The sequence below is a fragment of the Falco biarmicus genome, chromosome 10 (assembly GCF_023638135.1).
Source record: "Falco biarmicus isolate bFalBia1 chromosome 10, bFalBia1.pri, whole genome shotgun sequence".
NCBI classification, from domain to species: domain Eukaryota; kingdom Metazoa; phylum Chordata; class Aves; order Falconiformes; family Falconidae; genus Falco; species Falco biarmicus.
Genome location: NC_079297.1, coordinates 27,049,826 through 27,194,004, shown reverse-complemented (window position 1 = coordinate 27,194,004; position 144,179 = coordinate 27,049,826). Strand labels below are relative to the sequence as shown.

Sequence of the window (144,179 nt, the reverse complement as noted above, 5' to 3'; positions counted from 1 at the left end):
AGTCTTTGATATCTAGTGTTAACAAAAGTTGTAAGTTAGTTTGGAGTAAATGAGGTATCGCTGCGCTTAATCTGTTTGTTCTGTCATTTGGTCCTTTATCATGATGACTTTTAGTTGAATTTTTGCCTTTTTCAGCCTTTATATGACTCAGAATGAAGCAGCTGAGATTTCTTGGGCCCTTTCACTAGACCAAGAAGTCCCCTTTGCTCCCTGCTGCTCTGCTGAAACAGAGCACTGTGCCTCTGCCTTGTAAGGACCCACTTTAGTGTTTACAAGAAGCTTCCCAAGATGAGGAAACTTTGAAGTCACTCTTCATACTCTGTCATTGAAGTAAAAGGAGGTAGTGACAGCCTATGATTTGTCACAAGACAAGAAATAACCTTTGAATAATTGGTCTCATTAGGTAGAAGCTTGTTGTTATGGTAATATTATCATCCCAGTTGATGCTGAGAACTGAACAGGGTCATAAACCAGCAATTATGAGATGTGTCAGAGTGAAAGAATTGCGTAAGAAATAGTCTTTCAGGAAGTGATTGTTGGCAGGTTTCCCAGGAAGCTTCTAACCCAGAGATGCCTGTTTCACCTAATTCCTTGGTGCAGTCCACATAGCACAACAATAATTGCCTGCTTAATGAGCGAGGATCTTGAGATAAAGACCATTCACTGAATCCTGAATGCACCAGATCAAGCTAGGAGATTCTTTTCTATGCCTGTCCCATTCAGGGACAGGTTGACTTTATCCTACAGGCCCTTAGAGCTCTGATTATGAAACTGAAACCCTTAAAAATATTCAAAAGTTTGTGAATGATGTGATCATACTGTGTATATGCAGTAAAATTGTTGCAGAAGGGAAGATTTTGAAGTTGGTGGTTTTGAAAAGCTCAACAGAAACAGTGAAAAGCAAGAACATTTTTAAAAAGAGGTGGAAGATTAGGACTGTTAGTATGGAAAAATCTTTTGCTGTGCTAAGATGAACTTTGTTGAATTAGAAAATTAAAAAAAAATCTCATTATTGAGCAAAGAGAAAGCTTAATTAAAACAAACAGCAAGATTTAACTGTGGAGAGTATTAATTTAACTGTAGGATAAATATCAATGGGTTGCTTGGGTATCTATGAAGGCAAAATTTTCTCTGTCCTCTTACCTGTTATTTAGTCCATGAACTTTCTCATGTTTTATATCCAGCTTCAAGTCATACAAAATTTAGGAGTTCTTATATATTATAGGTTCCAGGTAGTTCACCAGCTGTTTTGCTGAAGTACTGCATGGTAGGCACCCAAATTTCTGCAATGATACTGTGCAGAACCTTTCATTCACATGGAAAGAGAAAGAATAGTCCAGTGACTGGAGTTCTGGGCAAGGACTGGAGAACGTTGCCACTGACCTCTTGCAAAAATTAGACAAATCTAGGAGACTTCTGATTAGCTGCATATACAGAACTGTAATATTTGAACACTTCACATTGTCTTTCAGTCCTGAAGAGCTTGTCCTGAAAATAATTTTTGGGTTTTTTTTCCTTTCTTTCTTTCTTTTTTTTTTTTTCCCTGATAGAGGATACTGCCTTTAAACCTTGCCTTAGTATAATCTTTAATGTGTTCATCCTTGTAGCACTGCTGTGAAATATAGAAGTACTGTTTACCCATTTTAGAGGCAAACACAGACTTAAGAGCTATTCAGAAAGATTAATTTTGGCTAGAGAGATTTAGCTATGCAGTCTCTGGAGGCCTGCCTTTTTGGAAAGAGAGAGGCTTCTCGAGTGGTCTTTTCACAGGAAAAGCCTGGCTTAGCCACTCTCAGTCATCTTCTGGAAGGACCTGTTGACTATAGTTATTTTTGGATTCTGTGAAGTGAGAATAGGAGGACTTTCACATTTCATAGCACTGTGTTGGGAAAAAATTATTGCGATTGCATGATGCTCAAGTATTTTGTTTCAAAAGTCTTAGATGTTTCATAGAACTGCAGAGCCTCTAAAACATTTGTGTGATGAAGTCACGTGTGGAACTTCATCACTTATTCATCATGGAACAGGGTCTCACTATACAGCATACCAGTCTATAGCAGTGAAAAATCTAAGTGTCTAAACTGAAGTTTTTTGAATTGTCGTGCTTCAGACCTTTAATAAGCTGTTTTGTCTACTGTTGCAAGTGGCTATAAAATAAGCAGATGTAAGTATTGTGTGGCAGTTTGGTAATGTCAAATGCACTTTTTGAAAAGGTAAAGGTGAACTAGCATTTCATCAGTTGTGATGATATTGCATAAAGCTCAGTGCATCTATGTTAGTGCTGAAATAGTGAACTGTGCAGCTGGATCCCACGCTCATGGTCAGGTTTACAGGTAGCCAAAATTAAGAAGCAGCAGTCAACAGCAGCATCCTCAGGTTTCATGGAGGGCTAAATGCTACCTAAAACGTTTTTCTGCCCTTCAGTGAACAAGAAAATGTTTCTAAAGTTTAAGACCAGGTTTTACTCAACTCCAGAACATCCTTCTTATGCTGACAGTCCTGAAGCTCAAGATCGTTAGCACAGCCATCATACCTAGCTTCATGCCCTATGTTTGATCCCATTCAAAAGACATGATGATTTGCGCTAATAGAATTGGTACAGAGGTTTTGATGCTCTTAGCTGACCACAGTTTCCTCATTTTGTTAAAAAGTAATGTAATAAAATCATTAAGACTAGCATGTGAGGAAAGTGAGGTAAGAGAACTGCTGTGTTGCCATTCTCCCTTATCTGAAACTTCATCATGAGGTAGGATGTTTAAAATTAAGCCACTTGTGCCCAAAACTGACTAGAGCTGTTCATTCCTCTGCAACTGCTATTTCATGTTAGCAAATATGTTCAGATTCCACCATGCTTAAATATGTATAGAATAACTGGTCTTGGCATGCAAGTTACAGGTTATTTTTCTACAAAGAACTCATTTTTCAGTTCAAGAACGTTTAGGGTATGTTGATTCAAGTAAATTAAATAATGCCAGGGAACATTGGTGTGTATTGGAGCTTCATTATCTGTATTGTCACACTTCTAAAAAGGTCTCCTGCTTGATTTTGTCCTGAACTCACTGCCACTTTTGCAAACAGTAGCAAGGCATGATTGGGAGCCTTCCCGATACCCACTTTGAAAGCAGCCTGTTTTGGCAGGGAAGAGTTTAATGGTGTGGACATGAACCATCCTGTGCCAGCTGGCCTGAGGGCCAATGAACAGGCTTGTGCCTATTAATTTACTAGCATAGCCAAGACCTACTTTTAGAAAAAAGTGAGTTTGGGTTTTTTGGGGTTTTTTGTAAAACTAACTGTGATGGAATTCAAATTTGAATTTTTATTTTAAAATTAAAAGTCAAGGCCCTTGGTTTAAGATGAACTATTTCAGCATTAATACACAATGGTTACTTGTTCTTTGCTGAAATGACTCAATAATTCATCTGTGTGCAAATAAACCCTCTTTTTCTTTGGAATTGTTTGTGTAAAAGTTTTTCCAGTTTTAGTGCTTAATGTTCTTTCAGAGTGTTGGGTACTGTCAGTTCCCACAGTAGTCAGATAGGATTCATGTGCTCAGCTGGTAACTGGAGGGGTATATTTTCAGATGTATGGCAATAATATATGTATGAAGGAACTGACCTGGCAAGCACAGATACTAAGGCAGGAAGTACAATAGCTGCTAGTACCAGACATAAAATAATTTTCTGTTGATTTACATGGCAGCTGGTTAGGTAGTTAGAGGCATGTGTGATCTTTTGCAATATTCTGAATGTTTAAGGATGTTACTATAAACCCCCGTTTTTTTCTTTTCTTTTTCTCTTTACAACTTGACTTTGCTGTTTAGTGCAATAGTGCACGTGGGAAAAAATCTGGGTTTTCAAATAAAACGGGTACAATGTTAGTTGCAATTTAAAGAATGTGTTAATGTTTTGAATTAGCTGTTTTGAAACACAATTTATCCATTTTTCCTCCTTCTAAATAAACTATAAAAAGTACATTAACTTGAGAAGGGCAAACAGTTTTAGTTAATGGACTTACATAGTAAGTTTTATTATATTTATTTTTAAACTTTTTTACCTGTACAAACCAATGATAGCTTCTCTATTTCACCAGAGTATTATGATCATAAATATGTTAAAAGAGATTTCTCAAATCTGTGCTAAGATATATGTCTTTCTGAGAGAGCTACATACTCTCTAACTCTGTCTTTTGTTGCTAACTAAAATTGCATATTATCCAGAACTCGCAGTGAATACATTTGGGGTTACAGGTGCTAATTATAATCTCTGCAAATTAAGGTACATATGTATTTGCATATAGCTACAACATGTTAGTGTCTGTAAGTAGTCATACGACAAAGAAACAATCCTTGCTGTTCATAATTTGCTCTATGGAGTGAAAAAAAGAATGAAATTCTTCTATAATTTTCTGTAACATTGATCCTTAGTAAAATGACAAATTCAGAAAGATATTAATGATCCGCTGAAATAATAGACACATTGCAGGGAAGCAGCAGAAGCTGGACTACTGAAAAATCTGAAGAACATGACAGAAATAGAGGTTGCATCTGATTAACCCAATGTCTGGGTTGGGGGGAATGATATTATAATTAATGGAATTGTGCCAATACTGCTTAGGTAGGGGACAAGGATACAGTCATTTAAGTTGGTACTTGTTGGTAACTGATGATGCTAAGTCATGACGTGAAATACAGCATCAGCATGTACACAAGTATATGCAGACATTCAGGTCTGAAATGTGACCCTGCTTTTGTCGAGTCAGAATAAAAAGCCTGTTTCTGGCCAAAACATGCTTCTTTCTGTCAGGTAAGTTGACAGAAAGATGCAGATAGGTAAGGTAAGGTGAAACTCCGCTAATCTTTATTTTTACAACAAAGAACACTGAATCTCTTTGCTCTTAAAATTTTAGGATTTTTTAATGAGCCAGGCCCTAGTGTGGCAGAACCTCCATCTCTGGGGCATGGAACAGAGTCCTAAATATAGCTCAGTCTGGAAAGTATTTGGATGGCGCTGGAGTAGGGAATGTTTTATAAAGTTTCCATCTATAAATAAAAGATGAATGCAATTAGTGCTCACCATAGGATGTTTCCTTCTATGTGACCCAAATTTATATTTTCTATGGTTTTCAGCAGGAGATGTGTCATCAAATGCTTTTTGAATATCAAACAGTTTGATTGAGCTGCCATAATCAGCTCCATAACCTTTTATAACCATGTTTATGGAGGAAAATTTTCCTTTTGAAATCCATATTGGCTATTCTCTTTCAGGTTATTACTTCAAATATGCTCTGCAACTCTCTTCTAATTAGTGATTCCATCTTTGTTGTAAGCTACAGATGTACAGTGCTATTTTGGTTTCTCCAGGTCAGGACTGCATGAACTTTATAAACACTCAGGCCTCAGCTTTGTACTTTTGGAATCTTCACACTTTATTTGTGGCAGTGATTTTTTCATGATGACTGCCACAGCCTCTGAATTTACCCTGGTCTGAATCTTGGCTGTCAAAATAACTTCGAGCCTGAGGCTTCCATGAAGCTTTTGGGAGTTAGATCTGCCCAGTACCTCCAATGGTCACACTTCTTTTTCTTCAGAACTCTAGAATAAGATCTTTGTTTAATACAACTTATGCAAATTAATAGTTTTGCTCCTGTTGATCATAAAATCAGTGGCATCAATATTTTTTTGGAATTGAGCCACATTCAAGCCCAATGACTTCTCTAGGAGGTAACAATTGAAGAAACACTGAGGCATAATGATGGTAATTTGGGGGGATATTCGTAAGATTGTGCTACTTTGCAATCAATTAGTTTTAATAAGTTTGTCCACCATCATCCTTCCAGAAGTTTCAAGTGCCCCATTAATGCTACAGTGCACAGAGGAAAGGACACTTGTTTGCACCAGAAGGGACACTGACTCGAAAAGAGCCTGTCTTCCAATTAAATTGCAAAGCTAGTGTCTTTGTTCCCTCAGAATTCCTCTCTTCCTGATGCTAATTCCGTACTTGAAACAATAATTACCTGCTTCTCATATTGCTGCCACAGAAATCTGAAGTTACTATGAGGAAGAAATATATAGGCAAGGGAACTTCATATTAGGGAATAGGGTTGGGGGTTTTTTTGTGGTTTTATGTTACCAAATAATACAATGGAGACAGAAATATCAAGTCAAAGTTCAAGCTATCACACAAAAAAGTAAAGCAAGATGTGAATGCTCAGGATACGAAAATTTTGAGATCATTTTTCCAGTTGTATTGGTTTTGCGTAGCAAGTTTTAGGTAGAGCAGGAGGGCTACAGGGGTGGCTTCTGTGAGAAGGTGCCAGAAGCTTCACCCATGTCTGATGGGGCCAATGCCAGCTGGCTCTGAGATGGACCCACTGCTGGCCAAGGCTGAGCCCATCAGCGACACTGGTAGCACCTTTGGGATAATGTATTTAAGAAGGGGAAAAAGAAAACTGTGCTAGCGCAGCCAGAGAGGGGAGTGGGAATATGTGAGAGCAACAGTGAGCACACTAAGAAGGGAGGAGTGGTGGTATAGTGTTTTAAGATTTTATTTTCCTATTACCCTACTCTGATTTAATTGGTAATAAATTAAACTAATTTCCCCAAGTCAAGTCTGTTTTACCCATGTTGGTAATTGGTGAGTGATCTCTCCCTGTGCTTATCTTGACCCGCGAGCCTTTCGTGATATTTTCTCTCCCTTGTCCAGCTGAGGAGGGTGGTGATAAAGCAGCTTTGGTGGGCACCTGGCATTCTGTCAGGGTCAACGCACCACGCCAGTTTGAGTTTGGAAACAGAATTTTTAAAGTCCCTTGAGAGTATCTGTTCTGTGCAGTGTTTCCAGCCTGACCAGAAGTACATTTTCTCAAAGATCTGGAGAGAAGATAATTTTTATATTTTTTTAACTCAAAAGCTACTCTTTAATCAGACAAAACCCTCTGTTTTGTAAGTAAGATTGTCCAGTCAACCAAAGTTTGCTAACTTGTGATAGGATTTTGCCCTTTTCTGGTATCAGGCAAATTTTTAATGGGTCTCAGTCCTACCCTTTCCAACAGTTGATGATTTGTCTTAGTTCTGTTAAACTTCTGAATTTTTACAGTTTGGTAAATTGAAGTGTTTGAGTATTTCCCATTGTGCTAGAGTTTAACTGTGGTTCCTCTCAAACGCATTCAATGTGACTGCTTGATACTGTACCTCAATACAGTATTCACTAGTTTACACAACTGTCTTGTATCTTTGTAAAGGTGGCTGAGAGAATATATTTTCTAGTGGGGGCATTCTGTGTTTTCTATATCCAACAGACATATGCATACTAGTTGAACAATGCTACTCCTGGACCAATCCATAATATACAGCCAGAGTGGATGGCAAGAAAAAAATGAAAAATGTGTCATGGAAAATTTATACGTTTCCCTTAATTTTATCTCTATATTCTTAATATTTTCTCTATAGCAGCAAAATTAAGGACAGAGATACTTGACTGAGTTACAACATGTCAGTTGACCGAGTGTAAGAGATAATGTACATGCTTTTAACCTGTAGCAGTGAAAGAATTTCAAAGTGATCTATTTTACCTCACAGTGCATTATTGCAATTAACTGAGAACCTGCAATAAATCAGTCTTGTGTCTAAGCTCCAGTGCAGCTCAATGTCCTTAGTTACAAACTGAATGCTCATAGAAAAGGTGTATAAATCTCTAGTACCCATAAATAAGCACTAAAATCACCATAATCTTATGACTGAATTCTGGCAAAATAATAACCAACTAGTTGTGATGTTACCACGTTCCTTCCCACCCCACCCCCACCCCCATCCATCAGTGTTTTGCAGTTTTGAAATTATGTATATGGAACTCTTTAAATGATACAATATTATAGCTTTACTTTTGAGGAGCTTCTGGGATAATGTAGTCAAAAACTCAGCGAGGTAAATAAGAGGCACAAAGTCATTATAGAGTGGCTGTGAATGGTTTGATAAAGTCAAAACAGACCAAAGCTTAGCCATGCTGTTTAGACATTGCAGTAAAATAAAGTTTGAATGAGAGTTTTGAAGGAAAACAATAGGATTATTTTTGCATAAATTAGAAAATACACAGGTACACTGCTGCTTGAGAGAGAACAGGTAGCAGACAAGATTACACAGATACTATCTTATTTTACATGATACAACCTAAGCTACCATGTGTATGTCACTGTATTATTTTAAGCCTAATTATATGTAGGAAGAGTACCTGGGTGCAGCTGTCCCTATGTGTGGTTTTTGAAATGCAATTATTGAGTTTTACGGAAGCAAACCACAGTTTTACAGTGTTCTTTGGCTAAGAATCAATCTTCATAGAAGTGTTACTTAGTAAGGCTATGAAGTGCAATAGAAAGCTGTCATACTGCTTCATATTTCCACTAAATGTTGTGCTGCAGCAGTGAAACAGTTCAGACTTCATGTCTGTAAATAGTATTGTCCGATTAATAATCAGGAGTTACAATCTCAAAAAAACCCTCAGGCTGACTGAAAGCCAAGCAGAAAATAATTCCTTCTGTAGTGTTGAATAAAATTGACTTGAACAGGGGAAATGAGAAAACTTTATATAAGGTAAAGTCACCATCAAGTGCAGAAAGGGTTTTCGTCACAAAGGAAAAACTTCTAAGTGCTGTACTTTTCAGTACGTTTCATACATCATGTCTTACCAGTCTTGCAATCCCTTATGTACTGATGATTAAAAACATGAATTTTTATTTGATTTTACATTTCATTACCATGCATCACATTGTATATCAGTCATAAAAAAATGTTTCTGAGTATCCACTGTGCCTTCATGTTTTTAAGAAAAGGCAACAGATTCATAGGTTGACACTGCTGAACCCAGATGAAAAATCCCAAGTATTTAGACACGGTAGAAACCAGATCAGGACATGTGTTGTGCTTTTCGTGGAAACAGAGAAGAAATGGGCTATTCAGACTATGACTTGCTGAGACAAACTACAGGAGTGCACGTTGCAAAAATAAACACTGGAAAAATGTAAGAGGTGTAGTTGTAAAGTTTCTTTGGAGGTAAAATAAATGGACCTGCAAGGTGTCCTTCCATAGTATCAGTTCTAGCTGGAAGCACTTGAAGCTGAATGTGAATTTTAATTTTCTGATAGAGCAGCACAATGATTTTATCTTGATTTTTCAAAAGCAAAACTCGATTTTATGTTGAGACAGGAATTCTCAGTTGAGTGAGATTTTATCTCAGCTTTGGAGCATCAAGTGTTAACAGTTGCACATTCAGTCATGGTTGTCTTCATGGAATGCCACATTATTAATTTCATATGATCTATCCAATTTATCTGCAACATCTTGAGTTATGGTCCTGTCCTAAAAAATGCTTGCAATTTTATTTTGTTTCATTAGAATATGTTGACAACTTTTGAGAAAAGGTTTGTTCGGAGAGAAGGAAAACTCCTTTTTGCTGGCAAATGCGTTGTGGTAATACTGCCAAGCACTTCTACTTCATACTATTGTGGCTGAACTTGAAATTTTATGCAGAGGATTCTCACTGTCTTTTTTATCAGTGGAAAACATTAAATACTTGTAAGCTTATGTTTTTTTAAAATAAGCTACTGGTTCAAAATTAATTTGTAGTACCTGCTCTAGGTTCAGATTCCCCATTGGATCTGACAGAGGTTGCTTTTTCATTTGACTCTGCTTGAAGTAGCTGTGTACACTGCTGGTGAGTAATACTTTCAGTCTTTGTTGAGATGTCTGTAACTATTTTATGTCTGTGGTAGTCCTCTAAAATAACCCACAAGGCTGACCAAAACCTGTTTTCAAAGTCCTTTCCCATAGCTACTTTTTTGCTCAGGTCTTTGTAAAATAATCAAATCCAGCTATATCTAGCACTGCTGAGGGACAGAAATTCTAAGTAACTTGCCAGTCTAGTAAGAGACATTATGTATAACATGTATAAATAATGACAGCTATTCAGTGCTGTGATACTGTGTGCTGGTTTTGGCTGGGATGGTAGCTAGTATAGGACTATGTTTTGGATTTGTGCTTGAAACAGTGTTGATAATACAGAGATGTTTTCATTCTGGCTGAGCAGTGCTTACACCCTGTCAAGGCATTTTCTGCTCCTCATCCTGCCCTACCACTGAGCAGGCTTGGAGGGCACGAAGATTTGGGAGGGGACACGGCTGGGACAGCTGACCCCAGCTGACCCAAGGGATATGCCATACCATATGGCATCATTTTCAGCATGTAAAGCTGGGGGAAGAAGGAAGGGAAAGATGTTCAGAGTTAGAGTGTCTTCCTGAGTCACGACTATGTGTGATGGAGCCCTGCTGTCCTGGGGATGGCTGAGCACCTGCCTGCCCATGGGAAGTGGTGAAGGAATTCCTTGTTTTGCTTTGCTTGTGTGTGTGGCTTTTGTTTTACTTATTAAACTGTCTTTATCTCAACCCAAAAGTTTTCTCACTTTTACTCTTATGATTCTCTTCCCCATCCTGATGCGGGGGGAGTGAGCGAGTAGCTGTGTGAGGCTTAGGTGCTGGCTGGGGTTAAAAGATAACATACTGTGATATCAAGCAACTGAAAATACTTTTAGATGAAAAATACGTAGCTTGTGCTTTTTGAATTTTGGACTGAGTGAACATAATAATGTCTATTTTACAGTCATGAAATCTGTGTCATCTTTGCAGCCATTAAATTTGGTATTCCAGATAGCAGGTTTTTGATGCTTTTTCAGGACAGAATCTGTAACTTCTTTAGTGCCATTTGATAAGCAGACATCAAAGCAGGCTAAAAGATATGGTGCCATGAACTCTTTTACATTTTTCAGTACTTCCTCTAAAAATATATAAAGAATTTCACAGCTCTGAGCATCTGTGTTCTTATGTACTTCCATTATCCCACTAAGACTTCCAGTGTAAGAATCATGAGTCTGAACGGCGTAGCTGAAATGGCATTTGATATATGTTTATTTTAATGTGCAGTAATCTGGTGCACTTCTGTAAGAATACAAGTTTCCTTTCCTAATTTAATTAATTAATTTAATTAAAAAATTGAAAACTCCACAATCTCTTTAGAGAATAATTTTTCTGTGAGCTTTAAGAGAACTACTACACAACAACACTAAACTGTAGTCCTCCTTTTACTTTAAGAAATCCCAAGAAATTAAGATATAATTCCTTCCTGCATCAGCTTTTTTCCATTCAGTCTATGGCAATTGCAAATTTATATTATTATCTATATTTATGTCACTTAAGGCTGGATTCATGTTAGTGCTGTTTTTGTCAACTGATTTTGTATTGTTTTAAGTACAGCTCAGCAAGGATTGAGCATCCCTGATTTCACTTTTTTAAAAAATTAGGGTTTTGTTTTAATTTTCCCTTCTCGTTTTTTCTCTCTGTACATTAAACTTTAGAAAGGTTCATTGCTAACATTCTGAGGTTCATCAGTGCCTTGATTTTTTTTTTTTCTAGTAGCAAGTTCCAGACTAATTATGTAGTTACTGAGAAAGTTCTATGCACAACATATCCTAAGTTTTTTTGATATAGAGTATGGCCATTCTCACTCTGGAAGGTAAGATGTTGTGCAGTTATATGGAAGCATCATGTGTTAACTGTGCCATTCACAGTCTGGAATGGCTCCAAGGGGGGCACAGTTTAGCAGCTTCTCTATCAAGGAAGAGAATATCTTTATTTCTTCCCCAGTCAAGATGTTGATTGATTAGAAGTCTTTGTGCTGGAGCCTGTGTGCATTTGCCTGTGTTCTGTCACAAATGCCAGAGTTCTCTTCCTTCCTTCCTTCTGTCAAAGGACATCAGAGAATTATAAGTCTCATTGAGTATCATGGAGAAAGAAATGCATGCATGAGTGCCAATATCAGAAGTTCTGATGAATGCATGCACTTTGAATATATCTAGATCTATGTGACACAGGATAGTGTGTTTCAGTGGGATTGAGTTGAGTTACAGGAAAGGATAACATGGCACTGGGGTTCCTGAGATGCATAATAAGAAAATAGTGGTCAAATGTTCTTTCTTTGTGTCTGAAGAGTGACTCAAGACCGGTCTCATTTTGTGATTGATAAGACACAAGGAGAATAATTTTGATCAATTAGTATAATTAAGAATTCCTATAGTGCGATATGTGAAATGATTTGCCAGTATGGTACTATCTAGTACATGCGGTAGGTGCAGGGAAGCTTTCTAAAAATCTGGAAGAATCTTTTTTTCTACTAGTTACCAATACAGAATTTCTACCACCTGATACATACTACTGAACTTGAACTGTTAGATTTTTAAATGTAAAAAGTAAAGAATAATGAGATAAATAAACTGGTATCATATATATAACATATATCTTGAGATATATTACCAATGCACCATCTTGTCTCATCTGGCATAAATTTGTCATTGACTTTGCTTTCTTGTACTATTCCCAGTACCAACTGCAGTTAGTATGCCTCCCATCACCACTAGGTTCCCCCACAACACTCTTTCACTTCTCTGATAAAAAACCTGAACAGCAGAAGACCACTAAAAATTAGAAATAAAATTAATTGAAATTAATGTAAATTAAAAGGTTAGAAAGCTTCTTAACCACTTTCATCCAGGAGGCAGAAATAAATGTTTTAATCTTGGCACAGAATGTCCCAAGGATTTCAGAGTCAGAGGGGCCATGATGAGAGTCTCAACAAATATTTGAGGTAGAAATTCACAGATTTGGGAGGACTAATAAATAGGTTGAAGACCAAGGGGTTATCATACCAGCTACATAAAAATTACAGACAGGTAAATTTGTCTCTCAAGTTCTTGATGACTTCATCAGACCTTACAGTATTTATATATCCATATACCTTCTTTCTGTGCATTGCTTTTCAGCATGCAAAATATTTTGAATTTTTACTCACATTTCCCAATGAGAAAAGGTGTTTAAAAAAAAAAAAAGAAAAAAATCCCCAAACCAACCACCAGATTTTTTACTCAAGAGTTTAATACGACTCAATTTAATGCCAAAAAGGGTACAATGGAGTACTAGGGAGTATGCATTAAAGCTCAAATTTGCAATAAACAGAAAAATTGAAGTGATTGGAGGCTGCATTTCACTTTTACTGAGAGCAACAAAGGAAAAAGGCAACAATTAAAGGGTTATGTGGAAAAACCAATGAACATGTGTCTGTGTGAGTTAATCTCTGCCTCTGTACATCCTTTGAGACAACCTGCCTCTGGACACAAAAAAAATAGCAGCATTTGTGGCAGGGATGTGAGAAAATATTTTCCATTTAAAAATTCATCAGCAGAAAGTAAAAGGACATTATCTAATAAGATAGTCTTTAAAAATTATTGATAATTTATTTATTATTTACTTTTTTATGCTGGCTGAATTTTGTTCACTGAAGGTCTATTAGGAATGTGTAGTTCACACTAATTTAGTTCTTTGGTGGTCACAGCTATTTTCCACATTCTTTATTTACATTTCAATGATGATGAGTAATTCACTTGTAAATATGTTCTCAGTAATGAGTTTTGCTGAAAACTGAGATATCACAGAATAATATTCTGCAATTCTGGACGACGATCTCAGCATTTTCAGAACTATTATTTCATTGTCTTTCCTTGCACAAAAGTGTTGTTATCTCTGTTTTTGTGAGATAAGGAGAAAACTAACAAACATGGAGATTAAGAGCACAAACAGAGAAACGAGCTTCCTCCCATGGGCTCTTTGTCTCAAAACCCCTTTTCCAGCTGATTTACCCAAAATTCACCTGCATCCCTAACTGTGGGGCTTTGCGATGCTCCATGTGTCATTGTATTTGTTTTCACATTATCTCACTAGAAAAAGGTGTACATTGGCAAATTTTATGTCAATCACTATAAACTTCATGGTGGCTGGGCAGGAGCCTGTGGAAAACATGCCCGGTGAGGGTGCTGGCAACTGTTATGGCCATATGGGGTCTTCTGGGGAAATGAATGCAAGAGCAAGTGTGCTGTTGCAAACACTTAAAAACTGATAAGGCTAGTTTTGTGGGTGACCGGAGGAAAGAAGTGTCTCTCTGTGTGTGTTTGGCTGTGTTTTGCAGAAAATGGGGTAATTAAATTATGGTACTGTTCAGGCAAGCTGGGCTTCTAGATGAGATTGGTAGCAGATTGCTATTAGAAGACCCGCTCCTAAAATCAATTAAATTAACATGGAAGGCTGATAGTAAAGGAATGAAAGCCTTTTCTCCACAAGGCTGTGGGAAAAAAAGCTTAGGGAAAGCTATGCCTCTGCAGGCATCCATCTGGGCAAAGCTAAGGGAAATTGAATTTGGAACTGGGTCCAGGAAAGAAGGGCTGGGGTTCAACACAGTTACTTAGTATTTTGCAGAAAAGCTAACAACTGGTGGCTTTTAGAGGACTTGAGATCAGATGGAAGGTGACAACCATGACTAGGGCGGGCATGACAGGAAGCCTCTTGGGAGTTTGGGCCTGTGCACCTTCAGGGAATATCAAAATTCCTGTTCAACACATGCCAGAGAGGCCCAGGTCAGCTGTAGCTGTGATTGCAGACCTCTCCCAGAACTGGTCTGAACTCTGGCGGAGTTGCAGGAGTAGCCAAAGTAAGCCTGAGTTATGTGACACATGACAGTTTCTGCATCTGGGCAAAGTAATACTGTACTGTAGCTGAAATAATAAAGTGGGTTCCAACAGTGCTTACCGTTAGATTATGAAGCCAGCATAGCCAATTCCAGCCCCCAAGGCTGCAATACTTTTTGTACTCAAGGGAAATTTATATTAGATGAGATTTCAGACACAAGTGCTCGGATGATTTTGATTCCAAATTTAAAGAATATTTTCTGTAATTGCTAGAATTCTTATGGCCTCTGATTATTTTGAAGGCTATAAAGATGCTGGGATATTCAACTTCACAACTACAACTGAACCTGTTGAAATCAACAGTAACATTTTTGGCTTGGTGTTTGTTGCCCCTAAATCTGCTAGAAGTGAAAGTTATAATAAAATTCAAAAAACCCTGCAAGTAATATTCCTCTGAACATTTAATTTGCATTTGTTGCAGTCTTGTCTCTTGTCTATACATTTCTTTAAAAATAAATTCCTTTTATGTCAGAAAGATCTTGGGGAAAAAAAATAATCTCATAACATGGTTGAGAGTTAGTTCTACACAACGCTTTTTCCAAAGCTTTGTATTAGGGAAATCAGGATCTGGGACTGGAACTCCAAAAGCAATTTGCAGCATTTAAAAATAAATCTAGTTAACAGCAGTGGCTGTCAGGCAGAGAGACCATGCAAGGGCTGGGAAGAGTAGTTTGCACAGGAACTGTGTGCCAGGAATGTTCATGTTGGTGTCTAGGTTAGTTTCCTCTTCTTATCATACAGATATTTCTCATCACAAATAAATATCAATAGAGAAATTTTAAATGTATGGGGTGAATCCTGCTGGATGCTAAAAATTTTTGTGCCAGATGAGCAAAGCACTTTGTAACGCGTACTTAGCTTCAGCAGACTGTATGAAGTTCTGCTTGCAATTTTGTGATGAATTGGATCAGAACCACAATTCAGCACCTTGCAGGATCAGTCCTTGTGTTTGCGTAAAGGATTCCTGAGCAATCCAAACAACAAAAACATTGATGTCAGCCTGTAGAAAATAAACTAAAAATACCCCAAACCCAATTCATGTGACTTCTAAAGGTTTCTGATACTATTAATGAAAAAGTGAGTAGGACAAGAAAATTAAACCCATGCTCAAATGAATGCTGCACTCGTGGTATGCTGCAGATTTTTAATGCTGCATGTCTGAGTTACTGTGGGAAAACCACTTTCAAGAAGACAGACTTTCAAGTTTCTGGACCTTTGAGCCTTTTCACCTCTGTGAAAGTACTTCCTTGGAAAACGACAACCATAGAAGGTTGTGCTCAGAAACTACTGTAATAAGGATTCTCTAAGTACACCCTCTTATATGTTTTGAAACAAAACCATGTGTAATATGGGGATGATTTAGATACACACTAAACAGTTTCATCTTAGTGCAGTGCATACTGAAGTGTCTAAGTTTTGGCAGACTTAAAACTGCTGGCTGCTCTGGTCTTCTCTAGTAATTTGTGGTTTATTTACTTCAAAGCCCAAAAGATTTTTCCATCCCCTGGAGAATGGGAGCTTCAGGCTTCTTCATACATATCTCTGCTTTTTGTTGTTGAACTTAAAGAACAAAATTTATGTTTCGAAATCTGATTATGAGGAAGCATGTGGTTGAAAATAATGAGAAATTAATTAAATGGGAAGCTTATTTTAAAGATTAGGGAATATGTACCTGACTAAATATGTTCTGTAAATAATTAATCTTATATCTGTTGCATAACTAATAATGTGTATCAGGCTGAGTAGCCTGAGGGTTCTGTAAATGTTACACCATGTGTATATCCCATAGGGGCAGGAGAAACCAGCAAAGGTTTCACATTTCGTTAAACTGTATTTCTAAATTTCTAAATTATTTCCATATATATAAACTATTTCTACATTTCTAAATTTCTAAACTATATTTCTAAATTTTCTAAACTGTGTTTCATTAAATTATATCTCAGATATAAAGAAGAAATTTTTCACTGTGAGGGTGGTGAGGCATTGGACCAGGTTGCCCAGAGAAACTGTGGCTGTCCCATCCCTGGCAGTGTTCAATGCCAGGTTGGATGGGGCTTGGAGCAACCTGGTCTAGCAGAAGGTGTCCCTTCCCATGGCAGTGGAATGGGGTCTAGATGATCTTTAAGGTCCCTTCCAACCCAAACCATTCCACGATTCTATGAAACCTTTAGACAATTTTGCAGATTTCAGACCTGCTCAGATAAGAGACTGGCCTTACATGACTTTCTCAGATGACATGTAGTGTAAATACCTTTCTTTGGCTACATTTTCAAAATGTTTTACATGATCCCAGCTATTCATGTTTGGATGAGCAGGCAGCTGGCAACTTGTGTATACTTTGAGCAAATGAACTACAAGGCATCACATCAGCCCTTCTGTATACTGATACAGGTCAAGTGTAATAATGGTAATATTCTGAGGAAAGTAGATTAAAAAAAAGTCTGTTTTGTTTGATTCTATCCATCCAAGATGCTACAGATAGTATATCCTGCATGTAGGCAGTTGTTGAAATAATTCATTCAATACAAGTGCTGAAAATCTGTCAAGCACTGTAAGATCTAGAACCTAGTCTCCTGTTTTCACTCTCTTTTCCTTACTTGTAGATGTAATCATTTATACTGATTTATACAATTTTCTTTATTCTGTATTAGCAGGATCTGCCATGTTAAGAGCATCTGAACAAGATCAGTAACTCAGGATTGGTTTAGGTAATTTCTCTGATTATTTCATAAAGAAGATAGTAATCAAAGATATCTTTTTTCCCAGGAGCAATAAAAATACAGTAGCAACTCATATCAACATTTTATTTTTATAGCAGACAAATATAGAGGCAACTTTACTACAGCTGCTTAATATGCTTGAGTTAAAATCTTTAGTTGCCTGTTTTCTATTTTTCTCTCACTCAAAGTTATGACTTGGCAGTTTCCACGTCTAAGGATGTCCACAGTGCTAATGGTATTCAGCACTGAATAAAGCTGAGAACCTCTTGATGTCTTTCTTTCATATGGTTGTAACTGTTTTGTTAATTTTAAAGAAATGGTACTGTAATTAATAAATACATTTTAAATTCTGTTGATACACTTCTTTCGGTTCCCTACCCTTCAAAATTATAGAATTGTTCAAGAGTATTTTAAAGTGATTAGAAATATCTTCCTCTGTGTTTTAAAAGAAATGTTAATAGAGGAGTAATTGAAAATACATCCTTATATATAAGTAACACTATAGTAAATGTTACAATAGTCCTTTAAAATTCCTATCAGTGATGTACACTTTGCTTTATTGCTCTGCTCCTTCATGTATCACTTCCCTAAGCTTTCAAGATTCAGAGGGTAGAATTATGCACTAACAGTGCCCAAGGGGCCCTAGCTAGTCTTTGATTATGATCTTTTCTGGGTCAGATTAATAATTCATACAATATTTCTCTGTGAAAAGAGATACGTTGCCTGTCATCCTCTGTTGTCTTTTTAAAGGTTTCTTTCAGCCCTCTAATGGGACTGGGGCCAGATAAGTTCATCTGAGGATTAAATTTTAGAAAAAAGCTAATTACTAGGTTATGTGAACAGGCACCAAGTAAAGAGCATTCTAAACTTGGAAGTGTATTCTGGATCTTCAGCTACTAGACTGTAGAGCAACTTTGCATGGGAAATGATGGAAGATCTGTTACATGAGGCACTTAAAATGCAATTGATAACTCCCGATGGGAGAAAAAAAAAATCACTGTGGGGAATAATTTTGCTCTGTGAAAGACCTATAGATACAAATAAGTTTTGCAACATTTTTGAGGGAAGTGATACATTAATCATGCATCCTTTGGCTGGTTCCTTTAGGCCATTTCATTAGTCTTAACATCTTGTTCTTGTTTTTAGGCATACAAAAGGTATTTGATGAAGATGGTATATGTTTTACATTTTAAAAATCATTGTTGATTTAAGAAAAAATGGATTACCTCAATTTTTAACAGAGTGAGGAAATGCATTTTCAGGAGAGAGACTCGGGTATTTCAGAAACATGGGTTTAACTAACAGTTGAGAACAGAGGGTAAATGCCCAGGGATTTTTATTAGTTTTACATTATCTCACAGGTTTTTTGGTTTTGGTGGGTTCTTTTCCAGTCACACTCAGTTTGCCTGTAGTACTCAGGAAACAGGTAGTGTTGTTCACTATCCCTTTGTCTGTTGCCTACTTCCAAAAGAAAAGAGGCAAAGTGTAGCTTGACAGTCTCATTAGATTCCTTATTCTTTGAAATGATGTTGAAGGAGAATTCTGGAAAGGGATGAGGAGAACCTTCCTGTGTAGACATCCATAACTTGAGTATTTCTTCCTACAGAGCTAGGGAACAGATGAAGAGAAAGCGTTGTCCAGCCCAAAACATGGCAATGCTGGTTGAAATCCTTGTCATATAACAGACTTTCTGGATGACTGTGGGTAAGTTGTCTGGCTTCCCTGCCCACTTGTAAAATGACCTAATGTGAGGAGAAATCTGTTAATGTGACATACTGTGTAGTAGATATATGTTCCTGTTCTCCTAGAACCATGCTGTGAAAAGACCCTGGCAGGGAAGGAGAAGGCTTCTGCTTCAAAAGCAGTAATGATTAATTCTTTTACTAAATAATGTGGTAATTTAGCTTCACATTAAAACTCAGCATCCAACTCTAAATACTTGTGGAACACTTTACATTAAATTGAATCAAATAAGTATGATCGATATTGCAGTTCCAATATAAGGTCTTGATGATCTGTTGTTTGAAAGATAAATGAGCATATAGAAAAGTAGTAAAGTTAATATTTTCTGCACAGATTATTGATGGTAACTGTGTTTTTTCTTTCACATTCTATCAGCCTGGGAAAGATTAATTTCTAAACTATCAGCAAGGATTACATAATAAAGTAGACCAGTATAGGAGAGGCATAGTATTCCTGTCTTTTTAAATGTATGGATATGATTAAATTGCAGGTGAGAGACTAAAACTTGTTATTATAGCAGTGCAAAAAGGTAGATGGGGTGCAATTACTCTTTGAGGCTCACGTTTCAATAACATTGCACAATCACACTGAGAGAATAGCAATATCATTTGCAAGGAAAGTATTAAGGACAAAAAAATTTATGCAGAGATTTAAAGGTCTAATCACGTATGTAAGTACTTAATCTGTGGTAAAGCTTGAGACAGCTTAAATTGCATCTGGAAGAAAAGGAAGTAGACTTTGAGGTTATCTGTGTTATATTTGCTAGGTAGAACCCAGGACTTCTTTTGAACACTAAAATTATCTTAACCAGCAGCACCTGGTTAACATGAGCTGGAATTAAAGGTATTCTTTCCCGCAGTGTCCAAAATATTGGCTTAGGGAGAACTGGCAGCGTTTGCTGTGTTCCCGGCTCCCATTACTTTACCCTGCTCTTAAATTCTTGCTGTAATAGAAGGGTGAGAAGTGACTGTCATAAAATTTGCCCTGTTAGTTTTGCATCTTCTAAGGCTTTCTTTAAGTCAGGAGAATTTTGTTGTTCTAAGATAGGTTTGAAAGCTTTCTGGGGGTGTTTGACTCAGACATGTTTGCCTCACAGAGCAAAACCTGTGACGTACTGTGGTTGCTTGCCATCTGTCTGAACTAGCTACAAAAGGAAGGTTCATGTTTGTAACAGTAAAGGAGTCAGTAGGTCAAATCCCTAATGATTTATCAGAGTGCATATTTCTGTCTGTGGACTGGAAAAACTATGGTTTTGTTACTTCCTCTACTTGTATATAACTGTAATTACCATCAATGTAAAGTCAACATACACGCCGGAAAATCAAAAAGCCCTCTCTACTGTTCTTGGTCCTCTCTAGTATGGTATTTTGTATTTTCTACACATATAAATAAAGTACCTTGACATCATATAAAAGGAATGAGGTAGCTTAGACTGCAACTTTGTCCAATACATTTTATTCAAAGTAGATTATTTCAATAACATGTATGAAAACATGTACTAGAATGGTAATTCTTGTACATAAAGCAGTATTGTCAAAAAGATCTGCACTAAATACTCACTCTTAGGTGTAATGGCCTATTCACTGTTTAGAATACTGGATCCACTTCCAGAAGAGTTCTAAAGATTACTGGTATAATACAATTACACATTTCAGGAAAGAAAACCAACACACAGGATTTCTATCCTGTTGTGAATTTTTATGACTTTTCATTTATACATTTGGTATGTTTCAAGAGGATTTTACCATGTGGCTATAAATATTAATTTTTGAGTTTCACAGTCAAGTTCATGAGGCTCAAACAGTAAATTCACCCCTTTTGTTATTGTAATGTAGTTTCCCAGGAAGAAGCTGCCCTGCTGTCATATTTAACAAAACCCAAAACAAACAAGCCAAAAAGAAAAAAAAGAAAATAAAAGTAATAATAAAAAGTGAGAGGCTAGAGATTGTCACAGTTGTTTCACAGGAGATCTATCAATTTTCTGAGTGTAGTCACAATCATTTCCAAACCTTTCTATAAATTTATTCATTGACCAGCTCTTTAGTTTTCATACAAGTCATTTGTGCACAACAAAGCACTGGAATCTCTGGCAGACACTGACGGATTCTTTTGAAGGTAACTAGCTATGTCATGGTGTACATTTTCTTCACAAAATAACCTGGGATGGGGTTGGAACCTGGGGTCAACTAAATATGTTACAAATTCATTGTTATATGAGGAGACAGCAAGTATGTGAAAAAGCATTCAGAGGAGCGGTTTGCAAGACCTTCTGAGCTGGCAGTCTGTTCTGAGAAACCTAAAGAGAAATGTGAATACCAGTAAGCTGTTTTCCAGATGATAGCTTAGAAGTACAACTGTCATTCAGTGAGAAAGATTAAAGCTTTCAGAACAGGATTTTCTCACTGATGTGTTAAGTTCCCACAGAGTGTGCAAATTCCCGTGTTTCTTCCAGGAAGCATTGTCAATGCATCATCAGGAAACTTCCTATTCAGCAGAAATAAGAAGGAATAGCTTTTTGAGGCAGCTACTGATGAAGAATTAATTTACAAAGCTCCCCATCTACATGCTATGGAGCAATTTCTTGAGCAAGTCTCTCATCTTTTATATTATTTGTCACCAGGTCTAGCAACCAGCTTTGCATGATTTAACATCAGGCCTGTTAGAAAGTTGGCAGGCTATATAATATTTTTTTATGGTTTTAGCTATCACTTACATTGGCATCTAATTAATAATCTTATTTTAAAGATTCAGTTTTGTGAATTTTTTGGTTTTTACTTATCTGGTAGTCATTCTTAGCCAAATTAGGATAGTGGCATATCTGGTGCCCTAGTTCAGGAGGTTTCTCTGTTTTTAAAGTTCTCTTGGTGGCAGTTAATCAACTGGTATTCTTTCTGAGAGAACACAATTTTATTTCTAATTCTAAAATGTGTCACTTAAAACCATGGCTTGTTATATTCTAAAATCTTTTATCAGGTTTCACTTCTCTGAAAATGTAAAAATAAATGAAACTGAAGAATTATTAGTACATATTCATGGTTTGTGCTTTCATGTGCCATTTTCAGGTTTCTGATAAGCAGATGCACAACCTGGTGAATATGAAAGAGCTGGAGATACCATTGGACTCCCTGAGTCACATTGATTCATCTTATGTGTTTGTTTCAATAAATATACCAGGTTTTGTTTCTCACCTACGCTATTTTTCCATCAAGTTTTTACTTGTAATTTTTTGTAGCTCATATATGGACAATTTCTTGGGTTTAAGTGTATTTTGAGGAGATAGTTATTACAGAGTATGCTGCCAGCTTGTTCCTGTCTAGTCGTCCTGGCATTTTAAAATCATAGCAGACCTGCTTTGTCACGGTCAGGGCTCTGATAAGATGATTATAATCCTATGATAAGATAATATGCTCTAGATCTTACTGTGCAAAAGAAGCTCTTTGTACAGATATTGTTGTTTGATAGGCACAGCATTTACAAAATTCAATTTCTTGTCCATGCTTAGCTGTTATCCACTAGACATATTATGCTGGAAGTAGCACAGTGCTGCAAGACTCCTATTCATCTCAGCACATTTTTAAGATCCCCGTAGTATGTGATTGGAACTTCTAGTTCAGTTTCAGAAATAAGGTAAGGCAATTACATGTGGTAGTTCCTAAGCAGCCAACTTAGAGGAAATTTGTGGTAGTTTTTTACACACTTATTTTCTTCAGTAAGGATTCCTGAACTGAATAGGGCACATCTATTACACTTTATGTTTCAGATCTTTTATAGACTCAGAAAGGCTTGCTGGTTTGCGTTTTGTTCACACCATTATTACTGTTTTTATTTTAGTCTGAAATTCTGCAGTGAAATTTTGCAGTAAAGGAATGAACTGTGCCTCTGTGGTATTGCAGAATAGCAAGAGGCCTGATGGATGGCAGAATTAGTTACGCATGGACTTTCTGTGCTGTATGGTATCTTGGTCAGTAAACACATGTTGCTCAAGATTAGCAGTTATTAGCCAGTCTGTAGAAGAAGCAAAACCTGAATTCCTGCCTCCCAACTCTATTCTTTGATAAAATTGTTTGTTGCACATACATACACCTATACATAAAGCAGGTTTTCCTACATCCCATGATTCCACATGATCCTTGAAATTTAGGTTCTGTTTACAAATGTTGATATGATCCTACCAAAAAGATAGGTTAAGAGAATCACAGAAAAGTCAAGAGGATCACAAGGAATAGATTTGGTAGATAATAGGCAGTGGTAGATGAAAAAAGAACTGCTATTTTTTTTGTAATTATTACTGTAATGCTATAATTATTACAGGGCTGTGCTCAAAAATTAATAACTGCTAGAATTTACAGGTTTTGGATTTTATTTCAGTTCAATCAGAATGTCATTTTGTGAAATTAATTCTGTTTAATGCTTGCTTTGTATGTTCTTTTGGCACATTATTTTCTCTTTGGACTCAAATTCATTTTTCAAAATTTCACAGATGTAAATTTGGGATCAATGCTTTAACAGAGTAAGATACATGAAAATAAGATGTGAATATCATAAATCCACTTTTAAATTATCTGACACTTCATCACTGCTGGTATCATTGATGAATAGGTGTAATAACTTATTACATATATCTTTAAAAGGATTTGAAATTACTTTTTAATTCACATTCTAAGACTATTAGATACACAGTTTTCTGCTTTATGAGAATCATATTCAGATGATAATAAATTGTAAATAGGTACAAAATTTTTAATTATACTCTTTAAAACTTGCCTTAACCAATAAGGCAGACTTTATGTATTGTCATATTCCAGAATATAAGTGTTCTGTTGTTCAAGTATGGCCAATAATCTGTCTTAGAAAAAGTCAAGTCATCATGCATATATGAAATTTTAGTAGTCACAGAATCTGTCTTAAGCCATGAAGCACACTCTGAAGAAAAATAGGAAAGATGAAAACTTGTTTCTTAAATCATAGAGTATTGCTGGGTCACCCATTAAAATTACACTTCTGACCCTGTCCAACATTAGTAAAAGTTTCAGTATTTTCCAATTCAGTTCTTCTCTCCCCTTGTTATGCCTGCCTTTGTTGATTTTTCTAAAGACTATAAAATAAATTGAATATAAATTTAATATAAGTTAATATACTTTCATATGTTACAGGAATATGCTACAGGGTTGAATGATTATGGGCATAGGAGAGAAAATGATCAATGTAAGAAAGATCTAATCTTTCCAGGTTCAACCTCATGAAATCTCATTACAGGACCATTGCAGTGTTGTTTTCAGGAAGTCTTTGTTTTTTAAAATGTCCTACAACTGAACTTCTGTTGTAGAGAAAAAACTTCTCATGAGTTTGATAGACTAAGGAGGAAGACAGCTCTCCTATCCATCTGCTGAGAGATTAAAAAGTCTATTTTAAAATATTTGATATAATTTATCTTGGAATTTATCTTTTTAGTTTAGAAAAGATGACACTTGCATTAAAAAGGATATCCAAATTGCTGTTCACAATTTTAAAAGTCACAATTCTGTTCCAATATATCCATTTAATATCTTTTGTGAATCACATTTCAAGAAATATTCTTCCCTTGTTGATGGCAAGTGTACTGGTTTATTGCTTTACTGTCTAGGTACTTGGCTTTCTTTGATAAAATTTTTTTTGATCAGATCTTTCCTCTCAAAAAGTAAAATACCTGGTGGACTTATACTGTGTATTTTACTAGAAGAAATAGGGGAGATGTGTCTAAGGCAAGTGTAGCTCAGTTGGCAAGCCCAGCACTTCTGCAGAGAAGTCATTCCTTTTACAGGCTTGGCCCACCTTCCCTGAATGTAGCTTACATCAGTGGGGGGTTAGACAGCAACAGGGCTAAAAGCTGCTCTGCAGCAGTAGTGACTGTTAGTTACTACTGCTGTGTAACTGAATACACTGTTGTCTCTGACATTCTGTGTATGTTAGTATGGATAGGGAAGAAGCTAGTAGCAATCAAGGTATAATGTGTTATATTTTTATTGAATTTTCACAAACTCTATACTCTTCTGGGTTCCTGAGCTGTTGGTTTGCTATTTGCTAACTTACTGAAAATTTCTTCAGCTTCTGCTAGTAAGTAGAATAATGTTTAGATTGCAGACTTTGGTGTGATTGTGATTGTCAACATTGAATGCTGTGATTCAGTGCAACTATAAGAAGCTATTTGGGATATCAGGAGTGGGTTAGTCACAGCAGCACAGACTAAAGGCAGTCTGTTTGATCCATAAGTCACACCCACTCTAATGTGTGTGGTTAATTATTTGTTTTTTTAAATAATTTTTACTGTTAAATGAACAATTGCGTAGTGCCATTACTAATGGTCTTCTGAGATTATATTTGCACTTCAAAAGTAATAGCTGTAAAATTAGTGCTGTTTTACAGCATAGGATCTCAAAACATCTTGTAACATGACATTATTCCAATGTACACATGGAACGTTTATCCGTATTTCTCCTAGTCAAAATTATTTCTGGAGACCTGTTCTTTGCATATTTGGATCAGAGCATTAGTCTTTGATATGACCTATCAGCTTGTTTTAAAGAAAAGAAGGGGAAAAGTGAGATGGAGTTGCCATTACATTGAAAACATACCAAGAAATATGTGTTGATTTATATTAAATTATATGCAAACTTGTATTGAAGCTAATTGGCTTCCTTTGAGAAATAAGTTCAGACGATTAAAGGAAGGTGTAAATTATTAAAAATATAAAGGTTTTAGGTAGATCTAACAGTCAAAACTAGCTCATTTCATCTGAAGTGTTAAAAGTACATAACAGCTTTTAGCCTGAGTGATTAATCTCTTGAGGTTTCTGTTTGGAAGCATATATTCTTTCCAAAAGACCTTGCTAATAATAATGTGTCATTAGATCTGCACCTCAACACAGAGATGTAGGTTAAAAAGTTATTAGAATTACTTCTATGTACCCCTTAATAAAAGAGAGATGCAGAGATGTCCTGAAGGCTTCGGAATTCAGCTTCAGTCTATATAATCATGAAGTGAGTACTGTCAAATCAGAAGCAGAGTGTTTATGTGCTGGAATTATATTCTTCTCCACAAGTCATTGATTACTGTTTTCTAATGAGAGATGACTTGGGATAATGGCCGAGAAAAAATACTGTTTTCTTCACTGAAAGTTTAACTAAAAGCGGTAAAGGTCTTAATTCAAATCTGTTTATGGTAGTTCTTTTTGATGCCTAACTTTTCACTACCAAGGACATTTGTGGGAGAATATGATCTTGCCATGATCTCAATGCAGATATGAACATCTGCTATTTGATGCTGGAGATTTTACAAGTGCGAAGTTCATAGGCATCATCTGTGGAAGGCTGAAATTAGCATGCAGAGAACCCCTGTATGATAACAATGGAGGCAAAGTTGCCATATCAAAAAATGTCATTTAAAATCATGTGAGATTCACCTACCATCTTAGTGCTTATTCCGTGCCCACTTACTTTCCTATAATGAAAACACAGAGGTAGTCTAAAATAATTATCATATTTAAATGAATGCCATTGTTAAATCACTTCAAATGTGTATTTTTCTAATGGCTTTCTGTAAAAATGAGAGAAACTATCCCAAAGCAGGGTATTTATAAGGTGCTTTAAATGAACATAATGATTAATAAAATAAAACAGCAGGATGTTTAAGTCTATTGGTCTTTCTACACAGAAATATTACTACTGTTTATATTTGTCTGCTTTGACTTTTGTTAATGTATACCATCCTTAACTTTCACTTACATTCAGTATACCGGTGCTTTCACAATTCTTATTAACACACTGCCAATTGTACATTTCTCTTGTACCTAACATCTTTTACAGATAGTTTAATTGATCAGGCTTTATAAATTAATGACTGGGGTTTTTTAGGTTGCTGACTAAATCAGGTAATGGTCTCCTCTGTCTGTGAGAATGGAAAATATGTAGGAATATGCTTGAACATAATTCTACTCTTTGTAGCACTTTATGACAAGAATGTGATGTTATGTGGTGGGTTGACATTGACTGGACACCAGGTGCCCACCAAGCTGCTCTAACACTCCCCTCCAGTAGAATGGAGGGGAAGAAAATAAAGTGAAAAAACCTCTTGTGGGTCAAGATAAAGGCAGTTTAATGAAGCAATAGCAAAGGTCACAAAGGGAAACAAAAGATGTTATTCTCTACTTAACATTAGCAGGTGATGTTTGGCCTCTTCCTGGGAAGCAGGGCTTCAGTACACTTAGTGGTTGCTTCAAAGGACAAACATAAATAATGAATGCTCCTCCTTCCTCCTTTCTCTTAGCTTTTCTGTCTGAGCAGATGTCATATGGTATGGAATATCCCTTTGGTCAGTTTGGGTCAGCTGTCCTGGCTTTGTCCCCTCCCAAGATCTTGCCCAGCCCCAGCCTACTTGGCGGGGAGAGAGGGTGAAGGCTGGAGAGACAGCCCTGATGCTGTGCAAACCCTGCTCTGCCAGTAGTCAGAACACCGGTGTGTTATCACCACCTTTCTAGCTACCCATACAAGCACAGCACTATGAGGGCTGCTATGGGGCTCAGCCAGACCCCATACAGTTACTTTTTACAAGCTGTTAGTATATAGATGCAAAGGGAATTTAAACCACACATGTATGCATAAAACATGTTGTGAACAACAGAACTCAAATGACTGTCAAAGAGTGTAGGTGTCAGGTCCTCAGCAGTAGTTTTTGCTCTACAAAGTCGCTCCGACCGAGCCTTACTAATGCTGTGTAGACCAAAGGTCCTGTGCTTACAAAATCCCTTTCTTCTGAAGCAGTAAATTATGAATGACATGGACCTTGGCAGAGCTGTGAGGGAATGTGGCCAGGGACAGCTTGTCATTGCCAGCCCATAATGAAAACAACCTTGATGACCCATTGTATGCTCCAAAGCCTCAGAAACTAGAAATTGTCTCTCCCTGGCTCACTCAGTTTAAAATAATGAGATGCCTGACAGTTTGGTCCATTGGTCTCCATGTACAGTGTCCTGGTGAGCTTAGCATATTGGCTTAGTTTGTGACACAAGTTAAGGTAACTCTCTCCAGCAGTCCTAGAAGTAGTGCTATAGCATCTTCATCCTACTATTATTTTACAGCACCTTCATGCGTAAAGGCCCTGCAAGGTGAAAGCCTCTTGTGTACCCTCAGAAATATTCCCAGCTCTTGTGCTGAAATAGCCCTCTCCAGCCAGACTGAGCTTTGACGATTATAGTCCTTTTACACACCTTGCAGTGGTCAGAGTAATGGACAAGAATTTAACAGAAGATGTGACATAAACAAGATGATGGATGGGAGAATTATGTTTGAATGTTGGATGTTGCACAGGATATTAGTGAGTGTGTTCACAGATAGATTTGCAGGTGTCAGAAAACCTGATAAAAACCACATCCCTAACTGTAAAGTTAGTCTGACAATGCAGCTTGTTAGTGAGTACTGGTTTAAACTTACTCTCTGTTATGTACTTCCTCTTATATGTATGTGTGCTTGTGTACTTACTGATTTTGTGTGCAGCTGATATCATGTCAGAAACCCCAACTAGATTATTTACATTGCACTCACAATCACAGAATCACTGAGGTTGGAAAGGACCTCTTGAGATCGTCTAGTCCAATCTCTTTTTTTTAAAAGAACCCACAAAGTTACTAAGTTTTATAAATACGAAAGTTGTAAATATTTCCAAAGAATAAAGTCTTTAGTACATGGAATTTACAGATACTTCTGCAGAACTCATGGTTTCTGTTGCCCATTGTTGCATCCTGTTGAACAAGGACTGTGATTCACAGACTGAAAGTTAGCAAGCAGCAGTTTTTCAGGTAATATTTGAGTCAGTGTGGAACACCTTTCTTTTCTTTTTTTTTTTTTTTGCTAGAAGCAATCTGTGTAAAAGAAAAATTAATTTGCATGGTTGCAAAATCAGAAAGGTTTGAAGAGAAAAAAGATTTCTGTGCTAACTAGTTGTATTTTTTAATTTAGTGTTAAAAAGTCAAAGCTGAAAGTTTCCCTTCCATAAATTCAATTTAAAATATCAGAATGAAAGCTATTCCACCATAATCATTACTTTTGAACACACGGTAATATATATTGGCTGAAAAAAAAACCCCAGAGAGCACAAATAATAATTTCAGCAGATCACTACATTGCTGAAACTCCAAAAGGTTTAAATTAAAGTGTTTGAAAGCCATCCTGTAGGCTAATTGTGTTTCCTCAAGCCCTAAGGCAACTCATGATGTCTCCATGGCAACTGTACTTTACTTTTTTATTTAGGAAAGTGGTTATGCTTCATACTTCAAATATTATTTGATATAAGGAAAACCTAATACTGGAGGAGTTTAACAGTCAGCAACTTTTCCTTTTGCAGTATTTCCCTTAGTGCAGATGTTACAGTTGTGATTTCTGATCTTAACTAGATTTTTACAATCAAGTGATCATTACATTTTTTTTTGGCATGCAAAATACTTATTTGAAAATAAAGAAAAGTATATAATGTTTTTTTCACATTATGGTAATGTCAATTGAGCGATTCCAACTGCCCTTCATTTGTGTGCAACTTTCATGTTAATTTAGCAGAGATATCACAGCTGATAGTAATTGACATCAATATCAAATCTGAGCATGATGAACCAGACTCTTTTTGGTTTTTCAGTCCATATCATATGATTGATACCTGTTTATTTCACTGACTATACACTGGACCAGAATTAGAATTGATGTACTAAAATTGAGAAGGGAACCCAAGTTACTGACAGTGGAAAGGAACCTGCAAAAGCTCTCTCCAATGTTCAGGCTGGCATATTCAGGAGATGAACACACAGACTATATTTACTTTCCAAACAAACTTGCTAAATGGCTGCAGTCAACTCATTTAATCTCTGCAACTCAGTTCCTGCATCTATGGGTGGTATTAATGATTTGTTTTTGCAAAACACTGCAACAACTGCACTTTTGAAAAGAGATGAATTATACCTCAAAGTGTTTCTCTCTTAGTGAATGCTAACCAACTTGTTTTCTGGAAATATTTTGCCATTGTCAGTTCTTGCCCATTAGTGTTTACTTACGCTAATGATACCAAGATTCTGTGGCCATTTCAGTCACCTGCACAGCCTCTGTAGTTGCAGGCATTTTAGAGAGCTACTCAGCAATTTGAATTCTGGCTTCCTGCTCATTTTCGTCAACACAGTATTTTTGCTAGGGCTACCTAAATGTATTTTTTCATATGTGACAAAGACATTATTGAAGAGCTTTTTTGCCAGTTATTGCTACCTGTGCTTTTACCTCAGAGATAAAATTTATGCCAACATAGCTCATATCACGTGAGCTTAAAGTGATTGGGAAGGATTATATCTACTGTGTGGTCTTCTGGAAGGGGCTGTGAACTGAGTGAAGAGGGATAACCGAGAGGGACTCCTAGTCTTGTAATGGTTCTGGAGCTCCTAGGAGGACTCAACTGAATTCAATAATCAGGTTGGGGAAGCAGTGGTAGTGGGACCTGCGAGCATTTCTGGGCAAACATCTCTCAAGGATGTTTTAGACATGGTTGGTTCTCTTATATAAATGGGGATGGGCAAGAGGTGTCTTTGACCTGTTGGGGTCCCCTCCACACCTATTTCTACATTTTTGTGGTAATTTTCAGTAAGGGTTTTGGTGGTATTTTTTTTAAAGTGTTCTCTTTTTGATTTTTTAAATTCTTGCTTTAGTGTTTACTGAGAGGGTTTTTTTCCTTCAAAGGCAAGTTTAAAGTTAAGTAAAGTAAAACTCCACTTAATGACAGACTTAAATTTCAGCACCTATTTAGATGCTTTATTGAACTGGTCTGTCCTCTCAGTGTCCCATTCTGCCTTCTTCACCCTCTCCCTGAGAAGTATGAGACCAGCATGGTGATGACTAATCCTGCTGCTATTGTTGTGGTAGTGTTTAGATGCATCAGTGAGGAATATTTTTAAGAACATTTCCTATTGTTTGAATTAATCTTTAATAAATCAGGGAACAGAAAAACTGCTGTGTGACCTTGACCAAAAATAATGCACTTCAGGTACCTAATATAGATGAAGCAGTTCCCAAGCAGCTTAGAGAGTATAAATTGTTGAACGAGAGTAATCATCCACTAATGATGACATCTATAAAGATTTTTTAATTTGTTTTTATGGAAAATATACAAACAATGCCCTTCCCCCAACTGTGTAATAGTAATAATTCATTTTTCAGTAGCTGCTTGGTAATAGCAAACTGCCAGTCTGTATTCTAGCTTGTGCTAGTAAGAAACTTCAGTCTGTTGTGCTAGTCCTAAAGAAGTACAGTGGAAAGAAGAATTAGACATGCATTGTGTATGCCTGAATGCCAGTTAATTACAATACTTTTGCTAAAATAGCTAAACAACTTGCTTGTGGTTTTTATTTGCACATATAGCACTGTTATAATTGTGTACTTTTCCATCACACTGAACACAAACTAATTATTAAACAGTTGGCAAGAGAGAAAAGTATTGTAACATGCTTATTGTAGTATTTTTTTATTGTTTTTCTAATAGCAGTAATAAGCAAGAACATGCTGTAGAGTGAACACATATCATTCATAATAGCATTGTTTTTTTCTAAAACCTAGTAATATTAGTCTTGGTTGTATTTACTTAATGTTTATGTTTAATATCACCAAAGAGATGAGCTCTAGTGTTCTAGCAAAATTACAAATATATAATAAACAACAGTCTCTGCTTGAGACTTTTGGATGATCTATTTAATCTTACTGTTATTTGTTCATATGCCTTATTTATTACAAGTTACATTTCTTATATTTGACATACTGGTCTCTAAAGCCTTTCTTTAGATCAGGAGCATTCAATGCTAAGGCTTCATCTTTTGTTTAAATCAAGAAAATTAAGTGTGATCTGCTTTAGGAGATTTTGGGTCTCCTAGAGAAGCCCAAAGAGAACAGGAGAATTGCACACTTTGTCAGATGAGTAATAGTAGAAATCATAATACTAACTGTACACCTACTAAAGACTCATGTCTGCAGACAGAAAACCTGGTAGAAAAAATCTGGCTGGTTTCTGGTGCCTTCTCAGTGCTCCTATGGCACAAGGTAACAATACAGAATCTGCCTGCAGAATTAATAGTAATACCCATTTTAGATATTTTTAGCGATCCTAATGGATTCTACATCTATAGAAATCCTAGGTCTTGTCCCTTATATTATACAGAAGATTTCCAAAAAGAAAGAAAAAATGAAACTGTATAAAACAAATGAGAATGAAAAGCATTCAAGAATGCATAATGCTCTCCTTACAGCAATTTTAACTCCTTTGGCAAAAGTCCAGTCTCAGAAACAAAAACATTGACTTCAGTAAGCATTTTGAGCGTGGCTCTTACATTGTGTTGAGCCCTCTAGGCTTAATTTGAAATGAATAGAAGCTGAATAGTTGGTGGAAATCTCCCTTTCTTAATATTTGTATCAGGTAGGATCTTTCAAATTAAGAATTTACATACCAATTAAAACATAAATATCAGGACACAAGGAGCAATGATCATTGACAAATAATCTAAATATAAAATGATGGGATTAGGGTTAGAGATACTGAATAAATTAGAATGATCCTAAATATGAATATAACCTCCTTTTCTCCTAAGCAAAAATTTATGTAGAACAGAAACAAACAAACAAAAAATTACTTAGCACTCATTTGGTAATATGCATGGTCTGGAGGTCTTTGTGTAACTTGCCTGCAGCCCAAGGTTAAAATTGTTAAAACTCTCAAACTCAGCTTAAAAAAAACCACACACACAAAAACCCACCACAAAAACATGTTGTCTATAATGTCTAACACAGGTTGGTGTTCCTTTATTTTTTTACAGAGCTTGAATACAAGAAAAAATCAGAAAGTTTTGCTGGCACAAACATCAAAATAGTAGACCTCATGCAGTATCTACCTCATCTTATGGACTAGTGATATATTGGCCCCATTTATCAGTAGAGCACTGAACTTTGGGGCAGTAATTGTGGGAGGGCTGTGAAAGATGGGAACAGAGAAAAATGCAGAAAACTGAGAACAAAGAGGTACAATATTTTTCTTCATAATTTTATTAATTTTCCATTCCTTTTGTCCATGTACTATGGACATGATGAGATGATTTGTATGATTCCCATTAATTGACTAATAACCTTAAAATAAAAAGACATTTTAATGTTAGATATACGAGGATATTTGTAGAAGAAACGTAATTATGTGGTAACATCTGGATGTTAGCTTGAAAACAGAACCTGTGCCAGCCCTTCATTTTTGTTGCTGCTACTCCATACATTTAATGGGTGTAGAAATACCAGGTAACATTGGGATTGCAACCAAAGATATGGAAGGAGCAGTAGGAATAGACTAACTCATGAGAAATAAAATCTAGTTTCCATAAAAAGACCTTAATTAAAAAAAAGGATAGGGAAGGGGGAGGAAAAGAAACACAGAACTCACAGAAACAGATTGCTTTTTATGGCTGTATTTTTAGCACTTCTCATGGGTGACAATTATTGTGGAAAAAAGGCTTCTCTAATGCTTTTTTTCCCAATATTGAGTATGGTACAATGTGTGTATGAGTATGAATATGGATAGATACCGGGCTAATATTGAAAGATTTTTAGCATGACTTCAGTCATTTAGTCCATATGTTAATTCCCATTTAAACTTAATCTGATTTTGTCATTTAAAGCTGAATTTCTTTAGACAGGTAATGGAAAATAACCTCTGTTGCTTTTTCATTAGTTACAAACTTCATCTTCTAATTTAAATGTACCTGAGCTGAGGTATTCTGTACCACAAAGGCACATAAAAGCAGATGTGAATATCAGAGAAATAAGCATTCTCCTCTTGTGTAAAGAAACAAACTTATTCCTGTGCCTGAGGATGTAGTGAAGTATCAGAAGACCCAGTCAATCCCACATTCATTTGATGGTACCACATCATCCTGATATAGGTCAGGGTTTAAGGGCTACAGGGGAGTCCTCCAGTATGATTTTCACTTTTCACTTCTGAAATGTTTTTCTTGGGTATTGTAGATACGTTGATTACAACTGATAATATTAAGAAAACATATTCCTCCTCCTCACCAGCATGGGAAGAAGTCCCACGTATGCATGTACTCACATGTGTACACATTTACTGTATGTAGTGCAGATAAATGGAGTCATTAATCAACTTGATTGTATCCAAGGAACGTGGAAAACATAAGATTATTGTGGTTTCTTACTATCAGAGACCACGGAAGCTAGGAAATTTTTCCAGGAAAAATAGACTGGATAAATTTTGATGGAGATTCATCTTTGGAACCAGTATGGGCTGCAGATGTGATAAACTAAAGCAGCTTTTCATAAACACCATTTTTAGTTTATTAGGCAAAGTAGTTTGATTTTGGTATTCTGAAATAACAAAGGAGATACTTCACTCTATTTCTATATATATTTCTATGGCTCTGCTTTTCTGTTTCATTTGTTTTGGAGCCTTTGGAGATCTTCTTTGACAACCCACTAAAGCTGTCAGGATTTTTTCTAGATCATTGCCTTTAATTCTAGTCCTCTCTCATTTTTTTCCATCATATTCTCCTCTCCTCTCAGTCTCTCATGTATTTTTATTTTCCTTTCCAGCTATCTTGCTGTTGTCTTTCTTTCCAGTTCTCTTGCTGTTTTGCTTTCTGATTCATTATTTGAAGTAATTTTTTTCTCCATTTGATGAAGAATCACAGGCATGATTTACATATTTACTTTCTTCAAATACAGAAATTTATTCCAAATTGTGGGCAGGAGCCTCTGAGTAATGTGATTTAAGAGTATCTCTTGAATCCCTGGAGTTTCAGCAGAACACTGATTACTACTGTGATAATGTTGTTCAAAGTTAAAAAGACTGTCAGTAATGTAGAAAAGAAAAGATAAATGGGAAGACCATTCTGAATCTGATGTGAGGAGAAAGCACACTGGAACAAACTAAAACCCCTTAATGGCAAAGCCTTGTAGAAATAAACAAGGCTTGAAGCTGGGGGTGTATTTATTATGGCATGTGTTGCAGAAGCTCAGCACAGATATTTTTTCTCTTGATCTCTTGAATAACTGGGAAATATATAAAATGTTTTTTGTGTATAATGTAGACAGATAGGTAGATGTAAAATGTCTTGAGCAACAGCAGCTGTTTAAAATCATGCCCGCGAATTTGTTGCACTTAGATGGGACAAGATTTTCAGAAGTGATGAGTGACCTTGAGTGTCTATGTTCTCGTGTCACAAAGTGACTTGTGCTAAGCCCTTGCTGCAAATTATATTTATCTCTTCCCCTAAGTATATTCCCAGCTAGGCATCAAAAATGGAAGCACATTGAATCAGCAAAAACTGTTAATTTTGCTTTAAAAGGAATACTGATAGGGAGAATTCTCAGCCTCCTCACCTGGGGGCCTCTGATGCAGAAAGGTCAAGAAGATAAGCATTTTATAATGAGAGAACAAGACTAGTAAGAAGAATTGTTAGCAGTATTAATCACTGGTCCTTCAGTGGTGTCCATGGAATGGCTTGGCAGGATATGAGCAAAATGTTTCCATTTAATAATATGTTATCAATGGGATAAATGGACAGGAAGGTTCTGCAGTATAGTCTTCATATGATTGCAGTGTAACTTGTCTGAAAATGCAAGTTAATTGTAGAATGACTGCTTAATAATATCACAGCTGTTTTCATTAGATTGCAATGTCAGTCACATTTGCCAACTCATGAATGATAAGCCCTTTGGAAAGCCATTAATTTTTGAACACTATCATTCCAGTCTCTGATGGGCTGGGGCAACAGAATATAGATGTTGAATGGTTAAAAATGTGAGGTGGCAGGAATTGCCTGTGGTTGATGATGGATCTGGCAGAGACTATTAATACTATCCTTTGCTATCGTCCAGTTATTCTGCCTCTATTCTGACATCCCTGAGTGCAACATATACCTCCAAAAAGAATGGCTTGCAATTACCAAGTTAATAATACCAAGTTAATGATATCCTTAAACAAGGATTTATTTTTTATAATACTGAAGAAAAAGAAGCACTGCAGTCTTTTGTTAATGTCCTACCTCTGTCTACTCTATGTGTTCGGGTCCTTCTATTTTATATATAAAAATGAATTAACAGATGTGCACCATGTTAAACTTGTTGACTTAGAATTTTATAAACTGAAGGATATATTAGATTAGGTATTCTTTTTCCTCACTGTACTCAACGGCAAAATTCTGGGGAGTGTTACTGAATGCAAGAATAGGTCAGAAAGCTGTTTTTGCTTGAATTAAATGAAGGTACAATAGATTATTCTTCCAAGAACTTGGAGCCTATTTTAAACATTTGTGGGTTTTGGTGGTTGTGGTGGGGTTTTTTTGTTTGTTTTTGTTTTTTTTTTTAATGAGAGAACAATGTGCAGTCATTGTTTGCATGAAAAGTGCACTAAAATGACTAAAATCTTTTAATGAGTCACTGAGGGACTGTACTAATGCCTTCATCTGTTACTTATATGCAAAATGAAAGACTTTATCATTCAAGCTCAGTGCTGTGAAACAGAATGTAAATTTCTAACAGGGACTGTTCACTGCAATTAGGAAGCGGCAACGGTCATTGGAAAGATAGAGACTCCACCTTAGTCTAGACTAAAGGCCTTCTAGCAAAGATAATAGAAATCTTCCTTCAGAAACTAGATGGAGTCAGTAGCATTTTGTGGTTTTTCAGTTTCTTAGCAGATGACCAGAAGGTCTCCACAAACTAAGGTATGGAAGAGTTCTAATTCTGCCATTTCAATAGACTTGACTTGCCATTTCCAAATTATGACTGTGACAAGGTTACATCACAGCCTGAGAGCACCACGGAATCCACCGTGAGAGCTCCACACCTACCAGATACTGAAAAATATGCAAACAGAAAAGACAAAGTTTATTAGGTGGTCACAAATTCAAAAATCATAAATCATGTGAATATCACATGACAATCACTTGAAGTCTAGAAGTAACAAATGTGGATGGGTTAATTTGCTTTCTGATTTCTGAACACTTTAGATACCTTCTCAGAAACTAAGTGAAAGCTGAGATATTCATTAAGTGTCTTGGTTCTACTTCAGTTTTAAGGAAAAATACTGAACATGTAACTGATGAAAAAATTCTGGTGTTTTGTGTCACTAATGAGCAGAAAAGCATGAAGTAGGCATTTGGGTGGAATTTAGGTGCCTAAATCCACAGCTGCAGTTATGAATACTTTTGCTCTGTTGAAGATATTTACATGAGTTTTGCCAAAGCATTAGATCTGTGAGATACCAAGTTTTCAATTCACTTGTCAAAATTTTATGTAGAGAATCAGTGGCTGAAGAAGACCTGAATATCCAGTTATATTTTATATGAAGAAGACAATTAACAAAATGCAGAAACAGCCTTGGACCAGACCATGGACTAGAACATGGGTTTGACTGTTCCAATTGACAGACAGAACCTTGACTGTGACTTTTTTTTTTTACTTCTTTCACTTATTCAGCCACTCCATTTCACTCCATATCTTCCCTGCAAACTTCAGAAAAATGGGTCATATCACCACTCTCCTTACATAACCTGTTATTACACTGTGGTATAACCTATCACCACATTATTTAGTGGCTTTATATTATTTTGGGAGGTGGCAGCTGGTAGGTTTGAAACCACGAGCTAACAAAGAACTTGTACATCCCATATACATTCTTAATTTCTCTACTATCTACTCCAATTATTAAAAAGTATGGCCATTGATTCAGATCAGAAGGTCACATTTTCATAGCATCTGGCTATAGCTAGTTGATATAATTATTACAAAATCTACTTTATGCCTGGCTGGTTTGACTCATCTCTAATTAGCATCCCATTGTGAAGTGTGCATCATCGTAACTTGAAGGGGCTGTTTTCATGAAACATCGAAGGTGATCATTCATTACAACACCCTTCGTAATTGTCAAATGTTGTATTTGTCATTTGATGCCAAATAACTGCATAATTCTGAGAAGAGGCAAATAGCTATGAAATGATACGTTAAAAGATATGAAGCAGAAGAAATTTTTGTTACTTCAGAAAAATTACAAGCTCTGGTACATTTTACAATTTCATTTTAACTGTAACTCAGCTTGACTGTTTTCACATTAATTACTGAATTTATATTATGTGACTGTACACTGGCAGGCCTTCAAATCTTAAGAGCTAATTTAGGAAATAATATTAAATGACAAAACTTCTTTAATAAAACATTGTGTTTTATAAGTTTACAAGTATTTTTATGATTTCTGTTATTTCTGTCCTTTGACATTGCCAGTAATTTTGTGAAAAAAATTTAAGTTTATAATTTCTCAAATAGTTCATTATGTTTTGTAATGTTCCCTTTTCAATTTTTTTTTTTTTAATTTAATGGTGGCTTATTTACAATTGGGAACATATAATGGTGGGCTATTAAAAATCTATCTCCATTTTATCTTAATTAGTTTCAGGAGTAATTTGGATTAATAAAGAAAAAATAACTTCTTTGGATTAGTTACAGAATAAACTGTCACTCAAATACTGTAGCCCTTGCCATCAACACAGCTTGATGTATTTCACAGGTAAAAATATATATCCCTGACTTACAGAAGGGGAAATGAGGCATGGGTTGATGACATAGACTTGCGGAAACCAGCATTCTAAATGAAGGAGTAAAAACTCATGTTCCTCTTGTATTACTGGCACTGTGTCCACTTCATCATCCTGACAGAAGCAAAACCATCTAATGGGCTTCCAGGTGAAGTTGTGGACAGCAGGTTATATCAGTGAGGCAGCACTGGGTTTGACCTCTAGTATAAATACCTAAGAACTTTCATGGATACGCTCGCATCTGGAGCTAAGGTTAGAGACTTACATCTAACATCTGGTTTTAGTGATAGGAAGTACTAGAAACAGACTCGCAGCTGTGCCTCTTGGAAATGATCTCTTATTATTCTTAATGCCCATGGTTATGTTTAAGGCTTACAGCTTCAAACACATTCATATGAATTTGTATCAATATTCACATTTGTATGAATGAGCCATGCTAAATCCCTCCTATACAAAGGTGTTATTCTGGGGGACCTTTTACTTCTTGATGAGAAGATAAAGAAAAATGGCTGATTCTTTGAAATACATTTTGCTAGAGAAGACACAATTAGTGGAACAGATTTTGAATATACGTAGGTATACATAGTAAATGAGTGTTAGTTAACTCCTGCTTTTAGGAGCAAATCTATGACTGATTTCTGTTCACTTTTCTGTTGTTGAAAGTGTGTTTTTCAAGTATCTATGCAGATTGCCAGAAAGCATTTAATGTAAGTAGTAAAATGGATCAGAATGAAATTTCTTCAAAGATAGATATGTAGCCTGGTTTCTGTTGTAGCTTTGTGGCAATAAAGCAGTTTTACCAGCTGACAGACAACAGAAATTTAGTAACTCCAACACTGCTATCCTTTATAATTATTCTTCTCTGTAAGCTGTACAACATGGGTTAGGTAGCTGAAAACCTGGACCATCTGGCTGGCTGACTTCCCAGACTCTCTTTTTCATGCTGTTGAAAAGTAAACAAAGTAGTTAAGTTTATCTTAAGTGAATTAATAAAATGTCTGCATAGTTGATTTTTTTTTTGACAGGTTTCTTGCCACAATCTAGTTGCAGCAAAATTGGAGTCAGTAGGAAGACACTAAAATAAGTGGGATAATAGTTCCCTTTCTAGGTACCTTCCTTTGACCATCAGCAAAGGGATGAAGCATTCTTTATATTGAAGAAAAAAGAAGTCTGCGTCAGAGTTGATCTGTATTTAAGACATTGCAGCATAAGTGGGAAAAAATGAAAAAAAAAAAAAAAAAGTCTTTCACAGCTTTCCCAGCAGCTTCAAGGTACTGAGAGTGGTGTGAAAGCTTTAAAGTCCCATCAGAGAAGAATGAATGCCTCCTCCATCTACTCTGCTGTGGTGGTTCTTTCCACAAGTTCCCTAAAAGGGAACATTGAGTTCTCCACTGACTCCCTGCAGAGCATCCCTGGCATTATGCTGGTTTTAAGCTGCCACAATTGGCATAGAAATTGTGTCAGTAGGTGGAAGAAGATCAAGAGACCAAGCATATTTTTCAGGCTTCTCAAATATATACCAGTTCTTTGAGTTTGTTCTACACACTGCCCTGGACAGCACAAAGATGATGTGTGTTTCTGCTGCCATTCTACTGTCCTGTTCTTTGGTAAGCATATCAGAATGAAGAATTGGGCTCAAAAGTTTTATGTGTCGTGTGTGTGGCTAGCTGCAGAAAAAAAAGATGGTCATTACTGAAGGTAGAAACTGGGAAGTCTGCAAAAATCTGGAGTGAAAAAGCTATGCTGATGGGTTGAAGTTTTGATGGAAAATGCAGCGGGGATTTGTGTGGTACCCTACAAAACTCAGCATTGCACATAAATCTGAGTCGAATTGGCTTTTATCCCACCTACCTGCAGTGGATAAACAATACTTGATTTTACCCCTCAATTAGCAACTTGACAATTGCATGTCCTTTCACTGAGAAAAGAGATAAAAGGCTCTGTTTGCAGTCCTGATATCCATAGAAGTAGGCTTCTCTTGTCATTCAATAGATGTGGTAATTTTTCACTTGGAAACAAATTTTTGTAGGTTCAGGAATTTGGGAATCTGTGAAATGCTATTTATGAGCAGTATTAAATGGTAATGGTTTAATTGATGGTTGAACCTGCAGACACAATGTGTACAAGATCATAGAATCATGGAATGGTTTGAGTTGGAAGGGACCTTAAAGATCACCTAGTTCCAACCCCCCATGCCATGGGCAGGGACACATTCCACCAGACCAAACTGCTCAAAGCCCCATGGGCAGGCACTCCTTCCACCAGACCAAACTACTCAAAGCCTGATCCAACCTGGCTTTGAACACTTGCAGGAAAGGGGTGATCTTTTCAATAATATCTTTTCATGGAGCAACAGGTTTTTGTAATTTAGGTCTCAGACAGTAATTACAAACCAGATGCTATTTCAGGCAGTCTGCAGTACACCCATAGTGCTCATTTTGAAATTCAAAGTTTCAAAAAGCACAAAAAAACTGTTGGAGCACTTAAGGCAGAACGATTATTTGAAGTCATGTAAGGTAATGTGGCATTATGCATAGATACATGAATTGCTATAAATTGTTATAATAATCTCTATCTGGGTTCACTGCCGTGGAGCACGACAGTGGTTTTGGTAGAGTTAGTTTTTTAAGGCTTCGTGTTGAATCTTCTGGGTCAAAAAGCTTGGGTTTCATTTGCAGACTGTGTTGCATAAAGATCACTGTGTGTTGGTATTTGGGGGCTTCGAAGAATCAGAGTGAATTCTTTGCTGCTAAAAATTAAGGCTTGCTAACATTTGAGAGGCATTCCTGTAATAGTGTGTCAGGAGTCTGGATAAAAGACATACTGCTGTTCAGGAGCAAGATCATGTCATACTCTACCTCTGCACCCCATGCTCCTGCCATATTCAAAGCAGACTGCATTCTCTGCAATAACGAAGGATGTGTGGTGGTCAGTTGTCTATTAGACTGCTGCCTAATCTGTTGAGGCAACAGGAAGGCTATGGTATATTCAGGATGAGAATTCTCCAAAGAGAAAGGAAGGTCTCCTGGCTGAAGGCGGTAACTTGGGTGCTCTGTGCCTGCTTTTCCCAAAAAGTTCCTTGACAATGCTAAGCAAGTAATTTATGTTGCAGACCTCATGATTCATCATGCCTTGTATTATGTCCATGTCCAGAGTGCTTTCCACAGAGGGAGGATACTGACCTCTTAACATAGCAGTTGGGCTTTTGCAGAACTCTATTTTGAGGAAATAACCTGCTCCAGGACGCTTATTATTGTGAACCCACACCCTCAGTTTTTGAACTGGCACCAGAATGAATTTGTTAATATTACTTTCTCTATGCTCCTGCACTCCATATATAAAATGGAGATTATATACCAAGCTACTTTCTTCCTTCCTTTTACAGCAGCTCATTTTATACCTATTGCTTAGAGTACAGGACAAGTGAAGTGAAATCTGTGTTCTGAAGAGCCATGTAGTAGAATTCTCTCAGAATGTGCTATAAAGATTTGTGATGAACCTAAAAGGCAGATTGCTTTTGTGCTGTGGAGGCTGATCATAGAGTCAGCTCGTGTGGGATTGGCTTTAAATTTCTTTCCTTCAAATGGCTTACTCTACATGGGAAAGAGTTGAGGGGAAGATAATCCAACATGCCAGCCACTAAGGAGATAGGAAGATTTTCTTCTACTCTGTGTCTTGCTTGATTGTCATCTGCTTCTCTGAATGTTGTAGAAGGAAACTACTAAGATGCATCTTTCTTTATAGTAGTATGTTTCTATCTGTAAAAAAAAGGACTGAGTGACAGGAGATGTGAGAAAAGGTCTGATACTATGTTTATATTCCTACAGAAAACCTATTTAGGAAAGAAGGGCAGTGGTAGTGGCTGTAAGCTGGTTTGATGTTTCTCATCTTTTACAGGAGTTGTAGTTTTGTCCAGAACAAAACAGACTCCACCTTCCTGACTTGGGATTTCCCTGGCTTACTGTGTCCCTGAACATTTCTCTGATGTACATATGGGGTATTCTCTTTGTATGGCATATGAGCATGCATATTGTACATCTGCTGTTTCCACGCATGTTTTCAAGAAGTTATTCAGAAGGATATACCTAAAAGGATGTGTGATGGAATCCTGACAGCAGAACAGGAAAAGTAAATTCTTTTAATTCTGTGAGTAGCTAGCAGTCATTCGTACTAAATTCATGGTGTTTTGCATTCCTCATACATTGAAGAGCTGCTGACTTGTCTTACCCCCTGAAATGTGCTTTTTACTCAAGCATCCCAAATAATGATTTGGAGATTTCAGATTTTTTATTTTGTCTCATGTTATTACCCTTTTTGAAACAGTTCATAGAAGGTGCAGGATGTGGCAAAAGAGAAAGAAAATTAATATAAAGCAGTAAATCCAAATCTTTTTTTCTTTAGAGGTCCTTTCTCTTAAGGACAGTAACATTAGAAGTTCGCTGTGTCTTTGGTTTAAATAAAACTTCCAGAATGTATTCTCAATTAATGTTGGTATTTGGGTAGTTGGCTAGTGTAAGTTATTATGTCTGTTCACCTGAATCCTATGGTAATACCTTTTCTAAACACTGCTCTCTCACCTGTCCATTTGCTCTGTGTGTTCCTGAATTACTTTGGACAAGTGTCAGAATGCTCTGACATTTCAGGCTATATTATGACTTGAAACATTTTATTAATGTACTTTTCCAAACTTCACATGTATTGACAAATGTTTGATGTCTTTAGGAACAGACATGAGTAGGTATTGATTTTGTGATTTGCTGTCGCCTTGGATTTTGCAGCATTCACCAAAGTGTTTCAGGCCTGGCTATTACTATTAACTCATTAAATTGCAATCTGGCAATTTATTCTACCATGTTTTGACATTCTGTAGCAGCCCTTACGTCCCTACACTCTTGGTCTGTTACCTGAAGACAAAATACACACCTTTCTAATGAAAATGCTATTGCTGTCAAGTAATAGCAGATGAAACGTGAGTAAAGGTTGAAACAGCTCATTACCAGCCTTGTCTGTTGAACCTGGTCTCACTGGGAAACCTGCACGAGAAATCAATGTGCTCAGGAAAGTTTTCTTATATATAAAGAAAGGAAATTATTGAAGCCATCTTTCTAGTAAAAATCACTGAGGGAAGGATGATGAAAGAAAGATTTTGAGGAAAGGAGGAGAAACAAAAGCAGATACCAGGAGGGAAAAGGAAAAGTAAAACCAGTAGACAATTAAGATGAAAATCTATTAGGTGTATATCTAGATGTAACTTAGATGTTACTTCTGCTTGCAATGGAGTTTCCCAGGCAAAGCATCTTAGATCTTGTCTGAAAAGCTTCAGAACTTTTGAAGGTTTAGCTGAAATGTGCTGTTCTGCCATAGCAGGGCAATAGCAGAAAAGGGATAGGAGAGAATGGCACTCCAGTTCTCAGACAGACTGGAGGAAATGAAAAAATGATTCCGCAGAGCTTCACTCCCAAACCTAAAGATGCTCCTGACAAAAGGAAGGCATTTCTTTTTTGAGTGAGCTCAACCTATTATTTGGCAGTGTGTGGAACAATTAATTTTAATTTTAAGTGGATTTAAAATAAGAATAGGAGGAAATAGCTTCCTGTCCTTTCTCTCAAAGCGTTTCAGCTCCAGTGTCATACTGAGAATTCCTCCTTCTGTTTCAATTCACTTTTAACTTTTCAAATAGGTCAAGTAGTAGAAAAAGGGAAGAAGTCTTGGGACATTTACAAACAACTGGATAAAGATACAAGAAATTAATTAGTTTGGGAAAATATGACTGAAGAAATTATCTCCTCCTACCAATAGCAAGAAAACCACCCATAGCAGTAAAATGTTTGTTCCCAATGGCTGTTGCTGAAATTGTGTGGTACTGAACAGACTATAATCATCATCCCAGGTATACAGTAGGTTTCTGCTGCCTTTGACGCAGAGTACCACTTCAGGGATTCTTTTACCATTTATGATGGCCTAAATTTATTTTATTTATTGGCCAGAAATGTACCTGTGTTTATAATTGGTGCAGCCATAAGGCTTACAGATGTTTGCAGTTCCTATAGCTGCCAAATTCCTTTTCCATTAGATTTAAAAGATTTCATTAGATGTAAGAGATTCCATTAGATGTAAAAGCTTCCTTGAAGTAAGGAAATCCTAGTAGTATGGTGAAAAGATTGTTTTCTGGAAGACAGAATAGGTATTTTTACTAGAACAGTAAATATTGAAATTGATTTTCACTGAGATACCAGAACTGATTGATGAGTTTGAAATTGTTTTTAAAGCTATGCAATTATTTATCAAATGTTATTTGGTGATTTATTTTTTTTATTTTATGTAATGAACTCTCAGCTTTTATTTTTTTAAGAAAAGTCCGAAGTCATTCAAAAGGTCCAAAACTGTCGCATTTTTAAAATATGTTTTTCAAAATTATATTTAATTTTTTTGGAGCCTTAATGTAGCTGAACTCTATTAATCCATTGTTTTAAGGATGTTTTTGTGTCATTTACCAGGATATAAATAATATGGTTGTAGTAACATTCCAGAAACAGAATTCTGCCTGCTAAGCTGAAAATTACAAAACTTTATAAAAGTTCAGTATAGATTTTTGTTGTTATTATTAAGAATGGTGTCCCTAACAAAGATATTTTTATTGACAGCTTTTCCTTTGGGTAGGGATCTAACACTAGCTGGCTTATTGACACTTCTCACCCTGCTAAATGGTTCTGTAATATTAAAGCTGCTTTGGTTAGGCTCTTTGAACCAAACTGTTTAGGCACATCTTACGTTATCAAGCATTTACTGATTTTCCTACTTGTGCTTGTATTGGAACATAGAGTCACTGAATGTCATTTGAACGTTATTAAGTGGTTTAAGGCCATGACCTTTTGGATGGTGTGGAGGACCAACTGAAGCGTGTGATTAATTAATTTGGATATGATAATCACCGAAGTATAGTCAGCAAATTCTTTGATGCTGTTTAAATGACGATATTAGAATACTGATCAGCTCAATAAAAACAGTGGCTTGAAATAGGCTTTGTTCTTGTCACTATTAAGGAACAATTTCAGGTCTCAATTCTGAGTGTTGGAACTTCCTATTTGCACAATCCATTCAGGGGAAGAATTCAACCCTGTTCAATCTACTGATTTCTGTTTCAAGGCAGAGAGGAGTTTTTTTAAAAATTTTGTGTAGAATTTACACCACAAGCCTTATAAAATTTGCATGTTGCTTATATTATAAACCTCTGTTAGGGCTGGCCATGACAAATTTCAGTGACAGTATTGTCAGATGTGAATGGGATTAGTTGGTGGTACAAAATGATGTGATTTCCTGGAAAGGTTACTTTTGGAGTCACAAAGTTTGCCAACCTGAGTGTGCCTTTAGATGCTGGGGTTCAGCCCTGTTCTGCATCTCTGCTCCGTTCTGAGTTACTGATTTCTTACTGTGACAGCCCGTCTTCAGCTCCTCAGGGAGCCTCACTGGATAATATCTCATTAGGTATTAGCTGTGCAGAACCACTAGGTTTCTCAGGTTTAACATTATGTGGGAAGTCTTATTTGCTATTGATTGGGCTTTTTCTGTGAGGTTTCTCAACCTTTGGCTTCTCACCTTCAGTTCATTAACAGGCCATTGCAATCAGTCCTTCAGCTGTCCTGGTCTTGATGGAGTTTTGTTTCAAGCCTGTAGGCTACATATAAAGACTCAAAGGGTGTTTCTGCTGGAAAAGTGTCTTGAAAGGAGAGACATGTGGGCCTGTTTTGACAGAGGAAAAGGCTTTTCCTTGCTTTTTAACAAAGAAATACAAACATGCAAAACAGTATTTTTGAGACATGAAAACAGTTTTGAAGTTCATGCATCTCCTTAGCTGTAGTATAGTTTATGGTGGCTTATGGGACAGAGAGTGTTAATTAGCACTACGTTCATTGCCAGGGACAAAATGCCCATACATGTGTCCTTTGTTAATCTTTAATTTCTTGTTATCCTAGCACACCAGCTGTTTGGGGCACCATTTACAGGTACCTGTGTGTAATGCAGAAAAACAGGACTCTATGTAGGGCCTACAGGTGTCAGCATTACTGAGGATAATACCATCTTCAAAACTACAGGCCAGTTCTCATTTCTTTTCCATGTGTCTGTGATGTCTGTAGTTCCAATAAGAGAACAGAGCTATATTAAATTCTTTCTTAGTTGCATGAAAGCATTATTTTGTGCCATGTTTTATGTCAGCAGCCCTTTATTAATGCGGTATGTGCAAGTAGGCTAGATCTTCCAAATGAGGAAAGACTGAGCTTATCCCTAAAGAGACTGAGAAACTCTTGCGTAATTAGATGTCATGCACCTGTAGAAGAACGCATGCTGATGCATATGTAATTTCAGCTGGTGTGAAAAAAAGACAAGGAAAAGGACAAGAGTATCACCTTTTTAGGTGCAGTTTGTGTGGTCATACCTTCTCTCTTTTCCATTTGCTTCTGGGCTCTGCCAGGGCATCCCTGGGAATTTCCCTGAGTTGCATGTCAGGTGTTGACAGGTGAATTGCTAATAGCTAGCCTGCTATTCTAAATACTAATTTTGGTAATTAAACACACTCCCGTTTGGTAGAAGCACTTCTGCAGCTTCTTGATTTTCTTCTTAAGTATATATGATATTAATCTTTGATATGTCTAAAAATCTTTTTGTAATGTTGATTGTGGCCATGGGATGAAACAAAAGGAGGTTTCAGTATCCAAACCCCCAAATTGTGTTTGAGTGCTGTAAAGTAACTGTTGTGTTACCAACTTTGTCTCTCTGGTCTCATTTATTTTATCAAAACACAGCATCTATGGAGAAAAACTGAGTTAAAACATTTCCATAGTGTTTGCTGGCTTTCTGAATAATGAACTGAACTTTATTAAATACAAAACAGTAATAAATACAAGTGCACAATTTCTTACAGAGTTTTTATTAAGGTCAAAACTTATTTGTTCAGACTAGATTTATATAAATAAATCACAGTACATTTTTACTTGTGTTTAGAAGATTGTAATACATATTATAAAATTAAGAAATTTTTGTCCCTCAAACCATCACTGCAAAAGGAATCATGCATTATTTCTACTAAACAAACAAAATGCCCACCGAATTGAGAGAGCCTTGATACAGGTATGGCTCTACTCTCCAAAATTAGACATGAAACATAGAGATACCAGGACTATTTATTGAACAGGAAATAATAAATTACAGTACAATGTTCATGTGTTATTAAAAACAAAAGTATACCAAAACAACACACCTCTCTTCACACACCTTTTGCAATGGGTATTACAAATGACAGCTGGCCAGCATGCAACTGAGTAAAACATTCCAGTTTTACAATGTCTACTTTTGAGCAAAAGAAGGAGGAACTAAAAAACCCAGACAAAACAAACAAACAAACCAACTGCCCAGATGCTTACAATTCCTCATGTCATCTTCCCCTCTGTGCCATGTGCTGTGTTCATCAGCAGTTGAGGTATGTCCTGGTGATACCATTCCTGAATAGTGTCCATCACTGCCATCAGGATTAGTGCACTTGATGGACCTTCAAGGAGATGGAGGTCCTTTCAGAGAACTGCAGGACCCTGGAGAACTTCCAGCTGTAGTTCTTTGCCCAACCCACTGTATTAGAAATGAACTGTAAACACAGGTCTTGAAACTACTCAGCCATGAATGTGCAGTGTCCTTACAAGGTAATTCACACCTTGCACAGCTTGGTTCACATATTGTAAGGCTGTCACTTCAGAACAGAATTACGGTTGCAAGCAAGGCCTTGCACTAGTGACAGCAAGATTCAAGGTGACGCTGTTACGAAGCCTGTCCTGCCATTTTTCCCAGCACAGGGGGCTTCTATTAAATTCTACAGTATTGTGGATTACTTTCTCTACATGATTTTTTCCTTCTAGGTAAGAAAGCCATTGTTTTCTCACTTGATACAGAGATGTAATCATTTGACAATGCACTGTTATAAAGGGAATAAAGCATTTAATTGATGACACTTCAGATTGAATCACCTGGTCTATGTTTTGTTCACTTCTTTCTGTTCAGACAAAATGCATTAACAGTAATTTCAGATAGATTTCTAACTGGGTAAAACAGATTTTTCAACTGAATTTCCAGTAGTATTTCTCCCTTCCCATTTAGTATTTGTTACTTTTAAACTAAAAGAGAGTTTGCAGCCTTTTTTTTAAATGGCAAATAGGTCCTCTCAGTGCTCAAATGTTGCCAAGTGATGAATATGTAAATATGTCTCTTGTACATCTGACTTTGGGTGCTCATGTTAATATAGCGCCATATCATGTTTGCTGTTTAAAAACACACGAATGAAACCCAACTGAACTAAAAAAACCCAACAAACCAAGAAAAAAAGTAACCAACTCCCCCCCAACAACTATCCCCTCAAGCCAAAAATGGTGGACTAAGATAACCTCTTATTTTTCATTCTTTAGCATTGCTCTTTGCTGTTATCTCACTTTGGATTGAACCAGTGGTCCCCCCACTGGTAGTTAAATTGGACCTCTCTGTAACAAGTTTCTCATATGTACTGCTTTGGTGTTTTATGGATCTGCTGGCACAGAAAGCTGAAGTGTGCATTGACTAGTAGGAATAGTGTGAGCACTGTCTGTTTTATACTACATGCTTGTTTTCTGTTCTGGTACTCCCTGCTTCCCCAGATTGAGATGCATGTGTGTTTGTCCGCTGCCAGGATTATTTACAGGGAAAAATGAAACAAAAGAGAACAGAAATACTTTTAATGTCTTGTGATTTCAGTGGAAACAAATAAATATTTGAGCTTCCAATTGCAGGAGGGTTGTGCTGTAAGTATTTTGGCATGGGAATATCACCACACAACTGCCCATTATACTCTGCCTCAGTGTCAGTAGCTTGGAAGCCTTTCCCATTGACACTCACTGCTGTTTCATAAAGCAGTGTCTGAAATGGTGGTGGCTTGTTATGGAAAACTAAAAGTAACAGTTTAATAGCACGTTGTTAATGAGTGAAGTGGGATTAAAGTCTTGCTGAGATGTGTTTCTAAGGGGTTTCCTTTTCTATTTTAGAATTATGATACTTGTCATACAGCCTAATTATGCATTCACAGAAAATAGGAAAACAAATGAGGGTTGCAGCTTTGAAATTATTCTTGTGAGCCTTCTACTAATTTACCTCTGAGAATCATAGTTCAGAAAAAAAAGACTGAACAGTGTTGGGATCATAGGTTTCTCTGGGTTTCCAGGTGATTTTGTAGCAGTATATCCTCTGTTCCTTCCAATGTACTGTTGTATTATTGTACTACAGTCCAAAGACAACAGCAGTCTTCTACTGGCCCACAAGAACCATAACATGAGAATGTTTCAGATCTAGAGAACAGCACTGGTTAAGTGGAGTATAAAGATGAAGGGTGAAGTATTCAAATATAGAGAATAGCTATCATTCTGTATATGCACTGTTATGATAAGGCAGATATTTGTAAAAAGCACATAGTAATGCCACAGCCTGAGTAACAATTTGCAAGTTATGAGTCAGCAAGAATAAGGAGAATTTGATAAAAAATTAGGTTTTCTTCCTCATCCCTAAACCTTTGAGGTGTGCTGGATTCCAATCTCAATGCTTACCGAACAAAGATTTCAGATATTTTTTTTTAATAGATCTGTGTTCAAAATAATTCCTTGATGCCAGACCCTTGAGCATTAAATAAACAGAGTATGGTAATAAAATAAATAAAATCTGGCAATTACACTGATACTACTTTTCAGTTGATGCCCCTTTGGCTTGCTAGAGACAAATCTTAGAAAGGCTTCTGCACTCTTCCATGGACACAGAATGACCCCACTGCATACGTAGTTTACTTTTTACAGAAGTTAATGTTGCTAACATGGCAGTGGGAAAGTGCAGCTGCCTGCTCTGCATTCCAGGCTTGGATGCATGCGTAACGATTTGCCCAGGAAATTGAAGAGCTCCAAAGGAAGAGGTCTTCTGTTTTGCTCATGCCCATCTCCCCATGTTGACACCTGGGGGACAAGCCTGGGTAAAAAGTGCAGGATTTTGCCTGAAGCGAGGATCGTGCATGAACAGATACAAACATTGTACTGTATCACTGGCCCGCTGATACAAAGTTCCAGATGAAAGTGTAGTGGGATAGTTTTGCCAGGGCAACTTTATATCTGTATTTTTTGTTCTTTTGGAAATGCCCAATTATGTGTCTGAATTTTTGATTGGGCAGGTTTTGTAGAGCTGTTCAGTTTGACAGGGGGTATCCTTGTATGTGGTAACTGTATTCTCCATAGCATGGCATGAGATTTTTGAAAACCACTGTACTTACAGGATTTCTGCTTTATAGCTGCAGCACACATTTACAACACGTCCACGATTTTCTGCAAGTGCCAATCTGTGCTTAACCCAATAGCAATTCTGATTTTCTGGAAGATCCTCACTGATAGGTTATAACACTAATTTTTCAAATTTTGGATCAAAATATCATATATTATCTTCAATTTTTGCATGCATATGTGTGTTGGCAAAATTGCAAATCCAAAATGCTTGGTAAACATTCATCACATACAAGACATGAAGCAATATGGGTGCACATACACTTATCTGAACTACATATAAAGACCAGGGCTCCCTATCTGTAAGTACATAGCAGGCAACTACATTGCATAAAGTACCCATACTTCGGATTCGCATTTTCAAAATAAAAATTCCCATGTAAAATTTTGAATAAAATTCTCTCTAGAAATTTTGAAGGAAGAGAGATCTCTTTTATTTAGCGTGGCTAAATAAGTGGCAAAAATTCATCCCAGGGCCTCTTGTTCAGGGGCATAGATTTCATCATGTGAAGGAGTTCAGTGTTTTGATTTTTTTTTTTTTAATGGTCAGAATTTGTCTGCATTTAAAATATACCAAAATAGCCCTGTTAATTCTACTACAAATAATAAAGTAAGTCTTCACAGGCACTATATATTTCGAACAGCATTTTTAAGATTACACTGTGTGTGTGTGTGCACATGCACACATATGTGTGTGCTTGTTTGTATGATAAAGCATAGCCACCTGTGATATGCTTCCAACTTTTTGCAGCATCATGGACACAACTAAGAAACATTGACTGGAAAATCATCTACAAAGGTTGAGGACTAACAGCCTCCATGTTATACAGATGGTTATCTTCTTTCTAAAAGAACACACTGTCATTACAAGTACCATATGTATCTTGTTCTCACCCAACAGAACTTTTTTTTTCAGTTTTTCAGATCTCAAGGATTTCTGCAAAGAACCATATTAATTTGTTTTCATGTAAGGTGAAAGGAGGCACCAACTGAGACTGAGGACACAACTTGTCATCAAAAAATAAATGTCTGATGACAATCATTCTTGAAAAAAAAAGGATTTAGAAAACTATCCATTCACAATACTCCACCTTTTTTTGCAAAGACAAGAACTGTATTTGTTGCTGCTTCCCATATTTGTTGGTTTTCATTGCTATCATGTTGCTTGTAAAACCTGGGTTATTCTAATGAACAGGAATTATGACTTGAATTTGGGTAACGCTTACGACCATACAAATAACCTATCAGTAGTAGTAGTGTCAGCTGGAGAATTAATGCTACAAGTGAATAACATTATGCTACTTATAACCAATAGCTCTTCACACAGTAGAAGACTGAGGGTCCTATTCAGCAAATATTCAGGGTCCTATGGCTGTGGCCACAGAGGTTCCAGAAGCTCTCGCTGAGTCTAATCCTGATTCAGGAACCAAAATGATATGCTGTGTATATATTTCTCTGCACAGCCTGGATGCGCTGGACACCCTCCCCCACTTGATTCCTGGGAAGGAAAAAAATATGCCTCTGTTTAGCTCAGTGACATAAAAAGCAATCCACAGTAATGAAATCTAAAGAAGTTAGCCAGGCATGTATGAAAAGAACAGGATGCCTGTGAAAAGGGAAGAGGTGTCAAAACCTAATTGTGGGCTCTGGCTGCAATAAAGTTTATCAGAGGGAAGGCAGGTTGGATATAAGGATGTAGACAACTTCTACTAAGAGACACTTCTCATATTCTGGGAAATAGTAACCATTACACTATTCCTCACTTGGTGATGTGTTTTCTAAACCCAGCTCCCGAATGCCCAGGTAGGCATTTCAAGTGTAGGCATTTCACTTTAGCTAGCTTGTCACTTAGAGCACAAATATATAGGCAGAGATTCCCTACTTTTCTCAATCTTCTTTCACAGCATACTTGCACGTTGGCAGCGCCCATGCTCTGAAGAGGCATGGTACATTCCCATTGCCACAGAGCCTGTGAGCCCTCGAAGATCTCCCTGCTGAAACTGTGCTGCTGTGGTCCCCAGGCACCAGTAAATATAAGTGCTTATGGACACAGGGCAAGACTACGGTATTTTTGCCATTTTGTAGCATCTTCTTATTGCCCAACAATTATTTATGGAACAGCCTAGGGTTAGTGCTTACTAGTAGGTAAAGTCCTCACCTGCATTCTAGTAACATGGCTGCACTCTGATGCATAAAGTATACTTAGAGAGGCTGTAAACTGCCTGCCTCTCTATATTAGGTGCTTATGGCATCGTTTGTGGCTTGATATTAATACTTTAGTCTTTTCTGTCTTTCAACATTGAGGGTAACATTGTGGCTGCTCATAAACATAGTAGGTTTTTTTGACTGGGATTACTGCCTGACTTTAGCCGCGGTAGCAACAATAAAAGTAAGTCATGGTAACTCTTAGGAAGTAATTTCGTTAAGTGTTTGATGAATTTTTGTGTCTTGTGAATCAGGATTAGTATTCCCTGTACTGGGGAGAGGATTAGACAGAGGGATTAAAAGGACATCTTTACCCCACTGGACTCTGTGGAATAGCCCCTGAGGATATGGCTAAGAAAGAGTTCAACAGGAATGCCAAATTTCTGCTGAATAGGTTAAAAGGGTGAGGAAGCCTCTTCGGCAGCCATCCAAGCGCAGAAGACCTGCATAACATTTCTGCTGAATAGGGCCCTAAAGACAAAAAACAAAACAAAACAAACAAAAAAAAAAACATAGGAACCTTGAAAAGCTTTTCTGATTGTGTCGCTTCTTATCAGTGCCTCAGATCTCCAGAGACACTTAAACATTTTTTTTTCAGTGCAGTTAGGCATCCTTTGAGATGTGCTAGTGGTGTGGATGATTTATTGTTACAAGAGAAGAAATCAAATTAAGTTGTTATATATAAAAAAATAGGTCTTGATTATTCTGTAAACAAGGTCAATTTCTTTATATCAATTATCAGTGAAAGTTACCCAAGATCTTATTTAAAAAACAAAACCAAACCCTTAATCCAGTGTATAATGTTTGGTGTTTTCATGTATATATTAAAGGCATTAATTACTTTCTGTCTCCCTAAAATTGAAAGGAGCAGACTTAACTTGTGTGTTACATTTGACTTTTAATATCATTATTAATGAGCCCTTTTCCAGGATTCAGTGCATGCATGTGGATCTTGGTTTTGATCATAAAATTTTATCCACCTTCTAATGCCATATGGAAAAATATTCACAATTTTAGTAACAGGTCGGCAAGAAATAAAAGCCTTACCTCTGCAAGAGGATGCCAGTGAGCAATGGGTTTCCGAGGGTATGACAGCATTTCGTTCCAGTGGTCACGACCTAGACTTTCTGCATCGTTGCCTACTTGACATACTCCAATGACCTCATTGTGACCTACACTGTGAAAATGTTCCATAATATTTTTTTCTTAAAATTTTACCTTTAAAACCATACCATTTACATATTTCATTAGAAACGTCAATCATGGATTTTCAGAATTAATTCTTGCCTGAAAAATATAATGAACTATAAAATACATAGGTTTGCTCTTTTCATTTCCCACTAATCACGATAATTTACTATTTTCCCTGTTATAGCATATACTTTGTGTCAGTATGCATTTATTTCTTATGTTTGCATGAAGAATGTAATAAGTTATTTGCCTGTGTTCTGTAATTAGTTGCACATACAAGTGAACTCTAAGCTACAATTTAGAAATGGAGACATGTGTTGAAGGGGTTAGCATAATTGTGCACAAACAAAACATCAGTGTGTGGACTGTCTGATTATATGTACAGTTATTTCAGTTCTGGTAAACATATATGTGGCTTAGTTATGTCAGTTAAGGATGCAAATCCGTATTTTAAAATTTAGAAAGGAAATTCTGCCTGACGATACAAGAAGTTTTAGTCTTCTGCCAAACTCAACAAGACATTAATTTCCCATTTATTGGGAAAAAATAGTAACTTTATTTCTAGATGCAAATCTACTGTGCAAGATTTTATAAGCCAATAGATGATGTCATTTTACAGCTACAGGTATCTCACCGGTCATAATCCATAACAGCTATCGACAAGTTAATTTGGTCAATGTTTTCTGGAGGGACGTCAAAGACTATGGCTTCATTGTAAACAGGATTAAGGGTATTCCTCTTGGTGGAAGTTTTTCTTTTCTTTAGTCGCCTTCCTTCACACATTAAAGAAACCTTCACGTAGGGATCTGTGTGAATCATAAGAACAACGTTGGTTTTCTTTTGTTGTTTTTAAGCAAACATAAATGGAAAGTGAAGGGAGCAGCTTTCTTGTATGCCCATACCCGCTTGCAGAATCAGTCACCTGGACCTGACTGGAATCTGAGCTTCTTTATTACCATGGAGTGCCTGGGAGGTAGTGGAGCTTTGAAAGCTTTAACTGGTTGACTGCTTATAATGAACAATTTAGGCTCAAGAAGCTCCTTGTTGTGTACCGACTTCTCAAAGGGTATTAAAATATCTACTGAACCGTGTTATACATGACTGTTTTATACAACAGCCTGTGTATCAGCCTATTTATAACAGACTAATTACTTGTACAGGTTTGTAGGACAGACAGAATATGACAATATTTTACACAGTGGAATTTACTGATGTATGGTTAGATGTAATTCAAAGTGTAACAATTATCGGCTTATATTTCTCTAGAGAATTATAATTATTTTTAAACTCCTGAACGTAGTAAAAAAAAAAAAAAAAGCTATTTCTTTGTGGCTTCTTTCTTGGAGCTCTACAGCTCCCTGCTAGTATTTAAAAATCATCTATGAATGACTCTTCATTTCAATTAATTTCTGGGTTTTATCATCAAATTTTGGCAGGATTGCTGAAAGGAGTCTGGGATGATCATTGTTTTGTCCATACGCCAACAACAGCAGAATTGGCTCAGTGGCTCTCAGAGACTCTCACTGAGGGTCAGTCTTCCTCTGTACCATAACGGTAACAAATAGGCTGCTGTACAAACAAATTCCCAGTGTGAATGCAGTTCTGCCAACACACTATTCTGAATCACATTGGCTTTAGAAATAACAGTCTTGCAATCTTTTTAAGAGCAGATTATTTAAAATTGTTGGTTGCAACTCAGCAAATTAAAATATTTATTTCTCAGAAACTCCTGTACTCAAGTAACTCAAAAGCTAGCAGTACAAGAACCCTCTTCTTGGAAATCATTCTGGCATTTGACAGTGCTGAATTCAGTGTCTCAGGAGGGAAATGGGACAGAAATCCACATAGAGCATTAAATTCATTCCTACCTGATGCTCCTGTGATATCCATTGCCTTTAAATTTCTTGCCTTTATTATTGTAATAGTTAGTCTACCAGCTGTAGGAAGGTAGCAGAGTGAAAACATCAGGTCACCAAGATCCACATTGTCCTGTTCCAAGGAAAGAGATAGAATATGAAGCGATAACAACAATTTTCTCACCCATAACAGGAGCTAAAGATAAAAATATACCTTTGGGGATCTACAGTTATGCAAGCAACAGCTGAATTCTCATTCTGAAACACATCTGAAAAAACAAGCATCCATCTGCATACAAGGTTCAGGTTGCTATGTTTGTTGCTATACCACCAAAGTTCTCAAGTGGAAATGTGGTTATAGTTTCTAGCACTCGGTCCTCGGAGATGAAACATATTTAAGTGATGAAGTACAACATGAGGCACCAGAAAACCTTTGTTCTATTTCACGTTTTCTAGTGATTCGCATGTGTCATTGACAAGCTGGAACAGACCTCTGTGCCTTTCCTGCTGGGTCTGCCAAAGGATACCCAGAGAGAGGTTCACAGAAAAAAACATTGGTTGCACAGGGCAAAGTTTTATGCAACACTCAGGCTTGCATAAACTCAGGTGTGATAGGTGTGAAGTCACTATGGGAATGGAGCAGTATCCACCTAAGGTGATGAGGACATTACTGCCTGTGCCTTGCACAGACAAGCTCCCTCAAGTTACCTTATCCACTTGTTTCATTGATAGAATGATTTGCCATCCTTTCCTGTGTCAGCAGCACTGGGGTTTCATAAAAGTAGTAGAAAATGAGCAAACCCTGTTTCAAGTTAAAAAGCATCTGTCTTTTTTTTTTTTTAAAGGAAATCCAGCTCTTCTATAAAAAATATAGTGAGTAAAGGATTGTATTAAATAGTTTCTGAGATTTGATTTGCATTTTTTTGACTGAGCAGTGAACTGTCAGTTTCATAGACCTATCTCCTGAACCTAATATTTCATTCCTGACTAAAAAAAGTTATCCTGTCTAGCAAATTCAAAGCTATGTTCTCGGTTTTACAGGGAAGTGAAGTACAGCTGTTGTGGAATATGTGTATATTGCCCACTTAGCTTTGTGCAATAGTTTTTCTTCTTTCGCTTTCTCAGTCACCAAAAAATGAAGGGTGGTGGATGACACAAAAGAGTGAAAATACCTTGAAACAGCATCTAACAGGCTAGTGTTTGTCTCTGAGCTAGCTGCTGTGTAGACCAAAGCCCAGAGCCTACACAGTCACTTTATGTAACTTCATAAGTCAGCAGGGGAGGTGTGCAGGACAGAAAGAATTGCTGTCACAGAGCTGTAGAAAAATGTTATGTTGGAAGGAATTTCTAGAGGTCACTTGATCCAACCCCTTGCTCAGACAGGCATCTTCACTTCAGTTTTCAGGTCATGCAACGAAAAAAGAAATCATGTCCATTCATTCAGAAATATGGTCTTCCCTGCTGCTGTTGTTGGAAATGCTGTCAAAGAAGGGAAAAGCTGATATTATGGGCCCTTTGTCAGTAATAACTAGCTTTTAACCCTGACTTGACTTCATTAACTATCATCTTTTCCATTATAAAGATCAGTGTTTCATGGTAGCTGTAAAGCTAATAAAGGTTGTGAAAATATCAATATAGCTGATATGACTGTTCAGTGTCTTTTGATAGCTCATACTTGGAAGTAGACCTGCTGCAACAAACTCCCTGTCTCTGACTGACTTTGACTGTGGGAGGATCAAAGTGCTGTTTGAGAAGGTGATGCTGTAAGGAGTCACACAGGCTAAAGTGATGTCAGCACATCCAGGAGAAATTTCTCTTGGCTAACACCTGCACTTAATGTTATAGGAAGAATAACTGATCTCTGAAATTTTCTCAGTGGTCACCGGGAGCTTGATACCTATAACCTGGGGAACAGGAAGCAAAGATTTCACTTATCCTTCCCATTGTGAGGAAGGAAAACTTCCAGCCTTTAAGTGAACTTCCCCAGCTCTGAGGTGCTGTGACTCAGCCATGGAATTCTTTCTCATGCTGCAACTCTAAGGGGAGCAGACTTTCATGAGCCATTTAAAGAAATTACTGAGTGAAGCCATGTGTTGGTAATTTGGGGAATTTGTCACTCTAGTGAATTTTGATTGAGGTTATTTTTCATGAATTGGTTACAGACTTTTAGGAGAAGATAACATTGTTGAATCATGCAGGTTTTCCCTGGCTGTAAAGAAGCCCACCAGGCATCTGTTGTTTTAACTGTTTATCTTAGTATTTTTAGATACTGTCAACCATGGCAAAGTCTTTCTGTATTCAACTCCAGTGCTCCACACAGTGACTAGGTCATTTACCATGTGAATACTGTAAATGCTTTACTGTTCCTGCCAAATAGAAGAGTTTCCAGTCCAGACTGGATCATTCTGAATGAACATTTTAAAAAACTTTTATCAATTCTTATCAAGAAGTTAATAGGTAAATGAGTTACTATACAACCGTTTTAGATACAAATTCCAATAAAAATGTTAACCCTCTGCATAAATGAACTGGGTAGGAAAGAATGGATCATGTGTGTTGCATGCAGTGTTAGGAATTATGCTATAATATACTTATCCACAAGCTTTGCCTTATGTTTGAAAAATAATCATCACCCACAGTATGATGTATATTTTAGGAAATGCTGAAATCACAATAATACTTAGTTAATGCTTTTTCAAAAATTGCACTGGGCATTGTATAGGAAAACCAACGTTAAACTGGAAGGAGAGCCTATAATTTCTTCAGTCCTTTCCAGTTCTAGAAGTTGTAGGTGTTGTAGCAATAGATCACAGATGATTGTGAGATTCAGTCTGTTTGTAACCCAATGCTAGTAGTAACTCATAGCAGAGAATATACTTGAAAGAAAGCTTACAGGCAGCAGCAGCAGAGACACATATTTTTTTGGCATACAAATCCTTCTCTGAGTCTGAAAAAGAAGCCCTACATTCTCACACTTTCATTTTGATTTGCAGGAAATTAACTACTGCTCCTTAATACCGGTTACTTGTAAATCTTTTCTTAATTTTGGAAAGACAGATATTGTAACAAAGTTGAGCCTTTCCCAGTGCCCTGGCTATTCCACCCTGCTTAGCCTTATTTTCTGTAATTGAAGGGCAACATTTTTAACTGTCCCAAACATTGTAAATTTTGCTGTTGGGGCTTCAAAGTTCAACTTAATGAGGGAACATTCTTCAGAGTACCACCAGCTGTGACTGCACCACAGAATTTGCATGTTTGTGTTCATCTGCCTGGGTAACTGCAGCGAAGTGGCAAAACGCTGACTAGAGGTGGTGTCACAGGCATGACCATTACATCCAGAAAACGCAAGTCCTTAATATAAATTCAATTTCTTGACAGAAGTAAGGTCTATGTAACAAAGCAGAGAGATTATTGCACGTGTTCACTAGTTTAAAATCACTGTGCCACATGGCTTAAGCCACAGATTGACACTAAAGGTGTACTGTGTTATCAAGAAAGAGCTTTAGGAACAGGCTTAACAAGCATAGAGAGAGGGTAGGTTCTTCTGCAAGGTTTATGCTTCTGTTTGAATTGAATACTTATGTGTTACTATGTATGCTTGACAAAATCTGGTGATTTAAATATTACTCTGCCAGAAACACTTTAAAATTTCTGGTTAGGAAAAGATTTCATAATATTGTACATTATCAAGTCATGCATTTTGTACATTCCAAATTTTTGTCTAACTTTATTTAGTGTGGTAGTAATACCATACTGTGCACGTTACAGTGCAACCAGGACAGTCCTAATATAACCAGACCAAAAGTTAATATTATTAATAACTTAAAAGAAAATACTCAGATGATAATAAAATTACAATAATAATCATTTATAGGAGTATGGCCTATATAATTTTTGTTGGTCCTATTCAGCAGGAAGTGTATTGAAAGAACTGAATAAATATGCTGTAATAAAAATACCTAAGGTCCAAGCTCTTCTCCCATTGTCCTCAAAAACTGCCCACATTCAGAGGAATATAGCACTGCCTTAACTTTTAATCTATAACGTGCTCATTCCTGTATTCTAAAAAAAGTAGAAAACACTGGTGTCTGCTTTTCTGTTCCAGTGCCCCAGGCTTCAGCTTCAGGCTTGGGTTGATGGCTGAATGCCTTGACTTGGTTAGCTGTGCCTTACAGTGAGCCTCACAACCTGCCTGTTTCTGATTATCCTGCCTAGATTTTTTTCTGGGTCCTTGTTCTGTTAATGCAGTCCTTTATTCAACAGGGGAAGAGCATGAAGTTTCTTCCTTAAAAAATTGCCCAGTGTTTCCTGGGAGAGTTAGATGTATTCAGGGTATGCAATCAGTTGGAAAGTTCAGATCAGAGGTGTAAATCACAAGGTTTGCCTGAAAACTGTATCTGCACAAAGGGAACGAATCCCTTACCAGAACCTCAAGATAAATAACACCCTTTCGTTGCTGTTTGGAGTGTGGATTTACAAACTCTCTCAGATTGTGCTTCCTCCTTCTTAATTTCTGGTGGAAATACTTCATATATCATAAAAATAATATTATTTATATAATTTTCAATGCCTTCTACTGAAAGGTTTGCTGTTCCTGCTTTTCCCAGAAAACATTTCTGGTTTCTCCCCTTTAAAATTAACACAAAATTAATATATCTTTTAAAATGCTGAACTCCAATAGTAAAGTTAATAGCTTGTTAGTCTATAGTTACACAGTATTTATGGATTTTAAAATTATTAATTTCAGTAGAGATTAGCCTGCAGGATAAATCACTCCTCAGTACTGTGTCAACAGCTTCACCCGGGTGCTTAGGTGACTATAACTGCGCATATTAAACAGGGAGATGTGTAATCTTAAAGAGGACTGCAACAATAGGCCCTTAAATGGCTTTAGCTTTGATTCCTTGGAGGCTGCATTAAGAAGCTTAGACTGTACCAAACCTTCTCAGTGAAACCTGTAAGTCACTTGGTAGTTAGGGAGTTTCTGGCAAACGGGGTTGACATTTAGGATCAGATTTCTCCTCTCCCTTTTCATAAATACATTTGGGTGCAGAGAATGGGTATGTAAAATCAAACAAAACAGGCAGCAAAGGACAGAAGGAAACAAGACAGATTATAGGTTACAACTTCTGCTTTTGCCTCCTGTCTACAAGAAGATATGCTGTCCTTGACTTAGGCGATCATAAGTTTTGTGCCCATTTCTTCTGAAACTTGCATTTTGTATTTCTGGAGCAGACAAGCTGTGATAGGCGTGTGTTATCACGCAGTGCCTGTGCCTCTCTAATTAAAGCATATGTCTCAATTATACCAGGTTCCTCAGCTCCACATCTATAAAAAGACAGGCACTACTTTTTCACTTCTCTAGTATGTTGAAAAAATAATACTAATTATGTATTGTGAGGTGCTCAGACATATCTTTATGCACCTCATCAACTTAGCATTAATGGGAGCACTTACAGGCAGTAAAGGCCTTATTTATTTTTTTTTAAAGTTGCTAACTGTTGAAACAGGTTTTCAAGGCACCAGTGATTTTAGAGATTTTATAAATGCTTATTGCTATGTCAGAGCTGAACAGGTCAGGTAGCTTTGCATACTACCTCCTTTAGCAGTTTGTACCTGTCTCTGCAAAGGTCACTGGAAAACAGAAAAATAGCAGAGGTTCCATGAAATAAGATGATAACATTTGAGCTTCTGAAGCACAGAAAAGATTGATTACCAGTATTTAATTCAATTCTCTCTTTTTTCCCCCCTCCTAGCTGAGGAGCCTTAGTTATATTTTAAACAAAAGAAAATCTTCCCAGTTCTTTCATAATCTTTCTGGGAATTAATGGAATTATACTTCTGTAATGCAAGACAAATTTTACTGAACATCATTCTAATATTTGATAATGTAGGGTTTTGAATTTCACAAGGATTTTTTTTAGAGGAGGTTCGCTCGCCTAAAAGAGGATAATTTAAGTATACTTGGTTATGTATTAACTCTAAATGAATTAAAAATACTTTTTAAAGTACTATCTGCTTTTTGGGATATACATTTATTGAATTGTTCATCTGTGTTGAGAAGTCTGGATTCAGATTTGAGTGAGCTAAGATATTAATTTGGTTCAGGTACGTGTCCAAGACACAAGTATTATGCAAATACCACACACAAAAAATTTGAGACTCTAATCTGTTTGGGAATGATAGTAAATCTAAAGTACTTAAAATGATGAATTCATGAAGGTAACTCTACATTTTTTATTATTTCATCATAGAGTTATTTTGACATATCTATGAGAAATGCATATCAAGAAAAACTATTTAGAAATGTTTGATATTAATTGAATTTCCACATGACTAGAAGAGTGTCAGCTGCTTTCTTATTACACATTTTAAAATTAATAGAGAAGATACAACTGGAAAATTCTATTTTCATGACACCTTAAATCAAATAAATGAACTCTAGTAAAGCAGGTATTTATTAATGCCTCAATCAAACAATATCTACAGATATTTGATTAAAGTTTGTGGGACATGGGAATGGCCTATCTTTGACAATAATTCTTGCAATACATCAATATCAGGCTATATTTGATGTTTTAGGCTAGTTTGCAAATTGTATTATTTTCTCAGTGTGATTCTATTTTTTGCATTTCATTGCCTGTATTTCTTTTATTCACAATTTTCTTTAAAAATGAAAGCAAATAAGTAAAGAGTCTTTTAGAGCTAGGTATGCAGAAATGAGTCTGAATTAATTTACTAGGAAAGAGCATTAAAAACAGTTCTGAAGCTTGGTTTCACTACAGTGAAGAAATATAAGAAAGCTTAAGTGTTTGCATGTAATTCACTCTGGCTTTTATACTGCTTTGGGTACACAATATAATTTTCATGTCACGTCATAGACTGGCTATTAGCTTTTGTGCCTATACAACTGTACAAAGTGTATATAGAGCAGCCAATCTGATGGGATGCACAAAAAGGCAGGACAAGAAAGCGTACATTTGAATTCCTAGTACACTCTTCATGGGCTTGTCTGTAGCACAGCATTTGCTACTTGGCACACATTGATAAAAATGCTGGACCTGCGAGATTCTTGCATGACTAATACAGTGAAAAGTATCATCAGCTAAAGAATTTAAGCAAAATTCCCTTACAAAGGGGAAAGGAAGCACTTAGGCTGGCCATCCAACAGAAGGTGTTTCATGTTCTAATTTTTTAAAAAATAATCTTCTGACAGCTAAGTTTAACTTTGCTGCTTAATTAAGTATGTAGCTTGATTTTTCTCTATTGTGGTTTATATTAGTAATTCCAAGATGCTACCACAACAGAGTTTCTATTATTTTCTCTCTGAGGTATTCTAGAGCACCTTATAGTCAGACAGACACCTCGCCTGACAGACCAGTGCTGAATACACCAACTTTGTGCTGTACTTTGTAAGGACTGAAAGAAGTAGGAATATTTCCAGCAGACTGGGTTGTAGAAAGCCACTGTGATTATCAGCCAGGAAGTTTATGTTCTTATTTTAACTTACTCATAGTTTTGCCTAGCATCTTGGCAACTTCTATATAAAGACTATCAAAAGTAAAGCATCCAGCAGATAGCATATCCTCCATTTCCATTTCAGAGCCTGAAGATCTTTTCATAAGGAGTTTTTTTGTCTTTTTCTCTCCTGTTTCCATCATCTTTGTGCCATGACTACTTTTCTTTAAGGCAGATCACTGCAGTCCACATAAGGAAGATCCACCAGACACGACTTAGGTGTCTGGTCTAGTGAGTCAAGGTATCTTAAAATGTGAGTAGCTGGAGTCAAAGGATAAGCCTTTCACCTTCATATGTTTCAGAACAAATTCAGTTAATGCCTTGGAGAAGAACATACACGTAACTTGCTTGTGGCACAATGTCCTTAGTAAGTCAAGGACCGAGGCCTTTTCCTGTAGGCAGTCAATGTACTTATCTCTCTAAAGACCCAACATCTCCATTGTCATGATTTAAATCCTATAAATAGGATGGCAGTGATTAACTGAAGCTGCCATTACAATTGGTTAGCTGCATATTGTCCTCAGTGTTCTGAATGCATTTACAAAATATATTTATTCTTACTGAATCATTTAAGACTTTATTGACAAATTATTCTGTAATAAGATCCTTACTTTAAAAAGACCTCCATTCAGTAAAAATAAACTTCATACACATACTTATTTTTAAATATATGCTTAAATCCTAAAGATTTTAATGGCTTTGGATCCTTTACATAGATTTTAAATTCCGAACAACTAAAGTGCTTTGCTGAATCTGGGCCTAAGAGTGCATCTAATGAATTATCCTGTAGCTATTGAAATAAAGATAATGTCTTAATTTGTTCCAAACTAGATTGATGAACTGGGGAGATAATCTGAATTGAGCTAATGAAAATTAGTAGAGACATGATTGAAAAAGCTGGAGTTCTTGTCCTGTTTATGTGTGTGTGGCCATGTCAGAAATTGATTTCACAGGAAAAACAGAAATGAGGCATTCTGAAAATGAAGCTTCCATAGAAAGTTAATATAAGCAGTTTTTAACTTCCTCATCAGTCATTAAGAGGAAAGAGTGTGCACCGAGTTGTTTCTGGAGGCTTGCTAGATGGCATTGCTGGTTAGAGAAAGAAGTTAACTAAAGTTTAAGTTTCTCCTTGCAAGGTAAACTGTTCCTCTGAAAACTGTTTTGTTTTCTTGAATTGTAACTTCTTTTTGCAATTCTTCTATGACTTGTTGCTTTCTACAAAATACAAAGTCCAGTATAGATTTAATAATACAAAAAAGTCTGCCCTGACTCTTTCCCAGACATTGCAGGCTTTTGTGATTCTGATTATTATGAGGAGGCAGCAGGTGCATGCATGTGTGTGGAGGACAAGGAACACTTGAGAGCTAGAGAAAATAATCTTCCTGATCTAATATTTAACAGTGAAAATGTCATAACCTGTAAGACATGGGTTTACTAGAGATGTGCAGTGGACAGATTTGCTCCTCCGTTTCTTTCGGTGTATCCCACTTCAGCATATCCCACCTTGTCAGTGTTTACAGATTGCCTCCTTTGGTATTGTGCTTCAAAAGTCTTTTGAAAGGGAAGCCTCTTGAGGGTGAGTTTGATTTCACAATGCTAAAGCTTTAGAGGAGAGTACCTAAGCATCAAACCTTTCCCTCTGCAGAGAAGGCAGTAGTGCTTTAGAAATGTTGACAAGCTTGGGAATAGCTATGAAATATAAATTGTTCTACAGAGGAATAGATGTTTGGAGGGCAATTTTTTCTCGAAAGGAAATGTAAGGGAGAGCTTCAGCTGGGAAACATAAAAGTTTTGATGGCAGGTGAAGACATTAAAAATGGAAGGACAAGTAGGTCAGGCAGACAGGGATGCCTCACAAAGGGCAGTTTCACGAAACAACCTAACAGTGCAATCTGGAAAAATGGGCAGTAGTTTCCCAAAGTAAGGACCAAAGCTTTTAATGAATGTCCATCAGTATCTGTCATGTCAAGCCCAATAATTTTTGAGCAGGCTGTATTTGATTTGGATTAGACTGCAACTTTTTGTGGAATACTGAGATTGAAAAAACAAAGAAAACCAGAGTCACTGTAGTGTGCAGTATTCTTACCATACCAGCTAACCTGTCTGGGCCAGCCTTGCTGACTTAAGAGGAAATTCTTGATGAATATCACACAGATGGAAAGAGATGAGAAAATAAACGCTCATGATCTCAAGGCTAAATGCTAGCTTGCTGTAAGAAGGGGAGACTAAATTACACGTCAAGTGTTCACTATCTCTAGGCAAACGTGAGCTTGTAGAAAATGAAGCAGCAAATTCATTCTAATGCATAAAATTATTTTTACCATGAATTATTCGCCAGTTACTTACATTCTTACATTAAGTTATATATATTGTAAGTTATATATATACTTACATTAACTTACATTAAGTTCTTGCTTACATTCTGACATAAGTTGAAAGTAATGTTTAATTATCTCTATATCCCACTAATAATGAAAATCTCAAATACATCCAAGAAAAATGCAAGGGAGGAAGCTGGTTTTAAAAATAAGTTAGCTGATCAAAATATTTTAATCCGAAATGTCTTGCCTGTTAATATTTCTTCCTTCTGTGTTAAAATGAAAATGTCAATTTAAACTAATCTTTATGCAAATTAATAGATTGGCCTTTCACTCTACCTTGAGTTACAATGGCTGCACGTGACCTTACAGCTCCACTAAAATATCGAAAGATACCCTGTCTTCTAACCCCACTCAATCACCCGTTCATGTACAGGGACTGAGAGCACGCAGTGGGCCAGGGCCCAGGGCAGTAACAGGCCCTACCATCCCTGGCCACCACAGGGCCTGCCCCCACCCTGCCGGGGCCCAGGCCCTCCCTCCAGCACAGCACTGCCCAGCCGGGGGCTGCTGGGGGCTGCCTCAGCCACACCAGTGGGTCTGTAGCTCCCCACAGCCCAGTCCTGCCTGGCCATGGGCCCTGCTGTGCTGGGCCCTGCTGTGCCAGGCCCAACCATGGACCCTGCTGTGCCGGGCTGCTCTGTGCCAGGCCTTGCCATGGGCCCTGCTGTGCTGGCCTCCGCTGTGCCAGGCCCACCTACAGACCCCTCTGTGCCATGACCAGCCATGGGTCCCGCTGTGCCAGGCCCACCCACAGGCCCCACTGTGCCAGGACCAGCCATGGGCCCCGCTGTGCCAGGCCTTCCCATGGGCCCAGGGCCCAGCCTGGCTCGGCCTGGCCTGGGGAGCTGGCTGATGCCCAGGGCTGCCACCTGGGCTGCCTGGCTGGGTGGGACCTGGATGGTGAGCAGCCAGCCCTTCTGCCCTGCTGACATAGCCTGAGTTACGGATAAAGCCTCTCGCAGAGTGGCCATACTGTATTTTTAAAAAAAAGCTGATACAGACATGGTGCTGCAGCGTGATGATATTAAAAATTTGGGCCCTCTAGCAGTCCCTCGCCTTTGCTTAGCACTGAGTGGCATTCTCAGTGAAGGCATTTTGTGTTGTGTAAAGCACAGGCCCTTTATATCATGCATTCTGAGAACATCATTCGGAAAAATGAGAGAAACTAAGTACCTGGATAGTGCTGAAAAAAGATGGAGAGAGTCATAGTATCAGGGGGAAAAAAAAGAAATACTTTTTTCAGTCTGTGTAAGCACCTGTAGTGTTTTGTGGACATGTTCATTATACTCAGGTCTTCTGTGCTGACTTCCTTGCTACTCAGGCTTAGCATAGGTCATATGAAAAATGATTAATAAAGAAAGGCCATTTTTTATAAATCTGAATCTACTTTTAACCTAAATAAAAGTTTGCTCTACAGTTTTGGGTTTGAAGTTGATATGAAAGAGGATGGTCCAGATAGTACAGTGTGCTTGAAAAATAGAAAGCTAATGTCCAATTCTATGTTGCAGTAGCATGTCTTTCTTGCCATTCCAGAGCTTTTCTCTGGAATTTTTAATATTTTTTTTTTCCAAATCAGATTATCTCTTGTTGGATTTTGCCATGTGCTCTGTAATTCCATCCCAGGTCTAATTTCAGTAGAGAAGATATGGTGGGCTGGTATATGTGTACCTGTGTTTGTGCCCTGAGGAGGCCGGGAGGGGATCCTTCTGATCAGGGCTCTAGTGTAATGAATACACATGTGCTTTGTTCGTTGTAAACAAGCAGCAAAGCAGTACTTTGGCCCAAGATTTTGGCCGCTTGAATACAATGGGCTTCTTTTGCCAACCAGTAAAATAACTATTAGTGAACTGTGTATTGCCATTAATCCAAACTCTGTCTAATTATTTAAAAATTCTTGTGATATCTGGAAATCAAATCCAAGTTCAATGACGTCCCTGGTGTGTCCTTTCTCTTTCTTTCTCTTTTGGATCCTTTTTGGCTTCACACCCCACTAAAAAGTAATAAAGGAATTATTACCTCTGTTAATAAGGTATACCTAAGGCAGACTTTTCAAAAGAAATGTTTTCTATGTGCAGCTCCCTTTAAGTTCAATGCCCATTTAGCAGGTGGGGAGAGAAGCATGGTTTTATGAATCTATTTCTCCTTTTTTTCTTTTCCTTCTTTTTTCTTTTTTTTTTTTATTTTCTTTTTGTATGAGTTACACAGAGACTTTTTTCATCATGATTTAGATTAAAGTTATTGTTTCTTTCAAATAGGTACCTTTCCTGGGTTTTCTTGTGATTTTAAAGCCATGGATCAAGTATCTTTCTGCTGATGTTTCTCCATGTGTTTTGTTCCTCTAGAGCCAATTCTGTTGTGTCCTGTCATGCAACCCACTCAGGTCAGGAACCGCTGATAATACTTCATGGTTTTTTCTAGTAAAAAGTAGCTTTTTATCTAGAACTCCCCGATGTTCAAATACTGTTACCTTTGAAATGGGCTTAGTTACTATTACGTGGTGCAACTAAATACAAAAACCTGGCTTGTGATCTGTCACCTGTATAAATAATAACACTGGTGCCCTGCCAGACTCAAATGCACCATCCACAGAAATTATCAATATAAGAAAAATGGTGCAAAGGGATCATTATGGCTTAAAAACATGTCTGAGAGCATTCCATGTAACCTTCCATTAGACTGAAAGCACAACTAAATTTCATAACATGTATTTTACCAGTAACACTTTGCTACAAAATTACCCACTTTTAACAATATAAAAGCAATTTCCATAGAAGTTTTGTTTACTTCTTAGTAATTTATTTAAATGGGTCACATAGAAAAGAAAATCACTGCAAATTTCAAAGCAAAGCAACCAAGGTAAAGAGACTACTTCACTGCGAGCAATATTCTGTTAAAAGGTATGCAGTTGTACTGCTTTGATTGTCCTTGCACAGCAATTCCATTTTAATTGGAAGTTAAGGGGAAGAATATAATCATGGACACTAAGGTTAATCCTACAAAAGCCATACATGAAATATGTCAAAATAGACAATCCCCCTAAATCTTCAATACTGCAAAATTGGCTCATTTCATACTTTAGAATCTCTCTGCTATTCAAATACAAAAGGAACGAAAATAATACAGGGAAGAAGGAAGAATAAGAATGACAATGAAATTAATGATAACAAGACAGTGTCACTCCAGAAGCATGAAAACGAGGACTACTTTCATCCTTTGTTTCTCAAACCATGCTACAAAGAAAACTTCACATTTGAATCAGGAGAGAAGTTGGCGGCTTGGTGATTCTTTTTTAGGGGTGGTAGGGAAACATGAAAGAGAAGGGAGGCTCTTTGTTTCTTCCCAGGGATGCTACTTATGATTTTGTAACAGACTGCTATGTCAAGTTTGCCAACTGTAAAACGCTCTCAGGGCAAACCTCCCTGACTCACCTCCTGGATCAATGCCATGGAATCTGTGGTGATCTGGCAACAGGGGGTTACTTTTACCACTTCTTTTAGGCAATGCCAGGAACATTTCAGTGTTTCTCAGTATCTTAATTGCTGATGCTGCCCAAAAGCTCATGCAAATCCAGCTACCTTCTTTTCTTTGGAGACAGTTCTGGACTATTGCCATTAGGACACTTAGGCTATGCAGATCTGGTGAATACGAATTTATGCTGTTGCTGTGTATCTTTCACCTACCTTGCAATTAAATAGAATATTTTAATCTTGAAGCTGGTAGGAAGTGTACCAATCCAGTACTACATCTACTTAGGAGCTGTACAGAAGAAAACAGGTTTAAAATAAAACTAAAGACTGTGAGGAGCTGATGGAATGGTAAGGAAGAAGACAGAAATCCAGTTTAGAAAATGCAGACTCTGAAATCAAGTTTTCTCATCCAGGTGGCTACAGCATAAGCAGGAGAATATGTGATTTTGTAAAGTGTGATAACAGTTCTTTTTCTGTAATACTTGTTCTCTATCAGATATGCTCGTGCCTCCCTATTATATTTAGACGTGTACTGCAGACAATTTTAAGACCACTTTAGTGAGCGTGTTTTCTCTTTTAAAGAATGCACAGAGGGTAGTGTAAGGTGTGAGATTAAAAAGAGCACTAAATATAGAAGTGCTTTAGTGCTTTAAGTCCATAAAAGTGAGTCAATAGAACTTCTTCCTCTTAGAAGGATTTTCTTCTAACTTGTTTTACTTTACACATGCTACATGAGAAATGTAAATAGAGAGAAAAATTATTTTTTTCTGTGGCTTGTTTTGCTCTCCTCCTCATGTCCATTTGTGTGAGGTGAGTCTGTTGCACTGCCCAGATTGTTACCTGTTTTTTTTTAATGTTCAGAATAAATAGTATTATTAAGTACATACTAGCCTATGGATAGGAAAAAAATGTAGCGTTTTTAGGAAGTCTGTGAGTGATTTAGTAAACAGGATCTCACAGTCACTTAGATGCCTTCTCAAATTTTTGGTTTAGTTGCTTTATAATTTAAATAATTTTACAGTTTTGTAAGGAAATCAAAGTTGTGAGTTGACTTGGTATAAATGGTTTCACTCTAGAACTCTTTTGTTACATAGACAATGGTCAGTGATTTAGGGTACTCAGTTCGATACCTTAAAAGGGCCTGACTTTAATTTTTTTGGAAGAAAGTATGGTTTTTGAAAGAATTCAGTGTAGTTATCTTTGACCATCCTGACTCAGTTTTTGAAACAAGTCTGTCTGAAATGAAGGTTAGTATCATTTTTTGTATGTGCTGCTTTAGCACGGAAAGTTTCCTGAAATAAATGATTTTTGAGAAAAAGAGAGTGGCTCCATGGCTGTGAAGAGAATGAGCATCTACTGTTATATCTACTGCTTTGTTTTTAAAAAATATCTATATTTTGTTGAAAAACTATTACAGTTATAGATAGGATGAAAAGCTTTTTATATGTTGTTTTATAATAAAAGTTTTGTATTGAATGAAAAGTTTCTTGTGGCTTTCCCAAAAATGTTGACACTTTATATACTGAATAAAGCAAAGAATTTGGAAAAGGAGCTGGCAAATGAGAAATGCTGCAGAGCTACTGGAAGGAATAGGTCCTGACTGAATAGGGATGCTCACTGTATTCTGTTTTCTATTTGGACTGCTACATCCAGTCAAAAGTTGAAGATGTGGATGTAGAACTCAGGTCATTTCTGATGGAAAAAAATCTATCTTGCTTTCTCCAGGCCTAAATTTGACAGCTCACACATATTTTAGCCATCAGATTTTGGGGAAGGAGGAGAAGATTCAAATCTTTGTTGAGCAGGTCATTGTCATGTATTTATATTGCAGAGAGTAATCAAAGGATGGTGATTTGCTTGTTCTGCTGTTCTAGTGAATTTTCTGTGTACATCTCCAGTTATTTGTTTACATTATCTTATGTGGCTTTTTGTACTGTTTACAAGACAATATATCCAAACTATAGCAGGAGGATATGCATGAAATCTGAGCCTCAGTGGGAATTCTTTCCCTGACTTTACTGTAGTCATGATCTTATCCTGAGTACTACTCATTTCTACCTGCATAAAATGTTGTGGTCCCAATGGTGAAGTTTATTGTTGGATTAGCATTTACTGTAAGATTCTGTGCTCAGTGGAGTGCAGACATTGAAAGGTTTTCATTATTTTAAAGTAATTCCTTTCTTCCTGATGATCATAAATAATTCTCTAGGGGGCTTGAAACCAAAGTCTGCTGTTTTCTTCCTATCTTTTTTGTTCGCGTTTGTTTGCTTTATTGCATACATTTTTATTTTATTGTTGGGGTTGCTTAGAGGAGTTATCGTAATATAGATCAGATGGTTGATTAAACCACAGCTGGCTTTTAAAAATATTTATAAAACCCCAGTATGCTTTTAAAAAGAAAACACACACAGAGTTCTGTGAAAACTGAAAACAAATATACAAAATACAGTATGGAGAATTGTTCTTTTGCTCTTCCATGTAAACTTTCAGAGTGTTTGGGTAGCAGCTTCTATATGAATAGAAAATATTAAGTATTGGATGATATTGCCAATCTCCTATTCACTGCTACTTTAAAAATAATTTTACTGCAGGAAAGAGAAAAGTAAATTTTAGGTAGGAGGAGTGGTGGATTTCAGCCACTTGTACTGTGGCTGTTAGAAATTGGTTGCCTGGCAAGCAAGGTTATGTTTTCTGATGTTGTGATAAACTGCTATTTTTAAGATGCCAGATTTGACCCAAGAATCTGAGTGGGGAATTTTATCCCAATAGTTCATATAATTAGCTGTGAAAACCTCCAGCTGTCAGTTGTTTTTTGCTTCCCTACCCTTCACAAGCAAGATGCCATTACTAGTCAGAAATCTTCTTCCAGATGGTGTATGTAGCTTTAATTTTGAATTTGTGTGATGAAAGGAGTAGTGAATGTTAAGCACTCAATAAGGTAAGCTGTAGCTTGTGACTACTGTTTTCTTGAGTAAATAGAGCAAGGTGTTTAACCAAGCAATGAAGTGCCAGTAACATGTAGCCATACAAATCTCAAATGCCATGATACCACAGATGTAGCTAATACCATCTTGTCATTTGAGCCCGTCATGTCACCAAAGTACATTCTGTGAAATATTCATTCCAATTTTCTGCTAGGAAGCCATAGGAAAGCTCAGACACTGCAGATGACTGTATGCTTCATTTACCTCTGTGAATACATCCAGTGAGTTCAGCAAGACTAATTACAGAAGTTATTATATCCATAATTCTAGAATTTGAATGCACGTTGCAAATTGCCTTTCAGTGTTTGGGAAGACCAGTGCAGAATGCGGAGGTTTACATGTGTTTGTCATTTAATCATGGATTTTTTCATGAAACACTGTACTTTATACATTGTTCCTGATACACATATATCTTTCTGAATGTTTAGAAAAATGTGTATGTATGAGGAGAGATTAAATAAAATAGTGAGTTAAAATTAAGATCTCTGCTGTAAAAAGGTAGCAAACTTGGAACTGATAAATCTTGATGAAAAACTTTTAGTCAGGTTATAGGTCTGCAGTTTTGCCATTGTTTTGTTAGCTCTACTCTCAGAAAGACACTTACAATAAGAGAGTGATGTCTTTCTCTCCCTCTTCCCTTGGATAGCTTGGCTTCCAAGTAATATATTTTTAACAAAGTGATATAATGGAAAAACATAGCTATGTATCTTTCTGTGATAATCTGAGTTACTACAGAGCCTTGGAAGTGGCCCTCATGCTCTGAAGGGCTGGGGATTGAATAGAGAAGCTGCCACATACATCTCTGAGGCCTCCCAGGGACAATTAGGGCCTCTACAATATCTGGAATTATACTTGTTGATCATATAACCAAATCTTAGCAAAATATATTGTCTTTTAAAGTTGCGACTATCATTTATGTCAGTTCAGTTGTTTCATCTTTTATTTCTTTCAGACTATATGATTAGCTGCTAAGATTCTGCTAGACTAGGAGAAAAGCTAAAAAAGCTATAGATACATATATAAGACATATTGTGGGAACTTCTTCACCAGTCAACTCAAACTTCAGCTGCGACTTCTAGTGTTTCCACACACACACAAAAAGGCAGGGGGGAGGAGGTCTGGAGAGAACCCTCATGTAATTATTTAGCAAATGTTACAGCCTTATCTTGATTTTGGCAAGCTCTATAATTTAGCCTGTAAGCATAAAAAGTGTGCTTCCTAAGCACTACCTACAATTATGATCCAGTAATGCCTTCCTTCTGTACAGACAAGGTTTTGTCCTCTGCAACAGGACTCTGGAAAGATCTTGGAATCCTGAATGGTTAGTGTGAGACAGGTTACATCCTCTAACAAGAGTTTGAAAGGGGACAGACAAATCTTTTGGTAAGAAGAAAAGCCTGTATATAGCGGCACTTTCTTTTCTGTTTACCTGGGGCACGGATACTAGAAAAGATGAAGTCAAGGCTGACCCCAGCAAGGACACATTTGACGATGTGTTAAACAGTCAGGTATGGTGTGCAGGAGGTGCTTCCCAAGTAGCTAGGCTATCCCCTGCACAAATATCCAGTATGTCTTGGTAAGAGTTCGGAGCATAGTTACAGTGAATCCCTAAGTAAAGAACACACAATAACAAAAAAGTGCACTTACTGCTTAAATATGAGACCATGAGAAAATAACATGAGAACTGGGTAAACAGACTGTACGCAGAGGAAAACTGTAAAACTCTGAAATACCCCGTTTGGTGGAGAAAGATGCCTGATGGCTGTGATATCTTGTGGGGATTAAAGACTAAAAATGGCTTGAGGCTTTTCACACAAGCACAGTATGTTCAGAGGGAAGAATACTTTCAAGTTTGGCTCGAAATATTGAAACTAAATTTAAAAAGTAGGATTTTTCAGAAATTTTGATGAATCCATAAGCTATTGAAATGCCCTCTGTGACCTCTTCTAGAAAAACAAAGTAAGCATTCCCAAAACTGTTCAATAATTAAATGCATGTTTGAAGTGATTTTTTTCCCCCTGCCTGGCTAAATACATGTTTAAATTGAAAGTTATATAACAATGTAGAAAAAAGGCACAGTCTAATCTTGAATTATGTGCGGAATGGTTACAGCCAAGATCACCTTAATACAGCTATTTTAGCCTTAACGCTGTGAAAGTGCTCTTTGCTCAACTTTGAGGAATGGCTGCCTATGAATTGTAATATACTAGAGCATTTTTGTGTTTTTGTTTGCAACTCCACTAATGATTTTGGATGATACAATCAAAGGACAGGGTTGGCTCACTGGGATGACATTTTGGTTTTGCTTGATGTGCAGTCTGTATGCTATTGTGGGCTGTTTCACTGAAGGCTATCTCCAAAAGCCTTGTTTAGAGAGAGTTTTCTGGGAAAAAGAGACTTGGCAGAGGAAGATGAGAGGAAAGGAGAAGGGGGATTTGTAGAACAGGGACCGTTACAGACTCTTCCACTAAGCTGGAAAACCAGGAATTTAGGATTGGGTCTAACATTTTTTAGCGTGCAGCTAATGTGTCGAGGAAAATGTTCTTCATTCACTATTGCTGTTCTGGGGCTGTCACACCAGGGAAACATGTATGGTACAAAGACAAAATAGAGAGCTCAAGAGTATGCAGCATTGATGAGCAGGGGAAGAACCAGTGTGGAAACCAGGATTTTATTCCGTTTTGAAGCATAATATCCCTCACTTGACTTGGAACATTTTGTTCTGATAAAAACCAGGAAGTTTTGTTCCCGTTTCAACTTTCAGAATTTTTAAAAATGTTGCAATAGAAGTGCATTCCAAATAAGAAATCAAAACATCTTATTCTAAAATTTCAGTCTTCTCATAATACTTTTTATTTTTTAAAAAAAATCCTTAAAATTCTTTAACTGAAGTTTGTCTGCTTTATTTTTGACTTTGTTTTTGTTTGTCTGTTTGTATGTTTTTTGTAGACTGAAAAAGCTTACTTGGAAACTCTGATGTCCATACTTCTGGGTTCTGTGAACTTCAAGTGGTACATACACAAATACACAGGTCTCTGAATTACCATCTTCTTAAACTAATCCCAAAACCCCAATAAATGTTAGCTGAGGCTTCAGTGATACTGCACGATTCATCCTGTTTCTGACCATGCCTGTGGGGCACTTGCACGGAATAATCACCATGATTTTTAGAGACAAGCTTGGGGTGCTTGTACCACTAACTCAGGACCAGCCTAGCTGCACCTCAAACCATTGCTCTTCAAGGCATTTAACTTTTCTTTACTTCAGACACCACCCCAAGTTTTATTGAATATTATTCTGTATACCCAGTTGCTCCAAAGAGAATTAGGCATCTGCTGTCTTAAAGTTTTCTGAAAACATATGTCAACATTTTATCTCTATCTTATAAAATTGTACATAACTGTATCTGTCCTTTGTGTAGCCATGCTGAGTGCTGTCTCCTAATCTTTTAGATGTATTTAATTTCTGACAAACCTTCTCCTACAAAGTAATTAGCAAAATCATTAGATTAAAAAAGAAAACACAAGAAGTCAAAAGGAAAAGCCTTGTTTTGAAAATGAACCCATTTAAGTACATGGTTATTAAAAAATGTAAAACTGTAGGAAAAACACTGGCTACAGCTTGTCCTGCACTGTACGAAGACTACTATATCTGTTGAGCTGATGCTGAAGGCTTATTAATCTCTTTTGCTTCCTTATGTGGTGATCTGTAGAAATCTGAAGAACTAAAGATCTATGACTTTTCAGCATCTTTTGACTAAGAAATGGTTCATTACACATGGACTTCCATTTTTTCTGTACATTTCATTAAGAACAGTCAGAAAAATAACAAAACAGAGTGACCTTTGTGACTTAGGAGAAGATGAATATTCACTGACCTGCCTCTTGACAGCAATCATGCTTTCGATATTTTTCTCAGTACTTCTGGGTTTGGTTGTGGAGTTGTTGTGATTTTTTTGAAATTACTCTAAAATTTAAGTGAAGTGAATCTTACCTCTTGTATTTACTACCTTAATGTGTCTAGCCATGAAATAATTGTTGTTGCTCCTTAAGCTTTTGGCATGCTTTAATGTGGGCAAGACACATGGGTTTGCAAATCTATCTTTTCTAGAAAGACTTGCATTTGATTGCCTCCCTGATGCCAAAGCCTACTCATTTTAAACAAATGGAACACCAGATTAATACTGGATATTTCTGTACTACGAGGAAAAGAAAAATAAATCAGCTAATGTTTCCCATTTACTGCTACAGTCCTAAAAGTAGACATGGCACTTCACATTGATGGTTTGGATTTGAATTCATACATAAAGCCAGGGATTTGGTTTGTTTCTGTTCCTTCTCAAACTGTTGACTCAGAAATTTTTGTTAACAATTGTAAACATTTTAGATGCTTTTCTGAGATCTCACTCAATGCCATCACTTTTCTAAACCCAGGAACTTGCCAGAACAGGAATTTTAGAAATACTAGCTAAAACATCTTGACAAGCTAAACATTTTTTAAAATTGGAGTAGGTGGACTTAGTTGACTTACTGCCAGCTACAGTATCTGTACACTGTCAAAGAAGATGAGCAATGCTACATAGAGTAGATTAAGGCTGGTGCCAGGAATCTGCAGATTCTGGACCCGGTCTCATTTCTGCTGTTAAGTAGTGTCATGTCTGGAGCAAGTCACATCCTTTTTGTGTGAGTCTGTTCCACTGTCCATGAATCAGAAAAAGTATTTACCTACTTCTTTCAAAGCACAAGATTTAATTTTCTCAAGTTTTGAGGGTGTATACCCTAAGGATTATGACCTGTACCTATGCATGTGTGTTTGGCACACATTAAAATGCTCACAGCCTCTTAGCAAGAATGGTCCTGAGCAATGCAACCTGTAAGGAAGTGTTTTTTCAGTTTGAGGACAGAATAGTTTTGAACTGCAAAAAATCTGGTAGGTTTAGTCATTTTTCAAAATTTTAGATTTTTATTATGCATTCCATAAACAACTGACTGAAATAATTTAGTCTCTTTTTGTCTCTCTTCCACACATACTGTGGTTGGCATTAACATCCCTGAAACAGGGAACTTGAAACTTCCTTCTGGTGATGTTATGATTCCAGTTGCATCTCAGTTATACAACATAAATGCCTAAAAATACAAATTATGAAATCTTTCTTGGGCAAACTTGAGAACAGTTAGCATTTCTAGAATGCAGAATTTCAATTTTTATAACCATCCTACTTTTTAACTGTTTCTTTGTGAAAACACTAGCATGTATACCAACATGCAACTTAAATTCATTTGGTTTTTTTTAAATACAGTTTTGTTTACTGGATCTGTGCAAAAGCAAATCAGCATTTTCTGACACACTTGTATTCTTGACCACTACATATGCCCTAAAAGAGTTTGAAGATTCTTAAAAACAGGTGCAATCAATTTCTTGGGTTGGCAACTTTTAGCATATGCTAGCTCTTTCTATATGTCAAGCAACTTGATATAGAGCTTGTGTTTCTTTATAACTTTGAGCTATCCAGAACTATCTTTTGGATTTTCAGTGACCCATACACATTCTATAAAGTCTGTGACATGTTACTTCTCAAATTCTGTATGTATTACCTATGGTTTTCTTTCTGTAATCTCTTCTGTCTTTCTTTCAGAAATATATTTCTTCTATATTTTCACTTTCCTTTTGTATCCTGATATACTGGTTTTTAACTTTGGGGATGGGTGCTACACTCTTCAATGCTTAGCTAGAAACAAAAGTGGAAGTACTTCAACACAGCAATTTTCAAAACAACTTTTGAATCCTTTCTAGTACTCTGATTGTTTGCAGATAAAGAATAAACCATGGTTTGGATCTGACCAACTGATTTACCTTTTTCAGAGTTTCAGTTTACTTCACACCTTCACAGGAGGTGGATACAGCAGAGTCTCAAAGGAACCACAAGATAAGGATAAATGCTAACAGTCAATATACTGCTACAATTTGTAGAATATTAGGTGCGTAATCACGGGAAACCTTGTTAATATCCTTTGAGAAAAGAATGGTCTAGAAAGATTCACAAAAACAGGTTAGTCTGGGATGTTCAGCCTCAGAGTGAGATGAGATAAAGGTGTGAATAGGGTGTTATGAGTACAATTTTTTTTTTTAAGTGTATATATAAACTTAGACATTCTGAAAAAAAACCAGTTTTCATTCTACCATGCCTAGATCACAAGTATAACTATATCTGACAACTGAAAAGATAGCATCAGTGTCAAAAGCTATAAATACTATAAGACCAAAGTCACAAATTTGCCTCTGAAAATGAGTAGTCATTTTGGAAATGCTGGCCCAGCTAAGAATGGAAATTTACATTGTTCTTTCTTAATCCAATTATTCCTCTGCTCTAAGGGGAGGCCACTTTTAAATACTCCTCTTGTCTAGAAAGATCAGCTGCTTAGCAAGTGACAAAGGCCAAGCATTTTGAGAATCCAAACAGCCAGTATGAACCAGAGCTAGATTTCCAGTTCACAGAAATCCTTCTCCATGCTCTACAGCTGCCTGGTGATATTTAACAAGCAGTTCTTGAGAAAAGATTTTCCTTTCTGGGTGCCCAGCAAGTTGTGCAAGTGGATATGTAGCACCTTCTAAAAGGAAAGATTCTCTTTTATCTGAAATGGACTAATGGACAGCTTCAGGTCCTTCACAGTTGTTTATCTTACTTTGTGACAAAGCCATGCATTTTTGCCTGATCTGAGTCTGAAGATGTCAACCAAGGAAATATTAACATCCCTTTTCTCTTCAGAACATACTATCAGTCTATGAACATTGAAAAAAACAACCCCAAAAACCCCACCCCAAACCCTGAATGTGTTTTAGAGGCTACTAAATAAATCATACCAACTACTGAAACCCATCCTAAAAATAAAAAGCATCTTTCTTTCCTGATGAGCCAGAAACCAGTGTAATCTGTCTGGTAGATATACAAAAAGCTTATCTAGTTCATTTCATGTTCATCTAAAGTTGATCCACTTAATTATTTCTTCCATTAAACAGCCCACTGCTGCTTTTTTTCTGGTTGGAGAAAGTGTCAGTGTTACAGGAGAGAGATTTTATGCTCAGAGGACCTGGGATTAGAAGATCAACAATTTTGATATTGGAGATTTGTGTTTGGAGGCAGATTGCTTTTGAGTGTGTAGAAAATTTTTATGCTGACACCCGTCTGTGTTATGAAATACTTTCAAACTCTGGGATAGGAGCAGATGTTATTGTCCAAAGAATCAAAATTGTTGGTTTTGAATAAAAAAATCTTCCAGTGTTATTAGAAAACAGAAGAAAGCACATAGCATAATAGGTCTATTTAACGGCATTGTTTGCAGTAAAGCTGACATTTCAGGCATAATCTGCAGTGCTCACTTGAAATAGGCCATTTTCCATTTTTCTGGGCAGAGAAGGATTTAATACATTCTTTTATATTAGTGTGTCAAATTGGATTAGAACATAATAAAATGGAGAATGTAAAATAACGGCCTTTGGGATCACTGGTTATACAGCATAATAAGATGCACAAGGAATTAAAATGAATGTACTCTTCAGAAGTATGACAAACTTGTCATGTGTAGTTGTGTGGAACTTCCCTTTTTCTAGTATGTTTATCCCTTGTGGCTGCACTCTTTGTTGATCTGCATTGAGTGAATTTCCTTCATAAGTGTGCCCAGCATTTGTCTGTTTTGTAATTATTACTATTTGAAACAACAGGACATTCAAAGATAAAATGAGTGAAAATTTCCTACAGCCAATACAGTTTGTTTGCAACCATAAACTGCCCAATGCTGCTCAAAACTTTGCTAACATTTATTTCAGAGATTCACTAATACTGCCTGCTGGCCTGGTTTGGAGTGCAGCCACAGGAGTATTCACTTCAGCAGCTTCACCGAGTAGCTCATAGGATTCATGTTCTGCTGTCGGTCTGTGAGATACCTAGGCTACTCAGGCAAGGAAATGTGCTGAAACTTGGCTTCTTAAATGATGCTTGGAGGGTTTCTTATAACTTTATGGAGTAAGTTCTAACCTTTGCAATTTTGGAAACGTTAATTAGTAAGCTGAGTACTCCACACTTTCATTTATCTGATACTCTTATCTCAGAACTCACATTAGCCAAAATTGGATTGTGTGTCTTATGTCTTATTATTCATTTGCTTTGATAAGGTCTCCGTTAGTTAAAAACTGGGTGACAAGTGTATATGGCAGGTCATGTGTTCTGTTTGGATAAACAAACTTACACTTCACACAGGAATTAATATTAGTAGGTGTTAATGAATGACTCATGTTTCAGTCCTGAATTTAATTTCAGAGATTACAGAACATCTGAATACAAACTATCTGCTGCATCACTTTTGAAATTTGGAAGGGGAAATGATTAAAAAGAAAATATCAGAGTCCATTTTTTGCCAGAATTAAAGCATGGAAAAAGGACTGGTACATATCAAAGTAATTCCAGTGTGCATGTGCATTCAATTTTCAGTTGATTGTAAAACTGAAAAGTTGAACTTGGGACACTTAATGTTGCATGAAGGCAGGCTTTCACTTGGAATGACTGTCATCTCTCTGTCAGATTCTTACTTTTCCCTTGCAGTTGAAAAGCAGTAACTTTTTCTAAGATAAAACAGGTTCATCTTCCTTTGACACTGAGTGTCCATCATCCTGCTTGTACCTTGAGTGAGGGAACTGCTATTGCTGCTGCTGCAGTTCTAGTGTGGAAGGAGATTGTGCAGCGGGTGCACAAGCACGTTCTACACATGTATAGGTAACACTAAGAACACTGAGAAATCACCTTAGAACAAAGACAATGTTCAAAAAGAAATTCCAATCAAAAAAAAAGGAATCAGTTTGGTCTGTAACATGGACATGCTACCAGGCCACAAAAGTATAAGATGAAGATCTGCATTCAGGAAAGTATTTGTCTCAGAACATCCTTTACTTTTCAATGGCTTCTTACACTCAGCTAAGCATACACTTAAATGCTTTCCTGAAGTCTAACAAACTTACACTTTGATCTTACTGTTAGTAATGTTTTGTTTATTTCATCTAAAATGTGTACTCCATTTGAGTATGGTTTGACATAGCAAATGAAATATTTACTGACTCTTGGCACTAGTATCTCACCTTTGTGGATTTCTGTAATGTATCATTCTCATTGAAGGTCTGTTCTCCATAGGATGCACGTGATTAAATTCTAATAGCATTACAAGAAGGTTGTGTTATGCTTTGAGAAAAAAGCTCTTTCTTTACCAAAACTAATTTTTGTGATTTTGTACCTAATCACTAATTGGATCCCTGCATAGAATTTGATACCAGAGACTTTGGGATAACAGAAATGTAGAATTATTTTGTAAGATTCCCATTTCCCTATGTAACAAAAGTGATGACAAACAAAGAGTTAAACCAATTCAGTGTGTTTCATTGCTTTCATGGAACAGCATTGTCAAACTTCTGTTTGCCTAAATTATAGATGTAGTGTTAGCTCACTTTATAAGAATACAGTCTTTTGAAGGACTGAAGGTCATGCAAATCATGCAAAACACAGAAAGACAGGCAAAATAAGAAAAGTAGTATTTCCTTAAGTAAATTTTAGATTAAGTAAGTTTAAGAGAAAAACATTCTCCAGTTTTCCTACCCTATCAGTAGGGCAATGACTAAACCATGATCTCCTACGTAAGACATTCTTTAATATATCCAAAGAATGAGAAATGAGGACTGAAAATGTACTGTTCATTTCCTTGGATTAAGGTCAAAGCTTGAGAAAGAGAGAAAATAGAGTATTTTCCTTCATAAATCTATCAGACAATTGCAGTTATAATCAGGTTAAAAAAAAATCAGAAACAAAAAGATTTCAAAAAGAAAAATTATAATACTTACATTGGTGACATATTCAATATCCTTCCAAATATTACATTCCCTGGGAAAATCTGCCAAATCTAAAAAATTATCCACTATCACTTGGCCAATCAAGTCATGCCTGGAGAATCTGTCAAAGTCATACACAGAGAAATGGAGTTTCCTTGTGTTGAGATCATTGTATGGGACAGTAAATAAAAAAACTTCATCAAATACTGGATTTAGGGTCTTTCTGTGCACTTTAGTCTGGTGTTTTGTTTTCCTATCAGGAAGCAGATATATCTTCACATATGGATCTGAAGTTCCAGAGAAGTCCTTTGCTGGCAGGTTGATGGCCTTGTGTATCTTCACTATCAGCTGCTCTAAATCACAATCGTATTTCAGAATAAAGTTCAGTTTTCCACATGCCTTGCTGTTACTCCTCCGGCCATCATCTGTGTCCACTGATCTTTGTTTATATAGCTCTGGCTTAATGCGGCCAATTCCTGTCAGTTGCTCCTGTTTCTGAACCTGCTGGATGTTGAAGTCCGGATTGGAGAGGTTGAGCTGTCTTCGGATTGAGTTATGCCTTAGGTGAAAATGAAAGAATTGAAACAGATTGTGTTGGAGATGATAAGAATCTGTGCACAGCTTTACTTGCATAAAGTGATAAAGCATGATACCCAACAGTTGTGAGAGCTCACCTTCAGCATTAGACTGCTAGTACCACATAATTTTCTGTTCCTGTGTCTTAAGCTAGTGGTACACACTCTCCAAACCTGGCTGAAGTACGTGGCAAATGCAATTTCATGGCCATTGCAAATCCAGAGGATCTGCCTTATTGGCAAGTATAATGCAACATGACTAAGAACTGTAGCTATTCTTATTGGTTATCATTTTCAACCGAATCCTTTCGATTAATGCCTATGAAATGGGTTATATTATGTAAACAGCAGTAGGATCTGGCCTATTATGCCAGCTGAACTTGCTGATTTCTGGTTCTAAGGTAAAGCTGGACAAAAGGAGGATACTTCCTGACATCTCTGTATTTTTATTACTTGTTGATCTCTACAGCTGCTCTATTAACAAGTGAGCTGTTCTGGTCTGAAATGGTTTGTTGACCACCCCAACAATTCTCTCATACCTGATGTAATAAGCTCTGTGGTATTTTGGCTGAAAAGCTACTTTAGTTTTATTACCCCGAGGAGAGAAATTTGCTTTTAGCTTCAGTCCAGTGAAATTTATTAACTGGAGTCACTCAGTTATTGTGATTGAAATTTCCACTTCATGAGATGATAACAGAAATCAAATTTGCATCCCTGTCAGAGTAGTGGGATGTGGAAGTTGTATTCGGTAAAATCCTAATCTTATATGAGTTGGATTCAACTTTTTTGTCCTATTCATATGCAGCGATCATTCAGTATATTGGCATGCCATGAGCTGTGGTTGAACACAGAAAGAGCACGTGGAAAATTCTCGCACAGGATTAGTCCAAAGCTATTTATGTTGAATGTAATCAGCAATAGTTCCTCTGCTTTCATTGTTCATTCCTTCCTTGTAAATATGTGTTTACACATGCTTAAAACAGCCTCTTATATACTATCCTATTTTTTCTCTTGTTGCATAACAAATATGTAATTTTATAGCTATCCATTAGTAATTTTCATCATAAAATATTATCATGTCACAAAAAAAAAAAATAAAAATTATTGTTCAACCCTTAAGCTTCTCATGGCAGTGGGAAGTGCAGAATATCCTGGGGAGGAATAAAAAGGAATGCACGGGAGAGACAGCTTAGCAGGGATTGTAGTAGGGGCAGGTGCCTGGTCTCTGGCCACACAGCAAAGCCACAGCTGGCTACCCAGTTATGCCAGAAAGCAGCAGAGACAGAGATGAACAAATGAACAATGCAGTACAAGGAAGATGGGCCCCTCCTGATCGGTGAAAGAGTCTTTTGCAGAAGACCTGGGCAAAAGTAAGGGGCAATGAAAGAAGAGCAAAAAGCAACACATGTATCAGCATATGGTACAGGGTAGGGGTGAGACCTGGCCAAGCCATGCCCTTGGGTACAGAGAGCCAGTGTAACTAACACCTGCTAGAGAGAGCCAGACTGGGAAAAGCTGACAGAAGAAAGATCTGCAGAGATTCACAGGAAGAAGACATTGTCCATGCACTCAGGATGCTGAGGCAAGTTCTTCACAGATTAGGATCGCTGCTGCTTCTGGTGAGATGGCTATGCAGTGGTGATACCATGCATTTATCATTTGATTAAGTATCAGAATTGCTGCCTTGTTGCAGCACTAAAAGCCTGTATCTGACTCAGTACTTTCACAATATTGAAGACACACATGAGAGCTCTTGGAGTTAGATGTCGGATGTGAATCTTCTGTTGTTAATGAATCTCATGACATGCTTATTTCCCAGCAGTTTGAAAACACAGCAGCATCAGCCCTGTACTGTACTTCTGGGCTGTTAGTCCTTGGCTGGAATTCAATCTTGTGTGTGGTAGGGCAGATACTTTGGTATCCATAATTATGGCTTTGACCTCCCCAGAAATTCCTACAATAATCTAAGCCCAAGACATTTTTATGCTAATCTACAGAGGAAGGGCACCTGGAGCTTTTGCTGCATAGTATTAATAATGTTCCAGGGACCTCAAATTTTTTCTAAGATATGCTTTGCACAACTGGTTATTACTGAACTGGCTGCTAGCTGCTGTCATCTTACCCATGTTCAGGTGTGCCTGCAGGCAAAACTTGTTCTCCCGCATGGCCAAGAAAGAAGGCTAGCAAAGAGCAATTGGACTAGTGCTGTATACCTTCTCCAGCTGAATCTGCTTTGACTCAGAAATTTACTGGCTTTTCACATGCTGATCCTTTTTCTTACTGTGTGAAACATAATTCTTTTATCACCTGCCCCTGCACATACTCTCATCTCCCTCTTTCCTCTTCCCCCCTGTACTGGTTCTCCAGTTCCCCTGGAGACCTTGCTAACTCTTGTTCAGTCACTTTTCCCCCCACAGTCATGATTGTGGCTAAACTCTATGATTTTTAATTCTATTTCCTAACTCTTGCAAGTGTTTCATTAGCTTGCCCTACTTTTCTTCTTTGGCTGTTTTAAAAATCTTTGAGGAGATATCACTGAGTGTTCAGCATCAGTGCTAAGTGCAAATTAATATGCTTTACAAGCTAAATCTAGGCTGCTCTGGTGCTTTAAGGGACACACAGTGCTTTGTCTTGTCCAGCTCCTGAGGGAGAGGCACAAATGAGACAGCAGTCAATCGAAGAGTGGAATAGCACTGTGATGCTGTTTTGCACACCTCAAAGAATAACTTGTGTGTGGTTTTGGTTGGTTTTTTTTTAAAGAATGTGGCAAGGAAATTATGCATTTTAAATAGATCAGGGCACTGGATAATCAAGCTGTGCTCTTTTGACTGCATCTGTATTCATTAATATCAGACAGGAACTGGAGTTACTGACCGAGCAGAAGAGGTTGGTTCAGTGATCTGACGATGCATTCGCACATTGTGTACACAGTTCTCCTTCGTTCCCGCCTGAGCATCTAACGGAATATCAGGGGAGGTGTGGCTGATCTTCATGGAGGACTCCGGATAGGCTGTAGGCTGACCCAGATAATCCTCGCTGTAGTCATGGTCATTGGTCTCTGTATCTGTGTAGTTCAGTGCTTCTTGTTTGTTGTCTTTGTTCCCAAATGGCAGACCACGCTCTCGCCAAGGAATCCAACAAAGCTTCCAGGATACGAATAGAGAGACACCAAACAGAGCAAGACCACAGGCTGTGACAACTAAGGAGAGCAAGCTTATTGAGATATCTGCAAACAAAAAAAACAACAATGCATGTCACATCTTTGTAGCCTTTGGAGCTCTGCATCTCCAAGGCTTACAATATGGGAAGTAAACGCATCTGCAATGCAGACCTACAAAAATTAAATTCTGGTCCCTGCAACAGTCATATAATAGAAACATCATAAACATCCTATTCTTCCCCTCCACCCCACTCCCACCACCAACCACCCCCTCAAAAAAAAAAAAAAATATTGAACCTTGTTTGGAATTCAGTATAAGGCTTATCTTGATGGAACTTAGTTCATATTTCCCCTCCAACAGCTGTGTGGGATGAAGGCTTATTCTAAGTATGAAAAGGGCTGTTCATTTGTTCACTTGTTCACTCAACTTTATATGGAAAAAAAGAGCAATGCCTGCAGTAAATTTTGTCTTTTATTTTCCTTTTTTGCAGTGCAGTTTCCTCCACCTCCTTTACCAGATCTTACTGTTACCTCTTCCAGTGTCTGTATTATACTTAAACACTGTGAAAATACGCACACATGCACATATGTGACATGATTTTTTATATTTTTTTGGTATTCAACTAAGTATCTTCTTTTAATTCACTTCCTTCTAATCTTAGACTCATTCTTAACTTTGCAAATTATTTTGGACTACCAATACATGGCTTGTCATTAATAATTTAGTTTAGGTACCGATATTTTTTCAAAACTGAATTTTTTCTGGTTTTTAACTCTAAAAGTTTTTTTTCCTGTTTTCAAACTTCTGGTATAAAACGAAATGTGGAGAAGAGTTTTTTGTTGTTTTCCCCCACATTCCTAGCATTAATCCTACTCCATAATAATATCAACACAAACAAGTTACAACTGGGAGAGGCTTCTTCTCTGTTTTGCTTTAAGTTGCATGTTGGGAAAATGACTCATTGGAACAGCTGTTTTTATGGTTACCGTGTTTTTGAAACCAAGTTTCTTAGTGGATTATACAGTACATCATGCCTTAAATACAATTAGTAGGAATTCTGTTTTACTGCCTTAAATTATAAGCACAGCCTGATCAAAGTAGTTTTTCACACTGTGTGTAGGTTCAGAATGTCAGGCTGCATCTCTTTAGCTAAAAGCTAGCCTAAATTTTCAAAGGATGGCATGAGGTTGAAATGTACTGCTCCTTCTAGGACAATTATTTAAGAATGACAATTCAGATGAAACTGCCTCAGTCAATTTGAAAAACAAAAAGAGGAATATTTTTCAAAAAGTCAATACCTTCTGCCCCTGCTGTGAGTCTCATTCTCACTGGCCAGACAGGTTAAATTTCTACAGAGAGGAGAGGGTGACACTGCAATCAGTTTCACTCAGGAGCTGTCCAGTTTATTTTGCATGCTGAAAACCAATTTTAACCAATTTTTGCCAGCATGGCCCTTTCTGTCCTTCTCCCAGTCATACGAAGACAAAACTCATTAACACTAGGGACAGCACAGCAGCTGTTTGGAATTATAGCAAAGAGTTTCAGAGCTGAAATTAATTAAACAAATTCCTCCCGTGCATAAAAGGCAATTTAAGAGAAAGTAGAATGGTGGTTCTTGATATTTTTGGAATATTTACTGGTAAACAAGTCTGGCAGTGGAGGCAGAGCACAACCTCTCAATTTGATTAAAAAACAGAGGAACTGGGGTCCAGTAGTGAAACACCTTCAGAATAAGGCAATTTGTCTTGGATTCCCTGGGGAGAAAGGAAATATGTCAGAGGTCTGCTAAAAGGTCAGTTTTTAAAAAACTGATTCAAGTAAATGATCCAGCATTAAAAGAAATGTGAATCTGGGAGTTGTCAGAACCAGTCAGAATATTACAAGGTGAGAACTGGACACTGCCTGATGCCAAGGACATGTGAAGGCAAGGAACAATTTGAAAGGTAGACCAACATCCCCTACCTTGAAGATGACTTTACCAGAGGACACAGTCATCTAGAGAACTGACATCATGAGAAAAAACACAAGAGCAATATGAACTATGTTCATTTGGAGAACTTGAAGGGCTTTTATAATATACCTCTGCATTAAGTAACATAACACTGAGTACCCTTATCTCACAGCTTACTTTCAGAGAAGCTGGGTAATACACAGTTCAGGTAACTTGCCAAGTCACAGAGTAAGAAGGGATTGTTTTTCATCTTGGTTTTACTTCTTTCTGACTTCTAAGGGACAATCATGTATCTGTCTTACTTCTATGAAAGACAGTGGGGCTAAAAGGCAGTGCTCCAAACTGTTACCTTTCATTACACACTCATTTTCATACACTGCAGAGCTGGCTGGCAGTTTTCAGCAGCTGGGCAGATCCAGTGTGAATAGCTGGGGTGAGTGCAGTCTCAAGTGAAGATATTTTTGGCTGTGTCCTGGAGCTGCTTTTACTTTAGCCGTTTGTACTGTTACATACTGTTTTCTGTATAATTTTTACTCCATCTTTCCAGATGTCTCAGTTTTCCTAAGCCTGTTTATCTGTATTCCCATGCGGTAGCAGTACTCATCTGATGCCAGTGATTTCCTCTGCTTTGTAATGAGAGCAGGGTAAGTCTTGTTTGTCCTTACAAAAATCAGAGATCTACAGCACAGAAAGTGTTCCTCAAAAATCCAGCTGCTTCTCAATTCACTCTGCTTTCACAAGAATTAGAGCAACATGTTTTCCAGAGCAGTATCTGATGTAAGTCTAAACTGCAACTGTGAATCAAAGTGCAGGCAAGGCTAAGCAGTTTACAGGCAGGCATGGGCTTTGGAAGCTGTGAGGAATGGTGCTGACTGTTTCAGAAAAAAGTTTTTTTCAGTAGCATTGCAACATATAAATTCACTGTGTACATTTTGCCGTGTTTTTGATGATCCTCTGTGCTGACATTTAGCATTTGGCCAGTTCCATTAGTGGCTAACTAATATATCTGCTTTCTATACCTACTCTGCATTCATACAAGCTCTTTATGCTCTGCAATGGAGAATCTCATGAACACAAGGAAGGCCTCTGTGCCACACACAAGTACTTGCACTGATCTCTTCCCTGGTGCAACCACAATGCCAGCCAAATATCTTGACATGTAGCTAAGAATTCAAGTCAAAATTTCACAACTATACCTTCCTGATCATGGTTGCAACATGACTTGAGCTCCAAAATTCCAGCATGTCAATACCTGGACAGTATAATGGCATGTTGATAATGAATAATGTATTCTTTAGAAAGTAAGCCCAAATTTCTGGTTAAAAACATGTACTCTTAAAATATTAAAGGGATATTCCAGCATTGTTGTAATATACACATGGATCTATTAGGTGTTGTTTGGCTAGCAAGAAGTGAAATAAATCTTAGCAATTTAAAATCTTGCAATACATATATTCTTAGCCCAATACAAGCAATCTTTTCTGATTTAAAACCAACAAATTCCAAACGGCATTCAATTAAAATGATAAAATTAACTCACTATGAACAATTATGCTACTAGACTTTAGGATGTATTGGGACAGACCAGTCAATCTTTGTGAATAGGATTCTGTCCAAATTCAATGGTAATTTCAAGTTGTCATTTCCTGAGAAAAAATGTTCTTCCTTTCATTAAGTTTTTGTTGCTTAGGGAGAGATTTTAAGGAATATGAAGTGGTTATACAGCTAACTTATTGAAAAACAATGGAAACATCAGTGCCTACTGCTGAAATCCTAGCTGTGCTTTTGAAAATCTAATTGTCTTTCTTTCATGCAAATACATCTATGGAGGGTCAGCCATAATTCAGCTCTGTAATTGTGCTATAAAGTATTTTTCCAGAGAAGTGTTGTTAGGATAAGTTTTTAAAGTACTTAGTGAAGCTGTTTTAACCTAATATTGCAGTGTATAGTTTCATTTGTGCTTCACAAGTTTTTCTTAATTAACATAGCTGGCACTTGTTCAAGATGAAAGGTGTCTCTTCGCAAAAGACTCTTGAGACAAAGGAATAATTCTCAGCTAATATATTCTTCTGTGAAATATTACTGAACACAGTTAATTATCCTTAACACTGTGTTTAGAAACTTTCTGGGAAATTCTTTAAAGTAAGGTAGCTGAAAACCCAAGGGAGCGAATCTCAGATTATATTATTTTTATTACACTTACATACTCCAACTCTTGTCTGTCTGACCCTGAAATTTATGAATGTGGAACAACAGAACAGGCCTAAGTGAGATCACTGTCAGGGTTTCATATAGTAACAACATTTTCCGTGTTCTAAAAATGTACTGTAACTGGGCTTTACGAGTATTTGAGGCTGTTAGTAGCTGTTAGTGACATTTTTTCCAAGTTGTGTGTTCTACATCTTATAGGTAGGCCTTAGGATATGAGTAGCTCTTGTGTTGGTTAAGACCCTGTTCTAATCCTCTTGCATATTTTTTTCTTCCTAAATAGTGTTATGAATTCTGGTTTATCAGTGTGTGCTTTCTCTTCAGCTGCTTTCCTTAGGTTACAGATTTGTGTAATGTTTTCTCCAAGTATTGCTTAAAATGAGCTAAGTTTCATAAAAGAACTAGATCAATGAAATATAACCCTAGAATTTCACCAAGATAATTTAAAATTAGTTTAAATCTACATAAATTCCACAGCACAATTTCAATATGAAATCAGAATTACTAAAGCATCATGCAAAATATTCACCACAGAAGTGCACAAGCAATAGAGATTTGTTTGCTGAGGATATTTTTCCAGCAGCAATTGCTGTGACATAATTCAAAATTGACACAAGATTGACATCATAATTTATTGGTAAGATCACAAAATTAGAGCCTTCAGAAAAAAAAAATTGTTCATGGACATTCATAAACAGGAAAAAAGGACTCAAAGTATAGCAAAATATTTTTTATTTTGTAGCAGCAGATTCTAGTTTTGTTTACTAAGAAGAAAAATTATGTAAACAGAGTATTTTGTTAGTGATTCAGGTAAGGTGACCTCATATTGAGGTAGCTTATTAATTGCAATCAAAATTGTATGTGAGCACAACGCTTAAAAGTACACTTGCTGAAGAAAACTGATCAGTCTCTATGATAAAGCTTAACATCTGTAATCCAATAAATTAAACTTGTTCCAAGAAGAATTTCTTTTTGTTGCCACAAGTCTTTCCTCTTAATATATTTAGTCTGTGTAAATGCAAATTTCCTTGACAACTTAGCTGACATGTAATACTCTGCTAGAGTTTGTAAGTGACAAAAAATGTCTTTACTAGTCAGACAGCTGGCTGAGTGAGCAGTGGTTCTTAAAGACAGGAGAGGAGTCATATGTTCAAGGGCTTGCATTTTTCTTTCTGACATCTTGCAGTGGTTATCTACTGACAAAGAATCATGTTGCTCCTCTTGTGAAAACTGAAGCTTCTGTTTCACAAGCAACATGGATACAAACAAAGCATAGTAGAAAATAAATTTTTTTGTGACTACATATACTTAACTGTAGTAAGATTCATCCAAGCTCCCATGCCTTATACTTGTTTTTTTCTGGTTGTTACCATATTCTCTTTGAATACATACTTTGCACAACTGATTAAATATGCAAAATTACTGTATACATTTGGTCTTCGAATAGCTGATAAAAAATACTATATAGTATAATCTGGAAAACATGCATAAATAACAATATAACAGAAGAGAGGACACCAGTTAATGATACCGTGCCAGGTTGTCAAGTACTCTGTGGGTAACGTGACATGGAGATGGCCTCAGCGGCTCTGTTTCATCCTGTTAAGCAGAATCAGTTAGGGTGCTACATTTGCACGACAGGAGATGTAGCTGGAGCAAATGAATAGCAAATCTTCTAAAACCCATTTGGCATTTGAGACGCACTTGTAGCTTGTTAGCTAAAAGGAGAAGCTGGGGACATGCTGAGTGGGAAAGAAATTTTTGGGGTATACATTTCGGTGACTGTCAGGCCTGTTAGGTCCTTCATAGTGCTAAAACTGAGGAGCTGTGCTTTGCAAGAGCTACAGTTCACACGACTGTAGTTAAGACCTGCAATGCGTATTTCCACCCACCCACTTTTCCAGCTACTTCTTGGGGTATGTTAAATAGAATCAGATTAATTACCTGCTTAGGATAAATAATATGATACACTTAGACTTTTCTATTTCTTGCAGGATCATTCACAAAGTCAACTGAGTTGCTAACATAATTTGCAATTTTTTATCCTGGTGCTTTTTTAGGAAATGAAAAATAGTAGTTCAACAGGTTATTGAAGAATTTAACTTCTCACCTAGTTGTAGAAAGTGACTAGTCACTTCTGGCAAATACTGTGTAGGTTCCCTCATTGGAAAAATGAAAGGTTTTAATAGAGAAATGAATGATGAAGAATGAACAAAGAACAACCATTCTTTTTAGTAGAAATTTTTGGAAAAATTGTGTGTGTTAAGAAGTATGAAACTTTCAAGATTTGTGAACATTCTCATGAATAAGCCATCAGAGCACACATTAATCTTGAATGTTATGACCCTATGAATAATAATGAAGAGAAATAGCCTTTTATTTCTGCAATATATAGCCAGCAGCAGGAAGTCCGCTGGTTATGGAAGAAGAGCAAGCAGCTTGCTTAAACCATGCCAGTAAGCTTTAAATTCCATTACAGTCCTTGAAAGCCCAGTAAGTTGCAATAAATAGTAAAGAAGCATTTGAGAGCACCAACAGAAATAACAGATAAGCATTTAGTTTCCCACTTGTATAAAACTGTACAGTAACATTGTACCAAAGTGCTCAAAACAATAGTTATAGAGATACATTATGAAACATAATAATGAAGTAGCAATATTTTCTGCATATTTATAACAAATTCCTTTTAATTTTGATCCCCTTTAATGCACAATCTTTACAAGGAAAAACAAAAAAAAAAGGTAGAAAGAAATAAATGTTTCATTGAATGACTTTCTTTTGGTTGGAAAATTTGGGAATGAAATTACTTTAAAGGACATGGGAGATGTGGACAGACCATTACAGTGTTTAAAGGGCTGTTTGAGCTTTAGCAAAATTTAAGTTTCACATTCGTATCTAAAGACATATGTACGTATATATATATATACATATACATACACATCTATAATGCGATTAATATGATGTAATATGATGAAAAAATATTTTCACAGAACTAGCCATAATTATTTCATTGAAATTAATAGGTAGGAGTTGCATCACTTATATAGTTCTAGAACAAATCTATATATCCTTTTCTTTCAAATTTCCATTTTCTTTTCTACTGGAAGCATCCTTCTATTGGAAGTAAGCAATCTACCAATTGGCTACTTGTCCCTTTGATTCTCTGAAGCTCAGTGGAAACCATTATTAGCCTTTCTAATTTTGATTAAACTAAAAACATTGTCTATTTTTGAACCTTACTTTCTTCATTTTGGAATGAAGTATATGAATATATATTTATTTCATTTAGGAAATAAATACGTAAGAAATAAGAAGACAGTATTACTCTTCTGGGCAGTTTGTGCAGGCTTCTCCTTAAAAGGAGAAAGGAATGGAAATGAGGTCAATTATTTCATTAGCTTCCTTTTCAAATCCAGCTACTTTAAGTCTATATTATGAGAGTTTGGCACATCACAGTGGTTCAATATTTACAATCCTTGCTTTACATTTAAGGAAGAGCCAAAATTCATTTTCTTTCTTTATACTGGCAGATCATAAAAAGGTTACCCCAAGTGTTGAAACCTCACAAGGGACTTCAGGAAAGTAGCCTGCATAGAGTGATATGGATAAAGAGGAAATTTATTACTTATCTTGACCTGCGTGAACATAATGAGATGTTTATACCTGTTTTTCAGTTTGGCTGCTCTTGCCCACACCCTTCATCCCCCCCTCTCCCAGAGTGGCTGCACTGTCATCCCTACATAATAATAGACTAGAAAGATAGTTTACAATATTCTCAAACTGTTCTGGTTAGGACTTCTTCATATTAACTGATTGTTCTGGACTTGTTACTCATTATTCTTCCTGAAAAGTAAACTGTCACAAACCACTAGCATCTTAAACTGATCAAATAGCCTGATATTTTCTTTTAGGAGGGAGATTGGAAAAGGAAGTAAAGACAGCTTTGAAAGCATTTATCCTTCTCAGATGAGGAGCCAGATGCACTGTAGTGCTCAGATTTTTCAAAAATGTATTTCAGAAAATCACCCATGGTGAATGTATTATGTATCTGTTGTTCTTTGTGAACGTAGGGTTCCCATTTTATAAATGAAGCTTTTTTGGTCTGATCCATATGTAGTAGGGTGTGATGGAAGTGTTACTGACAGGGATATTTACTACTATGAAAGATAATGAATTAGTAATTTACAATCAGATCAAGTTTACTATGAATTTACTGTTAGAAAAAATATTTGGAATACATTTCTTTCCCATTCACACTCCTTTTCATTTCCAGAGAGCAAAAGAAATGAGTTCAAAGCTTCTACAGACTTACGAGTGAGTAATTCTGGAAATCCTGTCTCTAAAATACTGTCTAAAAGATAACTGTAGAACAGATATGAAAACAGAGAAACTAAGAGCAGAAACTCAAGAGAAATCTAAAGTGAAGCGGCTTAAAAATGTAACAGCTAAAAAATAGAATTGAGAAACAGATTTGATAAAAAATTATCATTCAGACTGCACTTCTGCTTTTTCATTCTTAGAAAGTGATTATTTTAAACCTAAGATGCTCTTGGAAGCCTCCCTAATTTTGGCAAATCCAAATACAAAGAACTTCAACGTGCTTACTTTTGCAAAGCCTGTATTAAATAATGTATGCTTTGAGTAAGAATTGAACATAACTGGATTTCTGCTTTCCTGGGTGTAATTGTAAACTCATGCAAGACATTCCTTATATTAAAGGGAATCTGTAAAAAGAACTAGTTGCAAGAACTCTTTGAAGTTTTCTTATGAGTGACATAATTTCATGTTGTACTTAGTTGTGAATGTAAAATTGAAACTGGACAGCTTGAGGGGGTTTTCTTCTTGTATTTAACTAGTTTTATGGAGAGGAAAGCTGATACACTTTAATGATGACCAACAAAGCAAATATTCAACACCCTGTAGTAGTGACAGATGCCCACCTATCCCAGATTAATGGGCCTGCCCTGATCAATATTTGTTACTGAGAGGAAAGCAGTAGAGTCTAATCCTCTTGTTCTGTGAGTGTACCCAAACTGTGCACTGGGTTTCAGAAATGAATGCATTGAAGTTTTGATAATTGAGAAAGGTGGTAATGATCTTCATGGCCAAGTTACTTTCTGAGGCTTGTCAGAATTCCTCCATATCACGCAGGAAGCATCCAAATATGTGGCTTTCCCACCGAATAGCAAACTGGCAGGCAGCTTGCTGTACTATAGTTGACTGTAAAGATAAATTCAGGGCTATACTCTCTACAGGTGCTGATCTAAGCATTTTTGTTGAGCTATAATAGATTAAAAAAAAAAAGAAAAATTCAAGAAGTTAATCAATCAGAACAGCGCATTTCAGCATCAGTGAAGTAACCATGGGATTGCTACTCTCCAAAATCTAGCTGTCAGAGTTCACAGATGTGATATAAAATGTTGCCAGTGACTGGTGATTAATGTGCCCTTAAATTCCTTGGGTAAAATTGGACAGAGTTATACCTGGAGAAACATGGCCCTACCACATGGTCAAAGGAGCATGCTCAACAAATCAGTTACTGTGAAAGGTCAGGAGTTTCTGAGAACCTGTTAGATTCACAGGGAAAACAAATATTTAGGAGGAGAAAGGTGGGGGACAAGGCACAAAGAAGAAAACTTGCTATAACCTGTTGTGCTGCTAACGACAGAATTTGCCAGTCCCTCTTGTACCTTCCTGTCAGCAGTACCCATAGCTGTATGCTACAGAAACAATCAGATTATAATAAAACATAAATGCCAAAGAACAATATCAATAACTAGTTCATTAAGGCTAGAAATTCTGGGAACTGTTGAGACTAAGATGTTTCAGATTTTAAGGAAAACAGCTTATTTTTCCCTTGCACCTATATGTAAAAACAGAGACATTTTTTAACAAACACAACCCTTCAGAAAGGCCTGCGCAGTCAGAAGTTAATTTGTTTTGCATTCATCTTGACATAAAGGTCAAGTTACTAACACTTCAGCATTTCAGGGGTTTAAGGCTGATAGTAACTTAACTGAATACATTAGCTTTGCATCTGTCTGGAAGTTTCAAAAGCTGCAAGGGGCCTCATGGTGCATTTTGCACCTAAGAAAAGCAGGAAGTGGTTTTATTTTAGATATTTAAGAAACACGATGAGCCTTTTTATGCAAATAAGGAAACATCTACTTGTGAATACTGGAAACCCTGAGGTCAGTGGAACAATCAGAAGCTCTTACACTTCATACAAGCCATTTATAGCAATGACTGCCTGTTGAACCCTATTTACTAGTATCAACCACTGCAAAGAAGTATGTTAATTCAATGCATCTAAGATTGTCCAGCAAATACAAAATCAACAGTTAATATTTTAAAAACGTCCCAAAGATTTTGATCTATTCCCCTCAATGATAAGTTCATTAAAGTTCATACATTCCATTTTTCAAACACTGCAGGCTCGGACAGATGGCTCCAGACTGATTTACATTGTTTTGTATGTTCAGAGGTTTCTGCTCTGCTTTCTGTTCTCCCTCACTTCATCCCTCCTGTCCGACACACACACTCACACATGTACATCCTAAGTCTAAAATATATCAGCATAGGTGGAAAGCTAAGATTCTGAAGTATATATTACATTGGTAGAAAATGACCACTGACATAAGCTTAATATATCATACTGCCTCTAGGGCTCTGATGTTTTAAAAAATTACTGAGCTCTGACGAGTAAAATAGATATCGAGGGGAACAACAACTCTCAGATCTGTAAGGCTGGAGCCACAGTTTACTGTAGGGACCTTGATCCCTTTTGAGTGACTGTGTGAGAAAGCATTGCCAAATGCAAGCTTCTCTCCTTGATCATACAGGTCACCATCCCTGGAGGCATTTAAGACATGTAGATGTGGTGCTTAGGGACATGGTTTAGCAGTGAACTTGGTGCTGCTGGGGTAACAGTTGGACTGGATGATCTTAAGGGACTTTTCCAACCTAAATGATTCTATTCCATGAATCTATGAAAAAGTCATCAGTTGATGACTCATCACTGTGACCCCAGAATTACAAAAATAAATCTTCTGTGCACTTACGATACCCTGATTTTTAATAGCAGCTACATACAGGCTTAGTGTATGCCCAAGACTGTAACTATTCAGGAATGATTAAGATAAGGGGTCGTCTGACACCTTTCTTGTCGAAGTCTTTAGACTGCCTCTCTGATGCATGATGTAGTCATCATTCCTGTCCATCAACTAGCAGTATGCCTCCCACCCTCTTGGATGATGACAAGAACGTCCAGTCAAAATAAATAGTTTCCTTCAGTAATTTCAAATATCATGTGAATGGGTAAAGAAATGTAAATCCAGATTTTTAAGAGAAAGAAGCAATTTAAAAGATTTTAAAGAGAAATTTGCAAGCTTTTTTCAGATTTTTTCTTTATTTAACAGCTTTAACCATTTATCTCAGACATAAACAACAACTTTCTGTCTTTATTTAACTAATCAGTTATGTTGCCATTGTTGATAGGATGAGTAAATTATTTTTTAAAAAAAAATCAAGGTTTATTCATGAAAGCATTAGAGTTTTCCATGTTTTCTTTCTGAGTGTCTGGATATACACGCTTAAAACCATTGGGAGTAAATCTGGATCTGAAAAATGTTAATGGAATGTAAACAGTGCAACAAATGTGTTTAGAAACCCTAATGGATATCTGAAGAATGGTTTGTAGTTTTTTCTACCCACATTACCAAGTAGCTTGTAGAACAAAGCTGTTAAATTATCACAATGATTAAACTGTTTATCACCTAAGTAGCTTTTCCCCTCCTTCTATAAATGTCAAGGTTATTTAAATGTCTTTTTACAAATAGGCAATAGAAACCAAGATACAGCATAGTTGCTTAAGGTGAAATTGGGTAAATCTGTTGAAAAGTTAAAAATGGAACCTGGATCTTCTCACTTCTAATTTTGTGTATAGCAACTTTCCAGATACTTCTAGTGAAACAATATGAAATTATTAGTGAAACAAAGTAGAAAGGTGAAACTATTAATGAAACTAAATAGAAAGAATGCAGAGTTTAAGAAGCATTGCTTAGCACACAAGCAAGATTTTGACCACCAACCAGATGGTATAGCTTTTTCAAATAATCTAGTCATAAATGAGTTAGTTAAATAACTGAGTTCAGAGAAAGCTGTCATCTCTCCAAATGTACCTGCTTTCTGTGAGACAGTAGGCATATTGCCAACATGTAAAGTACAACTGACACAATGAACAGACCTTTGCAGAAAGGAAGTGATACAGACAATTGAAAAGCCATGTCACCATACTCTCCAGCATAAAGAGACTGCTAAACATCAATTCTTAGGTTGTAAAACAAAATAATCTCTTTTTTCAGAGTAGGTCCCAAAAAGCCTGAAATACCACAAAACCCAATTACAATCAATATCTGTAATAAAACCCCAAAACATAAGTTTTGATAGATGTAACAGTGCTGGAAGATCTAAGCAGAAAATCCAAACAGTGGTATTTATGTACACTCTTTAATGATTCCTACAGTAAAGATTTGCAGTAGTCTTAGAATCATAGAATGATTTGGGTTGGAAGGGACCTTAAAGATCACCTAGTCCCAACCCCCTGTCATGGGCAGGGACACCTTCCACTACACCAGGCTGCTCCAAGCCCCATCCAGCCTGGCCTTGAGCACTGCCAGGGATGGGGCATCCACAGCTTCTCTAGGAAACCTGTGCCAGTGTCAAACCACCCTCACAATGAAGAATTTTTTTTTTTAATATCTAATCTATATCTACTTTCTTTCAGTTCAAAGCCATTCCCCCTTTTTTTATCACTACACGCCCTTCAAAAAGCCCCTCTCCAGCTTTCCTGTAGTCCCCCTTTAGGTACTGGAAGCTGCTGTAAGGTCTCCCTGGAGCCTCTTCTCCAGGCTGAACAACCCAACTCTCTCAGCCTGTCTTCATAGAAGAGGTGCTTCTGATGATCAGCCCTCTGATCACCTTTGTGGCCTCCTCTGGACTCACTCCAAAACATCCGTGTCCTTCTTATGCTGGGGGCCCCAGACCTGAGCACAGTACTCCAGGGGGCTTTCATGAGAGCAGAGTAGAGGAGCAGAATCACCTCCTTTGACCTGCTGGCTACACTTCTTTTGATGCAGCCCAGGATATGGCTGACTTTCTGGGCTGCAAACACACATTGCTGGGCCATGTTTAGCTTCTTGTCAGCCAACACCCTCAAGTCCTTCTCCTCAGGGCTGCTCTCAATCCATTCTCTGCCCAGCCTGTGTTTGTGCTTGGGATTGCCCTGACCCACATGCAGGACCTTGCACTTGGCTTTGTTGAACTTCATATGGTTTGCATGGGCCCACCTCTCCAGCCTGTCAAGGCATCCCTTCCTATCAGCATGTCAACTGCACCACACAGCTTGGTGTTGTCAGCAAACTTGCTGAGGGTGCACTCAACCCCAGTGTCCATGTTGCTGACAAAGATGTTAAACGGCACCCTTCCCCTGAGGAACGCAACTCATCACTGGTCTCCACTTGGACATTGAGCAGTTGACTGCAACTCTTTGGGTGAGACCATCCAGCCAATTCCCTATCTGTCTAATCCATGTGTCTCCAGTTTAGAGGCAAGGACGTCATGTGAGGCAGGGTCAAATGCTTTGCACAAGTCCAGGTAGATGACGTCAGTTGCTCCTCACTCATCCACCAACACTGTAACCCTGTTGTAGAAGGCCACCAAATCTGTCAGACACGATTTGCCCTTAGTGAAGCCATGCTGGCTGTCACCAATAACCTCCTTATTTTCCATGTGCCTTAGCATAGTTTCCAGGAGGATCTGCTCCATGATCTTGCTGGGCACAGAGGTAGAGGTAAGGCTGACCACCCTGTAGTTCTCCAGGTCTTCTTTATTTTCCTTTTTAAAAATGGGATCTATGTTTCCCCTTTTCCAGTCTGTTGGAATTCATCAAACTGCCACAGCTTCTCAAATATGATGGATAGTGGCTTAGCAACTTCATCCGCCAGTCCCTCAGGACCTGTGGATGTACCTCATCAGGTCCCATGGACTTGTGCACCTTCAGGTTCCTTAGATGATCTCAAACCTGATCCTCTCCTACAGCAGGCGGTTCTTCATTCTTCCAGTCCCTGCCTTTGCCTTCTGCGACTTGAGTGGCGTGGCTGGAGCACTTGCCAGTAAAGACTGAGGCAAAAAGTCACTGAATACCTCAGCCTTCTCCATCTCCTGGGTGACTGGGTCTCCTGTTTCCTTCTGGAGAGGGCCCACATTTCCCCTAGTCTTCCTTTTATCACCAATGTACCTATAGAAGCTTTTCTTGTTGCCTTTGATGTCCCTGGACAGATTTAATTCCATCAGGGCTTTAGCTTTCCTAACCTGATCCCTGGCTGCTTGGACAACTTCTCTGTACTCCTCCCAGGCCACCTGCTCTTGCTTCCACCCTCTGTAGCTTCCTTTTTGTGTCCGAGTTTGTTCAAAAGCTCCCTACTCATCCATGGAGGCCTACTGGCGCTTTTCCCTCCCTGTGTGCTCTCCTGCACCAGCCACCACCCTGCGCCCTGGCTGCCCGTCCTGGTCATAGTGCTCCCGTATGGGAGCTTCCATATGGGTTTTCCATACCCCATGTAATATATGCTGTCTTGCAATATGTACGTGGGCATGTAATTGCTGTCACAGTTAATAGCCTCTTTTAACTTGGGATTCTGCAGATTTAAATCTTGTTATGCTTTCTTCTAAAGCAAACTCTGCAATATTTCTTTTATAATCTTTTATTATCAAAACACCATTCTACATATTATATAAGAACTTTAATCTGATAATTAATTGAATGGAGAATAGCAAAATAATTAACTGGATTAAAAGTAAGCTCTAAAATAGTTTGAATGTGCTTCAAATCAGTCCATGATATTTAGGCTTGTCTTTGCACTTGCAGTAGGTAAAATAAATTCAATCAAATAGTCTCTTGTTTTCATCCTGCATTCTGATAGAAGATATTTCTAATATTTTAGATGTACAATTATTGTAATTATTTATCATATTCAGACTGTTGGAGAGATTTTGTGCTTGCAGCAAGTAGAATCTACACTCTCATTCTACTGGATTTGCATTTTCTTTAATTAAGTTAATTTAGCTAGATCCGTATCTTATCTCCTGAAATTATTTTCTCCAGAAAAATTTGAACAGCTAGTTTCTTAATATGAGGAACTAAAGAGTATCCTCTGCTTTAACAAGTACAGCAAGGAAACATCAATAGCTGTTCCTTGAACAATCCACTATGAAATGAAAAGAGCAGGTGCTGTCAGTCTAAACTTGAAAAACAGACCTGTGCCCCAACATCCAAACCCTGGGTGATACCAGGGGACAATGTAATTTTCCATCCTTGTGAAGGAAAATTTCCTGTCCTTTATCTGTATGAAGGGCTTCACTTCTGCTGTCCTAGACTGCTGCTTGGCAAACCACTTTCTTTTATTGAGGTTTCTAGACAGTCCATGTTAATTCCAGATCTTTGGCTGTTTAAATAGAAAATATTGCCAGGCTAAATGAGCAGATGAATTCATGTGAGCAGTTCAGTGCTTCTTCTACTTTGTAAACTAGAATATGCGGAGGAAACCTATTCCTTTCAAGAATTACTGGACAGTTCCATATGCAGAAAACAATTGCCCTGTCTTACAGACAGCAGAACAATTTGTTTCAGCATCTTTAGCTGGAGTCTTCCTAAATAACATAGGATGTGTCCACATTAGTGTTTTAGCATTGGAGGAGGGAGAGGGAAGGATTCTTTTTGCCACAGTTTTGCCTTGAACCTATACTTGCAGCCTGGCAGCACTCGCTTGGGTGAGACACACCGCTGGTGGCTCTGTTTGAAGTAGTTTTCCTCCTGGTGGAACCAAGGCTGAAGGAACTCCGGGGTTCAGCAATGTGGATGCAGGGTCCTCCTGCAATTAGTGCCCTAGGCTTGTCTGATGCGTGCCTTGAACTGGCTACTGGCTCAAGTTTCACTGCTGGCAGCAGCACAACAGGGACATTCAGTCCTATAACCAGAACGGTGTGCAGCAAATAACTCCTCTCGCTGTGCCACACAAGTTGGTAATTGTAGATTTACCTGTTCTGTCTTCATACACAAGTTACTCTCCCTGAAGTTAGTGAGATTTCAAGGTCAGGAGGACTATGAGTTTGGAACATGACCTACGTTAATTTTTTTTTTTTCTATGCTGAAAAAAATCCCTCACCACAATGATCCTCTTACTTTGAACTGTATTTTTGTAAGCAATTAAACTCCCCAGGTTTGAGATCCAAACAATAAAACAATAATGTATTGGGCACTTTAGAATAAATACAGTATAGCTATTACAGTTAATTGCATATGAGATTCTCAATGAGACCTAGGATAAAACAAAGGTGACAAGCAATTTCCTAGACTGCATTCTCAGCGCCAACACCAATTACGACATTCGAAATCCTGTAAACATTAATAGTAATTAGTGAGCTATGTGTCACTGTGCTTCTTTGACTGATGTCCAGCATGTACTGTCTTGTTGTGTTTAGCTACAGGGAAGACTTACTAACAAATCTTTTAAGAGACAGTCTGCAGCATACATTTGTAGAGGGAGAACAAAATATCCACATATATATATATACAAACTGCTGCTGCTGCTGCCGCCAGCACCTTGAGCATGTTTAGGCCAGCCTCTGGATGTCATTGATAGCATAAATATGGAATAATAATTAATTACTAGGCAATGCTAACTAAACCAGAATGAAGCTGCGTTTATAGCAGTGAGCTTATTCAATTTGGCTCACTATTAGATGATGTTAGCACCAGGGGATTACAAAGCCCTTCAGGGGTTATTCTGCAGTGAAATACCACCAGTTGCATAGTATCTTACTTCTTCTAAAACATAATTTCAAATGTATAAGGTTCACTCAAGCAATAAATAAGAAAAAGAGGATAAACAACCTTACCAGAGAGAGAAATTATAATCATGGTATACAACATAGGTTTTTTTAAGACTAGTTCAGTTACAGTCAGTGATATACCCTCCATGTTATACACTAGTCTCTCCAGGTGGGTGTATGTAAACAAATGGGATGTAGAGAAGGGACCATCAGCTTTGCAACGGTTTTCTTGCAGACTTACAGCTGCTCTTCCTCAGGCCTGTTCCAAGGGGAGAACAACTGCTTTCCTTACCTCCCTCTCAGAATTACAATGAGAGTGTAAAGAAGAAAATGTTGGCAGCAGCCCCTTGTTCCCAGAAACCATAATACCACAGCAGTGGGATACTTAAGAAAAGTGTGGAAACACTGAGCCACAGCTTTCATGTCTTCTCTCCTCCCCCAGGATTTGCTCAGCTGGATTGCTCTCAGATCTGGGGAATTCCTTGCGTTTTGAAGAATTCTGCTCCTTCTAAAGGAAAAAAACAGACACACACAATAGAATAAACTGATGGTAAATGTCTAGCCACTGTTTTTGCATCTTCTGGTTGCCACATTTTTTATTCTTGCCCAGAAAATAATGGAACTAAAAATAGTAAGGGGGGTTTCTTCTCAGCTTCCCAGAGACAGCTACCACCCACTTCCCTTGCTAACTGGAATGTGCTGATGGGATGTGATAATTTTTCAGCTACTTCAGATGAATGATTTTAGGATAGTTATTTTGAACACTTGGCACTTTTTTGTCATCCAACATTCTTAGGTAGATAAGTCACCCACCAGTTTCTACTGCTTATCCTGGTCCATTATGCCCCCCCCCCCCAAATAAATGACGAAAATGAGATTAAAAAAAAATAATCACAGTTCTGATAGTTTGACTATATTATGAAAAAATATAGCTAAAACTGTATTACCTGAACATTTTCTTAAATCTTCTCTTTAGAATCAGGTGCTCGTATACATCCTTCTCTCAGGAAATGTCTGTGATCCTGTTTCCTTTAAATTAACACTAATCCCACCACTGGGTTGACATTTAACAACCTATATTTGCCTTACTAAGTTAGCAAAGATTACTTTTCACACTGTAAATTTCTAACTTCTGCTGACAGTGCATAGCATTGAGGAGGAAATTGATCACGTCCTTATATTTTTAAAAAAGAATCTGTTAATTCTTGTAATTATGTTTTTTATAGCATACATTTATTATTCCAGTACAGCAAAACGAAATAAATGAGATAAGGTCATTTCAAATGGATCGCTATAATACTGGGATAAGTATTTTGAACAGAAGCAGTCATTTATTATTTTATGTAACCACAAACCGTAAGGCTTGGATGTAAAAAAAATACATGAAGGGGTTATATATCCAATTCCCATTCAGCTTCAGTGGGGTACAGTAGCTTCACTTGTGTATTTCTTTGAAAATTTTGTTCTTAGAGGTTGAGTGAAAGTAGTACTACAGAGGTCATGAGATCACATTTAGTGGCTCTGGTTTAGCAGCTTTTAAATCTGACTGACAGCAGGATTACGCTTTGCCCCAAAATTATAGAAACTCAGATGAATATAGGAAAAAGGAATCATTTTTTGAATGACTAAAGTGTGAATGTTAAGAAAAGAGAAAATTTATCACTCGTAAGTGTAGAATTTCATTCACTTAAGAAAAAAACTGACAAAAAAAAAGAAGAAAAAGGGAAGGGGAAAAGGAAGAAGAAGGGAAAAGGACCATGCACGTAATAGCTGCATGTTCCAAACTTCCAGACTTGCGCAAGTCAGGCTGTTAGTGGGTTGCTGAGTAGAGTTACCTCACTGTTGAACACTTTCTCTAGAGGACTTCGATGTACCGGGTGGGTGATTCATTTTATAAGTTTCCTAAACATGGGCAAAACATACACACTGAGGTATACTGAAATTAATAAACAAATATACATCCTCAATATCAAGTAAATTGAGTCAGTAAAAATACAGTTTAATCCCAAGCGTCTGTGTGTGTATGTGGCAAAGGGGAGAAGGGGAGCATGTTAAAAAGGCCTCTCCCTCCAAGAAACATACTTTGTATTGTGCATTGCTGCTACAACTATGTGCTCAGGATTGCCATTATCATAGTCCTTTCAGTTTCCGTCTCAAACAGTATCATGCAGAGATGTGCATTTGCAATCCAGCCCAGGCTGTAAAAGCAAATGTTTGAACTCCTATGCTGAAAAAGGAGCACTAAACAGCAAAATGATGGGATACACCAAAGATAACTAGAAGTTACCCTGTTAGTACTGTTGCACAGTCAGATGCAGGCTAGAGTGTGGAGTGGGATTTACGTTTGAAAACATAAATCCAAGCTTGCAAACAGCTATCATGAATAAATTCCATGGTAAACATTCAGATTAAGCCCAGCACAGAAATAGACATATTGAAATCTTCCTTAGGCTTTTATTTATTCCTATTTGAATGTGTATTCTATCAAATCTCTGCCTCTCAATTATGGCTTCCTTGCTGATAACAGAGGCACATTTCTATTTGCTAACCTACACAGGAGGAAAACATATTCTTTTTATTATTTATAAGAGTAAAGTGCTGAGAGGCCCCAACAAAGCAGAGGCTCTTGTTGCCTGTTCACTATGAAAATAGAGCACGCTGTATTCAGAAAGGCTACTTTCCACTTAAGTCGTGGGCCCACTGTTTTCTCTTGGCTGCTTTTTAGGCAGTTTTCTGCTCAGTGCTTTACTGACATCACACTTGAGACGTGCCCTGCTTTCTCTGCTGATTACAGACAGGGGATTAGCTAGGATTTTAACTGAATATCAGTACTGAAAAAGCAACTGAAGGAGCAGGGGAAAAGCAGCACTGAGAGATTTCTCCGAGATCACACCCCAAGTGACTGGCACAGTTAAAGAAAAGAGCCTTAGTTTTCACAGTCCCCAACTAATAATCTATTCCAGCCAACTAAACCATGCTACTGTCTCTAAACACCATCCCTGCATCAAACAAGTTTGTATCAACATATTGTAGAGTAATATCTGATTCAGAGGATTTACAACCAGACATCTCCTATGCCAATTTGTATGTTCACAGTCCTCCTTAGCTAGGGCTAAGTCCTCCCATTACCTTGAACCAAGTGTGTCAGCATCGTTCCTTTCACTGAATTCCTGAGTCAGGAAATGCTCTGTAAAAGCTTGCTTTTTTCCCTTTTTTTCCCCCAAAGATTAATGGGTAAGAGAATATCCAACAGTCAGGTTGTTAAACTCAACAATATTAATATTTATCTCAGAAGTACTTAAGGACCTGGCCTCTATCTGTTGTCATTTAGTGGGAACAGTACTGCTTGAAACCTTGTAAAGGGGGTCTTTCCTTGTTAATCATGGGTAGCTATGCAACATTTCCGTATCTAACATTTTTTCTACTCCTGTCCTAAGAAAACTGGTTTTATTTATTGGTAACATCTCAGATTTAATAACCCTGCCATGTGTGTGCTATTTACAATTAATCCAAGTTCTTATGTGAATATCCACTTTGAGGTGATGTTTCTTTTAACATCAATGATGTTATGATTGCAATAAATACACTGGGATGGCTGCCAACCATGGTTCAAACTATTGGGGCTGCTACAGAAAAGTAAGGATTGCTCCTCTTTTACAGCTTAGGGTGTTTTATACTGTTGAAGTCCAAAGACTTGTGTATTTCCCAGATGCGGCTGACTGTTTTATCTGTCATGCATTCCACTACACTCCTTTACTGATTGTTTCACTGCATCTAGTTTGCTCATATATCTTTGAGATAGCATTTTAAGGCACTAATCTTACAGCTTTCTGATCCATCTTGCTTACTGAGAAAATAAAAAGGGATTTTTACATGGTAAACATACTAGGTCTTGATGCAGCAGTGATGACTGGAGAGAGGAAAACAGCAGAGAATGGAGGGACTGCACCGTTTCTTTGCTCCTCCATCTCCCATACAGCATACATCATACTAGATGCTGTTAACAGGGTTGGGGAGAAGAAACAGAGAATGGAGAGAGAAAAGTGAAGGGAAGGGAGAGGGCTGAACTTCTCTCTATACACTGTTAAATTTACCCTTTGCAAAAATATCGCACAAAGTCAGCAAGACCATCCAGAGAGGAAATCCATTGTGGGAAACAATTAGGGATGCTGCCCAAGAGAACAGGGCCTGGCAAAATAAAAGGCAGTACTGATTTGGGGGTTTGAATCCTCCAGTTCCCCTCCTCCCTGGTTCTCATGATTCTGAATGAAACATTAATACTGCTTCAGATGCTTCTTCCCTCCAAGGCCAATCAGCTGCTCGGCAGGGCGTGAAGCGCTTGTTCATTTGAACAGCTAACGAGGGAGTGGAAGGACAGAGCTAATTTTAAGGCTTTTCCAGCACTGCTGAAGCTCACATTTGCCTTGACACACAGGGAATGACCTGAAGAGCTGCTCTCCACTTAGGAGTAAGAGAAGTGGTGCTGTATTAAATCTGCATAAACAAGCCTGACTTGTCAAAAGAGGTAATTTTTCACAATACGACAATAAACATAGTTTTAAGATTGGACTAGACACCTCGTCCTGCTTAGTACCATGGCAACAACTACCACTGGAAATCCTCCTTATAAAGAGGGGTACAGAAAAAAAGGAGGCAGAACAGTCAAACCACAGAAAATGTCAAATCACAAGACTTCCATTTTAACAAAATTCCTGTTCCTTCCTCTCTTGGTGCACTGAGCCTTTAGGATGAGAAGTGAATTCTGAGACTGAATTTTTCATGTTCTTGAAGGTGAAAAATTGCTTCCCTCCAATTTGGGAAGGAAAAAAAATTGAGGTGGCTGAAGGTATTGCTGGTTCTGTTGCTATTAAGGTCTGTTCTGATTTCCAGCACACACACACACACCCCCCCCAAAAAAAAAGAAAAGAAGAAAGAAAAATACATCAGAGGAAGAAAGAGCAGTTCTTGTTCACAGTGCTGGGTCTCACTTGTACCACTACACCACAGAAGGACAGATACAGTAATTACAATCAAATTTGTCTGACAAAGCTATACCTGTGCACTGCACTGCTATTTTGGGCACTGCTTTTAGCTATTTCATCAACACTGGCTCAGCAGCAGTACGAAAGAAGTCATCTTGACTAGGCAAATCACTCCTTATAACATAACGACAACAGAACAAGAGACAGGTAGAGAATGAATAAGGTAGGGAGGAACAAGACATGAACTTGAGAATGAGAGCAGATCTAAAAGCGTTACACCTTCTGCAGTTAAGAGAAGCTGGCAGGAACAGTGATGCCGCTGCACAGGAAAGAGCCGAGGTGGCAGGTTTTCCTTATTAGATCAAGCCATGATGGCCAAGCTTTCTCCTTCCTGCTTAGCCACAGCCCTACCATCAGTGTCAAATCATGCTTTCTCAGGCAGGCTTACCAAACTTTGAACCCTCAAAACCCCCGAGAAAACCCACCCAAACCAACAAAAAAAAGCAATAAGCATCTGATGGGACCCCAAGACAGGCAGAGCATTCAGACAGATCTGCTTTTATCTTTTTTCTACGGTATACTCTCCAAAGAAGCTCAAAGGTCTTTTAAATTCAGAAAAATGCCAAATTTCAGTATAATATAAAATAGAAATATAACTTCTTGCAACAGAAGTATAACAAGATATATCCACAACTTTTCCTGTCTACTATGCCCCTGTAGGCAGGTCCTCAAAATCCCAGGTTTCCACTCAGTTAACTCAAATTTCCGAGTGACAGCAAATCTGCTTGGAGCGTTTTGGTCTCTTAGGAACATGAGTGCTGTCTGCCTCTTCTAAGTCTTGGCCCCCTGTTCTGCTCCTCACATCCACCTCCTGAGCAACACAAGCAGCACGGCTGTACCATGAGGTATCACCCCTCTTTCTTTGTGGAACCGCTATAAATTTAGAACAAAAAAATCAAATGAAAAAAAAAGTTTGCCAGCTAAACCTAATTTCTGGTCTCTTTTTTCTTTGTTTTGGTTTTGGTTTTTTTTCTTTTGACTCATTAATCATCCATAGTATTTGTCAATTTAAAAAAAAAGAGAGAGAAAAAATAAAAGTTTTAAATCAGTCTTTTGTTACCGTGGATGCCTTAGTGGCATCTGCAGAAACAGGAGCCTTTCTTGATGGCATGATCTACTGCAGAAAAGAGGACAGTTATAGAATTAAACAAAATTGGAGCTATTAGTTTAGATTTGTGTCTTATATTACCCGAAGCAAATCGGTAAAGCTTAAAAAACCAGGACTGATAACAGAATTTTCTGTTCAGAGCTTTCCATATTTTTTTAAGCAATACCAGTTCTGTTTTCTCTTGTATTTGGTTGCTAATGGACCTAAAAGCTCTTTTCAGCAGGTAAGACTTGCCGTAATGGCACTGCTAGATATCCTGCATCAGTGCTACTATGGGGAATAGAACAGCACTCAGCAAGGACCAACTCAATACCTGTTTTGTTTCCCTGTAGCCAGACTCAGGAAACACTGTCTTCCTTGTGCAGAGAGACCTTAGCATAATGAATACTTGAGATCACCCTATTTATGGTAGGCTTCCCCAAAAAAGAATTACTAGGCATTAATTTTGTTCGTTAAACTTCTCTAGGGGAAAAAAATAATAAAAACCCTTCTCTTTTAAATGGGTAAAACATCTGCTACAAATGGAAACACCTCATAAGACTGTTGGTCTCGTTGATCATCTTCTGATTAGCATTGTACATTCCTTTCTATATATTATAGCACAAGATATATATATTTATATAGTTACCAAATTACAAGTTGTAATTATTTATATTTACAATATTATAGATGTGAGAAACACCTTTTCTAATATCTTAGTATGTATTAGTGAAACCATTAACTCCAAAGGCATGAGCCTCTTGCAAACTGCAAAATAAGTAAAAAGTTTTAAAAGGGATCTCTAAAGTGAACTTGATATAGCTGTGGCCAGATTCTCCATGAGATAATCTGTGTGTAACATGGGTCAAACATTATACATTCATTAAGCAGCAATACAATTACATTCTGAAATTACACTAAATGTGAGGAGGAAACAAACCATACTGTTGAGGTCAGAGATTTAAAATAGAGATGAATTAAAAATATTAGAAATATGGGCAGTAAACAAAATGAGATGCTGCTTGAGAAACGGACTGGGAACACCCAGATGAAACAACATCTGAGACACAGGCATATACACACACAATCTAGAAAATGCACAGAGAAACCAGACACATAGTAACCTGGGCAGGATTGAAGAAGACTTGTTTACAAGAAGAAACTTTAAAAGATAAATATTTACTGTTTTGTATGCGCACAAAAAAGGTCCATTGCATGGGGAAAGGAAATATTTGGGGAGTTTCACAGACAATAAGATAGAATAAAGAAATTTTGAACAAACTTCCTGATGGAAACATAGCAAACTGAGGAAACTATTTCCAAGGCAAGTCAGTAAGGCTTCCTTTTTGTGTGCCTGTAAAACTAAACTGGAGAAAAAATAAAAAGTCAGAAAGTATACTAGAAGGAACGATCCTATTTCAAATCTAATTATTACTTTACATGCCCTTTGAAAGTTTTAAGTCCAAAATCATTACTGCCTGACTTTTTTGTTAGTATGGTGGAATTACTTCAATAATCTAAAAGCTTTTTCTGACAGATTATATATTCTTGGACTCTTCCAACGTTTATCTTTGGTAGATAACACGTCAACTGTAAGTTGGCTCAAGACATACAGACACATATGCCAGTTTCAACTGCATCCACTGTATTTCTGAATTCCAACTAACCATGGGAAGTATATAAGATAAAATCCTGTAGCATATGTGTCTGCCAGGGGAAGCCAAACTGATGTTACTTGGCTAATAAATGCCTAAAATAAAATAAAAAATGCAGCTGAACATATTGAGCAACTTAAATCACACAAGATTCAGTGTGATTACAATAGCTAATGTAACAAATGTGCAAACCACCAGCTGTTATACATAACATTTTCTCTATGTGACAGAATTTGTTCTGTACTCTCCAAATAAATACTTAACAGTACTACAGAACACACAGAAAAGATTTATTCTGTGAAATGATGAACTTTAGGAATTACAGATTCTATAAGTTTCAACTGACCGCATTTTTTTGAAAAGTCCTTCCATCTGTAATTAACTATTCTAAATTCTTATCCCTTGAACTAAAAATTATGTTAGCAATATGAAAGGGACATAAAGCTTTAGACCAAAATAATCTCTTTTTATCTCTGTGGTCTAAGTAAAGCCACAGAAGAGCTTAAATTAATGACAAAACATAGCAAAAGATGTACAATACAATGTTTTTAAACACAGCTTTGCACTAAATCAACAATGGTCATTATTTTCAGCAGGGGGAAAAATAAAACCTAGAAATGTGGTTTTAAACATACATACCTAAACTGCAGTTTATGTTCAGCCTCTGCTTATAACACAAGAAAGATGCTATAGTGCTACACAGCCTCAAGACTGAATTTAACTGGATCTGCTGTTATGACAGCAATAATTTTGGACTTATATTTCTAGGTCTCTGAATTGTCAGTGTAATTAAACTCTCACAAATTGGTTTGGAAAGGAAATTTCCAGAAAGCTATCTGGGGGAACATGTGGCCGATCATTTGTACTTGGGTCACTAAATGTGTGGATCATACAAAATCGTAACAATTCAGAATTCTACCAGTACTGAAAAACGGCATTATTACAAACCAGGTTCATGGTTTTTTTAGGAATTAATGACCCATAAATCCATTACAGTAACACCTCTACTTAAGTGATCAGAGCTTGGTGTCTCCAAACATAAACTGTTGCCTGAGCAAAGCTCATGGATATTTCTTTGGAAACTGTAACTAGCAAATTCTTCCCCCTGTCCGTCCGTCCTGTCCCCCCCTTCCCCCCCCCATCTAGGAGGAACGTGCAAATCCCATTGAAATAAGGGTTATGACAAAGGTAATGATAAAGTTTTAGTGGTGAGCACAGTTGTATGTACAAGGGCTAAATTTAGCCTACTGTTTTTCATGAGCAAAACTGGCATTTAAGATGAGATATTAGGTGTAAGAGAGACTGTATGCTATTTAGCTATTCTAATTTTCAAAAGGTTGATGCTTTTGTCATTACTCTTTAGGTTATTTTCAATGATATGTATTTTTGTTACTCACAGTTCAAAATAACCATTTTATTTAATGTTCACCACACATTTGGAAAAGCCTTGCATAAACTGTGGGGCAACTGTAGACTTAACTGACTTCTAATTCAATTGGTGTGCTATTCTAACTTTTGGGATTACTTCACAAATCTGCTTGCAATGACTTCAGTAAATAAGGTGTTTATATATATACGCACATACAATGAGTATAGTATACGAGTAAACATACTTTTTTCATTAAAAACAAAGGGGTATAGCTGGCATCAGTCTATTTAACACAAGCATAACACAATGTTATGCTATAGTTTCAGTGCATTAGTGCATACTGTAAACAACAGACTTGGGTATAATTTGCACATAGGTGAAGAAGCAAAACCAAAATGAAAGCCCCAGAAGGCTCTTGCTTTCCACACCTATACTGAATATGGATGCAGAGGCCAAGAAGGGCTAGAAGCCACCTTCCTCTTGTCTTTTTCTTATACAGTAAAACTTGCTCTTCTTCCCCCAATGTCCCAGAGCAGCTACAGGACAGCAGTGGCACAAGTCTTGGTCAGAGGGTCTACAAAAAACCTGCTTGTGTTTGTCTTGTCAAGTTAGAGGAGAGTACTACTACACTGAAGTTGCTTTGCACTACTGAAAAATATAAATTGATTTCAGTAGCGTAAGGATCTGTCCTTTCATGTTTGAATAGTATTTAATATGACATTGCTCCAACCTGATCCAAGCTCAAGATCAGTTTTATTGTAAGAATGATCTTTGTAGTCTTCCTTTTCTCTGGTTCTGAAGTGTAAATTATAACTTAAACATCTATACATCTAAACATCTAAAAATCTATTCTAAGAAAAAGTTATACGCAGCTATAGTAAAGCAAAATCTATAATTTAAATCAATTTAATTAGAGCTTCAAACTGTTAAGCACACAAGGTAGTCCCTTTTCTTTGGATAGAATTTGTTCTTTTCTATACTTTGTTATTAGTTTTGGTAACTTTGTTATAAGTTTAGTTATCAGTTTAAAACAAACTTCCCAGGAAAAAGCAATGCTAAACTCACTATGACAGCAAAATCTCTGAGAGGCTGTTTGTTTAAAGGGTATTAAACTAGCAGAGCATCTTAGAATACAAGGAACAGGAACTAATTACTTTTGCCTTCTGCAAACTTGTTCCTGCCTTTTCAAAACAGAAAAAAATTACATATTTTTAATCTAAAATACATAACATCACTGTATTTTTTACAACTCTTGAAAGAGCACTTTGGTTCTTGAAACCCAAAGAACCTGAGCTTCACACTTCTTCAGTCATTTGATATCATGTCAGTGAACACGATTCATACTTGTCCTCTGTTCCTCTGTCTTGCAAAGAGTTTTGCACTAGCATGACATACAGAATACTATCAATTTGGACTGGCAGCGTTTCACATTCATTTTGCAGGAGGAACACAAAATTAAAAATACAGAAAGCAATGGCTCATAATGAGTAAAATAAAAATAAAAAACATAGTGAAAGTAGTTTCACCCACTCAAATATTTTTGTCTTCACAACTTGTAAATGTTTTTTGCATTTATCTAGATAAATCTAGATGTGCTTAGCATCTTGATGAAACTCTGCAGCATGGTATGTCCCTGGAAGTTTGGGGGGTGTGTGTGAGAGAGAGAGACAGAGATATAAAAATTAGTAAGTCATTTGAGTTACAAAAATTTAAAAAAAAAACTCTTAAGAAACAAGACTGCTTTCTGAAGATGGGGTTTGTTTTTAAACTCAGTTCTGAACTAAAGGGAAGCTTGCTGAGATAGTACTATTTAATTGCGAGTATTTGCTTCCTCGGGAGTGACCAGTCTATTGCCATGGTACTCCCCACAGAAAACCTCGGCGCTCACATTCCACCAGTGGGCTGGGAGGCCACAGTTATGCCAGTCAGGCCTGTTTTGTTTCTTCGTGCTTTTCTCTTTCCTGAAGTTGAAAGTATACATTAAAAATAAAGTACTGATTAATAAGATTCTTAAATTCTACTGCAAGGTCATTACTGCACCTTCTCATACATTGCATTTTCAATAGTCATCACATTTACATGCCCACATTTTTTAGTTTCTTGATTGTCAACTACCTTTACCTCCATAAAGTACTAAAATCTGACTTTGTCACTGTACACTATTGATCTCATATTTATGATCTGTAGCATACTTTATGCCTAATGGCCATCACTATACCCACAATATTCACCGTGTATTCTGTTCTAGCATCTAGTAGTCAATTTTAAAGCACATGATTCAGAATAGTTTAAGGCCTTACTGGCTTATTCTCAAGATCTGCAATCCAACACAAGAGAAATGGAGAGCAAACTTTCCTTTTTATTTCTATTCATTTTTCTGCTATGAAATTAATGGAAATTCATTATGATTAATGGCCTAGACTTTTTTTTTTTTATATCCCTTACCTTCGTAAGAATCTTTTTTTATCCAGTCCTCAGGGTCATAACAACTTCCTCTGACCTTTTTAAATTTTTTATTCCAAGTTTTCAAGGGTTGCATACTTTCTAACTAGAGGAAGAAAAATCAGTCTGTAGAATGTACTAAGGAGATGAAGTTTTGTGCAAGGCAGTCTCAGTGTGCAACTCTTATACTTTTCCTTTATAGGACTTAATTTTACTGATACTCAGCAAATGCCAGCAAACACAGCTATGCATTAGGCACTTTGTTGCTACACCTAGCAGTCACTGGAAGGTATGCAGGCAGCACAAGTTGCTGCAAAGTTGGCAAAGTACTACAACAAAAGGCAGTGCAGAAATTCATCCAGTCTACAAAGAACAATGTCAGCCTACCACTGCCATCTCTGGGAAGCTGGTTCTTTAAAAACAGATTCAGTACAGAATAACAACAAAAATAATCCCCAAAAGGCTCAGAATCACCTGCACCCAAGAGCTACAACAACAACTAGCAGCAAAAGCTTTGAGGTTGATTTCTGAAATTTCTGAAATGCAACTCTAAAGCAGTGAAATCGGCTCTGATGGAAGTGTAATTCACAGTCACGTACCAGTTAAACCAAGAACAGGGCACTAGCTCCAGCCACCAAAATACTTTCTTCTGCTCTTCCACACCAAACTCTTAAATATCCTAAATCAAAACCATGTAACTCTTCCTTCTGACACCACCCCTCCACCCCCACCCAAATGTCCATCTATTAAAAAGTCCAAAGCCACATGTACCATACACCCTTTCAGGCAGGCTGGATTCATGCCACACCGTTTTTCAGTTGCAAAGTTGCAAGGTCAATCTGTTAGGGGAATAGTCCACAAGGAAGTGCAACATTTTTGGTCCAAGTTCCCCTTTCAGTGGTCAGCCTCTCCAGTAAGATTTTCTGCCTTCATTTTTTTTATTTGGTGGTGGGGTTTTTTGTTGTTGTTTTGGTTTTTTTCTGGGGGATGTGTGCTTTGGGGGAATTTTTGTTTTGTTTTGTTTCGTTTTTCTACACACGTCAGCACGATTCTTCTAGTCAAGCAACTCTTATTCCTAATCTACAATATTTCCTTTATCTGGTGTCATGGGGTGGTATTACATGATCTTGAGTGATCATTTTCAAATGACCATATGACTAACATGGGTTTCACTTGAATACCTCTAAGAGGCCCATATGACTGTCCCTTATGAATATATTACATACTTGGTGTGCTAAGACTTAGCAATTTACCCTCATAAGCCCCTTCTATGATACAGGAATATTACCAACATTTTACAAATAGGGAATGGAGAAATGGAACAGGAAAAGATCCATCTTATTAAGGTATCTAAATGCTTAAGGATGCCTATTGGGATTTTCAAGGGTACTCTCTGACATACAATTCATATTAACTAATTGATGATTTTTCACTAAATGCCTAATTGGCATTTTTATTTTCTGAAAACCTTTAAAATCTGATTCACCCATGTCACCCTTTAAATCCAGCAGACCAGTATGTTAAACCTGGAACTCATTAGTCCTTAACTTATGCTCTAAGCACTGTGGAGTACTTCTCATAATAGGGCAAATTACTTGAAAAATAAAGATGCTGTGCATACCACAAGTATCTAGTCCCCTCCTGTCCCCTTTCTCCTGCCCTCCCAGTTTAAGTCACGCACCAATACTCAAGACAGCAGGGAGCCATACAACCAACTGCATCAGATGTCAGGCAAGAAACGAGTGGGTCTCCGGGGATCTGGCTGCTCAGTGCTGGGACTGAGGGGCACCAGGAGGTTGAGCTTGTAGACAAACCCCAATATCAGGCTCAGCAACCCTTCAGCTCGCTCCCTCCCTCATTAGGGTTTGAATTTTCCAGTAACTTCTGCACCTGTACAGCCCCTCTACCACTCATATAATGGAGCCAACGTACGTGAGTGGCTCAAATGAAACATGCTGTAAAATCATCTGCATCCACCATGTAGTTGGGTTTAGGCAAGTAGCAACTTCATTGCAGAAAAACTGCTATAAGCATGGGCAAATGTTTTAATTCCCATGCAAAAGCTAATAATGTATGTTTTCTAGCTGCACTTTTCTCTAACAGCTGTACACATTTTTAGATAGCTCTTTCAGCTGGCCTAAGAGGAAGTTACTCGGTTTGGCTAAGCCACATCACCTTCACATGGCGGGGGGGGAAGTTACAACAAGGATAGCTTCCATCTTTTTCTGCACGGGTTTTCTTCACACTGCTATGTTTAGATGACTAGTGGCTGGAAAGTGAATGGATCAGCTGTCAGGGCTTTTTACATTTTGCCATTGTTAAGTCAATGAAACTCACTATGTAAATCAAGCTGGATTTGGTCAATGTGCTAACCTTTGATTGTAAAACATATTACTTCTTTCTGGAAGTCACGTATACCATCACATGCCAGGACTAGCTAAACAAACCACACGGGCAGCCAGTTTATTGGGGCAGTAAATGCATTTGAATCAAAGAAATATAAGAAAAGATAAGTTAATAAGTTCCTGACGTTGCTACTCTACAGAAGTGGTTTCCAAGTCAGGGCTTATGGATAACATGTTGCCTGCTAGACCCTCTGAGACTGGCTGCAGCTGCAAAAAATAAAAATGTTAAAATTGAGGCCAATGGGAAGATGCTGCCTGCAGCATAATTGCTCACTGTTGCTGCACATTGGCTGGCAAAGGTTAGGGACCGCTGCTCTGTGTAATTGAGCAGGTTTGTAACAATACCGGGAGGCTGTTGTATAATACCGGTTTAAGCAAAAGAGGTAGAAATAAATACAGACTTTATTTTTTTTATATGTCTTTAGGTAAAGATGATAAATTTTTACTGAGCACACCATGTTTCAAAAATGCTCCCAAACAGATGCTAGGTACACTTTTTGCCCAAGGCTGATGGAAAAAAAAGCAGGTAGCTTCTGAAAGAAATCTGAAAAGCTGTTATCCAAGTAGCTGAGGTTAAAGTCTCCACATGTATTTCATGTAATTTAGTATTCAGAGTGAGTACTGATTTAAGTAGGCATTTTTGGAATCATCACCTGATATACAAATACGTGATTGATCCCTTGGTAAATGAAAATTACAGAAAATCACAGGTGTCTGTCACCAAAATTACTGCTTATATGAACAAAGCAATTAAATCTGCCTACATGAACAAAACAATTAAATTTGCCTAATTTTAAAGAATCCTTATCAAACATTGCATAAATCACTTTAATCTGAATATTTTTGAGTGAGAAGCCAGAATGGCTGCAAATGGCTTTAGATACAAGTGAACTGAATGTCAGAAAATTCCTTACTCATTCATTGTGATAGCAGACCTTTTTTCCCCATTTTTGTTTTATTTATTTCTTGGTTTTACTTGTTTTCTGCAGGACTTTTAGTATATCCAAGTGCTTGTCAGGAAGTTGCAGTGTTACTTCAGATTCACCAAATTACAGAAACATATTTCACAACAGTGTCGTTAGACTGCCCTATGCTAAGTGGACTGATTTATTTTACGGAATATTAAAGACATTGATACTGTGCTGTGATGATCAGCTAATCTAACAGCCAGGCTTTCCAGTACTGCAAACGTTTATCGACTTCTCTTTTAACTCTCTAAATTTCTCCCCATACCAAGCAAACTCAACTTGACGGTGTAAAAAATGAATATAATAAACTCTTACTTCAAATTGCAATTTGCCGTTCCCTTACGGCCAGGGATGTACGGAACGGAACGAAACGAAGCCTTCAGCGTTCCCGTGAGGGAGGGCTCAGCTGCCTTATTAAAAGGCTTCCTTACGTTAAAGTTTGTAAGTCAGTGGTATGCCAAGGTATGGAAAGGCAACCCCAGTGCAGGCACACACACACGCAGCCAGCCTGTGTGCACCCTGTCGGACGCACAGCACCCACCTGCTACAGACACGCGAGAAATGGACTTTTTAGCTTGGGAAACACAGAAGCGCAAAGTTAGGCTTCACGGTGGGTGCTGCGTTTAAACTGAGGACCGACACACACACACACACCACCCCCGCCTTTGCACTTAAGGATGGCGAGGGCCCCCGGAGCACCGGCGCTGCCCCCGGTCTTGCGGGGCGGCCTCGGGGCCCGGCGGTGCGGAGCGGAACGGTGCGGAGCGGTGCGGAGCGGAGCGCCGGGGCCGCGCCGGGGCCGCCCGCGGGAGAAAGTTGCCGCCCGGCCGCGCTCGGGCACTCGGCGCCGGCCCGCGGCGGTCGCTGCCACAGGCGGCGTGTGCACCCCCCGCGCTGCGCCCGCTGCTGCCGTGTCCCCGGTACGGGCGGCCGGCGGCCGTGTGTCCTCCCCCGGCCAGACCGGGGCCAATGCACCCCCCCACCGCGGGTCCCCCCGCACCTCGGGGCGGCCCCCGCCGTGCCGGCAGGCCTCGCCCCGCCGCAGCCGGCCTCCGAGGGATGCTCGGGGATGCTCAGCCGCCTCCGGTAGCCGAAGCACCGGGGAGGCCGCCGGCGCCCGCGCTCCTAACGGCGGCGGCCGTACCTGAGTCGGTGAGGCGGGGCCGGGCTCTGTCCCGCAGGTAGTAGATGAAATCCCGGCAGTTCTCGTTCTCCACCGCCCCGACGGAGCACAGCTCGGCCAGCAGCTGCAGCGCTTTCTGGCAGATCTCGTCCTCCCTGTCGCCGGGCATCGCCCCGCAGCATCCTCGGGAGCGGAGCGGAGCCCTGCGGTCAGGCGCCGCGCCGCTGCCCGCCGCCCGCCTGCAGCCGCCCGCGCCGCCGGGCCGCCGCCCGCATCCTCCGCCAGCGGCGCCCGCCCCGCCGGGCCGGGCCGGGCCGCCCCCGCTGCCGGCTTCGTCCCGCCGCCTCCCGCGCCGCCGGCGGGGGCGGGGGTCCCACCAGTTGAGCGCGGGGGCGGGAGGGCCGGCGCCGCGGCCGCCTGGCGCAGCCCCCCCCCGGCGGCAGCGGGCGGGTGTCCGCCGTGCCTCCGCCCGCCCGGGCCGGCCGCCGCCCCGCAGGGCAGGGGCTGCCCCCGGCCCCCCCGGGGACCCGGCCGAGCCCCCCCCCCTCCTTGGGCCGAGCCTCTGGGCCGCGGCCGCGAACTTCAGAGGCGGCAGCGGCGGCGGGGAAGGATGGTGCTGAGCGCGGGTCCTGATGGGCAGCGCCCCGGCCGCCGTCCCCCCATCACCGGCCAGGCCGAGGCGTCCGCTTGGTGCCAGCAGAGCGTCGGTGCCGTGCGCGCTGTGCCTCGGTGCCTACCCCTACCAGAAATGATGCTGTTCGCCCGGTTAATTGACTTGAAATTATCTGTTATAAATAATGCGTGCCCTCGCTGCCTGAGCCTAGCCGGGGGGTGGATGCTGGAAATTTACTCCGGGCACAACAACGTTCTTCAGCCGGCTCCTTTTGGCCCGGGCCGGGGCTTAGAAAGGGTTAAAGTACCGGTGAGCAGCCTCAGGCCCCCCAGCCCCGGCCCCGGCCCAGGGTCAGCAGGATTAGTGCTGCGGAGGCGCGGAGCTGTCTGCCATTGAGCGCGTGTTTATCCTGACGAGTGGGAGATTTGTGAGGTGCTGCTTCGCTTCCTGGGTTCGTAGGCAGCGAGGCTGGTGGGTGTCATGGGGGGAAAAGCTGAGAGCTGGCTGCTCCATTTAACTTAATTTTTTTTTCTCTTTCTCCCTTTTATAATAGTTTAAGCGAATATCAGAGGCCATGATGAGCTTGGAAAGTTCAGACCAGTGTGGATGTTCAGTCTGCTGTTTAAAGACTGGTGATAACAGCTCTAGAAATAGCATAGATGGCAACATCTAGTAGAAGCCTCGTGTTTTTTAAGGAAAAAAGTATAGCGTTGAAGTAAGTTAGGATGTATTCCGCAAATGAAGTGGATGTTAACAACAAAAGTTGTTGACTAGTATAAGTTGTTGTCTCCTAGTGCTGTGGCAGCATTGCTTATGTCTCAAAGGCATTACTTCTTTTCATCACTTTTGATGGAAAAATGATGCCTGTAAAACGTGACTGTATAAGCCAGGTATAACGCCATCGGTAAACAGGCAATTCTTCCACGCTGGCTTGTTAGGAATTCATAACAGATAATGAAGTGGTATGCAGCTGTTAACAGTTGTTGAGGTCATATTTTTGAAACCCAGAGGGTTTTATGACATAAATATAGGTTTTCACATCTAAGCATGAGGAAATTTCCCACTAGTCTCAATAAATGGTGCACAAATGTTTACCTCGGTGCTAGAAATACCAGCATGAATGGCTTGTTTCTGCAAGCATGCATGGAAGGGGTGGAGAGAGGCAATTCTGAAGAGATGCTGTCAATCACAGCTCGCTCTCTGAAACTAAGGATCAGGCTTTAGTAGTACTGCTGAAGTTTGTACTTCAGTGAAGAAGGGGTAAAATTTAAAGAACTCGGTAGAACCAGATACACCAGAATCCCTTTTTGGGAAAAACACCTTCAAGAAGGCTAATTATTTATATGTATGTAAGCTCTCTAGGAGTAGAAACTTTTTCGTCTGTAACACAAAATCAAGTCCTGGCCAATGCTGGTGATACGTAATAAAGGGGAGGAAAGACAGAAGAGCTATCAAGGACGACTGACAGAGACATCAGTGACGTACAGTCCGAGCAGTCCAGCAACCGTGTGTGACCAGGTTTTGAATTACTGTGTAATTTGTGCATCGTGACTCATTGAGGCAGGTTATTTGGATATATTTTGGTAGTTTGGCCCTGATCTAGATGGCTGTGCTGTTCTGTAGCTTGTACTCTGTCCAGGATAGACAAATATATCAACTGCAAAGTGATATTAATGCATTTACTAGAGTGTGGGTTTTATCCTGGGGGACCACAAGCCCATTGCTAGCCTGGGATTCCAGATTGCTGCGGAATGAACTCTGGACAGCCTGGTGATGAAGTGGTAATTTCTCTATCTTTTTGCTGTAACTAAAAGATCTTGCTTCATTTTTTAAGTAGCAGTGATCTGAAGGTGATGAGATGTTTGTAATGCAGATGGTGAGGGTTGGAAATTTTTCATTCTGGTGGAGGAAAGACCATGAAATAGTTTGGATGTCACTGCTAGTCAACAAAGGCATCTATTTTCAAAAACTCTGAGCAGCTACTGAGTGCACTGCATAAGCAAATGCCCATGCCTCTTTCTGGAGATAATAGTAGTAAACGTAATCTGCTGTGTCTCAAAGCAAATGTCACTTTTCCTTCCTGTGGCTGTTTGTGAAAACTGGATTATATCTGCCATTTTGTTGTCATCAATTGCATGTTTCTGTTCTGGCAGGCACCCCTAGTTGTGATGAGTTTAGTCTTGGGAGAGCTGCAGATTTTGCCCATTCAGGGGGACATGTTATGTTCGAGATCTCTAGTGAATACTGTACTAATTAGCTTTGGTCCTAAAAGGGGCATTGCATGGCGCAGTGGGACACTCCTGTTAATCTTATCTTGAGAGTTACAACTTGTACCTACCATAAATCTGTTTTTTTCTGTTTAGCTTCGAGCTGCCCTCACACAATACAGTGTACTCAGAAGTTAGGAAAAAAAAATCCCCAAACCTGCTACACATGGAGTCAGAATAAGTTTAACTCTTTGACCTACAACAGTTCTGTCATCATCAATTGACACATTCTTCTTTCCTTTCTTGAAATAAAGCTTTTCCCCAGTGTTCTGGCAGTAACACAAGGGTTGCTTGGCAATGAAATCATCTTCAAAGCTACGGCATTCATGAAAAGAATGCCTTTCTGGAAGAAAGTAACACAACTTACATGAGAATTTTTATTATGGCTATGCTGCAACCAGAACTTACCAAGTATTTGTATCAAGTATTTATAACGGTTTGAGTGACTTTTGGCTACAAATAGGTGGACATAGCTCATCATGTTAATACTTTTTTCTTTAACAAAAGGGAAGAAAGAGGCCATGTGTATTTCAGGAAATCAAGGAAACATGTAGTGCGTTAAACTTAATATATGCCAAATGACAAACAAAATAATTTCTTTTTTTCTTTCTTTTTTTTCCTTCTTTTTCCCCAAAAGTCAAATGGGTGAATTTTGCGATTAAAGAGTAGGATGAAAAGGCAGAGATCAAGGAGGATGTTGCTGTGGTTAAAGGGTGCCATTGCGCTACGTGCTGGTTTTGGCTGGGATAGTGTTGATTTTCTTCTTAGTAGCTGGTACAGTGCTGTGCTTGGGATTAGTACACAAATAATGCTGATAAAACCCTGAGTTTCCCATGCTCTGTCAGAGAGCGGGTGCACGAGAACCTGGGAGGGAGCATAGCTGAGACAACTGACATGAACTAGCCAAAGGGATACTCCATATCCTAAAGTGTCATGCTCAATACATAAGCTGGGAGAAGAAGGAGGACGGACAGGGGGGACGTTCAGAGTTACAGTGTTTGTCTTCCCAAGTCACCGCTACGCGTGATGGAGCCCTGCTGTCCTGGGGGTGGCTGAGCACCTGCCTGCCCCAGGAAGGGGTGAAGGGATTCCCTGTTTTGCTTTGCTTCTCTGTGCGGCTTTTGCTTTGCTTATTAAACTGTCTTTACATCAACCCATGAGTTTTGTAATTTTTATTCTTCAGTTCTCTCCCCCACCCCAACACGGGGGGAGTAGGCGAGCAGCTGTGTGGGGCTCAGTTGCAAGCTGGGGTTAAAGCATGACACACTAAAGGCAGTTGCCTAAAGTCCAGGCTGGAGAAGGGAAATGCCATTGTGCAATCAAAGACTGATAGATCTATCAAATCTTTCTGTTACTTGCTGTGCCAGACTTTCTGCCTTGCTCTCCCCCACATAGGCATATACTCTTTACCTTCTGCTCTTGATGGACATAACATTTTATACTACTAAAAAGAAGAAAATGCTTAGGTGAACATATAAGAAATAGGAACATGAGTAACAGATTTGTAGTATGGTGCTTTTATGGGCAGCTTCATTCTTGAGATGCGTTAGTTGCTCTTCGTAGAAGGTTTTAGGAATGCCTTTAAGGGAAGGGTAGTTAGAAAGTAGGTATGCCCCTATTTGGGCTTTTTACTCATCATTGACTGCTAGAGGTCACGTGGAAACAGGTTAGTGTTAACCAAAGGAAAGGTAATACCATTTTGAGAATGTCTTATAAAACTTCTATAGCTGTTCTTGGGTACAGCTAATACAAAAACATTTAAAGATTTTGAGATCAGCATTAAATACTGTGATGAAGGAACACAAGAAGGGATGGTGGTGTATTTTCATTATGGTATTCATAAAATCTTCAAGCTTTTTATGTGAAATCACATGTCATTTATCGACATCTGTTCAGATTTTTAAAACATGATGCGTAAAACCAGTGTTAAGCACTGGATAGTACAAAGCTTTGTTCTTTTCTCTGCAGGAGGCCTGTAAGCTGTTTCTGTGTCTGAATTAGTAAAATGTCATTGCAGAGTTTTCTGAATGATGGTAGGTAGGTTGCTTTCTCACAGCAGGTCCTGAAGGAAGAGCAAAATATCTATCCTGCACTGAGCAGAAGAAAGGTATGTCAAATCTCTTAGATTCCATTAAGCATGACTGGAAGCCGTGCTGTATTAGAGGATAAGGAATATACATCTGACAGCCAATGTCCCGATACAACTGGGGCTCAGCTACATTTTATGAAGTGAGTTAAAGATGCGTAAGTTAGTTTGAAAAAAGGTTATGAGAAAAAGCAAGACAGCTACTTTAAGTCTACTGTAGCTCATCAGTGGGATTTTTTTTTTTTGGGGGGGGAGTGTTTTGGTAGGGTTTGGTTTTTTTTTTTCTCGTGTTGCTACTGGGCAAAGCTTTACTGCCTAGGGAAGAGAAAGAGGTGCAAGCTCAAAGTAGAAGATATTGCCCAGAAGACTGTATGCAGTGTAACATGAATACAAGCTACTTCAGGTGATGGATCGCTTTCCTGACCTTTTTATAGCAGATAACCATTTTTTTCTTGATCTTCATACCCCTCATATTGTTAATAGAGGGGACTTTGGGTACTGCAGCTTATCATCTGCTATTTTCATCTATCTTAATAAAGCTTCCTCAAAACTAGAGAAAGAGGGAGGAAAACATGTCTTCTGATTTGACATTAATTCTAATTAGACAATCTCTTCCTTGACAGCTTTTGCAAACACTACGGGGAGGGGAGGAAGTTTATTGAATAATTCAGTCTTGAGAGTGAATTGAGCTTGAGGAGAATTGTTGAATTCCCAGGTCTGTGGTCTGTGGTTTTTGTTATTGACTGCTCACATGGATTAGAAGTCCTGTCTCCACAGTCAGTGGTTTTTATGTCCCCTTTGGATGCTGCAGTTTTGTCTAGCTTTCCATCCCTTAACGCCAGCGTTCTGATCTTGCAAATATGCATATGAAGAATTGCCAAAGAACCTTCTTGCTACCAAGGGGAGCCATAGCTCTCATGCTACCAGAGCTCCTTTCTAGCTGAAGTTCTGCATGTATCTATGCAACTATAAATCAGAATTTGGCCCTGGACCTGAATGTTGAGGAGAGTCCAGTGAAAGCTGACAGAGTCAGCACACTGAGCATGGAGTCATCTTTTCTTACTTCTAAGGTCTGGTGGGGTTTTTTTCTGTTCTACGGGGTATTAATTTATGACACTTTCCCTAAATGTTTGCCCGTTCGTTGATGTTACTTTTATTACTGAATTTTAATCTTACAAATGCACATGAAGGCACGGTGTGACAAGGAAATTGATATCCCAGACAGAAATAATGAAATGAACACTTCAGTTTCACCTTGCAAGTAAAGGATGGTCCAATAACCAAATCATCACCTGTGATTTCTTTCTTTTACTGCTAAAATGTGTTCCCTAAACTGCACTATAACTGTAGCTAGGTTGGAGCCACACCATCTTCCTCTCCCAGAGCTAGACATTGTCAGATAAAGAGCAGAAGTGTTGACCTTTACATTGCTGGGTGAACTACTGTTTAGAGACAGGGAATATGCTGAAAAGAGTGTTCCTACAATAACCTGGACAACCATTGTACTGTTCTTTTCTGAGGCACTGTTGCTAGTATCCTCCCCTCATGTGCTGAAGCATCCAAATCCTTAAGGAAGAGGAAAGCTTGATATCAGAAAAGAATCTTCTGAAAACGGAGTGTCTTAGTCATGCCAGATATACCCATGAAGTTTGTTATTTATATTAACATGCTAACAGGATGCCAGATGATAACAGGATGGGAGTCGGTCCTGTACTTTATGTATCTACAGTCAATAAGTAACAAAACCCCTAATCTTTCTATCATTTGATACACACACACACACACACATATTTGAGTCATTTGGGTATTTTTAAATGCTTAAAAAATAGAGCCCATTTTCTGCAAGGTGGAATGATGATGTGATAAATGTCACTGAAAGTAGCTTGTCCAGAAAAAAAAAATGATGAGGCTTGCTAATATTCAGGACTGTAAATAAAACCTGAACCAACCTTAGCAAACCTTAAAGCCACCGAAAAAAGTAAATGTTATTATCTCCAATGCATTTTTTTCCTAGTTCAAGAAGCAGAATCATCTGCAACAAAAATAAGTCTGAAAATTGGTGTCATATTGTCTAGTAGAACCTTTATATAATTAACTCTTATTGATGATCTCACTCAGTGGTGCAGTTCATATGAGTAAATATGTAAGAGTTCAATCATAATGTGGACTGCAGGAAAGCTCTGCTAATGTATTTCCACTCAGCTGCTTACAGCTACATGTTACTATTTCCTAACCAAAAGAAGGAATAAAAATGTTGTGTGGTTTTATGGCTTATAGCTTGATGAATTTGTAAGACAATGCTAAGAAAGTAGCTTTTGGTGGCCAGGATGTAGGCCATTACCTTTGAACCTTAAAAGATTACAGAACCTGCAGCTAAACAAGAGTTTAAAAAAAAAAACCAAAAAACCCACCAAACATCCAAAAGAAAACCTTTTTTTTTTATTTATGGTAATTTAATGCTTTGTAAATTATAGATATCACTAGTGTTTCTGTAGTCATGGCCTGCTTTTAAAGGTAGGTAGGTCTAGGAAACATTTCTGATTAAGTGTTAGATCCAATGGGATCTGCTTGCAAGTAAAATAAGCCCAAAAATCCCCTTGTGGATTGATGAAAAGTTTTATTCCTTTTAGATCTGTCTTTAGTTCTGGTTAACATATAATCAGTTAAGCTAGAGCCCATCCAGAAGGCAGCAGTGGTTTAAAATAGTCAATTAATTGTGCTTTCTGCTAGATATTCTTGAAGTAGAAAGTGTAGAAACAGTAACTGAACTAACAGAAGAAATGACTTAATATTAGTGTGTGTTTGAGGATTCACTTGACAGAAAATTCAGCTTCTGTATTGCAAGAGTCTGAAAAGTCCAGGTGGCCTCATTTGGCATGTTCTATTTCGGATCCGTGTTCTCTAGCTAATACACTCATGAGTAGACATGGACTGATGTCATCTCTGGTAAAGAAAATACAGGAAGAGAGAGGGTGAGTGTTGATCCGGTCCTCTCCAGGTCTGTTGAAGAGCAGCATTTTCTTGCTCAAGTGGTCCTGTTTGGTTTATTTTGAACAGGGAAACTTCACAATAGTTTATTTTCAGTCTCATTGGAGTTCTTCATTTTTTTGACATGCATTTGCTGCTTGCTTTCTGCATTTGATTGGACATAAAAAAGGAAAATCTGGAAAAAGAAGGGGAGAGGAAGCCATGGATTTGTGTTCTGGCAGTAAATACCTATGTAACACTTGTATCTATTATTTTATATGCTAACTACATTTTGGATAAATTGTGAACACAGCAGTGATGTTGTTGCACGTATGTTGTCCCAAAAGGCATGTTGGACCTTTGGGATCAGGCCCTTATGCTGGAGGTCAGGGATAATTGTCTGACTTCTTGAAAAGGTCACTCAATATTCTTCTTTCATAATAAAAGAGCAATATAAAGCAGAACAGTGACATGGCTTTTGGCAACAATATAGAAAATATTTAATGCAAGCAAATATATTATCTTCTTGAGAATAACTTTAACTGTTCTAAGGGTAGTGATGTTGGCCATGGCTTTGACAATGCTGAGGACAGAAATTGGTGTGTATGTGTGTTTCAGAAAGGGAGGTGCTTTGCAGCAGAGCAGGGAGGGAGAGAGATGGTGCAGGGCTTTTTCTGGATCTCAGTAAGAAATGACCATCAGCAAATGACTTAGTAAGATAACCACTTTAATAAGACAGAATAAGAAGAGGGATATAGATAGTAAGCCTTACATCCCTTTGTGCCATGATGGATGGAGCCTGGATGGATTCTCCTGCGGCACGCTGCACTGCACAGAGCAGCTCCTGTCTGTGGAGAGAAGCTCTCCCTTTGGTTACCCAAGCTAGTATAGGATTTCCTTACGAGGAAACAACTCTGTTCCTAAAGGACACTCACATGAGTTGCTGCACTGCCAGATGCAGGCAGGGTGAGGCGGGTAGTGCAGATGCTGATACCAAGGAGTGAGCTGGCCTAGGCTGCCCTGCAGCCAAGGCACTGCGAGCATTGCAGAGCCTGCCGGACATGCTGGACATGCAGCATCGTGCTGCCCAGCACCGGCCTGGGCACACTCCCGTTAACTGTTGCATGGATCACTGACCCCTAAATGTGCAATGTGTCTCTCAGTCAGGATGGGGAACATGCTAGTGCTCTCCCTTGTTTATAACTTAAACATGTGGATTATTAAATTGCGGCCATCTTTAACAGGGTATGGTATTTTGTTAAACTTTTCCTTTCTCCTGAGTATTCAATGAACATTTTCAAAGTCTGTGTGGCCCATGAGCTGACAGTGTGTGTGTAAGTGTAGGGACTACACACCTCTTTTCACTTTTGATGCAGCATTATGCTGGTTTGTAGGAAAGGTTTTGTTTTATATGTCCAGTTTTCTTCTTTTTGGAAGTTTCCTTGGCTTGAGTCTTTTTGTAATACCTCTAGAGCATGTGTCACATCCATTGCTGTTCTGGGCTCAAGGCAGACTTCGGGTGTGTAATCCCTTTTCCCACAAGCTTGAATTCAAATCAGAGTTGAAGCATGTGTATATACATTGCTTCAAGCACCAGAATACTTCTGGTTTTAATTAAATGGGACAATCCATGTCCCTAATGTTAGATGCTTCCCAAGTATCACTCTGAATCAGGACTGCCTACAGTAATGCTCCTGGGCTGCTTGTTCGTGTAAAGATGGTAGGACCTTTTTTGCCAAATCTCTGGCTAAAGACGAAAAACTTCACCCTGAAAATACCCAGCTTTTATAACAGCTAAATTGGTCACAGCCTTGTTGTGACAGAAATAGCATTGTTCAATTTCCTCTGCTTTTTTGCTTAATTTGCTTGAAGAAGATTAAGGAATCCCAGCTGAACACGGTGCTTTGGCCACAGTGTAACTTGTGGTACCTCAGTGCAATGGCTGCTGGCCTTCTGCTTCTGTGCAACCACAGGACCCTGTGCTTGCCGTAAATCTGCGTAAGACAGCAAAAGCTTTATGGGTAGCTTGGACATCTCCCTTCCCAACAGACTAACGAACAACTTCTTTCTTCTATTGCACCTGAAACATCGGGTAAAGAAATGAGCTGTGCTGCGATACATGACACTTTAGAGGGGAAACCAGGTAAGCTGTTTCTTTGGCACAGGCATACCTTAAACCTGGCACTGAGGCCCCATATATTAATGAGTTTCATCAAGACTTACTGGCAAGGCAGTAATAAACACTTTGATCAGAAGAGTAGTGTTTTGGTGGGGTTTTTTAGCTTAATATATCTCTGTGATGCTGAGGCAATAAACTCTGCAGTTTGCTTTATAGGTTGCAATAATTACAACCTATACCTTAGAACAGCTTTTCTTCCACCCCCTGATCATCCCTCCAAATCTTTAAGAGCTATTTTTCCTTCTCTGAGGATGTTCTGATGCAGTTGATGCTATGTGGTAGGTCCTGGCCACCTGCTTTACTTGCTCATGTGAATGCTTTCTTGAGTCATACTCCCAAAATATGTTGTTGCCTAAATCTAGAGAAGGCTGTCAATTGGTAGCAGTTGAATTTTCATATTATACCAGAGTTTATGTTAAAGATAAACTCTTACAAAAATGATCAGTGTCTGGAAAACATCTGGGTTGTTTGCTAAGAAACAAGGGGTATTAAGCATCTAGTTTTCTGTATGGGAGGGGTTTTCTCTTGCTGTTAATTACTCTAGGAACAAAAATCCACAGTAGACCACTACACAGGAAAATGAGATTCTCTGGCTTGTACTTCTGTTGTTAAATATTGAAGCTGTCACAGAAATGTTTCCCATCCTATGTTGGCTACTCTTAGCATTAAGAGCCTCTTCTTTAGGCACTGTGAATTTTCAGTTCTTGTCAACAATATCTTTTCAGCCAGAAGGGTTAAGGTTGCTTTAGCAAGGTGGAGGGCACAAGGTGTGTGTAAGTGGGCTGTTAAGTCATTCTGTGAGCCAGAACTTGCAGGTAAAAATATTTTCTGCAAAGTGGCTCTTGGTCTTGCCTCTTTGGAATGGGTTCTAAGTGAGATGCTGTTGTACTGAGGTCCTGTAATTTTGTCTACTATGTCTTTTGATTTTAACCTCCTGGAAGAGTGTCTGTCTTTGGGTGAGGATTCTAAACAGAGTTCCAGGTGGATGATGGGGTCCACCTTTCAGTCTGGAGGAAATGGGGAAAATGTAAAATACTGTGCTGATCCTAGCATTCCCCTGTGCTCTCTTTGCAACAGTACTTGGAGTGGGCTGACTCCAGCAAGCTCTTTGGTCAGTGACTGAGCTATTTTGATTTTACTGAGTTGTGTACCTGTCCACGTGGATCACGTGTGAATGTAGATGGCCCCTTTCCCTCGTAGTAGAAAGTGGAAGGTGAAGAATGCATTCCCTTTTGGAATAACTGACCAGAGCAGGACTTGGAAAGCAAACTGTAGGGTCATAGGGAAAACCAGACGGTCAACAATGTGAAACTATTTGATTCTACAGTTATACAGGAGGAGTGTTAGATGGAAGACAAGGAACATAATAATCCTGCTTTGAAATTGCTGAGGCTTCATCTGATGCAAGTTTTGGATGCTGAACTTTCAGATATAGACAAGCTGAAGAGTCTCCAGAAAAAAAGAAACAAAAAAAGTCTTAGAAAATAATGCTTCATAAGCAAATGCTAAAAGAAATAGGAGATTTAATAAGATTTTTCTAAAGGAAAAGAATGATCTTTTGACTGTGGAGAAGTTTGTTATGTTTTCTGGCTTCTTTAAATAGAAGATGAGTACATAGAAAAAGAGGGACAAAATATAATCAACTCAACAAATAGTAAAGAAAACGCAGTTTTCTACGCAATAGAAGGCTATCTAACTGGATAAGAAAGAAACTCAAGTGAACAATACATTTTTTTACTTGAATACAAATCATGAAAAAGCATTTTGTCTTGATATCTTAGCAGTGGTTTAGTTTTGCAAAAAAATATTTTAATTTTAAATACTTTTTCTTGTGTAAATTAACATACCTTTGCACTTGCTGTTGAATATATATTAAGCTTAAACAAAACATAAAAGCTTGTCTTAATTGTTTCTAAAGCAGCCCATCTCAGACCAGCGCAATTCCCAGCAAATTCCTTGTGAAGACTATGGTGACTATCTTTACACTGTATAAGAGCCTTTACTCATAAAATTGGGTAAAAGCAAAGTAATCTGTATGGGTGCCTGTATTTGATGTTATTTGGTGCAATAGGAACATTTCAGTAGATTGCAGCAGTTGGTTCTGAGATTTGTTTGTGTGGGGTCTGGGGATTGTGGTTCAAGATGCATCTCGTCTAGTCCTCTGGACCTTAGGTTTGTATTTGTACGTGCAGTTCAAAGCTGACCAGTGCTGAAAGCTCATGGTTTCAAACTCCCTCTGGGGTTGGAGAGACTTTAGAGGGTAGCTGAGGCATATTTCACTTCCCTCAGAAACAAATTAATTTTACTCACATCAACTTTGGACTGTCTTGGAGTACAGTAAGCACAGATAATTAGGGGATTCACTTCAATACTGTACTGTTGCACTGAACCGAAGGATAAGGAGATAAAACCTTTACGGTTCCTCCTTGTGAATCACACAGTGGACATTCCCAACTTACCACACTCTCTCCCTTGTTTTTCCTTAAAAAATACAGAATTATTAAACCAGACAGATAGGCCTACTTTTTCAGTGTATACTTTATCACAGTACAACTGTGAGCAAACTAAGGAATGTATGATATGATTTTTTTGTTGGTAGTTCTCCTCACTGAACTGTCAAAGGCGACTTAAATTTCCCTACTTAATAAAGATGTTATTGGTAAAAACTTTGCTTTTTCTTGGTAGGCATGCCAAATATCAAGGGTACAGAAATTTATACACTATTATTGATAACAACTAGACATTATTAAGATATTCATCAAAAGGATCTTTGAACTTTTTCTTCTGTTCAACGACCTAACACTCATGTGCACATCTGTCTGTCACAGGAGTTCTTTAACATTTGATCAAAGTATCTGAAACCATATGGTAAAGGCCTCAATAATTAACAGGTCAGGATTTGCCTTCAGTTATGTCTCACAGCATAAGCTGTGTTTGTGTGGATGTAGCAACAGAGTCTTCTGACTCGATGTGCTGCTTCTCACATTGAGAACTAACATTGCTTAATAAATGTTAATTAACTTACTGTAGCCTTACATAATCAGAATGCAACTTTTTAAGCTGACAGTTTCTGCCCTTAAAGTTGTATTTATAGTTTGTATATGAATCCAAACTTTCCTTCTGTTCATTATGGTACAACCAGAGTTGGATGAGAAATGTCTTTCCAGTTTTTTGAAATTTTCAGGAATGTCATGATAACTTCTGTTCCAGTGTGGGCAGAAACCATGATTTTTTCAGATTGTTTTGGATTGGGGTTTTTTTTGCTAATAAACATGGGACTGTTTTTATTCGGCCACTTTGGCAGTTGGAACACACCATGGGAAGAGAGCACCTGAATCAAATGCCTGATACCTCCTTCTACATGAGTTTCCTCACAGTTAGTTTTGCTATATCCAGCTGAGAGGAAGGAAGACCTACCTTTCAAATTTTTTTCTTCCACACTCTTTCAGAAAGTTAATTTTTTTATTACCTTCCTAAACCAAACAAACAGATTGGCAGTTCCTTACAGAAACTTGTTTAGTTAAAGCTTTCCTGGCAATTCGTGTTGCAGTCTCTCAAAGGCTTTGGCAGAGTAAAGGGTGAGTGGGGCTCCTTTATTGTGGTTCCAGCTGCTGAATTTGGGTTGACTAGTAAGATTCTTCTTCCTCCCTTGAGACCTCAGATGGCTTCCCATTTCTTTACCTTTTTTGTTGTTTTGGTTTGTTGTTTTGTTGTTGTTGTTTTGCTTGTTTGTTTGTTGTGGTGGTGTTCTCCTCTTGTGCAGTTCATAAGATCTTTACTTAAAGACATGAGGGGTTGATCATCTGATTTCCCCAGGAGTCTGAACTCTTCAGTCCTAGGCTCCTCCTTGCCATTAGGTCAGCAGGGCTGATAAAAGCTTGCTTACTGCAGATTGGCTTCACCCAGTGCATCCAGCTATTTTTCCCTCAAACCACGTGGAGAAGGAGAAATGATCCATAGCTAGCTATAGTCTTTGTTTTTTCCCTGCTGTTATGTTTCTGTTCATACACAGGCTTTTCAATTTCACGAAGCCAGCTTTACATGAAAGCTGAAATGTAATTGCATCCTCCTGAGTAAAATGGACAATTTCTGTGCCAACTGCATTTTTAAAGAAAAAGATTACAGCATTCATTCTGCTGCCTGATTTCTTTGCCGATGAATCCCTTTGCTGATATAAAGGGATTAAATATTCTAAAACACCAGCCAGAGCAATTATTTATGATTCCATAAGTGCACAGAATAAAACCTTCATTATTTTTGTCAGGGAAAGAAGTAAAACATAACAGGTAGGCCTCTTCCAATACAGCTTGGTTTACTTCAGCAAATACTAGTGAGGATTCAGTTCAGTATATATCTGCTCACTGTTCCTCTCAGCTCTCCATGTTAACTTGAACTTTAATTATCTTGCAGAATTTGTGCTTTTTGATATACCTTGTACATCTAAGGCAACATAATAAATATTGTACAGTTTTGGGGTTTTTGTTTGTTTTAAACTGAAGACCCTAAGTGTAATAATATTTGTTGATGTCATGGGGAAAAAAGAAAGTGTGCATGGTTGCACACAAAGCAGCTTCAAATATCTTTTTCCTCCCTTTTTTCTAGTTTCTAGCATTGTTTGTCTTGTTCATAATACCTTTACATGGCCTCAGGAAATGGGTGGCTTTTACAGAGTTGAATTTAGTTACAGTATTTTGCCTTTCATTGATCACATTTCCTAAGTTTTCCAGGCTTACTTATGCATTTTATGCTTGCTTATTGACAGTCATAAAATAGTTTAATTATAGTTATGTTGTGAGCATAATTATGCCAATATATCTCACTTTCTTTGAATAGTGTACAGAATTATCTTTTCCCGGCCAGATGATGTTGCAGGCTTACCTGAAAAAAGACTTGGTAGGAAGATAGTGCAATGTAATTCTTGTTCCCAAAAATGTGCTTGTCCATCTCAAGACTGCACAATCCTTCCCTTAACATTGGAATTTATCTTTGAAAGCTCTCTCTGATATCCCCCAGAGTGGTCCAAACAAAATGGTATTCTAGCTGTTTTGAAAAGTTTGTATTTGCGAAAGTGGGAGAGGTTAGGAAACTCAAGACAACCTGAACGCAAGAGTCTGGAATATCTGGGGTAAAATAGTTCTTCTTTGGGCACAGCTAAGATAATTGGAAGTATAGTTAAACTGTAAGACTTGTAGTCTCCTTCAGGAGGTGCTGAAGGGGTAATTCCTATTAATGTCCAGTTCAACAGATATTCTGTGTCACAGGATGAAGGGGGTGACAAGGTCCTTCTCCTTCAGTTACTGTCACAGTTACATCCATCCTAGCTAGTGATTACGGTGACTGCAGGAGAGGCTCAGTGGTGCCACATCATTGACTTTTTGAGCACTGCATGTTCATCTCAACCGAGAAACACAGCAATAACCAGACAAGCCCTAAGGAAGTATTAGAGCCTCTGTCTATAAAATAAGATTATGTTCTGAAAGATGCTGAGCATCAACTCTGAATAAAATCAGTAAGAACAGAGAGTGTGCAGGGCAACTCAAAGCAATGCAGAAGAAGTACTGTAAGCCTAAGAGCATTGGAAGCATGAAAGAAAATTATGAAATTAAACCCAGTGAGATGTATATAATTATACTCCAGTAGACTGGATTATAAACCAATGTGAGCACTGGTACTTAAGAGGCTTTGGGGAGGAGAAGGTGGGTAGATCATCAGAAGAACTGTAAATGCCAAGAGAAAAGACTGAAATATCATAATGCTGTAATATCCTCATGTGGGGTCAGAAAAAAGAGTGAAACTTTAGAATGGGAATTGTCATCTGTGTATTTGCTTCTGTATGTGGAAGTCTAATGGATTCTGAAAGGCTTCTTAATGTGCACTTTTCAAGGAGTTTCTTTAATTCTTATTTCTTCCCAATAATAATAGAATTTTTCTTGCTGAGATGTGCTACAAATGCTGTGATATTTTTTTTTCCTCATTAGGAAGCACAAAAAAAGGTCTATATTGCATTTTCAGAGAACAGCTGGGTCTTTATAGTATGTATTCTTGCTCTTAACTTTACTAAATTACAACCACTAACCATATTATTTAACCATACGGTTATCTAACCATAACCACTAACCTGATTTCAGCTGAATTAAAGCTAACTTACTCTTCAATCTCTACCTGAACAAAAACATTCATCAGTGGTGTTCATGAGTTCACAGAATGCTAAGATTACAAGCAATTCTCATGTATTGTATAACCATCTGCAGATCTTAATGCATCTTTTGGCGGCATCCTCTGCCTAAAAGGAAAAATGGTTCAAAGCTATTGTGGGAGAGGATGGAGTTTTTTCTCCCTTCTAAAGCAAAACTTGCCCTTCTTTCTTAGCACAAGTCTGTAACTATTTCAACCTCACGAAGTCAGCCTTTCAAGAGATGCTTAAAATCATACAGGGGTAGTACTCGAAATCTGAAGCCAATGTGTTTTCTACCATCTACACTGTTTAAGATGTATAAAGATGTCTGTTTTAATGGTAAAAGCAAGAGCACTTTATTCAAGGTTTTTGATGATTACTTGCTTTTGGAAACACTGATTATTATTTTTTTTTGGTGATGTTCATGGACTTGAGTCTAAAGTTTCAGTCTTTTATGGCAGATGTTTCTTCCAGGCCTTTAGACCTTTCCCAGTCTAATTAGTCTTTGAGAAGTCACAGCCTATGCTTTTGTACAAATGCTAATTGAACCAGCCCTATAACTTGCTTAGCACTTGAGAAACAGTATCAGCCCTCTGTGAGCTCTTATTTCCCAGGATTTAATCCTACTCTAAATCCAGTCTTATCCTTAGCATAAACTGGTATCTGTCTTAAAAAGAGTGGTAGCTTAGATCTCTCTGCTTCCTCCAGCCATCATTTTAGCCCTGTGAGGTTTTAAACAGTTGTCATTGATTTCAGCTTTCCAGCTATCCATTCCCAACTTTAAAACAGCTTAACCTCTCCTCTCGACTGGTGCCAGAGGCTCTGTGCCTGCTTGCAGGAGTAGTGACTCCTTTATGGTTTCTTCCATGTGTCCTTATTTTAAATCATTCATGATCTGTGACTAGTTTCACCTCTAGAGTTTCTCTTTTCCTGACCAGTCACAGCCTGAGCTGTACCCCTGAGTCTCATACCTGCTTTAGAAGGAGTGACGTTACATTTCTTCCAATTTCTTCAAGCTCTTATTTTAGCTGCATGAGCATGTCAAGATCTATCACTCAGCTGCATATGCTCTCCTTTTTTCAAGCTCTGTCCTTAACCTAAATCCCATCTTTCCAGCAATGCAGTGGGACTTGACATACCTTATAGCCAGCGGCAGCATGTTTACACCTCTGTCCCACAGTCCTCATGTCACCCTGAAGGCTCTTAACCTGCAGCATTCATCTCACGCCTGCTTCTCTACTTTCCTGAAAGCTAACCGGAAAAGTGGTTGTAGGGCTAGTTAGTGCTTGCCTTAACTGGAGTGACAGCTCACGTAGCCCTGCTTCCTCCAACTCTCATTTTGGGAGCACCTGCAGAACTGAAGGTAGTGCTGAATCTTGAAGGTCTCATAGGGCTGGAGTGCACTGGGCGGGAGAAGAAGGTACAGTCTGGTCTGCAGGGTTTGGGAGAGGGTGAAACGTGAGTTGGATTTTTTAAGACCTACAGGGCTAAAACTGGGCAGGTATAAGTTGTATGTCTGGTGTAGCTTCTAATTTTTTAATACATTTTTACCATCCTTTTACCTGTCGTCTTGCTTGTCTTTAGTGATCTGATGCTCACTTCAGCTTTATAGGCTCTCCTTTCTTGAGCAGTCCCTAACTACAGTCTGAGCTGCGACTACTGGGCTGTTATTTGTCTTCCCATGCTAGAAAGTCCTTTAAAGATCTAATGCTAATGCATTTTTCCTCTCATCCCTGAATATATCCCTGGCCATATGACCTGCACTTCCCATTTAAATTATACATCATTAACTTGTGCTTTCATCATAAATGTATCAGGTGGAAGAAAGCTGTATCTCTTACTCAGGTTGGAACTGGAATTAGAGTTATATTTTGGAATATTGTTCTCTGGAAGCTGTCCAGCTGCAGCAATGAGTCTAGATTAAACATGCTCCAGATCCCTATACAAAGATAGCTTTTTTCTCATTTATCATTTCTAGCATCCAGCATCACCTTAGGTCTTTAGCCCTTGATTTCCTGATCCCTGTTCATAGTTTGGTCTGAGCTTTATTCCAAGTAATAAACCTAGCCCAGTGATAGCAACCTGTTCTATTCCCTAGGTAGCCAGCCTTACAAAAGTAAGTTTTGTCCAAAATAGAGGACTAATCCAACAGTAATTCTAGCTTTACAGCCCCTCCTGTGCTGATTCATAACCTTAGTATTAATTAGTCCAGCTGCTCCTGTCTTCTTCCTAACCTTGAGAGAGTGGCGTGTGGGGTACTGAATTTAGCTCTTTGTTGTGTTTTCTGGAATTCAAACCTTCTTGACTATCTGGCTTAGCAATATACAACTGTTACTTTCTGTGCTGTGTTTACTTCGGTAGAGAAATAAATTGAGTTTATATCTCAGCAATACAAATCCTGACTAAACTTTTAATTCAAAAGCATGCAGAGATAATGTATTTGCATAAGCAACTCAATATACATATACACATTTTTATGCTTAGAAATTACTATTTTTTTCACAGAAAGCTATCATATATACTAATAGGACTATTAGAAAGAAGGGGTTTTTTTTGTGTGTAGCCTATCTCTGTGCAATTATGTTACATTTTCAGAGCATAAGGAAAAAGGCTCCAACACTCCACCCCCTCCCTTCCCCTAGGGCTAGATTTTTCCAAGAAGTTCCTCTCTTTAGGAGGAGCACAGGGAGTACGTTGTGTGCTGTGCTGTCTTGAAAAATATGTCAAACTGCTATGATCTCTACACAGCAGCTGATCGCTTCAAAATCTGGCTTTCGTCCAAGTCAACCAGCATATATGTATGTAGTACAGCCTTTCTCAGTGGACACATGATGAGCTTATTAAAAAAGCTGTATACATACCGTGATTTTTCATATAGATTGAATTCAACCTAAGCACATTTTCACTGATGCATTCAAAAATACTTCTCAAGAGGGGATGCTTCTAGGCAGCTGCTCAAGTATGTTTCTTCAATCATTTGAATGGTAGAATTTTTAAAATATGTAACCCTTTTGATGATGAAGTGTATTTATAAAATATAGTCTGTCTTCCAAAAAAAAAAAAGATTATTAATTTTGCAAAGGATTCACTGTGAATTAAGTGCAATATCCTAGCTGTAAATAGTAGAATTTAACTGGGAAGGTTAACTTTCTCAGGGTAGGTTGGGAGCAGAAAACCCAAATTAAAATTAGTCTATAAACACAGTTTGTTAACACAGCTTCTGTAATGGGAAATCAGTTTTCAGATCTTGATTTTTCAGACTGAACAAGATCCTAGCACACTGTAATGCCCTACTGTCAGATTAGATTCTCTTTATGAAGAGATTTCAGTAAATGCTCAATATCAAGCGAGCATACCTTGCATACATGGTGATTGTCAACTTTTAACTCTTCTCTAAAGGGGATGATGAGGAGTGTAAAAGAAGACTGGCAATACTTAAATTTCCTGGAGTGGTACAGATGCTAAAGGTCTTTTCTAACTTAAATAATTCCATGATTCCATATTATGCTAAGGACTTGCACCCAGCAGCTATGAATCCCTGGAAGACTTTCTGCTACAGGGATCCTGTGCTATTCTGGGATAAATCAGGTATAACATAGCAAATTCCACAATACTGTTTACTGCAGGTAAAGAAGGTCCTTTACTTCCCATGGATTGAGATTGATGTGCAGCTGCAAATATCTCTCACCAGTTTATTGGTAACTCATAAAAGACAGGGACCTAAAGAGCTTTGATTAGTCAAGAAGAAGCCCCTCACTCTTAGCCAAATTATACTGCAGCTTTTGATTTATAGCTTTATGGCATACTTGTGGTTTTGAGTCTCTTACTGTGCTTTTAGTCTGAGGACTTTTGAATGCAGACAGATGCTTTGTTGCTGCCAGTAGGAAAGAGAAGAGCCTTTCTAAAACCAGCAGTCTTAGTAAGAATTCCATGACTAAGGTTCATACTAGTCTGACCTTTCTTTAAACTGTGCACAGCAGTCTTTTTTTACTATTATTATTTTTTATGAGATGAAAAGGATTGATACCTTGCTTCATGCTATGTGATTTACCATGATAAAATATCATTTTGCCTTGGGCTTTCTGCTGACTGTGCTGTAAGGCTTGTACCCCAAAATGTGTTTGTCAGTATGTATCACATCTCTTCTTATCTAGTTTGGTCTATCTGCCTATTTATGTAACTTTCTGTATCATCAAATGCTTATCAGCACAGGGATTCTGGCAAATTCCCTGTCACAGATGTATCTGCGCAAGAGTCCTGTGTTTCTCATCTCGTTTCTGCAATGATGTCACACACCTGTGTCAGGTTGTACCAGCTGCAAGTGTTAAGGATCTTGTAATTAGGTGAGGCTGTGCTTCCAAGGACAATTAGGAGTGAGCACAGGACTGTGAACACGTTTGATTTCTGATTTGTTTTGTTTTCCTTTCTATCTGTGTAATGAGAAAGCTCACAGTAGCAGGGAGATACTATATGAATGAGCTATATAAGTTTCTCAGAGAGCCTTGAGGATAGGGAACACAAAAGTGGTAACTGAGCACTTTTTCTCTAAAAATAAATTTCTGTGAGTAGCAACTCTATTTGTCTATCGTATATAAGGTGAAAAACTATCCTTTATGCAAGCAATTGGAAAGGAGAGAATTAAAAACCAAATAAGAGTGTAAGGCGTGCTTGACTAGTCAAGATGTAGAATAGGATGCAGCAATATGTATATGTCAACAAAAGGGTGTAAAAATGCAGAATTCTGTAGTGGAGAGAAGTCTGATTGCAGCTGGCTGACTGCAAAACTCATCATGAATAGTGGGAAGTATATGATCCAAGCAGGTGGTGAGTAAAAGAACCTGAGTGACAATTCTGTTGTTGAGTTTGTAGTGGATCAGAGCCCTGCTCGATGGCAGAGGCACTGTAAGCATTTGCTAGGCCACTTCAGTGCGGGGGTTTTACCCTGTTGCTTTCTCTTGTGTATGTTTTACCAGCTGCAGGATCAAGAGGAATAGAATGGCCAGATACCTTTGGGTAAGATATCTCTGTGATTGTGTTTGGGTTTTGTGTGGTGGTGGTTTTTTGTTTCAGGTTTTTTCTTCTTTTTTTCCCAAACTTCTTTATTCTGTTTTATTACTAATTGTACTTAATATCTAATCCCTTAGTCTTCTGCAAAGAATAAGCAAAACTGGTATTGAATGTGTTTGGGGGTTTTGTGTTTGTTATTTGCCTTATTGGGGAAGTCCTGGGCTTGCATTTTTCTAGGTCTTGGTTTTTATGTTTCTTGTTGCTGTTTGTGTCTTTTTGCTAATCTGTTTTGCACTGCAACCCCCAGTTCTCGTGTTACATTCTAATGTTTTTCTCCTGTGTTTGTTAGCATTGCGCTCCCTTTAATGCATCTGTGAGTTTGACCTATAGCTCTCCTGTTGCTGTTCAGCTTCTCTCACTTCTTATTTTCCTCAGAATCATGGGCTCTGTCTCCATGATCTCATTCAAAACACCTTCACACATTTATGTTCTCAAATGCTTTATTAGTCGGGTCCAAAATAACTCTCTCTTCTAGATCTTTTTTTTTTTTTTTCTGTCTTCTGAAACAAAAGTTTTTCTCTGTGTATTTTATGGTGGTTTTTTTTTTTTTTGTTTAGCCTGTGCCCAGACATATGTTTAGGATGCAAGGACTTACATCAACATTTGTGAATCTTTTAGAGATACTTTTCAAGTCCTATTCACCACAAAAGAACCTGTTTATTTACTACACAATTACAAAGAAGAACTGGTATCTAGGGCTTTCAGGTGTCCTGATGATCTCTTGGTTTTCCTTTATTACTATCAGCTGAGATTGATTAGGACAAGGTGAAATTAGTCCTAACTTTCCACAGGTTTGTTATTTGCATGCTGTTTGCTCCCTGTGGCCTACCAGAGTCCTGCAGCTCGTCATTTCCATCTCTGTATTACTGCAGTATTCTGCCTGAAGTGAATATGTGGATGAAAGATGGCAGGAGAATGAGGGTAAGGGACATAGGAAGTCTGAAGGTGTGCAGGTGTCTGGGAACGGGCAGTGAACTTTAACTTGAGAAACCTGAAGCAGTTTCTCAAAGAAAAAGCTAGTTCAATTTTTATCTAGTATGTTGTAAATGTGTGAGTGATACTTGATAGGGAAGTGGGAGAAGACAGAGAATCTCTTTAACTGTATGGTTTGCGAAAATAAATCTGCTTGCTGGAGATTAGGAGGGCATTGAAAATACGATTATATGTGCTGTGGGCTCCAGTAGGTTTCCTGAGCTTGGCTGAGGAAGAAAGCACAATCCTCCTGAGATTCTGGAGGACTGGAATAGAGACTTGCTGATACAACATAAATATTTGCTTCAAAGTACTGCTGATGAACCGTGGAAGGATGGCTTTCAGATCACAGGGAGTTTTGCCCCATGTGTACTGAAGTTAGATTACTGCCCCGGTCACGTGTGAGTTGTGGTATACTCTCTGTGCTTCCATATAGGAGCCTTTCTTGCCTGTGTTTTTCCCTTCTTTAAAATAAAGATTAGCAACATCTGTCACAGTGAATGCTTTGTTAAAAGGAAGGTTGTGAACTGGCACCTGTAGTGAAGCTGTATTGGTAAACAAACTACCCAAGTCGTTAAGCTTTAGTTTTGGGGAGCCGATTGTCTCTCTAGCATTGAGCAATTTTCTTACAGTTTTTAGGGCTTTACTTGCTATGATATGACTTTGATACACTTGTTAGGAGAAGCATGTAAAGGTCACTTGTCTCCTTGGAAACCAGAAGATAAAATTACTCTAGTTTTATCTGTTGCCTGTATTTTGGTATAAATATTTTTTTGTTTCCCAAGGGATAGCTACCTAGGTATGGAGGCATTAACTATTTTGTAATGATTTTGTGTTCTGCTAAGGCAAGGGGGTCTTACAGTGGGCAAACAATAACAGCACTCTCAATTGACCAGCTCTGATACACTGTCTGCCTCAATCACCTTGCTTTCTAACTAGAAATCAAGGCATTACAAGGTGTTCCCTTCGCCTCTTCCTCCTGACAGTTTGTGGGGTTTCTCTGCCTTTTGTCCAGCCTTCTCTTCAGTGCAAGGTTGTTTCTATGCAAATATTTAAAATAAAAGCCTTGTAGAATATGTTCTTTCTATAAAACTTGGATGGCTAATGGTAAAGAGCTCATTTATAATATATGTCACTGAGGTAGTTCGTATTCCCATGGAGATACTAATGCTGCGCTGCAAGGAGAATGAACATGGGAAGGTGCTAAGAGTCTGATGACTGTAGGTCAGAAGCACTTAGCAGATGTAAAAGAGGAGCTATGTTCTCGTTGAAAGATAGATACAGTGTGACAGGTGATTTTTACTAATAGCGTGGTAACAAGTGGCAACCAGACAGATGCGGTCTTGGGAGTTTTTGTCTCAAAGCATCTTTATTTACTAGAATATTTCTTGTACATTGAAGTGTTTAACGCAGGGAAAACTGACCACCTGCAGTGAGCCTACTTGGGATTTGATCTGTATCACAACTATTGACCTTATGATTTGATTTTAGGCATGAGAAAGATGATAGTATAATAGGAATGTTCTCCAAAATAATCTGTACATAAAATACAGTCTAATACATGTACTCTAATATAATTGTTTCTGCAATACAGAAAAAGTCAGCATTTCATCCTTTGGTCTATCTTTTGATTCTTTTCCAGTTGCCAGTTATGACATCTTACATAGGTAACAGCAAAAACTCGAGCTTCTTAACTCCTAGTGTCCTTTATACCGTCCTTTGCTTATAGAGGGATACCACAAGGTTTGCTTCAGCGCTCAGCTTTTAAGAGAACTAGAAGAAATCCATTTCCAAGACTGAACAGAGCAGTGTATTGGTATGGGTTTTGACCTGTGAAAGGTCTAGGTGAACAAAAATCTACTATCAATTGAAGTTGATCAGAGGAATCGAATGCTAAGACAGTTTGAAAGTCCTTTGGTTGAACAAATTAGCATCAAATGTGTGTATCTGTGGAGGAGGATGTATTTTGTTTTTTCTTCAAACAAATTGCTAAACATTCTCTATAGAAATAGCTAGTTTCATTGCCAGGAGTGCATTGCACCATTCTAGAACAGCAGCTATGTTTATGCTGTCCCATGTGACTCTGGAGATGACTTTATTTCACACACTGCTTTTTATTCTGGGCTAAGGCTGTCCAACTGGCGGATCTTTTCTCTAGAGCTATTAACAATTTTGTAATTAGTATGGTATGACAATCCACATTGTCTCCAGTGGAAAATGCAGTCTCCAAGGCTGCTGTTATGCTAAATTTCTGAGCTACTAAAAAATAAGGAAGAATTGCCCTGCTGGTAAAATGTGTGCTTCCTTTCCGCTCCTTTTGTGCCTTCGTTTTTATGGAGCTCTCGGAGACTGTTGGTGTTGATGGAACTGGAGCACACCGCTTCCAGCAGTGTTCTGATTCTCTTTCCCAATTTTCTTCTGGTCAGCCAACTTTCTCCTATCGCTATGCCAACCAACTGCAGTTTGTCAT

At 38.0% G+C, this 144,179-nt stretch overlaps 1 protein-coding gene across 3 annotated transcripts; it reads right to left on the bottom strand.

The window, feature by feature from the left end:
* Positions 1-47,620: 47,620 nt before the first annotated feature.
* SYT9 (synaptotagmin 9) lies at positions 47,621-119,832 on the bottom strand. 3 transcript variants are annotated; one of them, XM_056354926.1, is made up of 8 exons: positions 119,405-119,832; positions 85,956-86,307; positions 82,519-83,065; positions 56,302-56,422; positions 55,068-55,239; positions 54,290-54,419; positions 53,557-53,713; positions 47,621-52,535 (listed from the first exon to the last, which is right to left on the bottom strand). In XM_056354926.1, exons 1-7 carry the CDS (start codon positions 119,550-119,552, stop codon positions 53,606-53,608), a joined length of 1,578 nt encoding a protein of 525 aa, XP_056210901.1. In that variant the 5' UTR covers positions 119,553-119,832; the 3' UTR covers positions 47,621-52,535; positions 53,557-53,605. The 3 variants fall into 3 exon arrangements, with proteins under 3 accessions (XP_056210901.1, XP_056210902.1, XP_056210903.1); XM_056354927.1 differs by lacking the exon at positions 53,557-53,713; XM_056354928.1 differs by lacking the exons at positions 47,621-52,535; positions 53,557-53,713 and having other exon boundaries at positions 54,300-54,414.
* Between the last annotated feature and the right edge of the window lie 24,347 nt (positions 119,833-144,179).

Bases quoted from the DNA above. Each gene is read 5' to 3' on its own strand.
- SYT9 (XM_056354926.1), bottom strand. From the start codon at position 119,552: ATGCCCGGCGACAGGGAGGACGAGATCTGCCAGAAAGCGCTGCAGCTG. The intron at 56,423-82,518 runs GTAAGTATTATA...TCCTTGGAACAG, and splicing joins ATATTGAATATGTCACCAAT to GACAATGTGGATCTTGGTGA. The intron at 55,240-56,301 runs GTAGGAATGAAT...TGATTCACACAG, and splicing joins GGATATCACAGGAGCATCAG to ATCCCTACGTGAAGGTTTCT.